The 144,179-nt window shown below is 35.6% G+C and overlaps 3 protein-coding genes across 4 annotated transcripts; 2 read left to right on the forward strand and 1 right to left on the reverse strand.

The window, feature by feature from the left end:
- Positions 1 to 6,882: 6,882 nt before the first annotated feature.
- LOC138333918 (solute carrier family 12 member 1-like) lies at positions 6,883 to 70,336 on the forward strand. Of its 2 annotated transcripts, XM_069282572.1 has the most exons (22): positions 6,883 to 7,549; positions 9,121 to 9,252; positions 16,505 to 16,676; positions 33,143 to 33,282; positions 36,307 to 36,417; positions 37,393 to 37,504; positions 41,715 to 41,842; positions 42,119 to 42,400; positions 42,869 to 42,976; positions 43,842 to 43,965; positions 49,445 to 49,546; positions 50,676 to 50,831; positions 51,963 to 52,174; positions 52,633 to 52,776; positions 54,226 to 54,332; positions 55,443 to 55,558; positions 58,672 to 58,896; positions 59,357 to 59,471; positions 59,985 to 60,071; positions 60,417 to 60,534; positions 61,287 to 61,354; positions 63,513 to 70,336. In XM_069282572.1, exons 1-22 carry the CDS (start codon positions 7,094 to 7,096, stop codon positions 63,646 to 63,648), a joined length of 3,351 nt encoding a protein of 1,116 aa, XP_069138673.1. In that variant the 5' UTR covers positions 6,883 to 7,093; the 3' UTR covers positions 63,649 to 70,336. The 2 variants fall into 2 exon arrangements, with proteins under 2 accessions (XP_069138673.1, XP_069138674.1); XM_069282573.1 differs by lacking the exon at positions 49,445 to 49,546.
- Positions 70,337 to 70,437: 101 nt separating this feature from the next.
- Positions 70,438 to 81,811, reverse strand: LOC138333920 (F-box only protein 22-like). Its single transcript, XM_069282575.1, has 5 exons — positions 81,684 to 81,811; positions 77,574 to 77,706; positions 76,748 to 76,946; positions 75,914 to 76,256; positions 70,438 to 75,191 (listed from the first exon to the last, which is right to left on the reverse strand). Exons 1-5 carry the CDS (start codon positions 81,788 to 81,790, stop codon positions 74,723 to 74,725), a joined length of 1,251 nt encoding a protein of 416 aa, XP_069138676.1. The 5' UTR covers positions 81,791 to 81,811; the 3' UTR covers positions 70,438 to 74,722.
- A 152-nt stretch (positions 81,812 to 81,963) lies between these two features.
- Positions 81,964 to 88,376, forward strand: LOC138333919 (coiled-coil domain-containing protein 192-like). The gene is made up of 6 exons (XM_069282574.1): positions 81,964 to 82,215; positions 82,448 to 82,499; positions 83,856 to 83,927; positions 84,278 to 84,481; positions 84,870 to 85,002; positions 85,764 to 88,376. The coding sequence occupies exons 1-6, from the start codon at positions 82,139 to 82,141 to the stop codon at positions 86,579 to 86,581; spliced, it is 1,356 nt and encodes a 451-aa protein (XP_069138675.1). The 5' UTR covers positions 81,964 to 82,138; the 3' UTR covers positions 86,582 to 88,376.
- The last annotated feature ends 55,803 nt before the right edge of the window (positions 88,377 to 144,179 follow it).

Consider the following 144,179-nt stretch of genomic DNA (forward strand, 5'->3'; position numbering starts at 1 on the left):
CACCATTGGCCTGAATATGAAATGATAAAAGAGTCATAAAGCTGTGAAATTGGCAATAACTTGTATGTGTTTAATATTTCATTAAAAGCATGAAATTTGCAGTTCACCTGTCAAATTGGTAATGTTACTTAATTACCATATGCAGTGTTAATCAATATTTGCGTCTGACTTTAATAACTTTAACAAAATATCTTCCTGTAACCAAAACACAGAAAAATGAGACCAACTCGATTTGTGCTGTTCTATTAAGGTGAGAGAGACTTCCCAGGAAATCTTCCAGCTTACAGACAAAAGGTTCCAGAAGAAGAAGAGATACAAAATGGTTTCAAGTACGTTTTATTAAATACACACTAAAATAAATGATAACCACTAAAAGTAAGTGGTACATTTACAGCCACAGGGACCTGGTACAAATTTCTATCTAACAGTATTTATATATTATAACATATAAATACCATTGGTTAGAATTTGTGCCAGGTCCCTGTGTATACAGCTCTCTCCTTGTTGTCCAACCTTTAGTTTAATTCATGATTAATGAGTTCTGTTATATCGGTTTTTCTTTTAACACAGATGCATACTGTATTATAAGCTTATAATGCAAGCTGCCAACACAATCTACAAGAAATGCACGAACTTTGTTGTTAAAAAAAAGTTGTAGTCATTCAAATAACTGGGTTTTATGTTTTCCTCTGTACACCGGTTAGCGGGTAACCAGTGAATCTTGCAATACGCGAAATTAAACACTCGCGAGAATATCCTCGTTTCAATACAGTTCCGTCATCATATATTGTATAACATATAATTCTCGTGGGTTCTTACTTTTTGTGGTCACGATAACGATGAATTTCTACAAGACGAATATTTCATGTTATGCAGTAAGGAATGAAAGTACCGAATGTTTTCTCAAAATATGAACTTGATGGAAAAAAATACTAGGCATCGCATATTTCTTTCTTTTATGAGGTTTAGTCCTCTCGAATGAATTATTGTTTTCTAAAACGCAATGAGTACAAGTGTTTCCTGACAAACTATACACACAGTGTAAAACCGTTATTTTTAGCAACATTCCGCCTGGTTATTCCACCGTCCATAAGTTAGCGATCTATTATGACGTGAAATGTCACTGCCAAAAGCTGTGTACAAATATATGAACATCTTAGACAAGGGTAATAAAGCCACGAAAACCCCGTCATAGATACAAGTGTCGCTATAAAAGTCAGATATATAATCTGACCGTAGACTTTTGTAAACACGCAGATACCACAAACATTTATATGAGTTTACAGTCATTTTCTTCCCTGTTTACTTCTTTCAGTATTTAAAGCTCTATGATAAAAAAAATCGTTGAAGTTTTTGCGTTGTGGGTATAACACATCGGTGACATATCTTCCATTTAATCTCTCTACCGTACTGTAAAAGTCATTATATTAAAGCTATGTACTACGTAAAGAGTTTTAAAGACCAATGAATGAACATTGATCTCTATAAAAATTCAAAAGGAAATAAATTTATAAATATTTTTCGACGAATTAAGTATGAAGATTATCACTGTAAACGAGCAGCGTTTTTAAAACGTGAAATCAGTTATAAATGTATTCAAAAGAGGAAGTAATGTATGAACGAAGAGAATGCTATGTATGACAAATATTCCAATTTACTTAATATTTTAAAAAGGTTGAAAAGTAATATAATGGTCTCGGAGTGTTAGATAGGTTTACTAGGTTTTCTAACCTCAACAGACATATATAATGGTGAGATCTTCCTCCAAGGGTCCAAGTTCAAAGGGGAGATTTTGCGCGGCGCCATTTTCGTGACGTACAGTTCGGTTTTAAGAATTCTCATCTTAGATATAGTATTTCGACCTTGTTAAACAGACTTAAGATAGGTGACAGAGAAAAGCCACATTTCCTCGTTTCTTTTAAATATCTTAAAATTTTGTTTTATATTGCGTGAGACACGTTTTAGCGGGAGAAATATTCTGAAATCGTGAGTCTCCCGCCAAAAACGTGAGAGTAAACTCAGTCACTTTACTCTGTACATTTCATGTTGTTTGAATACAGAACGTCCTCTTCCTGTCCTGATAACAACTACCGACGTAGTGATTACGTAACAAAGACTGATATGGACAATATGGTATTGTATGTCCCACTTTATATCTATGAAATCCAAGGAACCACTCATTGTCCATGGTGCATGTTTACTGTGACATTTTTTGTGAGATGACGTCATCCTATAGATGACCCACGTGGTGTGGGCGGTACGTTATTGTGATCAGCTGATTACAGGTATACAGGTAATACATTGATAAAGTACACTGATACATTTTACAGGTAAACAATGTGCACATTGTGCGCATATAGATAGTGATACACAGGATATTGAAGGTGGAAACTTGCGGTCTATGATTATGTGGGCCGAGTGGTTAAGATGTCTCGACATATTACCAAAATTCTTCCACCTCTGAGTTGCCAGTCCGAATCCCATAATGTGGGGCAGCTGCCAGTTAGTGACCGCTGGACTGTGGTTTTTCTCCGGGTACTCTGGCTTGCCCTGACTGTTAAGAGGTTGTTGAACTAATAAAACCAAATCTTTGATTATATTATAAAGCTTTTATAGTTTCAAGAGTCAAGCTTTATTTAATAATGACATGAATTCGAAACGACAATATCTAGAAATGTTCCATTATATGCCCAAATACGAAATACAGCAAGACTTGCCTTAGCGATCACCTCTGAATAAACCATCGGGTTACATTGTACTTGTGATAAGACCACTTCTATGGGGTCCCAAATAACATGGCCCATTACATCATAATGCAAGCTGCGTATAAAGACCACATGGCCTTAAAGACCCCCTTTACCCCTTTCCCTTGGGTGGTCTTTATAGACAGGTTTGATTGATGGTTTGAGTTTTTTACTTTTGATAACTTAGTTTATAAATTATTCGATACTTTTGTGGGCGTGTTGGCTTAGCTGACTTTGGATTGCTTAAACAAATTACCAGTATGTACTTGTTCACCTCACTTTTGATAACTTAATTGCGTTAGAACCACAGGGACTTGGCACGAAATTGCCAACCGACGTCAATATCTATATATATATTCCACTGTGATCATTTCATGAACATCACATCTTATCATAATAATAGCTCTACAGAGCTAATGTTTTGTTACTCAGTATGCGACGTTACATAACAATTCTTGCATCTTGTACAATTGAAGCCTCCTTTTTAAGGTTGTGTATCCATCTATTCATACTTCGTCGTTTGTGTTTCTGAGATATTATATTTATTAACCGTTTGTTGGAAAATCGTGCTTAGTCCCTGTGACTAGCCTTTACATCTATGGATGTGTTACGTATTAACTTTTTTAGTTCCGTAGAAGTTTCTCTTCCTTATAACTGTCGGAATACATGTGTCATTTACGCCTTGGGAGATTTGGGCATACCTGCACGTGTTTACATTTGATAGGTATGGACAAAAAAAAGTGCCCTTAAATAAGTCCAGTAAATATAAATCATGGCCAGATAGAGATCTAGGCCTGTATGTCGTCCCACAGCGTAAGTTAGACAAGACAAGACAATGACGGACACTTACCACGTGCACACGACACGAAGCAATGAATCACGGAAATAATAGGGTTTTCCATCACGTATTTCCGTTCCGTTACAATTATACAATCTTCAAACATAAAATAATGAAAAATGAGGTGTTCGCCATCTATCAAGGTTGCGGATTTGTTTAAGTTTAGGAGAGGGCGTTAACTGTTTTGAAGGTGTCACCAAGAATAGTCTGTCACCATTACAAGCTTGAGTGACAAGATACCTCGTTGCACACGTGATCTAAGAATATGGAATGTATTTTACAAGATGTACTTTATAGTGTTGTTTGTTTGAATTTCTTAGTTGTAAATTTCGCTAAAAAGAAATGAAATACATTTGAATTATTTTCATTTTCTGTTCAAAAGCAGATACGATTTTCTTTTCAAATGTTAATAATCGCAATACTTATTTATGAAATGCATATAATATATACCGGTCATTGTTTTAATACAATCGTGCCCCTATTTATTCTCTTCTTTCTTTCTTTCTTTCTTTCTTTCTTTCTTTCTTTCTTTTTCTTTTTCTTTCTTTCTTTCTTTTCTGTTTCTCTTTATTGTTTATTTTCAGTGGTTTTTCTTGTTCTTTCTTTATTTCTTTCTGTATTTTTCTTTTCATTTTTAACTCTCATTCTTTCCTGTTTCTTCGTCGTCTTCTTATTATTATTATTGTTCTTACTTTTTCCTTTTATTTGCAAGCATGGTCATTTTCTTTTCTTTCTTTCAAATTAATGATTTCTTTCTTTTTTCAACTAGCATGAGGTGTGGAAACATAATTATATACGACTTTAATCATAGTCTTATGACTTTAATTACCACAATCATAATTTTATCTAATTACCGTCGTAATTATATATGCATTTAATTATAAATTCAACCGCAGTGACACCCAAACCACAAAATGATGAGCCGGTACGGAGGGAGCTCCGTCAGGGCGCTCCATTTAAACCAGGTCATGCATACAGGACCGTAATTTCACAATATTAGCAATTTTTAGCATAATAAAAACACGGAATTTCAGCCCTCGAACATTTATGAAAGGCTGTGTAATAGAAACACGAGAATTATTATCCCTTGTATGTGTATTTCTAAACACAACAAAGTTGTAACAAAAGGGCGTTGTCTGGATGTGAATTAAATGAATAAACTTGTGAAATATGAGTATACAGTGTACATGTATATCAAAATTATTGTACTGTTAAGATCTTTTTTGTTGAAATACCTGGTGACGCGTTTAACCCATAAAAACAAATTTACGTTTTATCTTTTGAAAGATAGAAGAAAGGTTAAGTTCGAATACCTGAGCAATTACAATAGATTGGAATTTCTCGTGTGAATGAAATTAAATGAAAATGTCAATAGATACCTATCTCTTACATTAAGACAGGACTTGTTTTAGGCCGTCCATTTTTAGAATTATCTATGTGCATCTATGCGCAATCGGCCAGGTAAAACATGTTAATCATCGTTAACTAAAGGTCTTACTGAGTATGTCTTATACGTGATGTTTAATGATGAATACCTCAGGTAAACAAACAACAGTCATATAAAACATTAAACTATTTAGTTTGCCTACCTATAGCCTGCTAAACCTGCCTATAAAAATAAATAAACAAACAAATAAAAAAAATATAGGCAGGTTTAGCGGACTAGTCTACCTGTTACTGAAGATTGTTTACACGGTGTATCTGTTTGTTTGTTTGTTAGTTTCCGATTGTTAGTAAAATTCGGTTTGGAAAAAAACAAGTCTAGTCATATTTACATTACACTTCACGTGATTTACGCTCTCTGATAACAATTGATGTATATTTAGTTATACACATATACAATACACAATATAATTTTATGATATATAAATAGTCTCTGGTCTATATTACGAACAATAACGTATATAGGTAACTGATCGGTTACTTACATGTACAAAAAATATGTAACTCATATATAAAGTGAGGACTGCAATTCTGTCGGTGTAAAACAATTTCTTTTGTCAACTTTATTTTCCGAAATCGTTCACGAGATATCACTGTGTGTAGTAGCTAAGACAGACAGTGAGAGAGAGAGAGAGATAGAGGGCGGGGTGAGGGTAGAGGATGAATATATCAGAACGCTAATTAGGCTAATTAATGCGATCTATCCATAAACGTTTCCAGTGTGTACATTAGATGTATTAAACTGCTTCATATTGAATCATCGATCCATTCATTTGACAAGTTTATCAAGTTCTAATTTAACTATGTGATATGTTTGCTAGTATACCAGAATATGTTTCTATATACATGTATATCAACTTCGCTAGCCAAGGGTATTCGATGCGATACTCTCCATTTCAGGGAGAGTAAATCGTACTGCCTCTATCTAACAGTAAAATGAATTGAACGAAAGCAGTTTCCTAATGGCATACATGATTTCAGAAGTTTACATATGTCTGCAATGCAGATACGAGTATAACTTTCTGATGAACGTATTTCGAAACATGTTAGTTCAGTCCATCTGTTATCTTTGTGTAAACGGAAGGCAGCTGGCATGGGCCTATCTATAGATCTCAAGTGATGAAATAGTCGTGGTCAGTACAGTGAATTCGATGCGTGATTCATTGTTTACCGGAAATACCCACAGGGATAAGATAATTGGTTTACATATATTTGGACCAACCAGAGTGACCATAGACAACTTTTACTTTAATTAGTAGACGTTTTGATCAAAATTCGGTAAAATTACATACAGTGTACTCTACAATAGGCTACATGTACGTACACTATGTACAATGTACATGGTTTACAAATGTGTAGCGAGAGTATGATTTTTACCCATTTTTTTATCATTATTACCAAGGATTTATAAGTGTCATATACGTCCTTGTTATTACTTAGACCCCTAAAACACGTATAAATGCATATGGTCTATGATCACCCTGGTACACATACAGTTCCATATTAAATATACATTTATATAAAAATGTAACTATTTCACATATATACATGTGAGCTCTTATCGAAATACCTACAATTATGTACATTAAATTATACACATAAAACTGTAAGGTCGTATTCAACTTTAAAATATGCATTAAACATTTACCTTTGTCCTTCTGTCCTTATGGATACCAGCGATTTAGCGTTTAATAAAACTAAAATTCACTTTGAAACACATCGAAGAAATCAGACATTGTTGAAAAGCTACAAGAAGTTTAGTAATTTGGGTATCGGTACAGGAAGTAGACTTTTGGTTGTAAACAAATTTAAAAAACGCCAACAAATAATTCCATGTATATACCATTAGGTGGTGGTGTATTTGTATAAAGTATCAGGAAACGTGTCCTATTGCCGCTGAACAAATATAAAATGTGTGTAGTAAAGCGATTAGTTCCGGTAGCCTTTGTAAACATTGTGTGAGTAGAACACGTGGGTTTCACGTGGCTCCGTGTTCTTGGTGCGGGGCCTCAGTCTCGCGGCGCTCCTATTGATTACTTTTCCCTGACGTCACGGCAACTCAAAAAGAATGGCGGACATTTCCATGCAGACAGTTCCGACTGTCACATTCAAGGAAGGAGCATGCGAGAAGGATTTACGTGTGAACGGGAATAATACACCAAAAGAGACAATGAGGAAAATTCCGTCAACATCGAGATTTCAAGTGGACAGAGTTAATTCAATTTCAGAAGTTCCCGACGATGTAAACAATCATGTTGATGATGCTGACTCGCCGGTGTTCACAAACAAAGATGACAGCCGACAGCCCTACGAATCACCTGTATTTGGGTGTAGTCAGCCAGTTTCACCAACTGATACTTATGTCAGTCATAATTCATTTTCAAATCCGTATGAAACAAATTTTAAAACGTTTGGAAAATATACCACTGAAGCTTTGCCACACATGGACCACTACAGAAATCTGCTTTCTGCTACGACTGCTATGAAATCCAGACCCACTCTTGCAGAACTTCACGAAGAAAAGGTAACGTTATGTTGTAGAATTTAATTTGCAATACTGATTATCTGAATTGGAAGATACTTATGTGAATTATTTGTGTTCTATAAATAAAGTGTCTAAATAATTTCCTTTCCTGCAGTGTATAAGCTAACACGAGTACTGAACTTTACCGTAAAACACATTGTAGGCCAACACATGTTTTGTAAACACACGCCAGCAGACCTTGGCCAAATGAACCACGTGTTCAGTGAAGCGTTACATTTCAGTTGATATTTTCATGATAATGTCAGGTACGGTAATGAACAGTGTGGTACCACATACAAACATCTATAAAAAAAATGACAAAACATTTATAAAAACGATTTTTGTATCAGAATTTATCATCTGTTATAAATTATAAATTACAAGTTTAGCCCTTTTTATCACCAAAAGAAAAGAAAACCTTTTCTGTCAAACTGTTTTTCATTATTTCTTGAATATTTCAGCGAATCTGTATTCAAATTTATCAAGAATGTATGGTAATTTTGTGAGTATTGTCAACTTGACAAAAAAGCTTTAATTGAAAATTTTGATAACATTGATTTCCTGCTCAATTTAATTAAGATATAAATGTACTACCAAAGTTGTGTTACATTACTCAATAAACTTCTTTTTGATTGTAGCTAGTTTATGAAGTAATTAAAAAGATACAAAAAACATTTGCATTAAAATTGAAAATTTGTCTGCATGTCATATTGTGTAGCATTTACTGTTATATACAGAGTTATTGCCCCTTTTCTCATAAATTTAATTGTTGGACCATTTACCTAATTTTTCACTTCCATGGTCTTGTCTGTTTAATCGCCATGGTGTTATAATAACTATCAGAATTTGTGACCTATAATATTTGATGTGTGCTTTATATAAGATTATTCAGATTACCCACTCCAGGTAATTAAATCCAATTTACCATTGTAAGTAACAGTGTATATATGTAAAGCCAGCTAGCCCTTAACAGATATATTATCATAAAACACATAAAAAACCTGAAAATATCTGAACAGTGAAAATGCATTGATATTAGTCCAATTATCAAAATCTATCGGAATTTGTTATCTCTAAATTATTGTTAATGAAAATGGCTTACACTATTTATTGAAATCAAAGAATTTGGATACACGATAATAAAAATGTTTGAAATTGTAGGGTATTACATATCCCAAAAATTTATAGTGTCAGAACATATATTCCCTCTACAGAACCTTTATAATACCGGTATGTATCACAAATATCTCCCCCCACCTTTTCCCCTCCAATGATCCATCTCCTTAATTAAGACATCTTTCTAAATGTCATTGGATCAACAGAGGGTCAGACATTCCATATATTAATGTGATATATTGTGGAAGGTCAATAACAACTGTGGGTAATTAATAGATCTAGCTCTAGGATTTACCTAAAGTATACAACCATATCCAGTTCCTATGAGATAAATTGAAATTCAATAAAAGATTGAAAGATAGATGAAGGCAAGAAAAGATTTCTTAATCTGAGGCTTTAAACATTCAAAGATGCAATATGTTAACTAATTATGATTTTTTTTTTTTTTTTTGCAGGATAATGATGAAAACTTCCGAAGTAAAGGCAGGGACAAATTGTTATCATCTGACGAAAAGCTTGTAGAAGAGGGTATTAAAAAGAAACAGGAAAAGGGTGCTTTAAAGTTTGGTTGGATAAAAGGAGTCCTTGTAAGTTTTACCATCAGGAGGTTGTGATGTGATTAAGAATTTGTATTCTGTTATATAGAAATTTTACTTAAAATTGGCCATAGGGTATTGTCCAAAAATTTGTGTGAATATAGTTGATTAAGACGTTTATTTCTTTCAACCCTGAAGTTTTGATATGGACTATTCTAGCTATTGATTTGATTATAAGAGCTAAAATAAATGTGCCATCAGGGGTGAATGAGTTCGATATATGATTTGGGGATCATTTACTTCAGAAAAGTACATAATTACACTAGAAATATATAACCCTATTTAATAATGCTTGATAATATTTTATTAACTTTACAAAATTTTGCTTTTGCCTCTCAGTTATCAAAGCCACAAGCCCCATTCCCAAAATAGTGTGTGTGTGTGTGGGGGGGGGGGGGGGGCTGTAATATATGTTGACATTGAGATTATAACCTATATAACGGGTATATATATATGAAGTTATACAGGTATATATCATATGGGTAATTTGTATGCCATTATGAACTATATTTGATGGCTCTGAGTACACATAATAGAAGCTTTACATTAATGACGAGTTCAAAGAGATATCAGTCTAATGTGTATAGGCATGGAATGGTTTATTAAGATGTATATATACTTACACTATAGCGAACTGATCAGAGTTGTGTAGATCATCATGTATTATTCCAAACATCTGAGTTAATGTCAAATTGATACTCAGTTTATTGTGACTTTATCACCTATGTGTCACTTTCCCTCGCCTTGGTCAAATAAAGTTCCTAGACAAATATCATGCCCATTGGGAGTTCAGATCATGCAGACAATCCTATTTATAGAATATATAATGCAGACAGAGATGTGTACAGTATCCATATGTAGGATTTCGTGTAATAAGACTGCATGCCAGGTCGAAAAATTGTGAGCTAGAACCTTGACAGAAAACGTATTCATGAGTAGAAACAACGAAAGCAATTTACATATAATTCATTTTCATTTTCTGTAAACAGTAAGTAAAAAACACAAAGAATTAATTTATAACTAGCCATGGGAAAATGATGAAATTCATGACAAAACTAACAAAATTTATTGCTCCATTTGCATATATTTTGCATTTGGTTGTTTCTTTCAAAATCGCCTGAATATTTCAAGGTGCATTATATATGTTTTTGTCAGCTTGCAATATTTTCCCTTGCTTGCAACTGTATCTATATACAGTGAAACCTCGCCTTACGACCACCTCAGAATTAAGACCACCCCGCTATTACGGGCACTTCTTTTCAGTCCCGTTATTTTCCCCTCTATATCTTTGTACTGGTCGTCTCAGTATTACGACCACCCCGCTATTCCGTATTACGACCAGTCCAGGCAGTCCCAACGACCACTGATCAACGGTAATTGACCCCATAATTACGACCATTCACCTGTGTCAGTTGACCACTAGCCAACGCTAATTGCCCGCTTCATTACGACCATTCACCCGTGTCCGTCAATCGCTTGTCAAGTGACAGACCGTTACCTGTACGGTCGGTTGTTTACTAAGCGGGGTATTGGAGTGACGGAATCGAGGTCAATTATAATCCAATTAATTACCCGATACATACGCATAATAACTGTGACCATAGGGCTTTTGATGGTCCCCATTATTTAGCCAAGATGACCACGTGTCTACGTGCGGTTTCGATCTTTTGTTTACCGATACGGGTCGTCGCCCTTGTCATGCATGTTGACCTAGTAGCTAGGTGGCGCTTTGAAAGTGAAACTAGACCAATTATCGGATCACTTGAAAGAGCGTGTGTAGTAATCGATCTTTAGTTTACTAATCAAAACATTAACTTGGGCTCTAATGATTTTACAGTTGCAGTATTTAAACCCCTATCTTCACGGGTGAGTAAAATGAACATCGTGGATCTAAGGCGTTTCGTTATGATTGTGAAATTAATCCGGTAAGAATGTCGCCGTATTTTTGTTTTGACAAAACTTAAATTAAATTTCCATACAAACACGATAACTTTCAAACGTTTGTATGTAATATTTCCACCTCTTTTAAATTCATATGCAATTTAAATCAAGAAGGGTACACCACGTAAACGAATAAGAAAGTTGAACTCCTTACATAACTGTAGCAAAGGCCGTAGTCAACTCGCCGAACAAGATTGGTATCGGTAAAACACAAGTGCAGTCGATATTGAAGAGAAAGGCGGAAATCTATGTGTGTATGTTATGTGAATTAGAATTTATTAGAATTTATTAATTAGATTATTTAATTAAAAACAAAATATTCAACTAAATAAAAATATACAAGTCTATTATGTAACTGTATACATATAAGATATACATTGTATATACATGTACAGTACAAGTATATATACTATTTTTAATTATAATGTACAGAGTTACGGTTCTTACTGATTAGAAGTCAATCCGATGCACCTCGGTATTAAGACCACCCCGCTATTAAGACCACTTTCACTCAGACCCTCAAGTGGTCTTAATAGAGAGGTTTTACTGTATCTCTATCCCTTCCGATAATAATTATAAGCCCTCCATGGCCAGTGGCCAAACGGTCAAAATGTCTCCTGATCAACATTAATTATTATACCATGATAAGCCCTCCACTTCAGGGTTGCAAGTTTGAAACTCACTAATTAAGGGCAGTTGCTAAATGCTGACTGCAGGTCAGTGTTTTTTTCCAAGTACTCCTGCTTTCTTTTACCCCCAAACCAATTAATGTCCCTGGGCTGGTACTGGTTGTTTAACCAAATCAATCCTATACATATTTTATATTTATATATATATAGGCCCAAACGCCACATTAGGCTACCTTAGCCTGTGTACTATAGGGTTTCAAATAATCCTTGATACCTCTATTGAGTTATAATTACAGGGTGTAAAGAAATCATGTGTAAATTTATGCAATCATAATATTTAGGGCAATGAGGATGAATTCAGATATTCAGAATTAATTCTTTATGAGTAATATGCCATGGATCAAAATATGATGCCTTGTAAATCATTCTACTCTATCATAATTATACATTTTTGACAATGTTTTGTTTTAAGTAAACAGAGTTAATTAGTTTGACATTTTATTCAATTTCAATTTCAAAAAGAAAAGAGATTTGAATGGGAATGATAACATGAAAGTGTTTTATTGAATTTCTTTTGAAATGAGTCTTTCATGGCTGTGTTAATTGTTATTTCAATATTTGCCTGTCTAGGCAGCTACTAAATGTCAGTTAAAGCATGTCTTCAGTGAGGCAATATTACACTACAATCCCATTGTAATCACTTAAATACTAGGGAAAGCAAACATGTAATATTGATGCAATATTGACCCTGGAATGTTAAAGACCACATTCTAACCTGAATGAGGTCAGAGTTCCTAGCTATAGACTTGTAAACCTTTGCCATACGAAAGCTTACTAACATTTACTTAAACCCCTTTATGATACTTCGTTTACAGAACTACTCATTAAGCGATGATGTAATAAGGTAGAAAATTGCTTTCTTCATTAACACTTCCTTGTGATATAGCTGCCAGGTGATTATAGGGCCTGACCACGTATACAATACAATCTGCAGGTACAATCAATCATTGTTACCTATTACAGTAATGGCCCGACCTTCTCCCCCAGAGATTTAACCTTAGTGTGTGTTAGTAGAGGGTTTGTGTGTGTGTGCATTCCTTCAGAGCAGCCTTGCAGATCAAAAAGCTTTCAATACAATAAGTTCATTGAGAATGAATCTGAATAACCAGGTTTTGGAGCTAAGACCTCTTTATCAGTGAATCGTTTATACCTGTGGTTCGGTTGATGACAAAGCAGAGGCTACCTATATGGACCCGACATGCTGTGTTAGGTTTTCGTAGTTGTAGCTAGTGAGGAATGTTAACTGGCTATTGTACCCCAACAGAGGAAGCATGCTGAATACAAAAACACACCTGCTTCTTATTAAATTTTTATCTCCCTTTTATTGGTGTATGTATACCCCAGGCCCTTCAAATGCATATCTTTGTGTCATATGGCCCCATTCATCCCTATGAACCATCACTAGCTGCAATTGAAGTATATACATGTATATGTATGCTTCGAAGGTCAAGGTTTTATCATGATTGTGAGGTCAAGGTAGCCATCAGCTACTACATGTGGAAGACACTGCTACACGGGACCACGACCAGTAGTTTGTTTGCTTGATTAAATTAAATTCCTATTAACAGCTCGGGTCATGTAAAGGATGGTCTCAAGTGTATGCAGCGTGTTGCGTATATGAAGTGCCTGGTGTGTGTTTTGGGAGACTGTGATATATTCATGTTGTGTCTACTTGTATAGTGGAACTATTGCCCTTTTTATAGTGCTATATCACTGAAGCATATATACCACCAAAGACACCAAGCAACACACCCCACCTGGTCACATTATACTGATCATGACAACAGACAAGAAAGTCACGATCGTCCTGCTCCCGGTTTGCTGAGCGTTAAGCAAGAGCAGAAACTTCCATACCACTTTAAGACTTTAATTTGGTGTGTCTCGGCCAGAGGACAGAACCCAGAGCCTACCTCAAAGGGGCATGCACTCAACCAAAGGCCAAAAGTACGTGATGTCCATGATCATTACCATTAGTGTTCATGGGGTGATGAATATTTTCTACAGTAAAAAACATTCATGATCAGGAGCATGGTTGATTCAAACATATTTTATTTGCCTTTTTTGGTATTTGACAAAAAGTATTGGGCACAAGCTCTTTCAACTTATGGATAAGCCATGACCATGAGCATGGTTACAATATTACTGTGGAAAAAAATACTATTAAACAGGAAATCATTACTTAGTAGTATATTTATAAATAATGTGGATTTTTTTCACCCGTGAAAAATTGTGTGTTTGTAAATAAATTTTAAGAAATATGAACAGGAAATCATTATTGCTTGTGTATATTTATAAATGTAAAAATTATCTGAATTATTGAATTAGATTTTTTCACCCGTGATCAGATTTTTTAAATCAAAAGCTCATCACATGAATGTAATCAGTCACTAGAAATTTAAAAAGGCTTTTTTAATCCAACCGTATATGTGTTTACACAAGGTTATTATAGTCTCTAGTGGAATTTGATCTTAAGATAGAGAAAAAGCATCTGGTTAAAATTTAAGTGTTTGTTAGTATGATATAAAAAGGGTATATATTAAAATATTTCATACTTAAAAACATACATCCTATAACTTAGTCATCATGAAATTGCTTTCCTAGAACTTAAACATCCTATACACGTGTCATTGTATGTCCTAGGCCTGATGCCAATGTTTGTATCCGTAACCTTTTATTCAATGAGTTGTCCATCCTGAATTTCAAATTTGATCATATAGATGTTAACCTGCTTGAAAAAATGAAAATAAATATTGGAGGGGGGGGGGGGAAGGAAGGAACTAACTTTTTAAGTCTGCAAAAGTTAACTTTATCCTTGCAAACTTGTTTCCAAATGAAATTTCATAGTTTAGTAGTCGCGAAGAAAGTTGGTTTAAATTACAGTATTGAGAAATTAGCTCATAATTACATATGAATTATCCATTTTTGGTAATTTCCTAATTCAGATTGCTGTCTTTTATATATTATAATTGGCTGACTACATTATATAATCTGCAACTGTTTATCATGGGCCCTTTATTATTTAATTATAATTTTAATCTTTAAAGTCCATTAAAGCAATGAGTTCCATTGCAAAAATGACCCATTTCCAGAAATTCTATGGGTTCTTTCATTCAAGTTCTTTTGGTATAAAGATTGTGGGATGCATAGATTTATCAGAGCTATAGAAGAAGAACTGCTTTGATAGGAATAATTCATCATGCTACTTTGGACAGACTGTCTCGGATTAGGTTGCATGAATAACTATTGACATCTCTTGGAGACAGAATCTGGAATTAGTTCTAAGCACTACCATCTAGAACCAGCGGTATACTTATACCGTGGTATGTGTAGGCATACCCTACTGTTCCTAGCCGTGTATGATACATCCTAGGGCATCTGGAGAGCAGCGATATGAGATGATTTGTTGGCAAATCTTTTGTGAGAGCCTCTTGGCCGAAGCAGCTTTCCTGATTAACACGCTAATATAGGCATCCAAATTATTACCTATTATTTGGCTTTTAAATTATTCATGGCCAACGTTTGCTTCAATCTTCGCTCCGGATCTGACCCCTTTTCATGGATTTTGAGGGAAAACTGAAAGAAAAGATTTTAACTGAGGACAAATATTGATGTAGAATACCATACAACAGCTATTGTAAGGTTTATTTTTGGTGTCTTGACATTCTGGAAAAATCATATAGTCCTCCCATACCAATAAGGTTCATGTTCTTAAAATTAATTCAGTTGGTTCTAGATAGGGCTGAAACAATTGATCATCCTTTCAGTTTAATGCGGTTGTCGATTATTGTCTTTCGATTAAATTATTTTCTGTTTGATTGTTCCAAATTTGGATGCATATTTGAACAAGTGTCAACACTTTACAGAGATGAGTTAGTGCAGATGATCGAAAGCCAAAATATCGTCAATTTTTATTTGAAAATCGATTGAAGTCCAATAATCACGCAGTTATCGGTGAATCGTTGCACCTTTTCTTGGTTTTCTTTAAAGAACTTTTGTTTTCTTCCATTACTAAAACATGGTGTATTCATTACGTCAAATGACCAGAGCTAATTATTGATAAAAAAAAATTCAACCATTCTAAATATTTATTCAGATTTATGAAATTATGTTGACTTTCTTATACACCTACTTAAATAATCAAACCAGCTATATATAGATTTCAGTATTGTTATATCTCAAGATCTGCTATAATCTAAATCATGCACCTGGCACGTTGTTTCCTGTTTGAAGTGGCTTGCTATATGGAGTCATTGTGTTTATGACTGTGTCACCGTATATCTGTACTTACAATCACATTTAAGCAACCAAATAAAAAAATCATTGTCACAGACTAGGATTTTAAAATCAAGTCTGACCATACACGTAATATATAGAGTTTTTATCTAATCAAATGATGTTACATATTATTCAGTTAGATTGTGTTAAAAGTTGAATCCTCAATTACCTTACCTGTTACAAATTCAAACAAATTAGGATATTTTACTGATGAATTACAGTGTTTTTCTTCTTTTTTTTTTTGAAAAAATTATGATCAACCTAACATCATAAACATTTTAAAGTACATTTTAGAGGAATATTTAGGCCTTAATCAATATATTATTATGTTATTACAGATACGATGTCTGCTGAACATCTGGGGGGTGATGTTGTTCATGCGGCTATCCTGGGTCGTTGGACAGTCTGGAGTAGGTATGGCCACTCTCATCATACTTCTGTCTGCTGTCGTCACCACACTCACATCGCTCTCCATGTCAGCCATATGTACAAACGGAGAAGTAAGGGGAGGTAAGTCTTCTCTGTAGGTCATATGTACCAATGGAAAAGTAAGGGGAGGTAATTTTCGTCTTGGTTGGTCATATGTTCAAGCGGAGCTTAGTTTTGATTTTTCTGCAAATGAAGTAAGGGGAGATAAGTCTTCTTTGTCGCCCATTTGTGCCAATGGAAGAAAAAGTGGAAGTAAGTTTTCTCTATGTTGGACATCTGAATCAAGACAATCATGAATCCATAGTGGGAATAGTAAGGGGAGGTAAAATTTGTCTTCGTCGTCCATTGGTAGCAAAGGAGAAGTAATATAAGGGGAGGTAAATCTTGTCTTTGTCTGTCAAAGGTACCAATGGAGAAGTAAGGGGAGTAAGTGACAAAGTTTTATTTTGTCCGCCATATATATACACCGGTGGAGAAGTAAAGGGAGACAAGTCTCGTCCTTGTCAGCCATATTTACTCTTCTAAAGAAGTCAGTGATAAAAGAAACTGTCAGTAATCATACTGTTCGCCCCTGTGAGGTAGGCTCTGGGATCTGTCCCCTGGCCGAGACACACCAAAGTCTATAAAAGTGGTAGTTTCTGCTCCTACTTTGCGCTCAGCGTACAGGGAGTGGGACGACTGGTTCGCCCGTTGTCAGTATAATGTGACCGGGTGGGGTGTGTTGTTTGGTGTCTTCGGTGGCATGCTTCAGTGATATAGCACTATAAAAAGGGCAACAGTTCCACTATACAAGAAGACACAACATGAATATACCGCAGTCTCCCACAACACACACCTCGCACAACATACTCGCAACACACCGCATACATGGGAGGCCATCCTTACATGACCATAGCTGTTAATAGGACGTTAATTAATCAAACAAACAAACAAAATGATAGAACCATTATTGTATATGAGTGTTAACCATCAATTAACTACTGTCAGCGTTTAACTTTCATACAGCTTTCATCAGGTTTCTTAAGCTTCCACAAATGCAAACATTGTCATATTTTACAATTTATCATACATATGATTTATAAAAGTATGGCATTCATAAAGATCTGTGTAAAAAAGAGCAAAACCGATGCTGCACATGCATTAATTGCTGTCAAATGGCATATGCTATATATATCACATTGAGCAAAGCAGTGAAATTACATGGATGTGACTGAAATAGAGTACCTGGATGTTTTGTACTGATATGATAACAATGGAATGCTATATAGGTATTCAGTAGATCTGTCTCTGTCACTACGTACAATACACTTTCCATTGTGAAAGAAATGGCATTACGTTTTCATATAATATTCATGTCATATCCGAGGAAAAGCCCTGGCAGCGCTTCAGTCGATTTGATTGGAGATAGTTATATACTATGCTCCAATTAATGGATAGTAGCATAGTGTAGTTCCAATTACCATGTTTGATATATTATCAGGTTTATTAATGTAGACGGCATTATTGTTGTGGAGCTTCTGTAGGTGTCATATTCAATAGAAGGTTTATTCTGTTAGGGTGAAAAATGTACAAGGACTTCGAGTGTCACACATTCTGCTCTTTTCTTAGTCATGATGGTTTCGTTTGGTTAGTTCAATGTGCTATCAAAGCCAAAGTCATTTAAAGATATGCCTGGTGTATTGGTGGGAGGGAAAGCGGGAGTACCCGAAGAAAAACCACCAACCAGTGGTTAGTACCTGGCAACTTCCCTACAAGGGATTCAAATTCATGACCCAGAGGTGGCGGGCTTGTACCTACCCCATTGGTGTTGTTTTCTATATAATTGACCTATGTATAAATTTGGACACACCTTTTTGCTATGTACTTTATAGACAGGTTTACACTTGATTGTTTGCATACAAAATTTACAACCTTTGATAGATAGCATCTTTTATGATCGATCATGACTATGTATTATCTCTTGTTCTGGATGTGTAGTTTTACCACATCAGTTATCACAAATATTAAAATGATCACACAGGTAACATATAACATCTCTTTGAAATGCCTTATTTGATGGCACAAACACATATCAATTGACTGACAGCTTTATACATAATAATAATATACTTTCTGTTGCATGCAATTTACTTTCGCGAATTTATCAATCTAAATAAATTTGTGAAAGTATGAATACTCGTGAATTCACATCTACATCATGAGAGACTGGGTACATTTTTGTGATTTTGAGTAGGAGGTATTGATTGGCTCTACCAATTTTAATTGAGCAGCCAATTTGTTTACTTATAAGACACTGACGAAAGACACAAGATGTGTAGATCACAGACCAGGATTCTCTCCAGCCAATCATGTTATCTTCTCAATCAACGACTGGATCAGGTGTAGATTGAAAGGATGGCGTTGACATTGATGAAGTCGTTTTCGGTTCCTGCTATTTTAGGGTTCTGTTATGTCTAATTATTGGTCAGCGACGAGAAATAATGAACTTCGAAGCTAGCGTCAACAAGCCGGTGATTAGTGGTTAGAATGGAAGAATGTTGTGTCAGCAATTTTCTGTCCTTAATATACCGTCACTGTGTCTGTAGTTATTGGAACAGCTAATCAGCATCCGTAATCAGGTGTTTTCAATTTTCTTGTGTAATTCCAAAAGATGTTTACTGTAGCTGTATTAATTTCTGGATTAAGGTAGTAAAAGTGACACAAAAACTGACAAATGAAGACACGACTAAATGTTTGTACCAATTCAATTTTAGATCATTTTTGGCCTACATGAGTAGGACAATTCTATATATTAGCGCCCCTCCCTCTGGAGAAAAGTTGAAGTTGTATAAACGCCCCCATCCCATGGATTGAACAATATTTCACAACGTACTACAGTAACTATGCCTTTAACATCAGTGTTGCATCTCATATTATATAAACTTGCGAAGAACCTTTTACCTGAGAATCACAACATAATGATGTGTCTCAAATGATAAAATGCATGTTCACTGTGTAACAGATAAATGTACCATGAGGACAGAAAGATTTAAAATATGGCTGACTTGTTTTTAATCCACAACTTAAATTTGGGGTGGTTCATTAATAAGCCTCCCCCCCCCCCCCCCCCCTAATTACGTTGAATACGGTATGGAGAATACAAGTGCTGTACAATTGTATATGGTTTCCCTTCTTGACTAACATTATAAGTGTCCAGTATATTGCTTCTTCCCATTAAAACATGTGTTTGGTTAGGTTTATGGTAAATGTGTTTCTGAAGTACAATACACCTTGTGTTTGTTTTCAATTCCTTCCGTATTTCTAAAACCTGTTACATCTTTTTAACTGTTTAGACTCCGCTATATACATGCACAGTGTCTGTCTAAGTTTAATGTGTTTCTGAAGAACCTTGTTTACAAAGCCAATACCTAAATTGAATTTGTAAACCAGATGATCTTGTACACTGTTAGTTAACTGGAAAACAGGTTGTATGGAAAATATGGAGTTTAAAGATGCTACACTGCCGACGAATGGTAATTTTCGTCTATTAAAAGCAGGATTAGGTGAATTTGTATTTTTTCAGTAACAAAAGTTAGCTGGTATCTTCTTTACACTTTTACCATACTTTAAAGATGCTCCACCGCCGACGAATGATATTTTTTTCTCTATCAAAAACTAGGTCAGAAGAATTAGCTTTTTCCTTCAGTTGCAAAAGTTACTTATTATTCTTATTTTACTTTGAGATGAAAATATTAAACATAATTAATTGCATCTGCACCATGCCTTATATGGAATGAAGTGCTGATCGTTCATATACCAAAAGGAAAATAAATTATTTCATTCGACATATATATACATATAGGATTAAACACCAATTATTGTTCAAATGATGATTATCGTTTATACTCTGTCGGCGGTGGAGCATCTTTCAAAGTTTGAGCTTCTTATTTTACTTCAAAACATAAGTATTGAGAAAATTCATGATACTATGTCTTCTATGGAATGAGATACTGATTGCATATACAGAAAAACTCAAAATCGGCTAGAAACCTATTTTATTTCATAAAATGTGTCTTCACAATGGTTTATTATGATTTCGATTCGAAAACTGGGAGATTTGCCATATTCCGGACATCACTATATCCTTTGGATGGCCGTAACATATTTATGCGTAGTTATATTATTAATTTGCCCCATTTCATGCACCCTTCTGGAGCCCCACTGAGACCGTTGAAAACTAAATACTAGTTTTTTGAAAAGGAGATGTTCATCCCTATATAGCATGTCAATATCGATTCGGTCATTGCATTAGTGACATCACAAATCACCTTTGAACATGCCCAAATAAGTCAAAAATTGAGGTCTGAAATCCGGATTTTAGTGTGTGCCCGGAAACCTGTCGTTGTGAGCTTAATTATCAACATACAGACATGCAGATGGTCTTAAATGATAGAAGAGGTATCAAAGTAAGAGAAAACAGAGAGAAAGGGAAAAAGAAGGGTAAAATAGCACCGATTTAAAAGAAAACCAAAAAAAAAAAAACAAGTCCCACGCGCAGGTTTCTGCCTCCCATGACCCATGCGTGGTGACCTAGCTTTAGGGGACTTTCGGTGATTGTTTTTGTTTGTTTGTAGTGTGTACTGTTTGTTATCACTGTGAAAATGGCATCAAACCAAAATCTTGATGCAAACTGCTTTCATAGATGGCATTTGTTAAAACCTACTTTCAAAATTGAGTCGAGTTGGAATCCTGCCGCCCGTCGTAAGGATATATGACAAAAGCAAAACAAATGATTTTATATGCATTTTTGTGTGAATTTAACAGATACATTATTAAACATCAGTTAGTCTACAAATTATAATATTTTTTATGCTGTGTCGGTGGTGGATCATCTTTAAGAGAGGTACTGTGGCTTTGATATGAGGGTAATGGGTTAATATACGTAAACTATGACTGCAGATAGAGATAATTTCCACCCGAAGTGTTACGAAATTAATTTAGTGACTCTCAATGCATGTTCTGTATAGGAACACAAATTCTATATTGGTAGTGTTTCAATTCTAAAATACCAATATTCTAGTATGAAAACTGGGTTTATTGGATCTGCGTGCTATTGATTTTATTTTATCTTATGTAACATTGTGTGAGCAGATTTAGGAGCCAGCTTGTGATGTTTTATTCAAGAATCTGCAGCTTAATTCAAAAGACAAAAGAGTCAGACGGATTATCGCCCGAAATAACCCAGGTATTCTCGGTGTGTCTATCAATAAAATACGGTCCAATTACTTGGTAGAAATGCAACTGAAAGTAATAGTTTTGAAGCTATATATTGTGAGAAAACGCCTCCAAATCAATCGTACATGTTCTGGGATTTATCCGTCAAAACTGGTTACACAGCAACATTACATATGACTTGCCAGCGAGAATGTGTTGTAAAATATTACATGCATACTTTGTCTGAAAATAATTTTGCACAGATAATTCCAGGTCAGGATAAGTTAAGTCAGTAATTAGGTAATGATAATGTTCATAGCTGAAAAAATCTACTAAGTATCAAAACGAGTTGACGTTGTTATGATTGAAATTTCCGATTGCATTTGAAAGCCCCATCCAAACATTACAAAAATAAAAATGAACACAAACCACAGAAATATATTTACACAATTACTGCTAAGATAATGCAGCTTAGATAATGCATGGCATTAAACATATAAATATCCAATAGCAGGTCTGTTTTGCAATAATATAATTCTGTTTTTTTACGGTTGGCACGAAAGCCCCAACCTGTCTATAAAGGCAACCTATCTATAGTGACTGTTTTTCTGTCTCCCCTTCAGTGGTCGTTATAGACAGATTTGACTTAACATGTATATCAATACTTTGTTTTATTGTTTTAACATCCTATTACCATAACCAGGGTCATTTAAGGACCTGCAAAGTTGGAGGTGCAGAAAAGCCGGAGTAACCAGGGGAGAACCTGCAGTGACATGTGAAGTATACATGTCCCCCCTTGGGATTCGAACTCACAACCCAGAGGTGGAGGGCTTGTGGTAATATGTTGGGATATCTTACTTACTCTGCTGCTCTATCAAGTTATGCAAATATTGAATTTCATTTTAGATTGGCACACTGATGATACCTTATATATATATCCAGATTTTTTTATCTAATGGGCCAAATTCATAGTGATTGTCAACTCTATGTAATTACGGATATGTGGCATTTTGTTGAAATCTTTCTGATTGACAAGGAAGGTAACACCATGCATTGTTTGTTTTCTCTCTGGTGAACTGGTGCATTGCATGCACAGCATACATTTCCTTTTAATTGAAGATGTATAGGTGATTTAGAACAATTATTTTGATTGACAGGGAAAATATTTTGTAACCACGCATTTCATAAATGTCAGCATGGCTTCAAAGGGTTCTCGTCAAGTGCCGCTATAGTAACTGTTGATTAGACAGCATCACAGAAATTGAAAAAACACAAAGAAAAAAGACAATTTTAAAATCACAGAGAAATATTAATCACTTATTTTGCTGCTGCCAACATGTACACTTCAAAGCAAAAAGGCTTAAAAAATCATTAAGTATATTTTTATGTTTTTATAGAACATCCATATGGTATACCAACATGTATGGTATAAAATTGTTACGAAGACTTGGCTACACATTCCCTGTCTTTTAACTTCAACAATGTAAAAAGAACTGAAGAAGACATTCTTTGTATGTTCTTTTATCAGCTGGCTCGGACCACTTGTAGGTACGTCCTAAATTAGGAAGGGTACCAATTTACCATGTATTGTAAGAAGCACAAAATACTTAGACAGCTCTCTTTAAGAATATTACAAAGATGAAAACAAAATAACACATGAAAGTTTTAACATGTAATATATTGAAATGTTTATATGCTTTTCACACAAAATGAAGATTTTATGACAAAGAAGTATCTTTCTCCCAAGTAATTTGCATTAGAAACGAACTACTTGGACCAGTTGCCTGTTCCGATATAAGTATATTAGATAAATATGATACACTGACTGTAAGCTTCTGGAGCTCAGTCATTTACCCTGAAGACACATTTGAACTCTTCCAATTTAAAAGTTGGAATAGTTCATTATGACTTTTAGGGTGAATAAGGTAAGGGCAGATGGCGATAAATAATCCCACCAGGATATATATCATCTTATATGACCTTATATTAACCCACCATTTCCCAATATGAATAATTACTTTTGGTTCAATGAGAATTCACAATCCTGTTAATGTTCTTGTTTTCTTACAATTACAGATGAGTATACATTATAAATTGTGCAATTTAACAAATTAAAGATGCATTGATGCTTGAGTAATATCTCAATTTAAACAAATGAAGAATAAACATATGATTTTGTTCATAAAAAAACCCAAGTCTATTGTTTTCAAAATTTTGAAAAAAAAATAAAAAAAATAATAATGATATTGATACCATATTTGACCCAATAATTGCACAGGGTAGTTAAAAAATTGACAAATGAAGGGGCATTTCATAGGATTAAATTTTGACTAACATTTTACAAAATTATTGCACAGTCTTTAAGCCATCAATAGATTTACAAAAGAAATCAAATAGAGAAATCTGCTGGTTTTCAGTTTCAGTCTGTATTTAGTTACTGTAAGTAAAAAATGGGGACGCCTGTGCTGATTGGGTTGAATACGGTATATGCCCTAGTACCATATGGACATAGTAAAAAGATATAATTTACACGAAAATCACTAGATATTATAGATTACAGTGTCATATTTCTATGGAATTAATTCTGCAACCATGCATGGAATTCACTTGTTTGTATGTTCATTCAACCGTCCAATAATGAATTGCTGTAGAAAATGTCAACAGTCAACCAAAAATTCAACAGATCTTGTTTCTTTTCATTAGATTAAAATATAATCCGGCCCACCCTTATTGATGAAGATGAGTTATATTATTTCATTCTGAATATATGTATTGCTTTTCCCCTGATATTGCGTCATTTAGACGTTTATTACAGCCTCTGTGAGGAATGTAATGCTATCAGTTCTGTGTTTTTGTACAGACACAGCTTGATCAGTCTATCACAATGGGAGTTATTACTTCATCTTTGTGCAAATGTCAACTGAAATAAAATAAACTGATTCTAATATTAGATACATGTATTATTAGACTTGGGGTTTCTTGCTCTGCGTCATTGGTGGTAGTATACTTCAGTGAGGTAGCACTGTAAGAAGAGTATAGTCCTTGCTATCACATTAAGACTTTATCATATATATATATATTTACATTTTGCCACAGCGACTCCCATTACTCTAATGATAATTGTGATCTGCATTATTAGCCAATAAATGCAGCGTAGACTTGGTGTAGTAATATCTATATAAATGGATGTGAGTCTTGTTTATTGACATCATGATAGTCCGCATGGGGAAAATTGACATTGTATTTGAATGAATCAGTTTGGTTATAAAAAATCTTTTAAATGTCTGGATAATTGAAAGTAAACTAAAAAGCTATTGGAAAACATTGAAATTTTGTTTTCTTTTCAATTTTTTATAGGGACTATTTTTTGTCACATTGAATTTGGCTGATGAGGTTAAATGGCTGAAACGGGAAATTCAGTTATTAACTCGCATCTAGATTATGTTTTAATTTGAACTAGAAAGTAAAATGTAAATATAACAATTAAAGTATTGTTAGATTGCATTTATTGGAGATATAAATGCAATCTGGGTGGCAGATCTCTCTTGATTCAAAATAAAGGTGATTAGGAACTTCTGAAATTACATAACCTGTTGATTATTCATTGATGTTATATGAAGTCCACTGAGACTAAATGCCTTAACTACTTTTGCAAGTGAATTGAAGAAAATATTCTGATTTTTCAGATGAAAGGTCATCTTTATGTGCTTTTAATTTTATTTTTTTAGCTGACTGATAAATGGTTTTGCATCAATTTTGAAGATTACAGTGCAATGATGTACAAAGAAAAATGGTCTTTCTAGCCAAGTGGTGAAATGCCCCCTCTCCTGAAAAGGTGGCCTTTAATTAAGCACTTGGTCATTATAAAGAGGTACCCTCTGAGGCAGGTTTAACTGTAAAGACAAAGTTAGGTTTCAAATACATTGACAGTAATGTTTTAAGGCTATTTGAATGACGGAAAATCTTCAAATGGCAATATTATTGCATGTCAGACACAGGAAAACAATAGTGTGGTGCATCCAGTTGATTGATTATGTATGAGATTTATACATGTACCTGTATTCTAGACAAACTGCAGGTAATGTGGTGGTTTTAACGATTTAGATGTCTACCAGACAGGACGACAACCCTAGTTCTCTGTTATTGCTAAATAATCTTGTAACAAAATTGCATAAATTGTACCTGCATGACCTTGCAGTTGCATCAAATAAATGTGTAGATGACAGATTAGCCCGCGGTTACCGGTGCAGATATCGTACAGAATATCAGGAATACAATAAACCTTTTAGGCAGAGACATTCGCCAATCAATCTCAATCTCAGCGTTAATTTGTTCACCCCTTAAGCTCATATTGGACTGGTCTAGTCTTTGATTTAGAAGAGTGTAATTGTGTCTTCAGGGGTGAGTGAGTTAACATTTACTGAAATGTATAAAGTGACACAGGAGCTTTGAGAGTCTGGGACCCTTAACATCTCTATAACTCGATCTGGGCCAAACTCCTGTCAAATAACTCATCTTAACTTGTACATTATCGGGATCAAGTCTTTTATATCCGAACAAAAAGTGTGATCATACTGAAAGGCCCATATTAGCAAGCTCCCGGATCAAATGCTATGGTCCCCTAGGTGATATAATATGCACTTTCTTTGGCCATATTTCAATTAATTGGAGTTGTACATGATGCTGCAACACATCCAATATTATGATGGTATTGATTGTATGATGTCTAGAGGTTAGCAGACCTATACTGCTCCAATAGAGCATTACTGTTACCATATCTTTTATTGCCTTCAGCAGACTGAGCACTCGACCTTTCCCCATATACCTGGATACCTGGATAAGCAATTTTATAGGTTCATTAGTGGAATACCGCTTTTATCTAATAACGTAACTTTAGGGCTTGTAATTTCCCGATTGATTCTTTTTGTCAGAAGTAGGTCGAATTTGCTTTCTATCAGATACGTGCACTGGCAGTTGATTTTAATATATATACACATGAAAGATTTCTTCTTGAAACATTTTTTAGGTTTCATTTGCCTGCAATCAAGTTTTGCTGACTATGCAATTTTTTGTGTTGTCATTAAAAATAAGAGTCTTTTTAATAATTAAGTTACGCTGAAGATTAAATGTCTTTTTCTTGCTGAAATATATTGATGTGCTGTAAGATTTAGAAATACGAAGCATTGCAGGTGTAATTGCTGACGTTCCATGACATGAGAAGATAAATTAATGTAAAACTCCATTAGCATTTAGGCTTCTTTAGGTGTAATGGAATCACCTATTGATCAAATCTAGTCTTCATGAAATGCAGACAAGACATCATTAGACACAATAAGACAAATTTCTTCTTCCTCTAAGACATCAGTCTTGGCTAAATATAATAGAATTACGGAAGTTTTGTTCAGTCAGTTTATTTCTTTAACTTTTTTAAACTGAATTATGAATCTTTCTGTTATGTGACATTCAATATCTGTTAGTGAATGATTGACTCTGTTTTGTTCAATAATAGACTGAGCAGTTACAGCCCGAAGCTCATAAAAGAGTGATTTGCTAAATGTCATGTCCAATAAAAGGGTCACTAGCTAAGAACAAATTAGTCGATCAACAGAAATGCTAGATCTAAAGGATTCTAAATCTGGTATAATGGGAAATAATAGGATGGAAACCAGATTGAATGAATTGACGTCTCTGCAGTGATAAGATACAGAATTGCTCTTAGAAGGTATAGTTCTTGTTGTTACTTTATAGATTAATTAACAAAGATTTTGTTGTCTCTGCTAATAGAGATAGAAACAAGACTTGAACTTATAACCCATCCCCACTTTCCATCAATATTAAACTGTGTCCTATGCTCTCAGAAAGTATTCTATGTTATGACTTATTGTATAAAGGATAATAAAACCAAAGATTTTGTTGTCACTACTAAAACCCCTCCATCCCCCATCGATGTCAAGCTGTGTCCTATTTTCATAATATATTCTGTGTTGTAACTAGTGGTATAGGATAATGAAAAAAAGATTTTGTTGTCACTGCTGATCGAGACGGAGACAAGATTTGACCCCTGTCCATCGATGTCCTACAGAATGTCACAGTTTGACCCCAGTGCCCATCAATGTCCTACTCAGTATGTCACATTATTGATTGACTACCTACTTCCTTATTAATGGTCCTCGGATCTCCGTATTGGCATATGTATTGGGTCATGTATTGATTGTGATGAAGGATAGAATACATTGTGTATAATTACAAATATACATGTGAGTATCTCAATTTAAGAGCTCGAGGCCTTACAGGGCTTCATGGTCACCTGATCATTGGAGACGCATTTAAATGTAGTGTTGATTATAAAGCAATAAAATTATTAATCCATAGAGGACTGAATCACAGATAGCTAGAACATGATAAAATGTCAGATATTAATATAAGAAACCTGTACTGATTTTCTATTAGCAGGCCTTTTTTCTAGGGGTCCGAGGGACCAATAATGGGCCCAATTCCCAATGGCTGCATGCAGTAATTTAAAAATTTATTCAAATTCCCCAAAAATGCAGTTTACTTCTGGAAATTCTCCCAATTTATTATTTTTTCCCAAAAGTGAGGTTAAGATGTCCCAACATATTACCACAAGCTCTTTACCTCTTGGTCGCTTATTCGTATCCCATGTGGAACCATTGCCAGGTACTGACCAATGGTCAGTGATTTTTCTCTGGCTTTCTTCCACCATGTAATCCTGACAAATCCTTAAATGACTCTGGTTGTGATGTTAGCATTCTGAAAGCAGAAAACAGTCATTATCGGTATGTGAATTTGTATGTTTATGATTAAACCTCAAAACCATTTATCTCAAGCTTAGGACACTTTAAATCTCAAATAAATAAGATGTTTGAGACCTGATATTTAAGATTTTTTGAACCATAAGTAGGGTTTGCACTGGGTATTATTCTTCGAAATTATGGGGTCCGTCTTTATATTTGGCGTGGACTTAGAGAAAAAAAGTGGGGTCTTTTCATGTGCTTTGCTTCAAAAAGGATTTAAGGACTACAAAAAGGTAAATCTTGACTAGGATGTTGCATTTAATAATGTAAAGAAAACACCTTGTCATCTATGTACACTTGTATAGTATTCCGGATTGGGGTTAGGATGACCTATTGTCATCATGCGTTGTCCGTCGCCATAAGCTGTGCGTCATAATTGAACTTTTCATTCGAACGACTACTTCTCAATAAGCGAAAGGCCTAGGGTACTGATATTTTGCCTGTAGCATGCTTTGATGAAGGGCTACCAAGTTTATTCACATGAATGACCTTGACCTTCATTCAAGGTCACAGGGGTCAAAAGGCTAAAATCTTCAAATGACTTCTTTTCAAGAACCAAAAGGCCAAGTATACTCATATTGGGCCTGTGGTGTGCTTGGATGAAGGACTACCAAGGTTTTTCAAATGAATGACCGTGACCTTAATTCAAAACCACCGATCAGCGGTCAATACCTGGCAAATTCCCCCATGGGATTTGAACTCGTGACCCAGAGGTGGAGGGCTTGTGGTAATATATCAAGACATCTTAACCGCTCGGCCACCGCGGCCCCAAAACATGCCTGAATATACTGTAAAGCTTTGGTCACCCACTAATTGTCTCAGAGTATAAACATCCCCCTGGAAAAAGCATGACCAAAATGATGTGTTTATGACCATCAACATATTCATTAGTATGCAAACGTGGCTGTTGTTATGTTTCCGTCCACGACATTTATACATCTTTAATGTTCTTTGCAACAAACATCCCATGGAAACAATACTAGTAACACCCCTGATACGGAATACATTGGTCAAGAACTGAAATAAAACAATCCACTTGTTTTAGACCGAGTGATATCCAATTATACATGCAAGTAATTATAACAGAACCAAATTTAATTTAGAAATCTACATAAACAAATTAAAATTTATTGCATCTTAGAAAAAGAAAAAAATCTTTAGTTTAACAATACATTGTAAATCTTTCAGTCAAACCTACTATAAAGGACACCTCCATATCAAGGACACCTATAAATCTAACGATTTGACATTTTTGTTTTGTCCACACGGTTGGAATTACTTCCTTGTCCCATATATCTATAACGGATAGACTCATCAATATTGATCCCTTTGGTGCAATTAACTACATCATTGTCTATAAAGGACAGACTCATCAAACCTATTTGGTGCAATTTTCTATATAATTGACCTCTTTATAAAGGACACCTGTCTATAAAGGACAGATTCATCAAACCTATATGGTCAATTTTCTACATAATTGACCTCTTTATAAAGGACACCTGTCTATAAAGGACAGATTCATCAAACCTATTTGGTGCAATTTTCCATATAATTGACCTCTTCATAAAGGACATCTGTCTACAAAGGACAGATTCATCAAACCTATATGGTCAATTTTCTACATAATTGACCTCTTTATAAAGGACACCTGTCTATAAAGGACAGATTCATCAAACCTATTTGGTGCAATTTTCTATATAATTGACCTCTTTATAAAGGACACCTGTCTATAAAGGACAGACTCATCAAACCTATTTGGTGCAATTTTCTATATAATTGACCTCTTTATAAAGGACACCTGTCTATAAAGGACAGACTCATCAAACCTATTTGGTGCAATTTTCTATATAATTGACCTCTTTATAAAGGACACCTGTCTATACAGACATATATGTTATATATGCCCCTTTGGTGTCCTTTATAGAGAGGTTTGACAGTACAATCTGTATTTCAATATTAAGAAATTTTTATATCATACAAAATCAATATCAGTACATTTATGGACTGCATTTTTAGCAAAATGCAAAAGATTTATCCTAGAATTTTATCAAATCATCAATTAAATGAATTTTAGGTTATGTATGTGATTTGGTAAAACTCCTGATCTGATATGTTTCTGTACAGGCCTAGGGTTGTCTTCAGTGTTGGTTTTGGTACCAGAAATGCTGCCACAAACCTTTTGGCCTACACACTAGCTTAGATATAGAGAATGGTTAACCAGAAGAAAATAACTCTATTTACCGCACAGAATGTTTATTTAAATTTGCTGTGTAATGGAAAAACGAAATTGGAATGGTTTTTAATTGAATAAAATTGTTAAAGTTGAATTAATGCCCTAGTATTTGATTGATCTTGACTTTGGTAATACTTGGTTACTATTTGGAGCATATCCAGATCCTAATATCCCTACATTAAAAGTTCATCTCATAATTAAAGGGTATATTCTGACCATCGAGTATGAATCTACACTTAGTCTGCAGTTGTAATCAATAAGAAATAATAAATGTGGCTTATTGATTTTGGTTAAAACCTGTAGGTAGACTTCTAATAGAATTACCATATTTCATTTAATTGGGCGTTCTCTTTGTGAACAATGAATCTATAGATGGTAGCAACCTAATCCCATTAATATACCTACAAATTGTCATCATCGTAAAATTTCTGTATGCGTATTACTTCGCCATTTGAAGTTAATCATGGTCAGCTTGTTCTCTACATTATCTTACTTAGAATATACATCGTCTTTTAAAACTGATCGATGATCATTTATTTGATTAAAATGATAAATTTGGATATTCTACAAAATAAGGAAGGATTGCTGTGATCTATTTTGGACTTTCATGTAGTTATTGTAAACCTGTATACTCTGTACACTGTACTGTCCTTCCCTAAAATACACCAACACACAAAATCTCTGTATCTTAATCAATAGGGAGTCCAGCAGTTCTACAAGAGCTTGTTACACCATCTGCCTTCACTACTAGTCACAGCGCTATTGAGTCTGGTTCTACATTCTTTGACATTTATGTGATCTTTAGGATATTGGCAACAATTTTACTCTCCTATAACTAAGTGCCAGATATATTGAAGTCAAAGGTCATTATTGTTTTCTTCTCAAATGTCAAAAAGCCTCATAGATACAAAAAAAATAAAAGGTTTAGTGATTCAAAACTGAGAAACCAAAGATGTCCATTGTTCACTTTGGATTATGAAAAGAAGAAAAAACACATTTTTGACCTCTGACCTTTTGGAAAAAGGCCAAAACTTTGTTGCAAGAAGATATGACAATATCGAAGTTGTAAAACTCACGTCATTCTCACCTTTGTTTCATTCTAAAGTAATTGGTCTCTTTGACATACTAAAAATAAAAATTATTAAGCATGAAAAGCTCACAAGGTTGGTCTTCTGGGTAGAGACCAACAAAATTACTGTGTTATAAGCATAGCAGTTTTGTTATACACGTAATACACACATCTTATGGTAACTTTGATGTATCTTTGACCTGATTGAAAATGATTATGTTACATAACCATAATTCTTTGTAAGCGTGTTTGTTATAAATGAGTTTTACTGTAATTGCAAGGTCAACCATGCATACAGACAGGGTAAAATGCTGTCTGATTTTATAATTTTGTCATTATTCTGAACAAAAAACAGAAATAGTCTTGCATTTTAAATGCCAGATGACCCAAATGTTGTTACAGCTTTTCCATAAGTGCTGTAGCTTTCTCCATAGAGCATACTAAGTAATGAATGTTTTAGATATATACGTTGCTACAAAGTCTAGACACTGCATTTATAATGAAATGTTTTTGTTGATGCTAATTGAATGGAAATTCTAAAACTAAACAGTCTGTTTATAATTTCAATTTCATCCCATGCTGAATTCTGAATAGTTAATCAAATGACATTTCCAGTATAGCAGATTATGAGTTTTATGTCATATAAAAAATAAACACCATTAGAAATTGATTTGAATGTGGTACATTGTGCATATGCGTATTGTACTTTAGACTAGTATATCAAATAGCCAAAATTTGTAAGCATTTTTCACCTTAATGTAATTCTTTATATTTCTTAATATTGCACAGATGAAAAATTAGCATCCATAGCTATCATCCAGGAAATCATTAAAATAGCATCCCCACAAAAAGATCTTGTTATAAGTTATTTAGCTATTTCCTTCATTAGAAGGGTCTAGTTTCATTTCATTTCAGAATATTTTTTTGTAATATTACAATTGGGATTGGGCAACAGGCTATGCCTATATCAGCCCTAGCCTGGAAGGGTGTAGTTGTTTTTGGTCCGTGTCTGTCATTAGAATAATTGTGTCTGTATACAAATCTTCCAAAACTACTGTATCGACTTCAATGAAACTTCAAACTGTAAGGGACCATGTATAGATCAATGTGCATGCAGGCTTTCTTTTGTCGACATTTCGAAATCTTAGTAATAAATTGTACTGGTGTTTATAAATTTTTATTTTGTCTTTATTGGTTCATAGATATTGATTAAATGTCATTATTTTTTTAATTACAGGAGGAGCCTATTTTATGATATCGAGGAGTTTGGGGCCAGAGTTTGGAGGTGCTATAGGGCTGGTGTTTTCTGTAGCCAATGCTGTCGCTGTGGCTATGTACGTGGTGGGCTTCGCAGAGACAGTCAGAGATTTACTCAAGGTAAATAGATGTACAATACAGGAGTTTAGAGGTCCCAAAATGATGTGGGTAAAGTATGATTTACTGTCAATTAGTACCAGTACCACCTGTCGATGATTATGACGTCACAAAACTCCAGATGGTGGTACTAATTGACGGTAAATTGTACTTTACTCACATCGTTTTGGGATCTCAAAACCTCCTTATAGAATGACATCCCAAAAAAGATAGTGGTACCCCTAATAGTGAATATTTTTATAATATTTTCAGTCTGAAAATTGTTGTCTGATATAGTAATATAAATGGAGAACTATGATTATACCCAGTGCAACAAAGTTACATGAGCTAGGGGTACAATACAATCGAATATACTGGATTCAATTTGTATGTCTGTCAATCGAAAGACACAATGGTAAATTGACTAATCCTCCTAAACCACTGGAAGAAATTCAATTAGACTTGGTGGCAATAATCCTTATATGGTATAGATGTGTGTAATCTATATTAATTGGAACAAGATACTTCCATCTTTTAAAAGAGTTATGCCCCTTTGTTATAGGGCATGGGGAAGGTGCTATTAGTTGGCCACTGGACAACACTTTTAAGTTTTGTGTGGTGTCTGTCAGTACTTGTGTGGGCACTATACTCTACTGTTGTTTCTAATTAGAACTTATAATTCAATTAGGTAATAGGTGCACTTAAACTAGCAATACTTTGTACTAAAATTAAGTCAGTGTTACATTTCAATCCTTTAACTGAATGTTCCATCAAAGAAAAAAGTATCCATGCAAGTCATATATCTTTAATTGTCATTACTGCATTTCCTGCATGAATTCATGTTACATCTAGTGGAGGACTTAGTATTATTTGTTTGAGCAAGAGTAGGTTTCCAAAAGATCTTTGACAAAAAAAAAAGATAAAAATATTTTCTGTGATATTCTAATCATTAGATGGCATTATGCTACTGAATGTACATTTTAAGAAATATATGTATCTAATCTTTTAGGTTCTGTTTCAAGAAAGAAACAAATATCGGTGAAGTTGTTACAAGAAAGAAACAAATATCGGTGAAATATTAGTTGTTGCAAGTGCCTTCTGGTCAAAATATATAGGGTTATTTACTTCTGTGGAATATACTCGTGATCCTATATAGTCAGGATTACGTTGTTTCGTGTCTGTATATAATCTTGTACAGAGGAGACGACATTACACAGGCACACTTAGTGCCGTTCCTACAAATTCCTCGTAATAAATCAATGTATATTGCATGTTCAACAAGCTGCTGCCAGTACTAATAATAGACCTGTGTTAAAATATCTACAAAAAATAACCGAATAAAAAAAACCATAGCCATGCAGACGAATTCACATTCTGGCTGAATATCTCCTTCTAGGTACATAAAATATCAAAATCATATAAATTTCTTTTAGTACTGTATGAGGTCTGTTATATGCGCTTTCATATGTAATTGCCTTTCTACTTGCTGTATAATTACCTGGTACATCACTTGAAGCCGCAATCATTTTCATGTAAACTTTGAATAAAATTGTTTTATGTGTGAGAACTGCAGTTTATACATGTTTGGATGTAATGTGTAGATGTCTGGCTATTGACAGTATATTTCTTCCCTATTGGAAGTTTCATAATATTAAGCCTCATTCATTTTCATAATGATATTGAGTAAAATTGTGTCGAACCTGTGTATAAAGACCATCCAAAGGACATAAAAAATGGTTTCTATAGCCCAGTGATCTTTATATACAGGCAAAATTGTGTTATAAATGATATGGCCATTTGGAACCTTAAGGAAGTGGTCTTGATAAGCAGGTGGTCTTATAAGAGGTCGAGGTGGTCCCTGATTTATTATATGACAGGCTTTACTGTAGTGTGAACGGTTCAAAAATAAAGTAATAAATAACTGAACTGGCTACCAAGTATCATTTGAAATTTCCCTCATATTTTTAAGTCTATCTTGTTTTGATTTACACTTTTAATGTTGAGTACATCCATATGTATGTAAACCATCAGTTTACACATGTAAAAGAGCTAACCATCGTGATCAGGAAGTTGACTACAGCCAATGATGTTGACACAGGTTCTAGGCTATGAATGTTATCATAACACATGCAGACATTTCTTTTTACATGGATTTAATGAACTTTTTGCTCTGTTGGTGTCATACTGACTTATCTAATATTTACATTGGCTCAATGTTTGTTCAATTGTTCTAATGGAAGAATTTAATTAAGACAAATAAACAAATTTTTAATTTTTTAATTTAACTAACATTTTTACAAAAAAATGAATTATTTTGTTTTTCACAAAATGAATGACATCAGGAAGAGAAATTTCAAAATTATTTTTGAAAATGCCATAGATTAGATATTTTTGAAAAATTTGTTGCTCTCTATTGTTGTAACACTAGAAAAGAGAAACACAATAAATATCTCTGTGGTTTAATTAGTATTTTCAATAATTAGCACCAAGTCTAACATTTGGAGTTGCTGGAGAAGCTGAGAAACAGACCTGGCTATATATACTGTTGTGGCTTAATTATAATGACTCTGAATTGCATATTTAAAGGTCTTTGACTTTGACTTATTAATTTCTGTTGCTTCAAAGAAAATTTGACAAAATGATTTTCAAAAAAGTATACTGACATATAAATGATATTATACCTTGTACTTTTGAAGGATTACTTTCACAAGTGTTGTATGTTCTAATTATGAAATCATATAACTATTACACCATTTTGCCAAAATAAATTTAAGTGTAAATTTCAAAGTTGTTTGTAGAATTATTGATTAACTGAAATGTGGTTTGATGTAGTTCATTAAAATTTTGCCAGATAATTTCTAGAATAAATTTGATAGTTATTTGTAGAATTATCGGTAGACAGATCAGGACAATTGAAATCTGGTTAGGTGTAGTTGAACACAAAGAATTAAACTTCAGGAAAGCCTGAGCTATATGTTGGACCAAATTCATGGAAACATATTAGTAGTTAAGGCCTTCATTGATTGTCGTTTATTTATGTTGCCATAGGAACATGACGCCCTTATGATTGACGAGGAAAATGACATTCGTATCATTGGAGTGTTGACCATTACGTTGTTACTATTTATAGCCATTATCGGCATGGAATGGGAGGCGAGGGTAAGTATGATGTGCTGCAGACCAATTGATATCAGTCAAGTACAGAATCAGGTCACAATGACTTTCAATCTTAGGATTAGACCTATTTTACCCATGTAAACAAATTTCTAAATTGACTTGCTCTACAGCCTGATGCTGGAAATTCATGCCATTGGGTAAATGAATTCGAAAATGGTGTGTTCTACAATGTGATACTGGAATATTTTTTAACAATTTCATTAGTGCTAAATAAAAAAGAGTTTAGTTGGCAGCAATTTCAATACAAAACAAGATTGATATTGCATAAATGAATTTTTGTGCATAACGAAAAAGTGGCGACATATTATATATATTATTTAGTGCTAGATAGATGTCACCCTTATTTTCTTGTTGTAGTACACAGCTAGTGCTGGTTTTAAAAGGTTTTCTTTGACAAACATTCAGGAACTTATTCCAGTTGCCTTTTCTAGATTGTCATGCGTATCCTATGTGCTGTGCATACTTGAAATTATATTTTCAACTTTCCTGAAGATAACTGCTGAAAAAATTCAAAGACCTTTTGAAGGAAATTTGGATCTTTTACCACAAGTTAACATATGAAAGCATTAAATTAAGGTCTAATGCATTCCAAGACCCTGACAAATGATTATATAATGCAATTGAAGGTTTCAAATTTTCAGTTTGAAAGCGTGCAGTCAGTATACATATACCAGACTAGACTGCTTCAAAAAGATGAAAGTAATCAAATTGAAATATTTTAAAGGTCCTCGGTGTTCTTGTATAACAGTTCTGAAGGACCGCATGTAGAGATTAACCCAAACCGTACATTTTTTTCTAGACAAATCATAGGAAGAGATTTCTTCGCCATTGAGATATTTTATAGGAGTGGACATAAATGACCAATAATAAAGCCTGAAAACAATCAATCAATTTTAATGTACTACGTTGATGCTTTATTTACCTATGTAAAATGTGTTTGCTTTTTGTGTGTTTCAGGCCCAGGTGGTATTGTTAGTGCTTTTGTTAGTTGCTATAGCCAATTTTATGATAGGGACATTTATACCATCAACTCCTGCACAGGTCTCAAAGGGGATAGTGGGGTACAAAGGTAAGGATGATGAATTAAGTTAATTGATGATGTAATTGCGATGTAATACAGTAGAGCCAGTATTGTATTTTTATCAAACCTGTCTATAAAGGACACCAATGAGACATAGAAGAAATGTCCTTATAGACAGGTGTCCATTATATATAGGTATCCTTATATAGAGATACCTATATATAATGGACACCTGTCTATATAAAGGACATCTCTATATAAAGGACATCCTTATATAGAGATGTCCTTTATATAGAGATGTCCTTTATATAGAGGCGTCCTGCAGATGTGTCCTTTATAGGAAGGTGTCATTTTTAGCTCACCTGGCCCGAAGGGCCGGTGAGCTTATGTCATAGCACGGCGTCCGTCCGTCTGTCCGTCAACATTTAATTTAAATTGTTACTAGTCATAGAGTTCCGCATGGATTGTGACCAAATTTGGCCACAAACATCCTTGGGTGAAGGGGAACAGAACTTGTATAAATTTTGGCTCTGACCCCACAGGGGCAGGAGGGGCCCAATAGGAGTAATAGAGGTAAATCCTATAAATCGCTATTTGTCCTAGAGTTCTGCATGGATTGTAACAAAATTTGGCCACAAATATCCTTGGGGGAAGGGGAACAGAACTTGTATAAATTTTGGCTCTGACCTCCCGGGAGCAGGAGGGGGTCCGCCCAATAGGGAAATAAGAGGTAAATTTTCAAATTCCTTTAGAAAAGAAACTATGAACCTGTATTCAGAACATGACTTGACATTACAAACCAGGTGAGCGATACAGGCCCTCTGGGCCTCTTGTTATAGATTTGTCCTTTACAGACAGATGTCCTTTATACAGGGGTTTCCTTCATAAACAGGTGTTCATTATGTAGAGATGTCTTTATATAGAGATGTCCTTTATACAGAGGTGTCCTGTAGATATGTCCTTTATAGACAGGTGTCATTTATTAAGAGAAGTCCATTATAGACAGATGTCCTTTATACAGAGGTGTCCTTTATATAGAGATGTCCTTTTTAGACAGGTGTCCTTTATAGACAAGTGTCCTTAAGTGTTCTTCATAGTCAATGTTTTCTTTATATAAAGATGTCCTTTATATACATGTGTCCTTTAGTGTCCTTTATAGACATGTGTCCTTTATGTCCTTTATAACATGTGTCCTTTATGTCCTTTATATACATGTGTCCTTTAATGTCCTTTATATACATGTGTCCTTTAGTGACCTTTATATACATGTGTCCTTTAGTGTCCTTTATAGACATGTGTCCTTTGTGTCCTTTATAGACATGTGTCCTTTAGTGTCCTTTATAGACATGTGTCCTTTAGTGTCCTTTATAGACATGTGTCCTTTAGTGTCCTTTATAGACATGTGTCCTTTAGTTTCCTTTATAGACATGTGTCCTTTGTGATGTCCCTTTATATACATGTGTTCTTTAGTGTCCGTTATATACATGTGTCCTTTAGTGCCCTTTATAGACATGTGTCCTTTAGTGTCCTTTATAGACATGTGTCCTTTAGTGTCCTTTATAGACATGTGTCCTTTAGTGTCCTTTATATACATGTGTCCTTTAGTGTCCTTTATATACATGTGTCCTTTAGTGTCCTTTATAGACATGTGTCCTTTAGTGTCCTTTATATACATGTGTCCTTTAGTGTCCTTTATAGACATTTGTCCTTTAGTGTCCTTTATAGACATGTGTCCTTTAGTGTCCTTTATAGACATGTGTCCTTTAGTGTCCTTTATATACATGTGTCCTTTAGTGTCCTTTATAGACATGTGTCCTTTAGTGTCCTTTATAGACATGTGTCCTTTAGTGTCCTTTATAGACATGTGTCCTTTAGTGTCCTTTATAGACATGTGTCCTTTAGTGTCCTTTATAGACATGTGTCCTTTAGTGTCCTTTATATACATGTGTCCTTTAGTGTCCTTTATATACATGTGTCCTTTAGTGTCCTTTAATGACATGTGTCCTTTGGTGTCCTTTATAGACATTTGTCCTTTAGTGTCCTTTATAGACATGTGTCCTTTAGTGTCCTTTATAGACATGTGTCCTTTAGTGTCCTTTATAGACATGTGTCCTTTAGTGTCCGTTATATACATGTGTCCTTTAGTGTCCTTTATAGACATGTGTCCTTTAGTGTCCTTTAATGACATGTGTCCTTTGGTGTCCTTTATAGACATTTGTCCTTTAGTGTCCTTTATATACATGTGTCCTTTAGTGTCCTTTATATACATGTGTCCTTTAGTGTCCTTTATAGACATGTGTCCTTTAGTGTCCTTTATATACATGTGTCCTTTAGTGTCCTTTATATACATGTGTCCTTTAGTGTCCTTTATAGACATGTGTCCTTTAGTGTCCTTTATAGACATGTGTCCTTTAGTGTCCTTTATAGACATGTGTCCTTTACTGTCCTTTATATACATGTGTCCTTTAATGTCCTTTATATACATGTGTCCTTTAGTGTCCTTTATATACATGTGTCCTTTAGTGTCCTTTATATACATGTGTCCTTTAGTGTCCTTTATAGACATGTGTCCTTTAGTGTCCTTTATATACATGTGTTCTTTAGTGTCCTTTATAGACATTTGTCCTTTAGTGTTCTTTATAGACATGTATCTTTAATATAAAGGTGTCCCTTATAGACAAGTGTCCTACATGTCCTTTATATAAAGGTGTCCCTTATAGACAAGTGTCCTTTAGCGTTTTTTATAGACATGTTTCCTCTATATAGAGATGTCCTTTATATAGAGGTGTCCTTTATGGAGAAAAGTGTCCTTAGCGTTCTTTATAGACATGTTTTCTATATATAGAGATGTCCTTTATATAGAGGTGTCCTTTATGGAAAAGTGTCCTTTAGCGTTCTTTATAGACATGTTTCCTTTATAAAAAAGGTGTCCTTTTAAGTCAAGTGTATTTTAATGTTCTTTATAAAGAGGTTTCCTTCATATAGAGGTGTCCTTTAAATATAGACATGTAGCAGACCTTTATAGACAAGTGTCCTTTAATGTTCTTTATAGACATGTGATCTTTATATATAGGTGTTCTTTATAGACACATGTTCTTTATATACAGGTGGCCTGTATAGACAAGTGTTCTTTAGTGTTCTTTGTAGACATGTGTACTTCATATAGAGTTGTCCTTTATATAGAGGTGTCCTTTATAGACAGGTGTCCTTTTATATAGAGATGAGTTTATATAGAGGTGTCCTTTATAGACATTTAGCAGACCTTCATAGACAAGTGTCCTTTAATATTCTTTATAGACAGGTGTCCTTTATATGCTGTTGTCCTTTATATAGAAGTGTCCTTTATAGATAGGTGTCCTTTATATACAGGTGTCCTTTATATACAGGTGTCCTTTATATACATGTGTCTTTTATATACATGTGTCTTTTATATCGATATGTCCTTCATATAAAGAGGTATCCTTTATAGACAGTGTCCTTTATAGACATGTGTCTTTTATATAGAGGTGTCCTTTATAAACATGTGTCCCTTTATATACATGTGTCTTTTATATCGATATGTCCTTTATATAAAGGTGTCCTTTACAGAAGTATCCTTTATTTACAGTTCGTCTGTTAAAGCTAAGTCACTGCCTAGTGTACATGTGTTGACTGATTTCAATTTTATGCATTTGAATAGAGAAGAGTTAGATCTGTTTTTGTCTTCTTAGTGGTTAAAGTGTTACAAATGTAATCTACTCTATGTTGAAGATCCTTTTGGTTGTGCAACAACTTCTAACCGATCATAGTTCGCCATCATAATTAAAGCATTCAAAGGGAGATAACAACCGTACACAGATCTTCATTAAATTTGTGTCTGCACACATGTACAGGTTAAAACTACTTTGCACAGTTGATTAGCTTGTTTGCAAAATAAATTTGCATGGTTAAATAAAACTTTTACACAGATGGATCTCCTCCCCATATATTTCACTATAAACTTCTGTAGTAATTCATAGAATTGTAGGGCTTGAGCTGGTGGTAATCACAACTTCATCAACCAAAAAATCCTAAAAAATTAATAAATGTTCCTTGCTCATTCATGAACTGATAGATTCACAAAGAAAATTTATATAAAGAAAATATCATGAATACCACTGGCTCGCAAAGTTTAATAAGGACAACCACAAAAATTGGCATTGTTAACTTTTAATTAAAGAGATCAGTAGATCTAGATCATTTGTCAGTCTGTTTCATATCAAATTCCATTCATTTACAGGTGAAGTTTTTGTAGACAATTTTGGACCAAAGTATACAGAGGGGGAGAATTTCTTTTCTGTTTTTGCTGTATTTTTCCCCGCTGCTACGGGTATTTTAGCGGGGGCTAACATCTCAGGTGATTTAAAGGTAAGTCACCGGACAGAATTGGAAGACTCAAACTAAGCTGGCCTTAAATTGCTCTAGCTGTTAATTTAACCCTATCAACCAACCACAATCCTCTTCCATTCACTATGTAGAGTTGGACATTACTCATTTACACCTGAAATTTCATAATGGACTGATCTAGTCTTTGATGTAAAAGAGTCTAAATGTGTCTTCAGGAGTGAATTAGTTAATTAAAATATGCTTTATAGACATTACACGGTAGCAGTTTATTTTATGTCTCTTTAATATCAATTACAGAATGCACAGAAAAACATTCCAAAGGGAACCTTTTACTCTATTCTGATCTCCACGATTGTGTACATTGGGATAGCCTGGGTTCTTGGTGCTACCATTATGAGGGAAGCGTCGGGCTTCGCCGCTACAGCGGTCCAGTCAGCATTAGTGGCTAATGTCAGTGTCAACGGGTCGTACCAATTAGTCAATAGCACACTTAGCCAGCCCAGTGATTTTAATCTGGCCGGTAACTGTAGTCTTGGCAAGGACGGCGCCTGTGAATACGGACTTCTCCACGACTACAGGGTAAATATTGATATACATTTCGACCTCATTTGCTCAAACTTAAATTCAAAGTATTTTTGTTGGTCACGACCAAAGATTTCACTTCACATTCAACTACCCATACCGTATGGCCGTTTTTTTTATGAGGATGATATTTCTGCAATTTTCCGAAACATTGCTAGGATCCCAAAAATTTGATCTGCAAAATATTGAAAAACAGTTTAATGATATCAACCCTTAAATCCATATCACAAGAATTTAAAATCGCTAACATACAATTTTCTCGTTTAGATCAAATCAGAGAAATTTTAGTCTACCAAAATAACGGTCTATAGGGTAGTCTGTGTTTATATATATGATGCAAATTAAATCCTATCAAAATTGAATGTGATGCTTATCATTTAATTATTTCAATGAAATTTTGTTGCATGGTGTATTTAATCAATGGAATTATTACTGAATCATACAAATTTATACAACCTACTTTAGGCTATGGAGATATCCTCAGGATTTGGCCCCCTTGTGACTGTTGGGATATTTTCTGCCACGCTTTCCTCAGCACTTGCCAGTCTCGTATCCGCTCCTAAAGTCTTCCAGGTAAAATACTTCTTTTGACAAAGGTAGTACATGGTAAATCATTAATTGATAAGTGTTTAGATCAAGATCAAGATTATTTAAAAAGTGGTGTGACATATTCTTTGTCATGCTGTTGGTCTTGCCCAGTTGCATCAACATTATTTAAAATCAAGTTATTCAACTAAAAATTCTCCAAAGGAAAGCATTACAAAAGTTCTTTAATAAATTCTGTAATAGAATTTTAAAGTGAATAATCGGGCAAAGAAAACCAGTCTAAATACGTTCATTGGCCTTCCAAAAGTTCTCACATATTAATACGACGGTCAAGTTCTGCTTAGTTTCCCAGTTCTGACCATTAAAGTAAAAAAAAGTTGAAAGCATTGAAAGCGAGGCTGTGTGGAAATGTAACCACGGACATAGTGAGCCAGGAGGACGTTTTAGAATTCCCATACTTTAAATTAATTTCTTCGTACGCAGACAGATTTTGACGAGAGATTTTTATTTTTCCATTTCATAAGAAATTATACTGGATACATTCACACCATTTTCACCGACCTTAGCCATCCTTGCCCGACTGTTCACTTTAACCTTAGGAACATTTTTGAAACTGGGCTATGAATTTGGATGGAAATGGGTAATTTCCCCTTCTTTGATTTTAAACAATAGTCATTTTCATTATCTTCAGCCACGACCAAGTGTGTTTAACATTTGGTGTATCTAGAATGATTTTTTTGTCTTCAGTGCAAGATTTTGATTTGACAATGATGGTAAGACTACAATGAAATTTGTTTAATTTTTAGAAGAATCATAAATCAAAAGAAAAATATATAATCATACAATAGATGCCATATTCATTTAAACATTAATGTATTTTTCTACCCTACAGGCAGTTTGTAAAGACAAGATATTCCCGAAAATCCACATTTTCGCCAAAGGTTACGGTGCCAGTGATAACCCTAGGCGAGCGTACTTACTTGCTTATTTCATTGGCGTAGGTTTTATATGTATAGGTAAGTGTCCGAGTGTTGTGGTGCTTTAATTATATATAACATGATGTGTTCTATTTCTAGAGCTTTCAATTAATGGATAATAAAGTCATAATATCATTAATTGTTGAGTAAATTTTCCTTTTTTTAGAGTTTTCAATTTAATAATAAAATCTAACATCAATTTGAAAATTTTAAGAAATTTTTACTTTCATTTGAATTTTAAATAAAGGACCTCTTTCACGAACAATGGAAATTTGCCCACGAACCAATTTTATTGAAATTAAATGTTATATGTAGCAACATAAATGCAAACCCTTGAAATACGTTTAAAAAATTCAAAAGGTCCCAGGGGCCTGTGCTATGGCCAAATTAATGTTGCCAAGTAGAGGTGTATGACAGGGTTCCATTTTTTATCCAAAATGGTATCAAAATAATGTTTTATGTCATAAAACTGTATTATTTTCTGAAGAGTATAAATAATTACATATTATGATCACAAATATGTAGGCAAAATGTGACAAATAAAATTTTGGCTACATTTTAAAGACAGAAAATATCGAAATTTAGGGTGTTATTTTCGGCCATGTCAATTATTAACAATGGTGATTTACCCACTTCCAGTTTGAGTGCACCAAAAATATTTTCTAAAAAGTTGGCTCATTACCTGAAGTTAATATTTTGAAAATTTCAGAAAACTTGTGGACCGGTAAATTTGTCATTTAAAGGTCTTAGTGAGACAAGGTCTATTTTTAGGTCATCTGACCGAAGGTCAGGATGACCTATTGTCATCGTGTTTTGTCCGTCGTCGTGCGCCGTCCGCCGTCCGCCGTGCGTCGTGCGTAAGACTATTTATACAAAAGCCTACTCCTCCTTCATCCTTGGATGGATTTCATCCATATTTGGTTTGAAACATCATTGGGGAAGGACAATCATATTTTATATAAATGAGCCTGGTCCGACCCCTAGGGGCTGAGGGGTGGGGCCCCAAAAGGGCAAATTTTCTTAATTTAAGCTTTAAAATCCTACTCCTCCTTCATCCTTGGGTTGATTTCATCCATATTTGGTGTGAAGCTTCATTAGGGAAGGACAATTATATTTTATATATATGAGCTTGGTCCGACCTCTAGGGTCAGAGGGGCGGGGCCCCAAAAGGGCAAATTTTCTTAATTTTAGCTCTAAAATCCTACTCCTTCTTCATCCTTGGATGGATTTCATCTATATTTAGTGTGAAACATCATTTGGGAAGTGTAATCATATTTTATATAAATGAGCCTGGTCCGACACCTAGGGGCTGAGGGGTGGGGCCCCAAAGAGGCAAATTTTCTTAATTTTAGCTTTGAAATCCTACTCCTCCTTCATGCTTGGATTGATTTCATCCATATTTGGTGTGAAACATCATTGGGGACGGACAATCATATTTTATATAAATGAGCGTGGTCCAACCCCTAGGGGCTGAGGGGTGGGGCCCCCCAAAGGGCATATTTTCTTAAGTTAGCTTTAAAATCCTACTCCTCCTTCATCCTTGGATGGATTTCATCCATATTTGGTGTGAAACATCATTGGGGACGGACAATCATATTTTATATAAATGAGCGTGGTCCAACCCCTAGGGGCTGAGGGGTGGGGCCCCCCAAAGGGCATATTTTCTTAAGTTAGCTTTAAAATCCTACTCCTCCTTCATCCTTGTATGGATTTCATCTATATTTAGTGTAAAACATTATTGCGGAAGGATAATCATATTTGATGTAAATGCATGAGCATGGTCCAACCCCTAGGGGCTGAGGGTGGGGCCCCAAATGGGCAAATTTTCTTAATTTTAGCTTTAAAATCCTACTCCTCCTCCATCCTTGGATGAATTTTATCTATATTTGGTGTGAAACATCCATTGGGGAAACACAATTATATTTTATATAAATGAGTCTGGTCTGAACCCTGGGAACTGAGGGGTGGGGCCCCAAAAGGGCAAATTTTCTTAATTTTGGCTGGCCCACTTCCTGTTTTAAGGTTTCAGTCTCCGATCTCAATGAAAATTGGTCTATAGGGGTTTTAATTGATGCCGAACAACATGCAAACATTTTCGTAAAGATTTTGGTATTCCAAGATGGCCGCTGGCCCACTTCCTGTTTTAAGGTTTTAGTCTCCGATCTCAATGAAAATAGGTCTGTAGGGGTTTTAATTGATGCCGAACAACATGCAAACATTTTCGTAAAGATTTTGGTGTTCCAAGATGGCCACTGGCCCACTTCCTGTTTTAAGGTTTCAGTCTCCGATCTCAATGAAAATTGGTCTATAGGGGTTTCAATTGATGCCGAATACCATGCAAACATTTTCGTTAAGATTTTGGTATTCCAAGATGGCCACTGGCCCACTTCCTATTTTAAGGTTTCAGTCTCCGATCTCAATGAAAATTGGTCTATAGGGGTTTTAATTGATGCCCGAACAACATGCAAACATAATTGTAAAGATTTTGTTATTCCAAGATGGCCGCTGGCCCACTTCCTGTTTTAAAGTTTCAGTCTCCGACCTCAATGAAAATTGGTCTATAGGGGTTTTAATTGATTCAGAAGGGGGAACTTTAGGTAAGGACAATCATATTTTATAAAGGACCAAGGTAAGACCCATGGGGATAGTATGGCCGAGGTCCAAAATGGGAGCTTTGCTGAAATTTGGCTTTTAAATCTGACTCCTCCTTATATTAATCCTTGAATGGGTTTCGACCATATTTGGATGAAGGGCTACCAAGTTTGTTCAACAAATGACATTTACCTTTTTCAGAAACTTACATATTCAACTAAGGAGTTCCTTGTATTGTTTATATTAATCGTTAACCAATACTTTATGCTGTGACTTTGTTGTTTTGTGCCATGAGTCAGATGACCGTTAAGGCCCATGGGCCTCTTGTTAGCAGTATTACACCACGGCCCTTTTCAATCATAAAATTGAGTAAACAAAGAAACTGATTTCTTAATCTTATTTAGTAGTCATAGTTACATTAAATGTAAAGTAATATATGATTTTATAACCTGTATATTGTAGAATAATCAAAATATTGAATCACAATAACAAAGTATTTCGGAATTTTTAGGGCATAATCGTTCACTTTTTAAGCTAGACGATGATTACAACTGCATTCTCAGAAATGTTCTTTTTATTTACAGCTGAAATGCATATAAAGTAAAATAATATCAAAATCTAGAAATCAAATGGGTGGGAGTAGATTATTATGTAAGAGAATCAAGTTTTTACCAATTTTCATACATCCAGTATATTAGTACATATATGTATAATGTTGTTGTTTTTCAAAATATTGTGCTTTCAAAGTGTTGGCAATGGCATCAAATCACACCATTACAAGTTGTTGGTGTGTTTTTTAAAAAAAACATAGACAAATTGATATGTGATTTTTTTTTGTTCAAAATTGTATTAATTTTACTATATTAAGCATTTTTTCTCAGCAGTTTAATATTTAGATTGTTCAAAACATTTTGTGATCAATCAACTGAAGTTTGATTTTGAGTTTTTGAATTTTCTTCAGAATTTTCATGAATTCCATAAAGGTTAACTAAGATTTTTTTTCAGTTAAAAAAATAACAGCATCTTTTATGGTTAATGAAACAGTCAAAAGTTTTTGAGGTCCACAGTTTTATTTTTCATAATTAGCTTTGTGTATCATAAACACATCATACTATCAATCAAAATGGCATAAGGTTTATCATTTCAGGTAATAAATTTTGATTTTATAAGAAATTTGGTTATCACAACATGAATTATACATGTCAGGGGGATCCAAATAAATAAATTTATACGCGACACAAAGCTAAGTAACATACAGTATAATGTAATAAACTGCATTTAAATGATTTCCAGTTTGATCAGACACTCTCATTTCCTGTTTGACTGTTTCTCCATTATCTCTGTACGATTAATACCATATCCACCAACTAACATTTTTAGAGATCTTTTTGTCCATAAGGATTACTTCAGAATTACTTATAAAAACCATATAATTCTAAACTCAAAGTCAGTTTATATAGTATGGAATAAAACGGTTTCATCGCCACACACTCTTTACCACGGGGATATACACCATGTTCATGTACTGTGATCGAAGCCTTTCTTTTGTGTCTAATACTCAGTAAAGCTGTTTAATTTTCTAATTATATAATAATACTAACATGGAATTCAAATATGATTATTGACAATAAAGATAAATCAAGTTTTGATGAACTTACAGATAACGTCTATTTTCATTATTAAAACTGCTACATGCAGTTAGTTATTTTGCTTAGATTAAATTTAATTAAACTTAAAATCTAAAAAAAATATAATATGTAAAAGTGATGAGATTTACATTTGTTAGCATGAATCAACATAAATGTTAATCAGAAGTGTTAGCCCTGCAAATAATTGAACTACTGTAGGTTTGTAACATGACTCATGTAATCTGGTAACTCTTCCCTCTCAAACAACACAGCTACAGAATCCCATTTTAATCACTCTCTTCACTGTAAATATGCTCTATAATTACAAAATAAATCATTAGAACAGGACATATTAGTGAAGCTACTTCAAATGCTAAACAGCTTATTGTGGTCAAAAAACACCTAAATGTTTTGTAATTTTGGTTATGTAAAACTTAATTTTTCTACAAAGTATCACTAAATAAATCAATTTGAAATCATATCAAGCGTTACAGATGAGTATTGGATTATACATTAATGTTGACAGCGTTAGATTCATGATTAATGATTCAAAATAAGCATATTCATAGCATTATGTAACGTTACTAAAAATAGACCTTGCTATATTATAACTTTTAAACGACAAATTTACCGGTCCACAATTTTTCTGAAATGTTCACAATATTTACTTCAGGTAATGGGCAAAATTTTTAGAAAAAAATTTTTGGTGCACTCAAACTGAAAGTGGGTGAACCACCATTGTTAATAATTGACATGGCCGAAAATAACACCCAAAATTTCGATATTTTCTGTCTTATAATGTAGCCAAAATTTTATTTGTCACATTTTGCCTACATATTTGTGATCATAATATGTAATTATTTATACTCTTCAGAAAATAATACAGTTTTATGACATAAAACATTATTTTGATACCATTTTGGATCAAAAATGGAACCCTGTCATACACCTCTACTGGGCAACATTAATTTGGCCATAGCACAGGCCCCTGGGACCTTTTGAATTTTTTTAAATGTATTTCAAGGGTTTGCATTTATGTTGCTACATGTAACATTTAATTTCATTAAAATTTGTTCGTGGGCAAATTTCCATTGTTCGTGAAAGAGGTCCTTTCATGAGTACATGTACCTTCAAAACTCTTGAATATTTGCTGTGGCTATTATAAACTTTAAAAAAATACCTGAAAAATGTATCATCATTACAGGTGCTTACCAGGTATTTGTTTATGTGTATTAATTAGCTTTTGTGTGTTTTTACCTGATTTGATTCTCACCTGGATTTCTGCCTCCTGCCTACAGGTGATTTGAATGCTATCGCCCCAATCATATCTAATTTCTTCCTGATGTCCTATGCCCTCATCAACTACTCCTGTTTTGACGCCTCGCTTGCCAGGTCTCCAGGTAACTCGGATTTACTAACACTAACGTCTAAAACATGGTGTGAATAACATCAAACTGGTGATTATTTCAGGTTTTTATGGACATATACTACGTATCTTTCATTTTTGTATGATTTACTTTCATGAATTTTACATTCAAAGTAAATTAAACAAAGTTAATCTCTGGTAATTGATATTAATACTTATTTCACTTATAAAGAAGGGATTTCCATTTAATTATCAAATCTGCGAAAGTTAATCATCATGAACATGTTTCAAAAAAATAAAAAAATCACAAAATTTGGCAGCTGTGAAAAACGTAAATTTACAACACCCATTGGAAGTAAAACATTCAAACTTAAACATATTTGTCCTAAATCTGTGATTAAAATATCTCTTCATATCTTTCAGCTTGTCTCACCATTTTAACAATACAATAAACAGAACACAGCTAAAACAAAGCTAAGAACAGAAGATTTTAATGAAATTGATTTAAAAAGACTTTGATTCGTAAAATGTTACAGAAGAATGAATTCCACAAATTTCTTGTTGTATTTGAAACCTTCATATCAATTACCCAACTACCAAACTTTCATAGCATGACCCTTTCAATTTCAGTGAAATGGACATTCTTAGCATCAATTAGTGACCAAAATTTCTATTAGAATATGGGGTCATGGTGTCTGAGTGGTTAAGGTGTAATTGTTTGTAACGATTGCCAGATACTAGTTATAAGTTTGATTTTCTTTTAATACTTCCAAGTTTTCTCTTCCTCCAAATCTTACATTTTAAATGACCCTGAACTGTTAGTAAGATGATAAACAAAAGTAAAAACAAAGGAAATACAGTGAGGATGTGTGTAATTGTACCGACTACTCCTCCTTAACTATTGGAGGGATTGTAACGAAAATTTGTGGTAATAAAATAGAATTCTGCCCCATTATTACAAAGAGGGAGCGGGGGAGCAGGGTCCTCATGTATTACAGCTCTAGATGATATCGAAATGAGTAAATAAAAAATTATCATACAATCACTATTGGCAATAGCTGTTTTTGTTTAAGGATGGCATTCACCTTCACCACTTATTCATGTAGAGCTAGATAGATCACATTACATACATTTTCCATTGATGATTGCTATTTTTGTTTTAGGATGGCGTCCAGCATTTAAGTACTACTACATGTGGTTGAGTCTCCTCGGTGCCTTAGTTTGTATAGCTGTGATGTTTATTATCAACTGGTGGACCGCCTTAATAACATTCGCTGTGATAGCTTTTCTCTTTGTTTACGTTCACTATACCAAACCAGGTAAGATTTCTACTGAATAGCGCTTTAAATTTGGGGGAGAGGAGGGGGGAGGGCGATTTCTTTGCTATACAGTATCATTCAAACTTGTAAAAAGTAAATTGGAGAATTTATAGCTTAAATACCTACCGTATTTTTCCTAATAAGGGCACTGGGCGAGGGTAATTGGCGGAGGGGGGCGCCGTTATTTGAGACCAATTTTAGATGGGTTTTTTTCTGAAACGGACTATAGTCATATATAGCATCTTGTTTTTAGTTTCGTATTTTTCTGAAACTTACTATAACCAACTTACGTTTTGAAGTCAATTAAGTATTGAAATTACATAACTATGAAGAAATGTATGCACCAGATCGAAGTATTTAACATTGATTAAATGTGTCTGTTTCACAAAATTTCGGCATTTTATGCTAGCCTGTTTGTTTACCATGCTTATGCAAAATGGTGGACAGTGTTTTGGATCGCTACTTTCATTTTGTGACAGATGGGAAATACCGACAAGAGCACACAATAAAATTGCTTAGAAATTATAACGTTCATGTTATTTAGGAACCTTTGTCATAGATAAACGGTAAGTATTCATAAAACCTGTATAGACATTGCTATAATGTTGTTGCCATTTAGTCTTCATCCACACACATGTGTGAGACATTCAAATGACACATTTTGTTTTGAACATGGCCTTCTCGCTGTTTTTATGTGTAAACACTTGGCAAAGATATCTGAAGTTGTCCAATGCAATAAATTTAGTTCTTATACAGAATGATCAGATATATGTTAAGCACCAAACTGATGTGAAACAATATTTTATTAGCATCTGCAAAGACAAATCGTCACAATCTGGCACAAAAATTGTATGAAATTGGATTTTTTCAGCAAAAAACTTGGGAGTGCCCTTAAGGCACTCTTAATAGGAAAAATATGGTATATGTAGCAAGGGCCTATTGTATGTATATAAATAATCACGAATTTGGATGAATCCATGAATTCAAAAACCCATGATTATTAAGAGCTATAGAGAAGTGTCCATCATGTTTCATTCTGATATACCAGATAAAGGGCAGGGCAATTATATCTGAAAGACATGGATGTTCATATGTACCGTGTAAATCTTGCATACGGTATTGTGATTTCAGATGTAAATTGGGGCTCATCTACCCAGGCTCATGTATATAGAAGCGCCCTTCAGTCAGCTCTCAAACTCCTGGCAGTAGAGGACCATATAAAGAACTTCAGGCCTCAGATCTTGGTGCTAACAGGCCTTCCTTCCAGTCGGCCAGCCCTAGTAGACTTTGTCTACACACTGACCAGGAAAATCAGCCTCATGATGTGTGGCCACGTTCTCATTGTAAGTAAACACTGGATGAAGAGTAGTGGGTTGTGTTTTGATGAAAAGTTGCTGACAAACTGTTTTAATTTGGTAGCTGGCAAGTCCATAGCAAAAGTTTTAGCAAAGATTTTCACCTATTGAGTGACGTGTGAAGCTTGTTCTGGACCTGCACACATTTCATTGGCTCTCAATAATTTTGTATTAATAACATTATTATTTGAAAACTTTAGGAACTAGAACAAAAATTTAACTACATGCAATTATATTTTGTAAAAAGGAAAACAGATATTGTTTCTTTTTAATTGAGGTTTCAACAAATAGTTTCTTTATAAATAGTTTGGAGTTTGACAAAATTAATATTATTATAGCATTTAGGACATTGTTCATTATTGTAACTCCATAAATGTATAAGAGTACACTACTCATACAAATTTAATTCACTGATAAGGTTTTAACATGTGTGTTCGCTACCTTAGGGAAACCAGAGTGAATGTCTGCGCGAGATGAATAGATGTAAGGCTGGCAGTGTATACCAATGGTTCAAACAACGCAAAGTCAAGTCCTTCTACAGCGTCACCTCGGCACCAACATTCAGACAGGGGGCACAGAGTATCATGCAGGTAATATTCAGGCAGAGGGCACAAAGTATTTATACAGGTAATATTCAGACAGGGGGCACAGAGTATCATGCAGGTAATATTCAGGCAGGGGGCACAGAGTATCATGCAGGTAATATTCAGACAGGGGGCACAGAGTATCATGCAGGTAATATTCAGGCAGGGGGCACAGAGTATCATGCAGGTAATATTCAGACAGGGGGCACAGAGTATCATGCAGGTAATATTCAGACAGGGGGCACAGAGTATCATGCAGGTAATATTCAGGCAGGGGGCACAAAGTATTTATACAGGTAATATTCAGGCAGGGGGCACAGAGTATCATGCAGGTAATATTCAGACAGAGGGCACAAAGTATTAATACAGGTAATATTCAGGTATGGCACAAAGTATTTATACAGGTAATATTCAGGCAGGGGGCACAAAGTATTTATACAGGTAATATTCAGGCAGGGGGCACAGAGTATCATGCAGGTAATATTCAGGCAGGGGGCACAGAGTATTTATACAGGTAATATTCAGGCAGGGGGCACAGAGTATCATGCAGGTAATATTCAGACAGGGGGCACAGAGTATTCATGCAGGTAATATTCAGACAGGGGGCACAGAGTATCATGCAGGTAATATTCAGACAGGGGGCACAGAGTATCATGCAGGTAATATTCAGGCAGGGGGCACAAAGTATTTATACAGGTAATATTCAGGCAGGGGGCACAGAGTATCATGCAGGTAATATTCAGACAGAGGGCACAAAGCATTAATACAGGTAATATTCAGGTATGGCACAAAGTATTTATACAGGTAATATTCAGGCAGGGGGCACAAAGTATTTATACAGGTAATATTCAGGCAGGGGGCACAGAGTATCATGCAGGTAATATTCAGGCAGGGGGCACAGAGTATCATGCAGGTAATATTCAGGTAGGGGGCACAAAGTATTTATACAGGTAATATTCAGGCAGTGGGCACAGAGTATCATGCAGGTAATATTCAGGCAGGGGGCACAAAGTATTTATACAGGTAATATTCAGGCAGGGGGCACAGAGTATCATGCAGGTAATATTCAGACAGGGGGCACAAAGTATTAATACAGGTAATATTCAGGTATGGCACAAAGTATTTATACAGGTAATATTCAGGCAGGGGGCACAAAGTATTTATACAGGTAATATTCAGGCAGGGGGCACAGAGTATCATGCAGGTAATATTCAGGCAGGGGGCACAGAGTATCATGCAGGTAATATTCAGGTAGGGGGCACAAAGTATCATGCAGGTAATACTTTGACAATGGGCACAGAATACCATGTAGATAATATTCAGGCAAAAAAACAAGTTGTCTAATATGCAGATACTTCTTCTGTTTTCTACAATTATGAAGCTACTTTACATTATCAATATATTTCTGAATTTGTTTGTGGTCTGTTACACATATGTATAATTTGTTTCCTTCAGAATGTTGGAGTAGGAAAGCTGAGACCCAACATTCTAGTGATGGGATTCAAGTCGGACTGGCGGACCACTCACCACGAGGAAGTGGATGGCTACTTCAACACTATACAGTCAGTATTTACTCTCTCAGAGACACTTTAACATAAACACTTATATATACTATATCAGTAGCTACTGGTACACCTTGAATTTTTTTAGTATCTTCTTTGTCAACTTTTTGAAAGATTTTTTTGTAAGTATGTTGAATACAATTGGAATCATGCTTTTATAGAGATGATGAAAAATGGACAGTATTAGTAAGTTGTAACGATCTGTCGTTTCTTTGGATGAATATATAGATTAAGCATGTGTAATTTGATTGGTTTCGAGACACACACATGTATATAGTAGAAATGTTCTGATGGCTGCTGTTTAGCTTCTCTCATTGATTGAAAGTTGCCATTTTTGTCTTCATTTTAGTCATTTCATCAGAATGATAGAACTTTGGAAGTAGCTGGTATATCATAAATTCTTTGTTTTCCATCTTTTCCCAATATTGTCTTCACACACACTTTAATTCATATACCTACATGTATTTCATAGAATGTTCATGGAAACAAATATAACATTAAAATAGTTCATTTTGATTCATGTTATTGTCAAATTCTTTATTCACTCGGATATATCACAGGGAAAATCACAAACAATAATTAACTTCTTATTTTACTCAGAAAACACTTCACCTAGTATACAAATAAATGAATATCATATTTTCACATTTTCACTTTTTTTTATATAATGGATGCCTAAACTGGTAGATAGGTATATTTTTATTGCTGTGGTCATATTTGCATCCAGAATGATTGTCAGATTAATGTATTTCGACACTTTATCAATTAGATGAATAATATCATATCTAAATTCTCATTGACAGTAATATTTTGTGGATACATATTTCTTCTTGTCAAACATTCACAGAAATATGAATAACATTGTACATTTGGAATACATGTATTGATTTCCATGGCAAAATCAGAACATGAAATGATTTACAATTAGCATTGATTGTTTAATTAGAATAATGTGAATATTTGACCTTGAGTTTGTTATTGATATTTTGAAAGTGGTTATGATTTTGTTGATAACGGCTTAAAAATAAAAATTGAAAAAAAACAAAATTAAAAAAAAGAAAGGTTTAACATCAATCAGATGAATGTTTATTCATATTCTTGACCTTGCAGTGATGCATTTGACCTTGAGTTTGGTGTTGGTATTCTGCGAGTAGCTGAAGGCTTCTATAACGAACCCAATCAGAACGACTCGGGCAATGAGTCTCTGGTGCAACACAAACTAGACGGTATGTATCTATGTATATAAAACATAAATAACAAATAACATTAACTTTTAATATATTAGCTCTTTAATAACATCTCTTTTTTCTCTCTCTTTATCGGTAAAATCTTTAGCATGATATTTAACTGACATGTTTTGGTCCCGCAGTGTCGCCTGAACATGTCCGTAGCAAGTGTTGTGGACATCACTCGACCTACAAAAGTATGCCGACTTTGTAAAGTTGTTCGTGCATGATTCTAGATTGGTGTTGTTAGTGAATAGTCTGTAGAGTTTCCTGTTGTTTCAGATTTTTGCTTCTTTTTATTTCGATTTTGTTTTTTGTTTCAATTTTTTCTTGCTTCTATTTTTTGATTGTCAGATTTCTTGTCATGCAGTATTATATTTATCAACAGTGAGTTCATAAACTACTACAATAGATTAGTGTATTATGGAAATTTCATGATAGGTACTGAGTAAAACTATGTTTTATGAAGAATCTGCAGTAAACAGATATTTAATTGAAATGTTGTCATTGTCATGTAAATGTCTGTTTGGTGCATCATTTGATAGTTATCAAGATTGTTGTACAAGACAAGAGAATTGTATTGTCAAATATGTCTTCAAGGGACATCAAAAAAAGACATACCAAAAGTAGTCAGATGTCCTTTATACAGTGGACCCGCGATAATCCGGACGCTGATAGTCCGCAAAACTCACGTTCCGGATGGAAATTTCAGGGAACTGATTTCTGGAATGTTATTTATACTCACTAGTCCAGAAATTCATATTACGAATCCGGAACTCCATTTTGGGAACGGAATGTAATTTTTTGTGAATAAATTTCCGCAATGATCTGGACAATTCGTTGTCACCATGTGCCGAGAAAATCAAAACACACTATCACATCATAGCCACGGGCGTTTACCTGAACACCTTTCACACGGGTACATGCAGTCATGTAAGGGTTCATTGGTTTTCTATAGGAGATCAAACTTCAGTATTATTGAGATACGCAATATATATTTAGCCACACGCTTTTAAACATGCAGTTTGAGCTTGGGTACGGGTACGTATGCTGTAGATACCATACTTGTTTCGCATGCAGAATATATCGCTATGAGTATCGGATACAATAAAGTGAGATAATACTCACAAAATTAATAAGAATTTTAAATGTATATGTATCTATTTAAATTCTTCGTCTGTGGTATAAGATATAAAGGCTAGGCACATGCCATTTACAGGTGTGTGACATTGTTCACTAAGTTAGACGTGAACGGGCGCGTGATTGTTACACACGTCTGTAAGTCAGAGAGTAAAGACTTGTAGAAATTGTCATTAAAAACACACATTATACAAAATAACAATTACATGGGTTCCTAAAATGTTCTCAACTATTTGTTATCATAGTTTTTTTATGCCAAGAACGTAGATGATATTGATCCTTGGTTAGGCAATTTGTCGTACGACAGATCAAGAGTGGGATACATAGCTATATGCATACATAGTACACAATTAACGATGGCTTTCGGTTTTGTATTTTGAAAAAAAAAATATGTTTGTTTAATATTCTTAACGTAATAATATAAAAAACACCTATAAAACATAACAAACAAAGTATTAATTATATATTACATAAAAGCCTGTCATCGATTACAAGGTCAAGGGAGTAACTTGTGCATGGCAATTTAATTGACAAAGAACACAGAATTCGGCAGTCCGGAAAACTCGTAATCCGGACGGTTTAGGCTGGAAACGAAGGTGTCCGGATTATCGAGGGTCCACTGTATAACGGTGTTCTTTATAGTAGATTTTACTGTACAAATCAGTATGGATTGCTTTCTGGATATGACTTATTTAATCGACTACTAAGAAATTTTATCATAATATATTATAAGTTGAATATTACAATAACATCATATGTAAATTTTTCCAATATGTTTATTAAATATTACAAAAAATATTTGGATTGTCTTTATCTTGATTATGTTAAAGAAAGGGGGAACTTTTTATGGGTGTGGCATACGTACAATCTCTCTTTATGTATTCTCTTAGACTATTTTCTTAATAAGTCAAATAGATGGTGGGGTTTCTTGGAGAAAACTGTTTCTCCCATACTTGACAGGGTTATCTTGCGGTTGCTAGGGAAAAGGAAAGATAAATCTGTCTTTTACCGGGGTAGGTAAAAGACAGCTCACACGCACTAGACAGTGATGTCATCAATACATGTGGCAACCTTTTTTACGCACAGCAACGTTCATATCAACTGAATTTGTACCATTTCTCGTTAAAGTATGGGAGAAAAAGAATCAAACATGCGCCTGTCAAGTGAACAGGGATATCTCAACCCTCGTGGAAGATTTTAACCATCAACCCTCGGCAAACTCGGGTTGATTAGCCAAAATCTTTCACTCGGGGTTGAGATATCCCTGTCCACCTGACAGGCCCATGTAAGATTCTATTAGTCATCCATCGCTCACAGATAATTTTGGAACAACCTTTATTAAAAGACCTCCTTTATTATTTAATGCACAATATAATCTGATTACTTACTCATGCTGTGAAATTCATAGTTTGTTTTGTTTCTTATGAAAGTGTGATGATTTTAATACATTGCTAAAATTATATGCGATGTTTTATTCAATTAAAAGTGAAGTAATTAATATGATATGCCTGGCTTCTGTCTATTTTAAACATCCCTAACTTATAACCATTATGCCACCAATGCTTACATGTAACTCACCCCTGAAGACACATTTGAATACTCCTACGGACTAGAAATGTCCATTACGAAATTTCAGGGGTGCATGAACTAATTTGTGCAGAAAATTTATTGACAATTTGTTGCCATTTTCTTGCTTAGAGTCTGACATTGTTTAGAGATTTTGTCAGGACTATTACAGGAATAAATATCCAGTGGTCTTTTTTTTATTGTAAGTGATTATTATCATGAATGTTAATTATAACTGACAAAATTTTGTGTAGAAAAATACCTATGATTAAACAATTTTAATGAAATAAACATAAATAGACAACTTATAATTTACTGACGAAGGATAAAACATATGTCAGAGATGATTCTTTTCATTAATTAGTGAATGCATTATGAGATGTGAATATGTCCCTATTTACTTACAGCGGATGAAGAGGAGACTCCGTCATACCCTAGTACTCCGACTATGCTGCGTAAACACAGTCGGTCCTCGGAGGGCTCAGTGCCAGACAACAGCGGAGCCGGAGATATGCCAGAACGAGATGACAGCCATCAGCTACTTGTCTACGAGAATTTTCTCAAACAACAGGATAGGTTTGCCAAAAAGCAGAGGGGCACAATTGATGTATGGTGGCTGTTTGATGATGGAGGTTAGTGACATTCAAATTCAACATTAGATTGGAGAAAGGAGCAAGAAATTTAGAAATTGTTGATTATTGATGACTTGGTAGAGCATCTGGCTTGTGTTAGGACAATCTGATTTAAATACAGATCCTTATTACCATTTCGTTCAATAGAGGATCTGACAAATTCCCATAGGAGGTTATGTTCGAATGACCTTTTTACCACCTATCCTTCAGAACAAATATATTTACTACATCTAGCTACAGTTAACATATACATTTAGCTTTGTTGTGATCTTTGGGCAAAATGACTATGTACATGAAAATAATTCTGAAAACTCTTACTAACTTTTTCATCCCCTGAAATCCTGAGATCCTCTTTTATCATTTGGTGTTAGGAGGTCCTGGGTTCGAACCCTGGTTTGACCACTACTTTTTCTCCCTGTTACATTTATATGGTATAACTTAAGTGACTTTCTTTTTTCAGGTTTGACCTTGTTGATACCATATATCCTCACAACGAAGCTGTATTGGGGTAACTGTCGGTTGAGAATCTTCATTGCGGGTACAAAGAGGGGCGAGATCGACAGGGAACAGAGACAGTGAGTATCAGATTAAGTTTAAGCAGCTTTAATATGAAATTAATGTAAACTCCAAAGATTTTTAACTGCTGTTAATCAACTTATATTCGTTTGCAATTTAATTTTTCGGGTGATATATATAAGAAATGTCATGAAAAAATCGCCTAGAAAATGTTTCTAGATGCAAGTAAAATAGAAACATTGCTGTCCAAATCAAGAAATTAAAACGATGTGAAAATGTCATCAGTTTGATATCGAAACGAGAAAATTACGTCGCCACAAAAATAAGTTGGTTTACAGTTCATGTACATAAAGATCAGAAATAGTCATTTCAATTGTTACTTTGAAGAATTGTTTGAAAATTTACTAATTATTGTAAAATTATATGCATAAAATTATGCAAACAATTAGTTGAAAAAAGTTGACGTGAAATTAAAAGACAAATGCATAAGAAAGCAGTTGCACTGATAAAAAGAATTCACTCAGAAATTTATACGTTTCTGCTGCCTAATTATATATACAATGTTTCTACAGGATGGCCACACTACTAAGCAAGTTCCGTATCGAATGTAAAGAAATTAACGTTGTTGCTGACATTGGTAAATCTCCAGAGAAGAAAAGGTGAGTGGTAAGAATGTTTGAAAGAGGGGAAAAAAAAGTATAGAAAGAATGTATTTAATTTAAGTCATCAATAAATGTTCATCCTATTTTGTCCTGCCATGTCATATGGTGTCACTTCACATCCCATTCCATCCTGTTATATCTTAAGACATTTCGAGCTTGACTCTATTGAATTATTTCTTCATTAAATTTTAATACTGTAATTATTAATCAAAGTCAATGATCAGGCTCTACCAAAAATATTTACAATATGCTTGCTCTGTCACACTTTCAAAGTGAAATTTAAAGATGAGCTTGTAATAAATTAATGTTGAGATCATTTATGTCTGAGTCTGTGCGTTTTAGTGAGATGGAGTTTGACAAGTTGTTGGAGGGATGGATGTTAAACGAGGAACAAGGAGAAACTCAGGAAAAATACCCATGGAAAATATCCGAGGAGGAGAAAGACCTACTCCAGGATAAGGTAAATAGTTAGTGTTGGTGGGTTTAGGTCTCTATCGTTCTATAATAAGCATTCTTCACTTTCTGTATTCCTTGTTAATTATAGTGAAGATCTCTTTACTGAGTCAATCACTAAACTACTGAGATAGTAGGTGTAGAGTGATGTGAATGAGTGCGGAATGTGTCCAACATTCTTCCACCTCTAGGTCGTGTTGACCAGGTCTGATTTCTCGAAACAAACTTAAATCTAAAATCATTCACATAGATTACATAGTTCCTGAAAACAGTTATGATTACAATTACATAAGATAATTATCAAAATTTATTTATATATATTAAATCACTGTAAGTTTATTATGCATCTTATGCAATTATGTGATTGGTTATGAGATATTTAAATTTTAGCATGTTGTGACTTTTATATGGAATAAAAAAAATAATAATTTGAATATATAATATAGTAAAATGTTGAATAAAAAAAAAACAAAAAAAACCATAGATTACATAATAGAAATAGCTTAAGTTTTGACTTAAGTCGACACTTTTGTTTCGAGAAATTGAGGCCTGGTTGATAGGTAGGACTTTCGCGAGACATGTAAAAACTTTTTGGACTTGTTTGGGGAAAAAAACCCACTAATTTAAGATCCTATATATCTGTTCTTTCTTTTATACTTAAATAACAATTCCTGTCTTCAAAATATTTCATTTTTGATTCTAAATCAATGGTTTATAAAGTGTGGTGTTTGATATCATGTATGTTTTTTGTACTTTCAGACCAAGAGGAACATCCGACTGAAGGAACTGCTAGTTAAACATTCCAGTGACGCCTCATTAGTTGTAATGTATGTGTGATTTGTACTAAATGTAATATACTAAATATGGAAACTTACATGTAGATGGTACACAGGCAAATATTTGACCTGAAAAGAGCTTGACTTGAAATTCGGGGGACTTGAAATTCCACCTGAAAATGACCTGACATTGAGAGGTCAATCTCACATGAAGAAAAATTCATGTCAGTTTTAAGGAAAAAATCTTGACCTTGAATAAACTTAAAGTAAAGCCTGTGTAGCTTATTCAAAAAATTAAGCATAGCGCAATAATATGGTACATTCATATTGCTTGGGCCATTCCAATTTGATTTCTTGTTCTTCGTATTTTGGAATTTTGAAATAGGAGCGAGAGAGCAAATTTTTTTTAATTCTAAAAATATTTTGAAAGCGGAAAAAAATGGAGCGAGCGAATATTTTTTCAGGGTTTTTAGCTCACCTGGCCTTCCGGCCCGTCGTCCGTCGTCCATCCGTCGTCCGTCTGTCAACATTTCCTTTAAATCGCTACTAGTCATAGAGTTCTGCATGGATTGTAACCAAATTTGGCCAGAAACATCCTTGGGGGAAGGGGAACAGAACTTGTATAAATTTTGGCTCTGATCTCCCAGGGGCAAGAGGGGAAATAGAGGTAAATCCTATAAATCGCTACTTGTCCAAGAGTTCTGCATGGATTGTAACCAAATTTGACCAGAAAAATCCTTGGGGGAAGGGGAACAGAACTTGCATAAATTTTGACTTTAACCCTCAGAGGCAGGAGGGGTGGGGCCCAATAGAGGAATTAGAGGTAAATCCTATAAATTGCTACTTGTCCTAGAGTTCTGCCTCGATTATAACTAAATTTGGCCAGAAACATCCTGGGGGGAAGGGGAACAGATCTTGTATAAATTTTGGCTCTGACCCCCCCGGGGGCTGGAGGGGTAGGGCCCAATAAGAGATTTAGAGGTGTAAATATTCAAATTCCTTCAGAAAATAAACAATGAACCTGTATTCAGAATATTACTTGGCATTATAAACCAGGTGAGCGATACAAACCCTCTGGGCCTCTTGTTTCATGATTTTCTCACAAAACGCTTCGGGTAAATCAAACGCAAACATACATAACCAATCAACACGAAAATAAAGGCATATGTATGTGATATGGTTTTAGAAGTAAAAGTGAAACATCAGTAACACTACGTTTGTATCCCAGTAAAGTTGTAATTTACTACCGATATTTGACCGAATAGCAGACGAATCATCACCTAGCTTTTACTAAGTCAGGCAGTCAAAACATAATGGTAAATACAAGCTATATGGTCCACGTGACAAAATACACACTGACCGGGTCTTAAGATATAAGGTCACTGAGGTGCTAATTAATTATCGATTGCCATGAAGTAACTGACATGCCTGGTTACCGTTTTTCATTCGTAAATCCAGTTAAATCACCTGTCAGTGTCACCATTTTTAACATGATATCGAATGCAAAGTCTTTTAAAAGAGTTGCGGACATCGGCAAAAAAAGATTGAAATCGGGATATGTCCAATTAATATTAGTATGCATCCCTCAGTCTCTATCTCTAAGTACCACTCTGTCTGCACGTGGTGGCGGAAAAAACTTGACATTTAGGTATTTTTAAAGGTAATGTTGTTTGTAAAGTTTTATATGACGAAAACGGTTGCTATAGAAATGACCAAAAAAAAATTGAAAAGAGACGTAAAAAAATGCATTTTTTTTTTTTTTTTTCGGAAAATAGGAGCGGGAAATTCAAACGAGAAATAAAATTGAATGGCCTTGCAATATATTGATTGAAAAGGATAATTGAGAGGTATAATGATTTTGATACAAAATAGTAGAATAACAATTTTAAAGAATATTGTATAAACAGAGTAAAAAAATTTTGCCCTGGTTCATTTCAGATTCCCGACAAGAAAACAGGCCTTGCTGTACACTGTAGATGTTAGACTATTTCAGTTTTCAACCACACGGTTTGAAAAGGAATTAGGTACTGGTACTCTGGTTGGAGAGGAGAAGAGTTTTAAAGGGGGGTGGGGGGGGGGTGTTACTTTACTTTGAGTCTGTTAGTCTCTTTAGTATGTTATTTTGTCTCAGTTCTATATCTTACATTCTTTGTTGAAGTGGTAATAAGCTCTGTTCCAGTTTTTGATTTGACATCTTTTATATTTACAGGACTCTACCGATGCCGAGGAAGGGCACTTGTCCGACGGGTCTGTACATGGCCTGGCTGGATACTCTAACCCGAAACATGCCGCCGATCCTCTTGATTCGAGGCAACCAGTCAAGTGTTCTCACCTTCTACTCCTAATTACGCAACAGTTTCAAGCCTCATGATCTAAAACCAAATGCAATAATGTTATCAAAATTTTGAATCTCAAAACAAGATTTTGTGTATAAAAACAAAATTTGGAATCTCAAAACCAGAATTTGTAAAAGTTAAAGCAATATAAACTGTTAAACAAGTCGGCAATATTTTTATTCACAATAGATGTTGAAGTTAAATGCAGGTTGATGTTTGTTTCCGTGAAATATTTGATATGAGATTATGTATAGTTAAATGTCTTGAGTTTGATTGCACTGCTGAGCAATATGTTTGTTATTAAGTATGTGTGTTATTGAACATACTGTACAAAAGCATTATTTTGTTTTTAATTCTCAGAAATCTTCACAATCTTCTATCTAATAGAAGGAAAGTAGGATTCAAAACATGAAAGAAAGTTCAAATTATTTTATGAAACAAATATTTATTACCAAATGAAAGAGGAAGGGGTCGTAAAATTAAATGAAACTATCGTACAGTGATACTATGGTAGTTTGGTGCTGAAGTGTGACTTAGTGTTGTAACATTTGTGATAATAGAGAAAAATTTTCATGTGTAAAGATGAAATAGAGAATGGTGTGATATCATGCTATAGGAGATTTCAGAAAAGATGGCGATGACGTCACACAAAGGTACATCCGTGCGCTCAAAGGTTCAACTCCGTATAGCTGTACTCATTAACATGTGGGAACACCGCCGCTTGTAATGTTTGTTTACATTTTATTGTAAAAAAGTGTACGGCAATCCGAGAAATGTTGCTTTACTTTCATTTCAAAAAGTGTAAATGAAAATATGTAACAATAATATATAGATATTAAAATATGATATTCATATATTTTACTTTGTTTATACTCCATTTTTGACCGCCCACGAGAAAAACATGGTCGCCATTACCATAAACATTGACAGAATATTGCAAATATCGGCTTGAATATAGATTAAATTCCAAGTTCAAATATCATACTGTCATTTTAAAAAGCGATTACTGTTTTCTAAGTCTTACATGGTAAAACACCAAATTACGATTTGTGATTATGACAAAATTAAAATTTGCTTTCGTAGATTACCCCAAGCGCACGGCAGCCATATTACGTACTGCCAACATCCCGAATTTCGACCTTTTTCAGAGTCACCAAATTAAGTATTCTTGATAATTTTTTCGTCAAAAATTTTGGAATTGAGTTTATGATATACAAATGAGTCAGTTTATAGTTACTTTTTATGATATTTTTAAACAAAACTTTAAGTATTTTAGGATTCTCGAAGCCTTGCGCAATGTGTCCTGGTCGGCATTTCAGTACTAAGATCTGTAATGTATTTTTAAATCTAAATGTAGTCAATCAACATGTATTCAAACTATTTGAAAGTAATATCACTTCAATTTAGGACTTCATATAGCAACCCATGGAATGAAAGTGACTGAAAATTAAACAATAAACTCTACAGCATGAAAACTGAGCGATTTCACCATTTTATTTTTCGAGATACGTGTAGATCTGCATGTATGTGTAACACATTGGTTTATAGCATTCCTTTAAAACAAGATATACACGGTAAAGAACGAAAAACACAAGTACTTATTGAGATATGTGTTGATAATTACATACGTATTAATATTATTAATTTCCCCAAGTATGGGCTGTGGCCTGAGATGATCTACCAGTGAAGCCATGAACGAGCGGCTGCGGTCTGGCCAGATATGGTCCACTTTTCGTTATATTAAATAGTGTTGTGAACAGCTTTTTCATGTCTAACAGAAACATGACACAAAAAAAATCAATTATTTATTCATAACTTTTTCAAAACATGGATTTAGATAAGGTCAACGTGTGAACAAAAAACGGTTATGTGTGACGGCCCGGCACTGCTTCTTAAGCTGGCTTCAACACTAAATCTACAGAAATATATTTAGCAATAAACATTGTAGATATAAAATAATTAAAAAAAAAAACATTTTAAAATCAGAATTTGCAAGTATGAAAGTGTATACTTTTGTCAAAGTATCGATTGTGTAGCAGGGATGTACGTATCTGTTATTGGTTTTTTTAGTCGCCATACTGTGTTTGTACCTTTGAGGTGTAAACTTTCTATGACGTCACGCCATCTTTTCTGAAATCTCCTATAGCCAGTTATTTTTATGAGTGAGAAATTTCAAAATTTTCACTTTTCAAACAAGAAAATGAATTTATCTTAAAATATGGCCATAATAACAAATATATTTTTTTTTTCTCCATATCAAATTTTTGTGATCATTTGGCGAATTTTCAAAATAATATCCCATTGAAAATAATAAGCTATACAATGTTAAGTTGTCCAATTATGCATTGTAGGATATTATACAGTAAAACTCTGTCACCTTAAGCATTAATTAGGTGGGGTTTCACAAGTTTTTATGAAGTAGACTTCATTATACAAGGCATGTTATGATGTTTGTGGGGTTTTTGAGTAATGATGTATAGAATGTGTATGCAAATGTTTTGTAATTATCTAAATCTGTGATGGTCTAGAATGTTTGAGCATGTTCCAGTTTCTACCCTTTTGAAGTTTCTAGCCAGGTAGAAAACTGGTCATTTTTTAAATGTAACCTTTAGACCTTTGAAGATGTATACAGGCATAGCCTGATGGATTTTCTTGAAATAAACTCTACTTGGTATTTGAAAATAATATTTGATATTAAACCTTATTATGATGTTCATTCTTTCAAGGATTTATAAGTGAGAAGTATTCGTGACTGTCTCTTTACATTACTAAACACCACGCGAGACGCCTATGAACCGGGAATAAAAACCATTTTTCTCAACAAATACTTGTCTTATCGAGTCAAACGAAACACCAATGTAAAGTTTATTAAATTTCACAACGTTTATTACTTGCTTTAAGGACGGAATATTTAGAGGATATGTCTTAAATTTTTTTTGTTAAAAAAAAATATGACAACTCATGAAATGACAGCCCCGCTTCAGAAAGTAAGACGGTAACCCTCGCACCCACAAGCTACATCAAAGGCTGCGCCGGCGGATATCAACCCAGTGTGACTTATCCTCATATACGTCCTTGATTCTTTTGAAATTTACTGGTATTTGTTAACAAAAATATGTGATTTTTGATAGAATTAAAGCAAATTGTTGATAAATTATTTTGGTTAACGGAAGTCTTGAAATATTTAAAAAAACAAATACTCTCTCTGGTAGAAAGTTTACACTTTTTGTGTTCGTTAGATAACAGATGTATGTGTTCTATATCTTTTTTTCTCTTATATACACAATCAACACTGCCTATTTGACAAGTATACTCCCGGACTTTTGTTTAGAACTCGCTCTATCAACTTCATTATTCTGTGATATTTGGTGCATGCCCGGTAAAGGGCGACCTTGACCTTTTTAGACCATTTTTGTGTTCTCTATACATTATGCAAATTTGTTCCTGATTGTGTGTTTCATATGTTAATTAATACACCAGGCATTTTATGGTAAATTTTAAATAAGATATGTGTAACATTATAATTATTATCTTCCAAAGGTGTCTCAAAATTCTGTATATAAATATTGTTGTGTATATGTAAGAGTTAATAATGAATATATATGATGTTAATTTGCACTTGATAGTGAAAGATATCATCTGAAATGTTATTTTTGCAACAAACATGACTTAAGTACTTTTTTGTGACCATTTGCCTTTAAAACCAACACATAGTGTAAAACCCTCCCTCCATAAACCAGCGTGATAATTTTCATCATTAAGTGATTGGTCGACATATCACTAAAAATCCTTCCACTAATCGTCTAAAGTTTGCATTTATATTCCTCTATGGATTTTCTGTATAATTTTGATACGTCAACAAATTATTTTGATATCGTAAAGATCTAATCTTTCAGAATTGAAAGAAATATTTTGAAAGTAAAAGTATTTTAGAAAAAAAATTCTGCCAAACTTTATTTGAATTATCGCAACTGTGTTCGACCCAATATAAAGTGACCAGGACGTTTAAAAAATCGAAAAATTAAGAAGGTGCTAATATGACGAAATTATTGCAAATTTATACAGCTTTGTGTAGTTTTGGTCTTTATTTATGCGTGGACAATTGAAATTGAGGCCACAAAAAGGGGAAGGGGCGCTTATAGGGACATGGGCTCTTATTGGGTTGAATACAGTATATATCTATAAAAGTCCTTAAAAATATTTTAAAGATTAAAATTTAATAGGTTTTCTTTTCATGACAAGATCATAAAAAGCCTTTAGTTATCATGGTTAATGATGACAGGCTCAAAGTTAGACTTTGACTTATTTAAACTAACCCTCAGCATCCTGTTAGTTTACATTAAAAGTTTTCTGTTTGACTGTTGTCAGACTCATGATATCAGCTGATCAGGTGGCGTAGTAATTAATTAAATTACCTCTAGCCATTACATGGGTTCCATACCCAGACACAAACATGGATAGGTCAGGGCTGAGATGTATAGTCTTTAGTCTTCTCCAGTTTTCTCCCATTCCAAGACCACTCTGGCAGTTTACATCCATATACTGTTGATAATGTTCATATATTTGTAAAAACATTAGAAAAGGTTCATTCTCGTCGAGAGAAAAAATCAGTTCAGCTGTTTTGAGTCATAAATGACAGTAAAAAAAATGTGTTGAAAATGATTCACATAAACTCCAATGGAGAACTGTTATAAGATTTTGTAACATCATTGAATGGTCATCATATACCTGTACATATGTCTCCTGATCAAACTAATGTCTCTTTGGTACAATATTCAGTAAATTTAATGTAAATAAATAACCTGTCTCGAGCACTGATAGGGGCTGTAGTGGTCGAATGGTTAAGATGTCCTGACATATTACTGCAAGCCATCCATCTCTGGGTTGCTAACTCAAATCCAATGTGGGGTAGTTGCCAGGTACTGACCGCTGGTCGGTGGTTTTTCTCCATATATTCCAGCTTCCCTCCACAAATAAACCTGGCATGACTCATGACCCACGACCCATGACCCTGACTGTCAATAGGACTTTAAATCACTCAACCAAAACAAAACCGATATTGGTACAACATCCTTTATCTAGGAAATTGTAACAATTCATCTGAAAAAGGACCATTTTTGTCAGTGCCCCATTTTCTCATTGCTTTATAACAAAAAGTCTCCATGAAGGTCATTATATATTGTGTGTTAAGATTATGATAACTCTTCATATCAAACAATCTTGCCAGAAACCTGGGTATTTGGAGCACCCCAACGTGTTTCCACCTTAAAAGTAAATCTTAATACGGGGTACGCCAAGATCTTGTCTCTTCATGGCTTAAGCACTAAAATGGTTGTGCATTGTTATTATAAATTATATGTATAGTTTTATATCATAACTCTGTCTTATACATCAAGTCATGTTTTCCAATTATTGATAAATGACCATTATAACTTTTGTTGTTGTTATGAATGCAGAAAGTGTTTGTAAAAAGTTCAACTTTTATTTTTGTATGTTGCCCATTTCTGAGAGAGGGGGTAATTAAGGGATATACATTGTATACATGTAGATCAGTGTGTTGAGTTAGTGGCAACATTTTTGTCTCGCTGTCAGAAAACATCATAGTATCTGATAGAATTGTGTAGATTTTGTAGGAGTAGCAATGCTATTTAGTATATATATATATATAAATCTTGTTGAACCATTTTTACATTTGTACCATGCTCAAGACCATATTTGCTATTTGGTTAATATTGCTTTTTTCTCAGAATGAGTGTATTCAGAAGGTGGACTGTTATTGTCATCAATTTATTGGGTTCAGACCAAAGTCTGATGCACATCATATCTGAAAATCAATTTCACACCATTCTCACGAATGTATCATAGCTTTATATCATTTCTTTTCTGCTTCCAATTAAAGAAGAACTCAATTTTCTCAAAAATCTTGTTTTAATTAATTGAATCTTTAAAACTTTAACATTTCATACCCTTTTAAGGACATTCAAATGAATCTTCAGATCAAACTACATTTCTAAAATCTTTTTCCGTTTTAGCTTTTAATAATACATTCGTGCTAATATATATAATTTTGTTGAAAGAAACCATCAACCTTTGTCATAGAGATTGAACAGAGCCCAGATTCATCAACATTTGTTACCTTTAATGAACTTCTTTTCAACTAAACATTCTCCATAGAAAAGTATTTCAGAAGTTAAGGGAAAAACTTTCCTCCTGTAATGCCATCGTCGGAAATCAACAAGTCACCGCTCTTATCGTTTACAGTGACTCTTGTGTTTCCAACGATGCTGTACTGCTTTCCTCTGGAGAATTTTAAGTTAACAAACACAGGGACCTCACACAAATTTCTAACCAACAGTAGTTGGGTCCCTGTGTAACATGATTATAAGTCATTGCTAGGCAACCCTTTGTAATTACTAGCAAAGAGTAATTATGCTATCTTTGAATGACTGAATTTTCCCCCACATTGATGGTAGATCGGTTGTAGTATAGACATAGTATGGTTTACCAGTGTACATGTATATCTAAACATGGGAGATAATGAAAGGAGGGGTTTGTCTTTGTTACTGGTTTGAGAGTATGGTTTACCAGTGTATATCTAAACATGGGAGATAATGAAAGGAGGGGTTTGTCTTTGTTACTGGTTTGAGAGTATGGTTGTCAAAGTGAAATTGCACAATAAAAATAATGTTACATTTTATTTTGAGTTGATTTTGTGTTTGAGGTTAAGACAAAAGATGTTGGTCATGGGTATGTAATACATATATTTAATGAATGTTGTGGGGTCAGTAGTACTAAGAGTATTAGCTCACCTGGTCCGAAGGACCGAGGTGAGCTTATGGGATACCGCAGCGTCCGGTGTCCGGCGTCCGGCGTTAGTCAACAACCGACTTCTTCTCCATAACCGCTGGTCGGATTTCAACAAAATTTGACTGGTAGCATCCTTATGGGCTACTAACTATAAATTGTACAAATGATGGGGCTGACCCCTCAGGGGCCTGAGGGGCGGGGCCAAAAGGGGTCAATTTGGCTATTTCCATATAAACGACTTCTTCTCTGAAACCAAGCACGAGATAGCACCCATAATGCTATGGTAGCATCCTTGTAGGGTGGGGATTCAAAATTGTACAAATGATGGGGCTGACCCCCGGGGGGCCTGAGGGGCGGGGTCAAAAGGGGTCAATTGGGCTATTTCCATATAAATGACACTCTCTGCAACTAAGCATGGTATAGCACCCATAATGCAATGGTAGCATCCTTATATGGTGGGGATTCCAAATTGTGCTAATGATAGGGCTGAGGGGCGGGGTCAAAAATGGTCAATTTCCATATAAATGACTTTTTCTCTGCAACTTAACATGGGATTACGCTCATAATGCAATGGTTACATCCTTATAGGGTTTGGATTCAAAAGTTTGCAAATGATTACCCCCACCCCCACCCCCCCCCCACCCCCGGGGGGCCTGAAGGGTGGGGTTAAAAGGGGTCAATTTAGCTATTCCTATATAAACGACTTCTTCTCTGCAACTAAGCATGGAAGAGCACTCATAATGCAATGGTAGCATCCTTATAGGGTTGGGATTTGAAATTGTACAAATGATAGGGCTGACCCCCCGGGCCTTAGACGGCAATAGATGCGGGGTCAAAAAGGTGAATTAGGCTAATATTTTCATATAAATTACTTTGTCTCTGAACCAATGTATTGGATAGCATATTTGTATGGTATCAATAGCATCATTGTATGGTTGTGATTCAAAATTAAACTTTGGGAGTCAATTTTGCTTATGTTTCTAATTGTCAAAGTCGTGTGATGATTACTAAAAAAAACCAGGTGAGCGATTCTGGGCCTCTTGTCATAAAGATGTTTTGTAAAAATTACTTGATTAGATTATTTGGGTAAAATACTGAAACTTGATTTAGATAAATGTGAACAGATGTAGGAAGGGGAAAAAGATCTATTAATTCAAGGATTGGACAAATAGTTACGATAAAATATCTTATAGAAATAAGTACAATTATCAAAGTATACCATCCTATTGGAGGTGACCAAGACAACATTGATTTATGCAGAATTAAACTTTATTTCAAGACATGGTCAAAAAGTTACCAATGTTATTTCATTTATATGTCAATCAAACTACAATCTAATTAAAATTGCCCTGATTGTAATTTCGCTCCACTAAAATGCTTTGCAATATGGTCCAATACAAGATCTAACAACTCTCTCTTGGGGGTCACCTCAGCATGACCCCTATGGTGAGCCAAACAGCATGTCGCCTATAAAATCTTTGGTGAGGTTGATTCTATTGGAAGTATAAAAAGCTTCTAATACGTCCTGAGATGTTTCAATCCTAGGCCAGGGGTCATGCTAAGGTGACCCCTAACCGGGAGTTGTTAGATCTTGTATTGGAGCATATCATAGAGCAATATAGAGGAGCAGATATTTCCTTTAAATTCGACTGAACAAACTACTACTTATATTGTGCAAAAATAACACTTACAGATTTTGTAAAATAGTATCTGTATAATACGTACATGTACTATGTACAATGTATATCAAAGCCTGTAATATTAATATTGAGATTAAATTTTAAAACATTTCTTCTACAAGCTTTTAAACGATTATAACTTTAAATAAAAAAAAAATGAATATTAAAATATTAAATTCAATAAGCGTGAACAATACACACTGTTACAAACAATGACAGGAACCCTACATGCTTTAACATTTAATGTTAAAATTAATATTAGATTCAGCAAGGAAAAAAAACACATAAAACAAAATAAATGTGTCCACCTGTGTGTGTTCAAACAGATAAGGGTGACATTGTATGCCCCTCCACTCAATTCATACTCGGAGATTAATCCTTTGATTTAATTAGATATTTTGATATGAAATTAAACCCCTACACAGAGATATGGATTTATACATTGGTTATGTTGGTTACAGAGGCATATTATTACCTAACCATTATAGTAACAACACTCACTATATTCAACCCAATGAGCACCCAGACACTTAAAAAATTGAAGCAAATAAGAGGGCACTTAAAAGAAGCACATTTGGACAAGTCTTTCATAAAAATATTCTAAAAAGTAAGCAACTAATCAATTGGCAGAAGAATCGGTAAGGAAACCAGGACAGTTTTCATATTTTCAGTCTGCATTTAATTAAAAGTAAGTGAAATTGAAACCTGTAAAAGGGGGAGGGCGCTTATTGGGTCGAATATGGTACTTAAGTTTTAGTTTTGATTTAATAACTACTGTTTGTGTCAATTAAGGTACTGGCTATCTAAGCACTTCTTGTGCTAGTTATATATAAGCACACCTCGGTCTTGTACTAGTCACAGTACTGGCTAGTTACATGTAAGCACACCTTGGTCTTGTACTAGTCACAGTACTGGCTAGTTACATGTAAGCACACCTCGGTCTTGTACTAGTCACAGTACTGGCTAGTTACATGTAAGCACACCTCGGTCTTGTACTAGTCACAGTACTGGCTAGTTACATGTAAGCACACCTCGGTCTTGTACTAGTCACAGTACTGGCTAGTTACATGTAAGCACACCTCGGTCTTGTACTAGTCACAGTACTGGCTAGTTACATGTAAGCACACCTCGGTCTTGTACTAGTCACAGTACTGGCTAGTTACATACAAGCACACCTCGCCTTGTGCTAGCCACAGTACTGGCTAGTTACATGTAAGCACACCTCGGTCTTGTGCTAGCCACAGTACTGGCTAGTTACATGTAAGCACACCTCTGTCTTGTGCTAGCCACAGTACTGGCTAGTTACATGTAAGCACACCTCGCCTTGTGCTAGCCACAGTACTGGCTAGTTACATACAAGCACACCTCGGTCTTGTACTAGTCAGAGTACTGGCTAGTTACATGTAAGCACACCTCAGTCTTGTACTAGTCACAGTACTGGCTAGTTACATGTAAGCACACCTCGGTCTTGTACTAGTCACAGTACTGGCTAGTTACATACAAGCACACCTCGCCTTGTGCTAGCCACAGTACTGGCTAGTTACATGTAAGCACACCTCGGTCTTGTGCTAGCCACAGTACTGGCTAGTTACATGTAAGCACACCTCGGTCTTGTGCTATTCACAATACTAATTATTTAAACACTACTTGTGCCATTCACAGAACTGGCTAATTAAGCACACCTTTATGTTAATCACATACTTGTTCTTATCATTCATATGTTAACCATTACATAATTGTGGTTTTCTCCCTAAGCAACAGTTGTGGAAATGAAGTTGAGCATACCTTGTGGTTATCAGTTAAGCACAACTTGTGCAAAGCAAAATTAAAATACATTTACCAGGGATCAATCTAGGTTTTGGGGGAAACTACCCTTTTTTCAAAATAGTGGAAAAGTTTGGCGAAATATAGGGGGAATTTGAATCTTCTTATTTATGTCAAAAATTATTTTGACGAAAAAGTACTGTAAAACAACTAATTTTGTTTTTAGATTTAATAAAGCAAAATTTTATGCTCAATAATGAAAATTTTGAGTTTATCATAAAATATGCAGTAGCTATATGATAAGTATGAAGAAATTTGCAAACAAAAGTCTAAAAAATTAATGAAAAATTAGTCACAGGGAAAATTGTGTTACAAAAACGGTCATTTTTTTAGCTTCAAATAGAGAATTTTTAAATCTTCAGGGGAATTTTAGGCCTGAGGGGAATTCATTCCTTGAGGGGAAATTTACCCATAAACGGTAATAAATCAGAGCTAGATTGATCCCTGATTTACAAACAGCTTAAGCACTGTTTGTGCTATTTAAAGTATAGTGACATTCTGAGCAACTGTGCCATTTTTCACAGTGCTTGCCATCTAAGCACCAGTTGTGATGCTAATCAAGTTGAGCAAGACTTCTGTCAACAGCATCAGAACCATTAGCACTGACCATAGCATTTTGAATTTAACTTAAGCACCACTTGTGGTGCTAATTAAGTTAACAAGACTTGCGCTGATCATCATCATGACATGTCGGCGCCTCTCTAGCACTGACCATAGCATTTTGAAGTTAAGCACCACTTTCTCTAGGTACAGTAACACAAACTGGTTAAGTTTCATACTACTGACACCATACAAATGATGGTAGTGTATGCGTGGTACAGTTTGGGGAGGGGCTTTGTCATCCCCTGCATGATGGGAACACCACTTCTTGCAGACCTACTCTTTGATGGAATGGATTCACTGGTGTCAAAACTGGCTTCTGGAGCTTCAGTCTGGTATTTCTTCAGAAAGTTGAAACCAATTTCACCATTTCCAAAGAAACCAAGAAGTGGGGTCTTTGGAAACATTTTTCTGAAGACCGATGACTCAACATTTTCGTTGCCATAGTGACCCGTTCCTCGTCCCAGACAGGCGAACATGAAGGCGTAACTCGTCTCCTCTGGTAGATTACAGTCTTTAAGCTGCTTTAATATTTCCTCCACCTCCTCAGCCTTGTGGATGTCTTCCTTGATCACCACTGACGCCACCCTCACCTGGGGGCCACATAACGCCACGCACATCAGAGACGATGAACCTGACTCACTGAAAAATATATGGTAAGTATTAGTGATACCAATGGTACATTTTTAACTTAGATTTGGTTAATAAATGTACTTAATGGACAATGGTGGAACACAGCTAAGGATTCATTCCCAGTAAAGATGTCTAAATGTAATGGACCAACTTCATTGGATATTTTGTGTGTGGGTTTTTTCTTCTTTTTTTTTCCAATTACTGGTAGTCAGCTTTCAAACTTTTAACTGTGTGTCAAGTCCTATTTTTATTAGTTTAACATCCTCTTATAATTAACAGCCAGAGTCATTTAAGGACATGACAGGTTTAGATGGTGGAGGACACTGTGAAAAACCATCAACAAGCAGTCAGTACCTGGCAACTGCCCCACATTATTATTATATTAAATTTGAACTTTAAACCTAGAGGTGTAGGGCTTGTGGTAATATGTCGAGACATCTGAACTACTAGCCACCACCACCCTATTTCTAGTACATACTATACTCATGCATCAATAATCAATGAAATTATTCACATTTTAAGTTTGCACTTAATGATATTTTTCTGCAAGGTAAACTTTGTAGAATTTACTGGTTTAAGGCAAGTAAAATATGAGAAAATTTCCAGGCCACAAATATTATCTTTTTTACAACTTATAAGTTCATTTTCAATTTCTAATTATGCTTTACTTCAAATATGTTTTCAGATCTGAGTGATCCAAGAAAACAATACGATACTTTCACATATATTACCTGGCATTGTCTGGGCTAGGGTCAGAGGTTATAAGGTTATCAACATAACCCCCAGCTATCACCGCATTGTCATACATTTGTAATAACGAGTATCCAATCTCCGGCGGACAAAATGGTTCATCACAGAAAAAAAACACAGCTTTGACTTTCCGATCTCCTGGCACCGTGTTCCGTTCCGTAAGATATGCTAGACCAGAATGCGTATCGTCCATCTGATTAGCATAGTTATAAATGTCTAAATGGAAAGTGAAGAATTCTACGCCTTCGACGTGTGGCAGGAATAAACAGGACATAGCGAAGTCAGACTCAATCTCTGCCGTCCTTTTCAGATCTTTACTTGTGCCTAGAATGATGAATTTAGAAATATATATCACTGGTAATTGATTGGGTAATGGGTAAGATTTTGATAAAAAGGACATGATGGATACTACAGTTTCCATAAAATAGGATCACCCAGTTGGATGTGTAAGAAATATGACATACCTAAAATGTCATAGTCCAGCATGTTATCGGATAGAATTTGCCAACAAATATGTTATCATCACAGAAGAAAATGGAATTTGAACTTTAACTATAAATCCTAATTAAGATAATAGAGCTATAATCACAAAAAACTTTAGTAAAGTTTTTAAAATCATGGTAAAACTTCTAATATTCCAAAAATAGGAGTTAATGGCATTTGTATAGTGTGGAAAGTTTAATTGAGCTTAACAAAACACTTCAAAATGAAAACGGTCTTTGTCATGAATGTCACCAGCAGTTATACTGATTCATACCTACAGTACTCTTACGATTGATAGATTTGCTGAATGAAGTCGGTACATAAGAACATACCAATGATGCCTTCAGATGAAGCTGCCAGCAGTTTACATTTCTTTGGCAGTGCATTCTTTAAGAAATCTCCCACGCTGCTCTTCATACACTTGGAGGCACGGGGGTGTCGCATCTGGTGCCTCGTGGGTAGACGGATCTGCTGTTCATACATATGTGATGTACAATACATGAACAGGACACTGGGCTCAGTCCTTAGATCCTGTTCACAAATAAAGTGATAATTAGTGTACATGTATTTTCAATTTTTACAGGAGGAAGAGAGGTCTACATGTACTTCATCGCTGTGGGGAACCAGAACAGTTTCTCATGGCACTGACCTACTCAGCTTGCCATTCATTAGTATTTTTTTCTTCTGGTGTATATCGCGTAGCATCAGCTTTTGATGGTGCACAAAGGGGAAATAGGATTGTAATTTTTATTAAAGCCAATGGCTATAACTAATATCCATTATTGAAGCAATTGATGTGACAGTATCAAATTATAGGCATCAATATGTTACAATTGACCATGCAAGCTTGTACAAAAATATATACATTTGATTTGGTCACCAAGACTTTCCTCTAGAATACAATATTTACAATGATGTTCAAGGGTATAGGTATAAAGATATCTCACACTGAAACAGATTTGTTGCAAATCTTCAGACAATATTTTGTGGAAATCAACATGGTAGTGTACGTCTTCTATCAGAAAATGGCTTAATTGACTAAATGTTCATGGTAATCGTACAGATACAGATGTGATGGCGAGAATCGATACTCAGCAAGAACTAGTCGCCTGCTAGTATTATAATACTCAATTACCTGTTTACAGTACTACAATTTACCTGTATTGTAGATATTATATCACTGGCAAGACCATCCACATTCTCATCTTCATCGTAACTAACAAAATAGCATGCCATACTCTTCCTTTTCTGTTTAATTGTTTCCGCAATCATATTCCAGGTTTTGCAGACTCTGTACACATACAAAAGCAAACAAGAGATCTCAGAGGGATCTTGGCGCCCACCAAAGATTGATCTATGTCTGACAAATGAAAGAGGGATCTGCTTTTCAAACTTAATCTTCCTTTTTTCTGCTTTTCAAACTTAAAACTTCTTTTCTCTGCTTTTCAAACTTTAAACTGTCAAAATCCAAGATGGTGGTCGGCCATCTTGTTGACCAATCAGCCCAAAAATGCGTTAGGCAGAACTAGGGCCCTAGAACAACCTACATCAAAATTGAGAACAAGCGATCGAAAACTTACACTAACAAAATCCAAGATGGTTTCCTGGCAGCCATCTTGTTTACAAATTGGTCCCAAAATGCAATAGGCAAAACTAGGACCCTAAAAGAGCCTTCATGAAAATTTTAGAATGATCCATTCAGAACTTTCTTAGAAAAAGTGGTAACAAACTTTAAATTTCTTTTTTTAGGGGAAAGTACCTTTTGAGAAATAGTGGTAACAAACTTTAACTATCTAAATCCAAGACAACTGCCTGGCAGCTATCTTGTTTACTTATTGATCCCAAAATCAGCATTACACTCGCAGTGCCCTAGGGGAACCTACATATGTAATTTGAGAATAATCCCTTCAGTACGTTCTGAGAAATAGCAGTAACAAACTTTAACTATAAAAGTCCAAGATGGCGGCATCGTGGCCATCTTGTTAACAGATCAGTCCTAAAATGCAAACCATGGCCCTATGGAGACTTTCATATGAAATTTGAGACAGATCCAGTGAGTCTTTCTGAGAAATAGCAGTAACAAACATCAACTACCAAAATCCAAGATGACTGCATGGCAGCCATATTGTTTTTCCAATAAGTCTCAAAATCAGTATGGCACTCGAGCTCCTAGGGCCCTAGCTAGGGGAACCTACATATGAAATTTGAGACAGATCCCTTAAGCACTTTCTGAGGAATAAGAGTAACAAATATCAACAGCAAAAATCCAAGATGGCTGCCTGGTGGCCACATTTGCTTTTCCAGTCAGTCTGAAAATCTGCATGACACTCAGTGTGCCCTATAAAGGAAGCTACATATGACATTTGAGACAGATCCCATCAGTACTTTCTTAGAAATAGCGTTAACAAACATTGTGTACAGACAGACGCCGGACAACGGACCACGAACGAAAGGCGATTTGAATAGCCAACCATCTGATGATGGTTGGCTAAAAATAGAAGACCTACAGATGTATTATTAAAGATCTGAGTGTGATGCAATTACAGATATCGAATATTGAGTAAGAACACCGGTCTGGTCAGTTTTCCAAATACCAATGTAAGCTAGCTTACTATTATTCCAAATACAGATCTAGAATAGAACATTGGATTGACTGATGGGCCCTTGTCACGAGTGGTTTAAATGATCAATTTAACAGTGTGTAGCAGGGCTTGTAAATAGTTTGTGTTTTATGGGAATATATATGGTGTTGTGGTCCTGTGCTAGCTGTAAGAGTGCGTGTGTATCTTGTACACGTGTAGCTGTCGTGCACAATATGTCATTGTATCGAGCGCCTGTGTTGTGTTCCGTCTTCGTATTGGTCGATCGTGCATGTATTATAGGGGTGTTCTATCCATTTCATTGCGGTATACTGAAGGATTGAGTTCCTGGACCTAATAGGTTTTAAATAGAGGTGGTTAATAGGAAGCAGGAAGGGGGCATGTTTATAGGTATAAGGTGGTAGGGTTGTAGGTGGGGTATGGAGGGGTTGTCGGGGGATATTTTGTAAATATATGTGTTAGTCTCGTCGTTGTTGGGCCCTACGTCTTGTGTAAAACATCGTTTAATATGTAATATGTAATTTGTCATTATAAATAAATATTGTTACGTGTTAAAAGTATTTGTCTTGTTTTCCTTCACAGGCTAAAATCAAGCAAAACCCTACGAATCTGGGTGCAACGTCATCTCCACTACGACCAAACGGGGTACGGACAAAAGCCCCCCCCGGACAAAAGCCCCTTAGGACATAAGCCCCTAGGACAAAAGCCCCTTGGACAAAAGCCCCTCCATACTAATGGAAAAGAGGACAAACGCCCCTTCATTTTTCAAAAAAAAATAAATTCAAAAATATATAGTAAAAAAAATTATAAAATATTTATATCAGTTTTTTTTTCTTCAAATATACATGTAGTTCAAAATAAGACACAATGTAATAATTTACTGGATTATTGGGATTTTACTAAAAATTTGATAAATTGATTTCATGATTTATAGAAAAAAAATGTAAAAAAATTTTTGATGTTAATCTAATTATGACACTATATGATAGAAATATTTTGTAATTAAACATACTTTCCTAATTATCTATATATAATCAATGCAAACATCAAGCTGTTAGCCTGGTAGGTGTGTTATGATAAAGTAAACATTAATGGTTTCTTGTATATATAACATTCTAATGTCTATGTTTACATGTTTTTTATTCTTTCTTTGATATCAATAACTCAAAAATTAAAAGAATTCAAATGATCACATCATAATTATGCTTTTTCATTATGTTTGACACTGTTCTCTGATAATACCCAAATGTATCAAATAGCAAATAAATATCTAAAAAATAGAAATAAGAAAAAATACATTATTTTATAAAGAAGGGGCTTTTGTCCGGAGGGGCTTTTATCCTAAGGGGCTTTTGTCCGGAGGGGCTTTTGTCCTAGGGGCTTATGTCCGGGGGGGCTTTTGTCCAGGGGGGCTTTTGTCGTACACTCGACCAAACGCAACAAAATCCACCATAACTACACTCTCCATAACCACTCACTTGAACACGTCAAACACAGTAAATACTTAGGCCTCACACTACAAAACAACCTCCAATGGGACAAACACATTAACAACATCACCGCAAATGCAAACAGAACACTAGGTTTCCTAAAACGAAACCTCACAATCAATTCACCACACATTAAAGAACACGCATATAAAGCACTTGTCAGACCCAAACTAGAGTACTGGTCCTCTACCTGGGACCCACACTATACTGGCCAAATACAACAAATAGAAAAAACTCTACGCAGAGCAGCAAGATATGTACACAACAGATATCATAAAACTTCTTCAGTCTCAGACATGTTATACACACTCCAATGACCAACACTACAAACATGCCGTCTACAATCACGACTCATTCTCCTATATAAAATCATACACTATCTCGTTGCCATCAACCCAGAACAACCCAGAACAATACCTAACACCTGCTGTAGACACTCGCACTAGACACACAACCCAGAACAATACCCAACACCTCTAGACACTAGCACTAAACACACATAAGTACACATCCCTATGCATACAGACACATCGCAGCCCACAAAGGATACATTTAAGTATTCCTTCTTCCCACATTCCATCACACACACTGGAATCTCCTCCCTGTGGCAACAGTACAAAACACTACACTGGAGGGCTTCAAGGCAAACATAAACAACGTAGCCCTTGAAGCCCCACTCACAAATAAACACCTCATTTTTTATCATGTTTTTAACCTATCTACTTTTATCTATTCCAGCACCAGAAGAGAAAAAAAAATAATGCACTGTATATAACCCCTTCCCCCACGCCACTGAGCCGATCACTCACCTAAAATCGTCACTATTGACGGATGGTGATAAACCAAAGAAGAAGAAACACACAGGTAGGGAGCCGGGTGTAGTTTGTAGTTATTAACAAACTGGGCCCGTCTCGCTCCTGTTACAAGTTTAATTCTAAAGCCAGATCATAACCATTTAATTATAAAGTGTGACAAAGATACACATACACTGATATAAGGCATTGTTTTGATGATGAAGTGAAATAGGAAAAGACACTAGATCTATAACTAGGCTTTGTTACCAATTCTTGTTCTGGTGACTGAAGTTAGGCTTTGTTATTTCGCCAACAACATATGCAAGTTATTAGAAATATGACAGCAACAACTGGAACACCAATCTACATTCTTCCATTAAATACCTTGCACACGTGTTGAGTGATTTCGCCGATAGATTCTGCAATACCATATTTGTAATGACTGGTATATTCAAGACAACTGCAGGCGAAACAGCTGAAACATGCTCCATTTTGAATGTTTACGTTTTGCCTTGCGATCACGTGACATTCTAAAAATAAACTAAACATTTTCGGGATTTTTTGGTCAAGTGTGTAGCTTACATACCAATGATTATCAACAACATTTTTCTTTATTTCAGCTATATAAAAAAGAAGATTTTTAAAGGACTTTTTGCGATTTGGGATAAAAAGTCGGCTTAAAATGATCGTTGAGATGTTTGTTAAGAAGTAAGAAGTTCAAGCGTCTCGATGATATGCATCTGGTTACAAGACGATGAAAAATGTTTACAAATGGCTGCCCTCATTATCGTGCAGTGCGTTAGAAAAGGTGTAGACTAGTCTCAAGTTTGAAACCAGCTATGGGGTCCGGGGGTAGTAAATCTAGTCAAGTGCAAGCAGTCCATTTTGAACCAGAACGGGACGAATCGGACTCCAGGTGTGTATTTGAGCTTTTATGTTACAGTACCTCCTTAAAATCAGGTGAAGATGCTCCAAAAACTTGATCAAATAGGCCTACATCATGACTTACATGTTATTTGTGTATAGTTTGAAAAGATGCCATTGATAGCTATTGTTATAGCATAAAAGATATTTCACTTCACTTCTGACTCGCTTTTATTTATCTTCAATGTAGAAATAAAAAAAAAACTTTTCTTTTAACATTTCAGACCATCTTCAGGAAATATCAAAAGGACTCAATCCAGAAACTCCAAATCTGAGGTATTTTTTTTATATATAAATCCATACTTCTGTTTACTAAATGTTACAGATTTAATATATGTATAATATCAAATAACCATGTAAGACCTACATGTAGCTGCATTGGACTGGTCAGACATACAGTAGTGTTTGGAGGTACAGAGTTAGTATTACGGTCTGGTTGTAAAAGGAGCGGGTCGATGTGACTTGTACATAGTGTTAAATACAGTCTCTGTCACTCAGCTGACGGAGCATGCTTCTTTGGCTCAGTCGGTAGAGCCGTAGATTTCCACGCCGGAGACCGGGTTCGATTCTGGTTGGGGACGCACTCGACAGGAATGTGTATTTTCCCTGTTCTTCTACATTGGCGCCCAACTAAATAACCCATGGTAGGTGGTTAAAGAGTCTCGGGTTGAGATTTAGGAAATCTCAAGAAAACAGGGGGAGTAGTGTAAAAGGAGTGGTCGTTGTGACTTGTACATAGTGTTAATACGGTCTCTGTAACGGAGCATGCTTCTTTGGCTCAGTCGGTAGAGCCATAATTTCCACGCCGGAGACCCGGGTTCGATTCCTGGTCGGGGCACTCGACAGGAATGTGTATTTTCCCTGTTCTTCTACATGGTCACCACATGAGTGGAATTGGACTTGGTTGCAATGGTGACCAGGTAGCTCAAGTATTTGGCTAGTGTATTGAGGTCCAGGGTTGGAATCATGGTCTGGTCACTACACTTTCTTTTCTCCTGTTACAGCCATTATTATTTATCACCCACTCTATCAAGTTGAAACAATCAAAATTGCCATACTGTATAAAGTTATCTCTCCCATTATCATGCAAGGTCATATATAAGCCAAATAAATTGAAAAACAATAGGACGTCAAAAAAGTCCTTAAATATCATAAAAATAATACACTTAGGCACAAGAAGTGTTTTATTTTAAATAAATTAGATATCCTTTCTGTATGTTTTATTTTTTTGCCATAGTGCAATTGTTATGATGAGAATAAGACTACCAGCTACTACAAAAGGCATTGTGTAAATCATTCCCTTTAATTAACATCACTTGCAAAATTGTGAAAGATCCATCCTCCTTCATTTGCCCTTTGGCACCTGAAGATGAGTATCTGTCCCTACACACAGCATCAAATACCTTTGTAACTAATAAATAGTACAGAATGTTAAAACACAGTACTGTACTGTCTACTTGTATACATTGAGAATTGAATTTTATACATAAATTGTACATTACTTTTATTGTACAAAGAACTTTTTTTCACCATAGTAATTTGATTGATGTAAATAGTTCTTGAAAATTCACTTTGTTATAGATTATAAATTCATAATTCTATTCAATAATTATTGTTCCTTAATTTTATCAGAGTGGTGCTGCTAAAAATATAGACAGTGAAATACAAGTCGCACAAAAGAAGATATTGGAGCTAGAGAAACAGGTAATGTAGAAAAGCTGGACAGGATGATATTTGATCATTATAAATTGATATATCTATAGAGATCAAGTTGAATGTACATAGATTTCTTACAGCATACAACTATTCTTGAAGATGTACCTTAATTTAACTCTTGACCTTTCATGAATAATGCTGTCATATATGGTTCTGTCAAGGAGATAGTAATATTTCAGCTTAAGTGAAAGATTTTTGCAAAGCAGCATGAACAAAGCTTGCAAAGTGCTGGCTTGCCAAAATCAGTAAACAACAAAGTTCTCCTTTCTCCAGCAACCACAGTTTTTTTTTGTCTGCCATCTATTTTTTTCCTATTTTGTCTTTCATGTTACCCATAGTTGGCAGAGACTGAGAGTGAGAATCTAGACCTACAAGATCGTGTCCAGGGACTCGAATGTCAACTTGATGAGGCATCCAAACTGCAGACTGTCCATGAAGTTGATGAACCACAGGATCTGACAGAGACTCTGAAAGCCAAAGATTTACTAATAGCTAATGAAGAGAAAGAAAAGAAAGCTCTTCAGACAGAGTTCACCAAAATGGTATGCTTATTCATTATCAGATTTAGTGACCTTAAAGTCATGAAAAAAATGCAATATTCTTTCACAATGTAGTTTATATCTAATACAGTTAAAAGCCCTTATCAAAAAGAATGTTTAGATATTAAATTGAAACATTTTGTAATCTTTTCTTTGTATTAAATATAAAAAAAATGAATATTTTTTTTTTAACATTTTGCTTCTTAATGTTTTTGTGAAGCGAGATATTAACAATTTTTTTTATCAAAATTTTGGTATAAACAGAAATTACAATATTCAAAGACTTGCTAATATTCAGTGTGAATATTCATTGAAACATAGTAAATAACTATTATCCATGGTATATTCAAGTTTACTGATGTTATCGTATGTTCTACTTTTGTTTCTCTAGAAAAACCGCTACAGGAAGCGAATTAAAACTTTGATGAACCAAGTAGCAGAGGCTAAACAGGAACAGTCGATCCAGATGTTTGAGTTGCGAGATGAAATCACAAGACTGCGAGAAGAAAACAAGAAAGCTAGAGGTATATATATATTCGAAAAGTTATTTTCTTTATTTGCATATTATCTTCACTTGCACATGTAGGTATTTATTGTTACCGTCATATTTTCATAATTTTCTCATGAAAACTAATGAGAACAATTAATACCTACACACATTCATAGTCACATGTCAGTGTTTGTTAAAAATTGTTAAAATTTCTAATGAATATCATCCATCATTTACTCTATTCTTCACCAAAAAAGAATGCACAGCTTTTTCAGACAATTTTAAAGGGGCTTTTTTACCACAGGTTTAGTTTGGGATGAAATAAGTAATTTTGGAAATGGACTATGTGTACAAAGTCTGTAGTATACTGTAACTTACATTTATAAAGTATTGCCACCTTGAAGATGTGGTTATCAACTGGAGTAAGGTTTGTTTGTTGGGTATGCCACATAATGAACAGTGTCATTTTGAGTTGGAGTATCTGTGGTAGCCATTGGCTTTCTCATAGAATAATTGAGGAAGAAATTTGGATCAAAAGAAACTGCATATACAGTCAAATCTGTATCAGGATATAAGGACCACCTGATTAAGACCACTTCTCTTCGTCCAAAATGATTTACAGCATAATTTTGGATGATTTTACAGACATGCTTGACTGTAGTTCATGAATTCTGCTCCAGATACCAATTATGTTTTCACCTATTTTCAGAAAAAGTTTGGATAAATCTTTTTATTTTGCGATTAGGTAACATATTAAGCAAAAGATATAATCTGTCCTTTTTCTTCTGTTTTCAGAAAAGAGTTCATCGGCTACCAGTAATGTATCCAGTGAAGAACTTCAGGGTTCAAACAAGATGATGATTGTTCTAGAACTTTCCAATCAATTGTCTGAACAAGCTAGTACAATCAGTAAACTAGAGAGGGAAAACGATGAAAAACAATTGATCATAGACAAACTCTTAAAAGAGTCTAAAAACGGCGCTAAAACCAAATACTTCTCAGAAATAAGTATGGAAGAACTGGAGAAAGACAAAAAAGTTGAGGAAAGGAATTCCTTACGGAAATTATCATCTGGCCTAGGACAATATAAGAAACCTCCTTTGTCAGGAGGATTAGATAGGAAACAGGAAAATGACGTTGATGAGGAGCGGAATTGTTCTGGTACAAGTAGAGATTCAGGATTAGGATCTGCTGGTAGGAATGGTAGAAATCCTCCCAAATTGACCAGAGGTTCTTCAAAACTCTCCACATTATCAGATTCAGACTGGGAGTCTGACGAACCGTTGTCTGTACATTCTAAAATTCGCAGTGCTCCGGCTGATGTTCAGGCCAAGAGGACAGCTTCCAGATGTAGTACAATTAGTACTAAAACTGTAGATGATGATGCTGTTTCATTAGATGATAATGCATCTGTGTCATCAACGACTAAAAAATCAAAGAAAATGTCATACCTCCAACGAAGATTCCGTCCCGACATTGGACATGGGGACACTACAAGATCACCACTGCCTGCTATGAATGCTTTTGAGAGTGAGAGTGTTTCAGAAAACAATCATTTCTTCCTCACACAGAGTGATTCTCTGAGTGAATCCGATCCGATGATGGTGTACTGAGTATTGCCTTCATTGAACTTCACTTATCATTCATACAAATGTTCATATTATGCTTTTATAAAGGAATTCTATATTTTTACACTTTGTAATGCATTCTACAAAAATATCATATATTTTGTATCCTGTGCAGAAAACTTCTTTATAGTTAGGTATTTGCATATTTTTCATTCATTTTCATCATTGTGAAAATATTACAGACTTACTTTGGAGGAGGGAGAAGGGGGAGCAAGTTTGTAAACTTTCCTGTGATCCTGTAACTTAAAATAATTAAGAAGAGATAAGTCACATTTACAATGATATGCATTACACTGAAGTTTTTACTGTTACTTTCATTTTAGATGTGATTGAGTGTCAGTGATTCTTCAAATCGATCAATTATTGGAGGTTCCTCTATACTGCTTTGGTAATTTAGTACTTATCCTTGACTCTGCTATCACAATTCTAATATGATTTAAATACAGATCCTTATTATCACTACGTTTGATAAGAGCATCTGACAACATCCCAATACAGGCATGTTCTGTTCACCTTTGGAAATAGCCAATCAAATTGCTGCTTCCAGAATCATGACTGGGGATGAAACAGTTTGAAAAAGCTGTCAAAATTATTTTCATGTCTGAAGTCATCTCCCCCAAAGAGCACAACAAAGCAGAGGTAAATGTATATGTATACTGGGACAAAATGCATTTGATCTGAAGTACAGGTGGTATAAAGGTCATCCAATTATGACCCCTTATGGGATGTTGTCAGATCCTCTGTTGAACAGAGTGGTTATAAGGATCTGTATTTTAATCAGATTTTTTATTTCCTCTATGCAGCTGATTGACTATTACTCTTAATGTTAAGTATTAGACAAGTATTATTTTTTCAATGATACTCATTTCTAAGCGGAACTATTTTATGGAACTCAGGCATCCCTGGAGGCTTGTTTCTCTCTCCAAACTTTAAGGCCTTTTATTTTCAAGATACTACAAATACACCAATACCTTATGTCATTGTAGAATCATCTTGAATTTTCAAATGCATTGTACCTGGTTAGTTAACAAGTATATTCAATCCCGCACATTTTAACAAAATATTTAACTTCCCAATGATTTATACTAGTGAATGTATGTGAAACTAACATTAAAATATCAATGTCTCACATCTATGGCAAATTGCATTTATCTGTTTTATAAGAAATAGTCCAAGCATGTGTTTTTGAAATCTTGTGTGGTTTTTTAATAAAAATCTTTCATAATATCAAAAAAAATTCTAATAGGTATATGAAAATGTCAAGTATTACCTGGTAAATTAAACATAACAGCCAAACTATTGTTATATTTATACATTTTTCACAGCATGAAGATAAGAATGTCGGCTCTTTGTGTTGATGTTTTGTAGTGTGCATTTCTATAAATATCAAGTTGGAACAGATGTTTTTTTTGATTGCATTGTGTCCTGTTTTGTGCAAGTTATTGTTACCATATATATTTAAGTTTAAAAATGTGTTTGTGAGACTTTTGCTAGTTTAAATGAACATATCTGATGACCAGATAAATGGTAGAAATGTGCTGTGATAGTTTTTTTAAAATAAATTTGAGTTTCCTCTGACCTTGAAAATACCAGAGTTTGGTGTCAAGGTCAGAGGAAACTCAGGCTACATGTAGACATGCCACTTCAGTTGTTCAGGTGAGTGTGAGGTCAGATCTGTATGATTCTGCTCAAAGTGTGGTTTGTTTATTTATAAATAATTTATATTATGCCTTAATTCTTTCTCTGTTACAATCACCTATTATTAAACTGTTGATTTAAATTTTAAAGAGTCTGTCCTGTTTATTAATGCACCAATTTGTGAGTGCTTACTCTGTGATACCTGTTCACTAAATGCCCAAGGCCAAACTGCGGTACCTATCTACTGATGGCCCAAGGTCAAACTGTGGTACCTATCTACTGATGGTCCAAGGTCAAACTGTGGTACCTATCTACTGATGGTCCAAGGTCAAACTGTGGTACCTATCTACTGATGGCCCAAGGTCAAACTGTGGTACCTATCTACTGATGGCCAAGGTCAAACTGTGGTGTCTATCTACTAATGGTCCAAGTCAAACTGTGGTACCTATCTACTGATGGCAAAGGTCAAACTGTGGTGTCTATCTAATAATGGCCCAAGGTCAAACTGTGGTCCTATCTATAATGGACCAAGGTCAAACTGTGGTGCCTATCTACTAATGGTCCAAGGTCAAACTGTGGTACCTATCTACTGATGGTCCAATGTCAAACTGGTGTGCCTATCTACTGATGGCCCAAGGTCAAACTGTGGTGCCTATCTACTGATACCAAGTCAAACTGTGGTGCTATGCCAAGTCAAACTGTGGTGCCTATCTATGATGGCCAAGGTCAAACTGTGGTACCTATCTACTGATGGTCCAATGTCAAACTGTGGTGCCTATCTACTGATGGCCCAAGGTCAAACTGTGGTACCTATCTAATAATGGTCCAAGGTCAAACTGTGGTGCCTATCTATAATGGCCCAAGGTCAAACTGTGGTACCTATCTACTAATGGCCCAAGGTCAAACTGTGGTGTCTATCTAATAATGGCCAAGGTCAAACTGTGGTCCTATCTAATAATGGTCCAAGGTCAAACTGTGGTGCCTATCTACTGATGGCCCAAGGTCAAACTGTGGTACCTATCTACTGATGGTCCAAGGTCAAACTGTGGTGCCTATCTACTGATGGTCCAATGTCAAACTGGGTGCCTATCTACTGATGGCCAAGGTCAAACTGTGGTACCTATCTAATAATGGTCCAAGGTCAAACTGTGGTACCTATCTACTGATGGTCCAATGCCAACCTGTGGTACCTATCTAATAATGGCCCAAGGTCAAACTGTGGTACCTATCTACTGATGGTCAAATGTCAAACTGTGGTACCTATCTACTAATGGCCCAAGGTCAAACTGTGGTACCTATCTACTAATGGTCAAAGGTCAAACTGTGGTGTCTATCTACTAATGGCCCAAGGTCAAACTGGGGTGCCTATCTACTGATGGTCCAATGTCAAACTAGGATGCCTATCTACTGATGGCCCAAGGTCAAACTGGGGTACCTATCTACTGATGGTCCAATGTCAAACTAGGATGCCTATCTACTGATGGCCCAAGGTCAAACTGTGGTACCTATCTACTGATGGTCCAAGGTCAAACTGTGGTACCTATCTACTGATGGTCCAAGGTCAAACTGTGGTACCTATCTACTGATGGTCCAATGTCAAACTGTGGTACCTATCTACTAATGGTCCAAGGTCAAACTGTGGTACCTATCTACTAATGGCCCAAGGTCAAACTGTGGTGCCTATCTACTAATGGTCCAAGGTCAAACTGTGGTGCCTATCTACTGATGGCCCAAGGTCAAACTGTGGTGCCTATCTACTGATGGCCCAAGGTCAAACTGTGGTACCTATCTACTAATGGTCCAAGGTCAAACTGTGGTGCCTATCTACTGATGGCCCAAGGTCAAACTGTGGTACCTATCTACTAATGGTCCAAGGTCAAACTGTGGTGCCTATCTACTAATGGTCCAAGGTCAAACTGGGGTACCTATCTACTAATGGTCCAAGGTCAAACTGGGGTACCTATCTACTGATGGTCCAATGCCAAACTGTGGTACCTATCTAATAATGGTCCAAGGTCAAACTGTGGTACCTATCTACTGATGGTCCAAGGTCAAACTGTGGTGCCTATCTACTCAAATGGCTATCCAAGGTCAAACTGTGGTACCTATCTACTAATGGTCCAAGGTCAAACTGTGGTACCTATCTACTGATGGTCCAAGGTCAAACTGTGGTACCTATCTACTGATGGTCCAAGGTCAAACTGTGGTACCTATCTACTAATGGTCCAAGGTCAAACTGTGGTACCTATCTACTAATGGTCCAAGGTCAAACTGTGGTACCTATCTACTGATGGCCCAAGGTCAAACTGTGGTGTCTATCTACTAATGGTCCAAGGTCAAACTGTGATGTCTATCTAATGATGGCCCAAGGTCAAACTATAGTACCTATCTACTAATGGCCCAAGGTCAAACTGTGGTACCTATCTACTGATGGTCCAAGGTCAAACTGTGGTACCTATCTACTGATGGTCCAAGGTCAAACTGTGGTACCTATCTACTAATGGTCCAAGGTCAAACTGTGGTACCTATCTACTAATGGCCCAAGGTCAAACTGTGGTGCCTATCTACTAATGGTCCAAGGTCAAACTGTGGTGCCTATCTACTAATGGTCCAAGGTCAAACTGTGGTGCCTATCTACTAATGGTCCAAGGTCAAACTGTGGTGCCTATCTACTAATGGTCCAAGGTCAAACTGTGGTGCCTATCTACTAATGGTCCAAGGTCAAACTGTGGTACCTATCTACTGATGGTCCAAGGTCAAACTGTGGTACCTATCTACTAATGGTCCAAGGTCAAACTGTGGTACCTATCTACTAATGGTCCAAGGTCAAACTGTGGTACCTATCTACTAATGGTCCAAGGTCAAACTGTGGTCCTACTAATGGTCCAAGGTCAAACTGTGGTACCTATCTACTAATGGCCCAAGGTCAAACTGTGGGTACCTATCTACTAATGGTCCAAGGTCAAACTGTGGTGCCTATCTACTAATGGTCCAAGGTCAAACTGTGGTGCCTATCTACTGATGGTCCAAGGTCAAACTGTGGTACCTATCTACTAATGGCCCAAGGTCAAACTGTGGTGCCTATCTACTAATGGTCCAAGGTCAAACTGTGGTACCTATCTACTAATGGTCCAAGGTCAAACTGTGGTACCTATCTACTGATGGTCCAAGGTCAAACTGTGGTACCTATCTACTAATGGCCCAAGGTCAAACTGTGGTACCTATCTACTAATGGCCCAAGGTCAAACTGTGGTGCCTATCTACTAATGGTCCAAGGTCAAACTGTGGTACCTATCTACTAATGGCCCAAGGTCAAACTGTGGTGCCTATCTACTAATGGCCCAAGGTCAAACTGTGGTGCCTATCTACTAATGGTCCAAGGTCAAACTGTGGTACCTATCTACTGATGGCCCAAGGTCAAACTGTGGTACCTATCTAATAATGGCCCAAGGTCAAACTGTGGTACCTATCTACTGATGGCCCAAGGTCAAACTGTGGTACCTATCTACTAATGGCCCAAGGTCAAACTGTGGTACCTATCTACTGATGGTCCAAGGTCAAACTGTGGTACCTATCTACTGATGGTCCAAGGTCAAACTGTGGTACCTATCTACTGATGGCCCAAGGTCAAACTGTGGTGCCTATCTACTGATGGCCCAAGGTCAAACTGTGGTACCTATCTACTAATGGCCCAAGGTCAAACTGTGGTACCTATCTACTAATGGTCCAAGGTCAAACTGTGGTGCCTATCTACTAATGGTCCAAGGTCAAACTGTGGTGTCTATCTACTGATGGCCCAAGGTCAAACTGGGGTACCTATCTACTGATGGCCCAATGTCAAACTGGGTACCTATCTAATAATGGTCCAAGGTCAAACTGTGGTGTCTATCTACTAATGGCCCAAGGTCAAACTGTGGTACCTATCTACTAATGGTCCAAGGTCAAACTGTGGTACCTATCTAATAATGGTCCAAGGTCAAACTGTGGTGCCTATCTACTAATGGTCCAAGGTCAAACTGGGGTACCTATCTACTGATGGCCCAAGGTCAAACTGTGGTACCTATCTAATAATGGCCCAAGGTCAAACTGTGGTACCTATCTACTAATGGTCCAAGGTCAAACTGTGGTGTACCTATCTACTAATGGTCCAAGGTCAAACTGTGGTGTCTATCTACTAATGGTCCAAGGTCAAACTGTGGTGCCTATCTACTAATGGCCCAAGGTCAAACTGTGGTGTCTATCTACTAATGGCCCAAGGTCAAACTGTGGTACCTATCTACTAATGGCCCAAGGTCAAACTGTGGTGCCTATCTACTAATGGACCAAGGTCAAACTGTGGTACCTATCTACTAATGGCCCAAGGTCAAACTGTGGTACCTATCTACTAATGGCCCAAGGTCAAACTGTGGTGTCTATCTACTAATGGTCCAAGGTCAAACTGTGGTACCTATCTACTAATGGTCCAAGGTCAAACTGTGGTACCTATCTACTAATGGTCCAAGGTCAAACTGTGGTACCTTTCTACTGATGGTCCAATGTCAAACTGTGGTACCTATCTACTGATGGTCCAAGGTCAAACTGTGGTACCTATCTACTAATGGTCCAAGGTCAAACTGTGGTACCTATCTACTAATGGTCCAAGGTCAAACTGTGGTGCCTATCTACTAATGGTCCAAGGTCAAACTGTGGTACCTATCTACTAATGGTCCAAGGTCAAACTGTGGTACCTATCTACTAATGGTCCAAGGTCAAACTGTGGTGCCTATCTACTAATGGTCCAAGGTCAAACTGTGGTACCTATCTACTAATGGTCCAAGGTCAAACTGTGGTACCTATCTACTAATGGTCCAAGGTCAAACTGTGGTACCTATCTACTAATGGTCCAAGGTCAAACTGTGGTACCTATCTACTAATGGTCCAAGGTCAAACTGTGGTGCCTATCTACTAATGGTCCAAGGTCAAACTGTGGTACCTATCTACTAATGGTCCAAGGTCAAACTGTGGTACCTATCTACTAATGGTCCAAGGTCAAACTGTGGTACCTATCTACTGATGGTCCAAGGTCAAACTGTGGTACCTATGTACTAATGGTCCAAGGTCAAACTGTGGTACCTATCTACTAATGGTCCAAGGTCAAACTGTGGTGCCTATCTACTAATGGTCCAAGGTCAAACTGTGGTACCTATCTACTAATGGTCCAAGGTCAAACTGTGGTACCTATCTACTAATGGTCAAAGGTCAAACTGTGGTGTCTATCTACTAATGGCCCAAGGTCAATCTGTGGTGCCTATCTACTGATGGTCCAAGGTCAAACTGTGGTGTCTATCTACTGATGGTCCAAGGTCAAACTGTGGTACCTATCTACTAATGGCCCAAGGCCAAACTGTGGTGCCTATCTACTAATGGTCCAAGGTCAAACTGTGGTGTCTATCTACTGATGGCCCAAGGTCAAACTGGGGTACCTATCTACTGATGGCCCAATGTCAAACTGCGGTACCTATCTAATGATGGCCCAAGGTCAAACTATAGTGTCTATCTACTAATGGCCCAAGGTCAAACTGTGGTACCTATCTACTAATGGTCCAAGGTCAAACTGTGGTACCTATCTAATAATGGTCCAAGGTCAAACTGTGGTGCCTATCTACTAATGGTCCAAGGTCAAACTGGGGTACCTGTCTACTGATGGCCCAATGTCAAACTGTGGTACCTATCTACTAATGGTCCAATGTCAAACTGTGGTACCTATCTACTAATGGTCCAAGGTCAAACTGTGGTGTCTATCTACTAATGGCCCAAGGTCAAACTGGGGTACCTATCTACTAATGGTCCAATGTCAAACTGTGGTACCTATCTAATAATGGTCCAAGGTCAAACTGTGGTGCCTATCTACTAATGGTCCAAGGTCAAACTGTGGTGTCTATCTACTAATGGCCCAAGGTCAAACTGTGGTACCTATCTACTAATGGCCCAAGGTCAAACTGTGGTACCTATCTACTAATGGCCCAAGGTCAAACTGTGGTACCTATCTAATAATGGCCCAAGGTCAAACTGTGGTACCTATCTAATAATGGCCCAAGGTCAAACTGTGGTACCTATCTAATAATGGCCCAAGGTCAAACTGTGGTACCTATCTACTAATGGCCCAAGGTCAAACTGTGGTACCTATCTAATAATGGCCCAAGGTCAAACTGTGGTACCTATCTAATAATGGCCCAAGGTCAAACTGTGGTACCTATCTAATAATGGTCCAAGGTCAAACTGTGGTACCTATCTAATAATGGCCCAAGGTCAAACTGTGGTACCTATCTACTAATGGCCCAAGGTCAAACTGTGGTGCCTATCTACTAATGGTCCAAGGTCAAACTGTGGTACCTATCTACTAATGGTCCAAGGTCAAACTGTGGTACCTATCTACTAATGGTCCAAGGTCAAACTGTGGTACCTATCTACTAATGGCCCAAGGTCAAACTGTGGTACCTATCTACTAATGGCCCAAGGTCAAACTGTGGTACCTATCTACTAATGGTCCAAGGTCAAACTGGGGTACCTATCTACTAATGGTCCAATGTCAAACTGTGGTACCTATCTAATAATGGTTCAAGGTCAAACTGTGGTGCCTATCTACTAATGGTCCAAGGTCAAACTGTGGTGTCTATCTACTAATGGCCCAAGGTCAAACTGGGGTACCTATCTACTGATGGTCCAATGTCAAACTAGGGTGCCTATCTACTGATGGCCCAAGGTCAAACTGTGGTACCTATCTACTAATGGCCCAAGGTCAAACTGTGGTACCTATCTAATAATGGCCCAAGGTCAAACTGTGGTACCTATCTACTAATGGCCCAAGGTCAAACTGTGGTACCTATCTACTAATGGCCCAAGGTCAAACTGTGGTGCCTATCTACTAATGGCCCAAGGTCAAACTGTGGTACCTATCTAATAATGGCCCAAGGTCAAACTGTGGTACATATCTACTGATGGTCCAAGGTCAAACTGTGGTACCTATCTACTAATGGTCCAAGGTCAAACTGTGGTACCTATCTACTAATGGTCCAAGGTCAAACTGTGGTGCCTATCTACTAATGGTCCAAGGTCAAACTGTGGTACCTATCTACTAATGGTCCAAGGTCAAACTGTGGTACCTATCTACTAATGGTCCAAGGTCAAACTGTGGTGCCTATCTACTAATGGTCCAAGGTCAAACTGTGGTACCTATCTACTAATGGTCCAAGGTCAAACTGTGGTACCTATCTACTAATGGCCCAAGGTCAAACTGTGGTACCTATCTACTAATGGTCCAAGGTCAAACTGTGGTACCTATCTACTAATGGCCCAAGGTCAAACTGTGGTACCTATCTACTAATGGCCCAAGGTCAAACTGTGGTACCTATCTACTAATGGTCCAAGGTCAAACTGTGGTACCTATCTACTAATGGTCCAAGGTCAAACTGTGGTACCTATCTACTGATGGTCCCAAGGTCAAACTGTGGTACCTATGTACTAATGGTCCAAGGTCAAACTGTGGTACCTATCTACTAATGGTCCAAGATCAAACTGTGGTGCCTATCTACTAATGGTCCAAGGTCAAACTGTGGTACCTATCTACTAATGGTCCAAGGTCAAACTGTGGTACCTATCTACTAATGGTCAAAGGTCAAACTGTGGTGTCTATCTACTAATGGCCCAAGGTCAATCTGTGGTGCCTATCTACTGATGGTCCAAGGTCAAACTGTGGTGTCTATCTACTGATGGTCCAAGGTCAAACTGTGGTACCTATCTACTAATGGCCCAAGGCCAAACTGTGGTGCCTATCTACTAATGGTCCAAGGTCAAACTGTGGTGTCTATCTACTGATGGCCCAAGGTCAAACTGGGGTACCTATCTACTGATGGCCCAATGTCAAACTGTGGTACCTATCTAATAATGGCCCAAGGTCAAACTGTGGTACCTATCTAATAATGGCCCAAGGTCAAACTGTGGTACCTATCTACTAATGGTCCAAGGTCAAACTGTGGTACCTATCTAATAATGGTCCAAGGTCAAACTGTGGTGCCTATCTACTAATGGTCCAAGGTCAAACTGTGGTGCCTATCTACTGATGGCCCAAGGTCAAACTGTGGTACCTATCTACTAATGGTCCAAGGTCAAACTGTGGTACCTATCTACTAATGGCCCAAGGTCAAACTGTGGTGTCTATCTACTAATGGCCCAAGGTCAAACTGTGGTACCTATCTAATAATGGCCCAAGGTCAAACTGTGGTACCTATCTAATAATGGTCCAAGGTCAAACTGTGGTGCCTATCTACTGATGGCCCAAGGTCAAACTGTGGTACCTATCTACTGATGGCCCAAGGTCAAACTGTGGTACCTATCTACTAATGGCCCAAGGTCAAACTGTGGTACCTATCTACTGATGGCCCAAGGTCAAACTGTGGTACCTATCTAATAATGGCCCAAGGTCAAACTGTGGTACCTATCTAATAATGGCCCAAGGTCAAACTGTGGTACCTATCTAATAATGGCCCAAGGTCAAACTGTGGTACCTATCTACTAATCGCCCAAGGTCAAACTGGGGTACCTATCTAATAATGGCCAAAGGTCAAACTATGGTACCTATCTAATAATGGCCCAAGGTCAAACTGTGGTGTCTATCTACTAATGGACCAAGGTCAAACTGTGGTGCCTATCTACTAATGGTCCAAGGTCAATCTGTGGTGCCTATCTAATGATGGCCCAAGGTCAAACTGTGGTGTCTATCTACTAATGGCCCAAGGTCAAACTGTGGTGCCTATCTACTAATGGTCCAAGGTCAAACTGTGGTACCTATCTAATAATGGCCCAAGGTCAAACTGTGGTACCTATCTAATGATGGCCCAAGGTCAAACTGTGGTGTCTATCTACTAATGGCCCAAGGTCAAACTGTGGTGCCTATCTACTAATGGTCCAAGGTCAATCTGCGGTACCTATCTAATAATGGCCCAAGGTCAAACTGTGGTACCTATCTAATAATGGCCCAAGGTCAAACTGTGGTGTCTATCTACTAATGGTCCAAGGTCAAACTGTGGTGTCTATCTACTAAGCGCCCAAGGTCAAACTGGGGTACCTATCTAATAATGGCCAAAGGTCAAACTATGGTACCTATCTAATAATGGCCCAAGGTCAAACTGTGGTGTCTATTTACTAATGGACCAAGGTCAAACTGTGGTGTCTATCTACTAATGGCCCAAGGTCAAACTGTGTTACCTATCTAATGATGGCCCAAGGTCAAACTGTGGTGTCTATCTACTAATGGACCAAGGTCAAACTGTGGTGCCTATCTACTAATGGTCCAAGGTCAATCTGTGTTACCTATCTAATAATGGCCCAAGGTCAAACTGTGGTACCTATCTAATGATGGCCTAAAGTCAAACTGTGGTGTCTATCTACTAATGGACCAAGGTCAATCTGCGGTACCTATCTACTAATGGCCCAAGGTCAAACTGTGGTACCTATCTAATGATGGCCCAAAGTCAAACTGTGGTACCTATCTACTGATGGCCCAAGGCCAAACTGTGGTGTCTATCTACTAATGGTCCAATGTCAAACTGTGGTACCTATCTACTGATGGCCCAAGGCCAGAATGTGGTACCTATCTACTAATGGCCCAATGTCAAACTGTGGTGCCTATCTACTGATGGCCCAAGGTCAAACTGTGGTGCCTATCTACTGATGGCCCAAGGTCAAACTGTGGTACCTATCTACTAATGGCCCAAGGTCAAACTGTGGTACCTATCTACTAATGGCCCAAGGTCAAACTGTGGTACCTATCTAATAATGGCCAAAGGTCAAACTGCGGTACCTATCTAATAATGGCCCAAGGTCAAACTGTGGTGTCTATCTACTAAGCGCCCAAGGTCAAACTGGGGTACCAATCTAATAATGGCCCAAAGGTCAAACTATGGTACCTATCTAATAATGGCCCAAGGTCAAACTGTGGTGTCTATTTACTAATGGACCAAGGTCAAACTGTGGTGCCTATCTACTAATGGTCCAAGGTCAATCTGTGGTGCCTATCTACTGATGGACCAAGGTCAAACTGTGGTTCCAATCTACTGTTGGACCAAGGTTAAACTGTGATGCCAATCTACTTATGGTCCAAGGTCAAACTGTGGTACCTATCTACTTATGGTCCAATGTCAAACTGTGGTACCTATCTACTAATGGTCAAAGGTCAAACTGTGGTGTCTATCTACTAATGGCCCAAGGTCAAACTGGGGTACTTATCTACTGATGGCCCAATGTCAAACTGTGGTACCTATGTAATAATGGCCCAAGGTCAAACTGTGGTGCCTATCTACTGATGGCCCAAGGTTAAACTGTGGTACCTATCTAATAATGGCCCAAGGTCAAACTGTGGTGCCTATCTACTGATGGCCCAAGGTCAAACTGTGGTACCTATCTAATAATGGCCCAAGGTCAAACTGGGGTACCTATCTACTGATGGCCCAATGTCAAACTGCGGTATCTATCTAATAATGGCTCAAGGTCAAACTGTGGTACCTATCTACTAATGGCCTAAGGTCAAACTGTGGTGTCTATCTACTAATGGCCCAAGGTCAAACTGTGGTACCTATCTACTAATGGTCCAAGGTCAATCTGGGTACCTATCTAATAATGGCCCAAGGTCAAACTGTGGTACCTATCTAATAATGGCCCAAGGTCAAAATGTGGTGTCTATCTACTAATGGTCCAAGGTCAAACTGTGGTACCTATCTACTTATGGTCCAATGTCAAACTGTGGTACCTATCTAATATTGGTCCAAGGTCAAACTGTGGTGTCTATCTAATAATGGCCCAAGGTCAAACTGTGGTACCTATCTAATAATGGCCCAAGGTCAAAATGTGGTGTCTATCTACTAATGGTCCAAGGTCAAACTGTGGTACCTATCTAATAATGGCCCAAGGTCAAACTGTTGTGCCTATCTACTAATGGCCCAAAGTCAAACTGTGGTACCTATCTAATATTGGTCCAAGGTCAAACTGTGGTGTCTATCTACTAATGGCCCAAGGTCAAACTGTGGTGCCTATCTACTAATGGTCCAAGGTCAATCTGTGGTGCCTATCTACTGATGGACCAAGGTCAAACTGTGGTGCCTATCTACTGATGGCCCAATGTCAAACTGTGGTACCTATCTACTGATGGCCCAAGGTCAAACTGTGGTACCTATCTAATAATGGCCCAAAGTCAAACTGTGCTACATATTTAATAATTGCCCAAGGTCAAACTGTGGTGTCTATCTACTAATGGCCCAAGGTCAAACTGTGGTGCCTATCTACTAATGGTCCAAGGTCAATCTGTGGTGCCTATCTACTGATGGTCAAAGGTCAATCTGTGGTGCCTATCTACTGATGGACCAAGGTCAAACTGTGGTGCCTATCTACTAATGGTCCAAGGTCAAACTGTGGTGCCTATCTACTAATGGCCCAAGGTCAAACTGTGGTACCTATCTACTTATGGTCCAATGTCAAACTGTGGTACCTATCTAATATTGGTCCAAGGTCAAACTGTGGTGTCTATCTAATAATGGCCAAGGTCAAACTGTGGTACCTATCTAATAATGGCCCAAGGTCAAAATGTGGTGTCTATCTACTAATGGTCCAAGGTCAAACTGTGGTACCTATGTACTGATGGTCAAGGTCAATCTGTGGTGCCTATCTACTGATGGACCAAGGTCAAACTGTGGTGCCTATCTAATAATGGCCAAAGGTCAAACTGTGGTGCCAATCTACTAATGGCCCAAGGTCAAACTGTGGTGCCTATCTACTAATGGTCCAAGGTCAAACTGTGGTGCCTATCTACTAATGGTCCAAGGTCAATTTGTGGTGGCTATCTACTAATGGTCCAAGGTCAAACTGGGACGCCTGTCTACTGATGGCCCTGAAGGTCAAACTGAGGTGCCTACGGTATTTACTATGTATCAAAAATGGCCATTTGGGGTCCTAATACAGAGATTGTCTCTAAGGCAGGTTTACTTTACAAGGGTTACCGTACTTAATTAACCATACTTTTCGAGGACTAAATTCTGTGTACATTGTCTTAAATACAGACTTAAACTATGAAATCTGTAAAGATTTCTGGATTTGATTTCTTTTTTAATCTGTGCAATAACTTTGTGACATATTTTAACACAAATTTAGTCCTATTAAGTGCCCTTCATTTGTTCAATCATTTTAACTGCCCTGGGCGCTTATTGGGATGGATACGGTAATAGCATTCAAGTTTTCACTCCTTGTTTCTGTAGAGCAGTATTTCACTGTCCATGTGGGTAAATAGTATGCCTGTAATAACTTCCTGTATAGTTTCAACACATTCTATGGTATTTACAGTATTTATGCATACTCTCTCAGCTGTTTAACATGGCCTACCTGTAAGTGTGTAAGTATTGTTATGTTTTATTTTGTGATTCACATTCTGAAGACTCCTGGAGTTCTGTAAATTTTACATTGTGTCTTATCACCATATGGGTCGTGGCTTGCTGTTAGATAAGCTGGGAATAGTACAGGTAAGTTTATGATTTTCTCCAACTTGTCTGTAAAGTGCATGAAAATAAGGCCACCCTTAATACTCCATGGGTTACTATCACTGCCATTATATCCACCCCTGGGATATGTCAACGCAAAACTGAAGGCAACAGAAGACACAGGTAAATTTGGTCCTTAAAGTTGTATATTAAAAGAATTGAATAATGGTAACTGTGTGGCTTTGAAGTTTGGTGTCATTCTCTCTTCAAAAGAAGTCTGGATATTATGTCAGTGATAGTAGCCTCTGGAGCATCAAGGATGTTATAAGGCCTCATTTTGGGAATTTCTGCTACATTGTAGCAAATCCTGATTCAAATTTTATTTGTCTTAAACCTAAATGATCAGACTGCACAAATATGATTTTAAACTAGAAATTGTCATAGACAATTTGGCGGGCTTTTCACTATATTAAGTTTACAATACCGTCATTGCCAGGTAAGTTAAGAAATAGGTAATGCATGGGTTTTGAAGTTGTAACCTATAAATGACCTTGACTTTCAGCCCTGAATAAAAGTGTTTTAGTGAAGATCTGCATGAAGTTTGATCAGCCGAAGAGTACTCTCATCTTAATCCAATTGATATTTCCAAATTCGTTCGAGTAAATGATAACGAGATCGAATGCGCCTTAACGTCATCTGACTTGCGGTGTTGTTAAGTATATATACCCTGGTATGTATATTTAAACTCTGGACCCCTGTGACCTTGAATGTATGAAGACTCTTGTCATTTTGGTTATTGTTGAGTCATTTAAAGATTTGAACATATATGACTCATGTGACCTTGAATATGGGTCAAGGTCATTCCTAGTATCTGACTTCATAGCCCATCCCCTGGACATCTTATATATGAAATATGAAGATCCTAGACCTTACAGAACTTCAGGGGAAAAGTTTTCAAGTTTATTGTTAAAAACAGGACCTTTAACATTTGACCCTTACCGAAAACCGGAAGTTGCCATTTTTTGTAATAACATGTAGAAAGAAAAAGTTTACGCTTAAGATTATCTGCAAAAAATATTATTGGATGAAATCTGTGAAAAGAACTGTTAGTGAGTTATAAGCATTTTTAAATTTTAAGATATGACGTCATAGCGGCCATTTTGTTTTTTTGATAAAGATGAAAATCATATCAAACGTTAGAGAACATTAGAGGGGTCTTTTCTATAGCAATTGCAGACTATATTAGTCATTCAGTTCGACAATATATAATGTTAAACATTTTGGCGGGAAATTAGCAAAGATCAAAGGATTGTTCAAAATGGCGTACAGCATTAACCGGAAGTGCTACCGAAAAATAAAAGACACCAAATTCATCAGAATGACATTCTGCATCGATATGTAAAAAGAAATTTCGCAAAATCAAAAAAATAAGAATTCGTGAACTTTGACCCCATAGCGAACTTTTTTGTTTGACCTTTGACCTAATTGCTGTAATTGAATAAAAGTTAGTCTTTTATACGATCTACATAAAACATCAAAAATATTTGCTGTATCTTAAACGGTTTTTGAGTTATGGTTGTTTTAAACTTTTTAGGTATGACGTCATGGCGGCCATCTTGGATTTTTGACCTACTTAAAAATGTTGCGGTCACCCCTTCAACTCATGCCATAAAATATAACAATAAGGCCATTGGCATACCTCTTACCATTTTGAAGATCTTTTGGACACAAAAAAGTGTAGAATAATAATAATCAGGGAGTCAGCCCTATACTTTGTACAATTTTAAATCCCCATCCTATAGATGCTACTATTGCAGAGTGCTCTTCCATGCTGAGGTTGCCAGAGAAGAAGTCGTTTATATGATAATAGCAAATATTGTTCCCTTTCGACCCCGCCCCTCAGCCCCAGCGGGGCGGTAAGTCCTATCCTTTGTACAATTTTGAATCCTCACCCTATAAGGATGCTACCATTGCATTATGACTGTAATGCCATGTTTAGGTACAGAGAAAAAGTTGTTTATATGGAAATAGCCAAATTGACCCCTTTTGACCCCACCCCTCAGGCCCCCGGGGGGTCAGCCCTATCATTTGTACAATTTTGAATCCCCACCCTATAAGGATGCTACCATTGCATTTTGGGTGCTATCCCATGCTTAGTTTCAGAGAAGAAGTCGTTTAAATGGAAATAGCCAAATTGACCCCTTTTGGCCCCGCCCCATCATTTGTACAATTTTCAGTAAGTAGCCCATAAGGATGCTACCAGTCAAATTTTGTTGAAATCCAACCAGCGGTTATGGAGAAGAAGTCGATTGTTGACGGACGGACGGACGGACGACGGACGGACGACGGACGACGGACGCCACGGTATGGCATAAGCTCACCTTGGTCCTTCGGACCAGGTGAGCTAAAAAACAGAACAAAAACAATAGGTCTTTTCACCACATGGTGAAAAGCCCTGTGGTGAAAAGCCCTAATTATGACTCGAGATATCAAAATATGACCAAAAAAGCTGTAACAAACCAATTGTGCTGAAATTCCCACCGGGAATCGAACCCGGGTCTCCTGCCACATAGTGACAATTGTGATAACCACTTCACCATAGGAATTGCTTTCAACACTACATGGTCTTTCACAGTGTTAGTTCGTTTTTTATAAATGAAAAGAAAAAATGATGCAAATTTCACATAAAATTACGCAATTTAATTTGCAAAATGACCCCAAAATGAAAATATCATATATACAATTACACAATTTAATTCGCAACATGAACCAAGAATTTTATCTTTGAATGATCCTTCATATAATTATGACTCGAAATATCAAAATATGACCAAAAAAGCTGTAACAAACCAATTGTGCTGAAATTCCCACCAGGAATCGAACCCGGGTCTCCTGCCACTTAGTGACAATTGTGATAGCCACTTCACCATAGGAATTGCTATCGACACTACACGATTTATCAGTGTTTGTTGGGGTTTTTTCAGTGAATACAAATATTTCCCCTCTGCTTTTTCAAGGGCTTGGGACCTTCTAGCAATGTTGCTAGGCAGCATTAAAATATTTATATCCCCCCTCGTGCCTTGTTGTTCAGCACTTGGTATATGTAAACGGAGATCAGGGATCCCTAAATCTTGGGATTTCTCTGGTGGTGTAGCTTCTAGCCTTCATCGTCTCTGTCCATTCTTCAAATGATAATATTGCAGTCCTCACAACCCTGCCTTTCTCGACCTCCTCGTTTTGACGTTTGTAGTACGAGTTGTAGTCCGCTAAACCTGCCTATATTATTAGGTTTTTTTTATTTTTTATTTTATTATTCTTTTTTTGCCTAATATAAAATAGTCAGCTCGCCTTACGCGGTACGTCCTCTTAAAAATGTGAAATCTTTATATTGAGAGGCCAGATCCCATTTGGCCTACGCTACGTCAGCTGGCATATTTCTAAATATATCGACCATGCAATGCCGGGAATTTGTCATATTTGTAGAAAACGTACACATACCTTTATATTGGGATACACGTGTATCGCTAAAGTTATGCTGAGTTGAACTATTTCCTGAAATACTGTTTATATTGAGGTATTTTCAACTTTTACAATTCGATTTTTTAACAATTTCAACACTAATACCATTTCTAAAACACATTTCTTAGTACCATTTTAATGGATTTCATACTAAAAATTGTGTCTTTCAAAGAAAACAATCATGACGTGAAAATAGTAAAATTCTTTTCATTAAATTATACAAATATATTTATGCCCTCCATTTTATCACCATGGCAATCTGATTATCGAAATTTCCTATTTTTCCCAAATGATATGTAATTTTATGAAACTGGTCCATTGCCATTTTGATGTCTCAATATTCGAAAACTAAATTGACAATTTGTTAATCATTTGTTATTCCATTGTTCATCGCATTTTTTGTCATTGGCCCCTAATAAATGTTAATCCATATTGATGCATTTTGGTCTTATTGTAATCATTCATCAAAACTTATGGCCTTGTGGAAACACGTGTTTACTTTAAATTTATCACATTTGAAAAGTCTAAAAACAAGTCAACATGAAGCAACATTGTACTTTGGAACCATGGTTTTCACATATATTTGTATACAATTTTCTCATATAATCAAAATTTTATGGATTACAATCATTTGCAAATCCAGTTTTTATGTAATTTGGTATAAAAGGTTTTCCGAAAGCAGTTATAGTATAGAAGCATTTTTATTGATCACAATCATATTTTCTATATTCCGAGGAATTATCCATTTCCATAGATCATGGGACGACGTCCACGCCCTGTCATTGGTGTCAAGTTATTCAAAAAACAAAAAACATTTCCAAAAAACAAAACACCAAAAATTTTTAGAAATTTGCACTGAGAAATGCAAAATTAATTAAATTATCGTGAATACAGTGTATCACAGATTTTAGCACTTATTACCATATTGTAAAAGTCAAAATCCTATTTCCATGGTTGCATTATGTTAGCTAAACTCCATGCTTTTGAAGTTGGTATACTTTAATTGCCTATAGTGGTAAAAATTATATTCTCAGTTCAAGATTTGTCCTTGTATGAAATAGATAATTTGTTTGAAAAGTCCAAAATCGCATGACGTTATATTTAAAAATGGTGCCAAATCCTGTATTTAAATTCCATTGTGCGAATTTTCATGGCATATTCAGTTAAATAAATTTTAAAGATATTTCTTTATGATTTTGACCCGTTATGTGTCTAATTCCATTCAGGCAAGTAAAAATTTTCGACATTTTTGTTCCTGAGATGTCTTTGTCTATTATATTAGTCACTTGTATCAAATTCTCGGAAAAAAAAACATAATCAAAAACGTAAATTAAGTTGGCTAAACCAATTCAAATTGTCGGATACAAATATGTTTTATAATTATGTTTAATTATATATGTTGAAAAAACTTATGGTTCGAATACTTACATTGAACTTGGACAGTGTTTACTTGTTATTTAAATTGATTTATATGGAAGTGAATCTCTTTAAGCGCTTGTTATATGTTAATATTGAATTGGTATTAATTCAATGTTTGTTTATTACGTAAATATTCATATTCGTTTTAATATCAATAAATGTGTTAGCAAAAAATAATAACTGGGTTAGTTTAAGTTTATTGTCTACAGCCATGTTAAACCACCAGTGATTTGTTATACGTAATCATCATTTGTTCCATGATTAATTATGTCGTTCATCAGGGGTCCATAAATTCTGGAAAATTTTCAATGTTATCAAGCAACAGGGTACCGTTATAGAACACATTTGCGATATTTAAAATACAAATATTTCCATTAATGTTATATTTTTAATATATCTTCTTCACAAATACCAGGTATTCAATTGGTCATTAGCTTTTTATTATCATCATTTGTGTTCAAAACTATTAGAAAATTTATTTGACAATGTTATATGTCAAAAATACCATTATAGCATGCATGGTCCAAATGTAAATCAAGTCACCCACATGAATTGTCAAATTGTTTATATGTATAGTAGGAAATTTTTAAATCAGTTGGTATTACTTATTGGATTTTTGAAATATATTTAAATTAACTAATTTGAATCAAAACTAATGCGATATGTCTATGTAGGGTATCCATCATGTTCATAACCATTTTATACAAATATATAGTCATGTATGTTTATTCCAAGTTGTTTAAACTATTACCATTCGTACAATCATATTGTTATTCGCAGATCTGTTATGTTATAATTTGTCCAATGGTCCATAACTATTTTTGAAACATATGGGATGACAAAAATATGTTACGTAATCAAAATTTGAACAAATAATTGTTTATACGTATCCATAATTAATGTCGCATGCGATGTCATTTATTCATGTCATTAATACATGATAGACCATAATTTTATTACACCATTATTTCAATGTGATTATGTAATACATGGTATATCACAAAATGGATCCTATATACAAGAAAAATACATTGTTATCAACCTGCATTTCCATTTTCCATGGTCATGGCAAATAAAATCCAAAAATTACGCCTATTTCATGTTTCCTATACTTCGGATTTTATCCAATGTATTATTTAGTTATACGTTACAATTAACTATTCAGCATTTTTCAGAAAATATTAAATCCACTGGTCCCAAATGTTAATTATCCACGTATCCAATCATAAATGTATGGTTACATTCCTGTCATCATGTAAAATCCTTTTTGTTTATATTATCACAGTACCAATCATAACTGTCGCGATGGTTAACATATAAGGTCTCAATCCATACCATTGTTGGTTATTTGTATAAGTTATATTTTAAATGTGTTTATTATATCAATCAATTCGCAATGGTTATGTCAGTGCCTCCATGGTCCATAACATTTTTATTTTATTCCTATCATTTGTTATGCCGACATTCCCAATAGTATGGCATTTACGTTACAAAATGCCAATTCATGGTTATGTCAACTCCACTGGTCCATAACCATTTCATTATTTAGAATTTTATGTGTCTTTAAACAACGTACAAAACTTCAAGATGTCATGTCAGTTCACTGGTCATCAATGTGTATATGCATGTTTGTTACGTATCGATTAGTGTGTTTAATTGAGTTACTTCCAACTAAAAATTGCATGGTCCCATGTTCATCATGCTACCATCATGTCCATGTCACATGAATTACTCGTTGTTTTTCAATATGTACTGAATCCATAACGTGGTTATTGCATTTTTTATAACATTAATACTTAAATATAATCATATTATATTCCTTTTTCGTATTCAGCCTCCAATCATAACCATGTCAATGAATACTAGTCCAAATATCATTTTTTTTATTCACATATGTTAATTTCCATGTGTCCATACCAATCAGAACCGCGATGGTTGTCATTTCATGGCGTCATATTCATTATTTATTATATTTCCATAAATTTCCAATTTTTATACTCATCATTGTTTATTTATGTTTAGTTACGTAATCATAACTTCGCGATGGTTAAAGTCATTCGTCCATTTGTTATTTTTGTTATCCTCCTATCTTCTAATAACATGTTTTATTACGTATCCAATCATAACATTACGATGCGCTTATCATGTTCCACTAAACCAATAACCATACATTTTTAATGTACCATTTGCCAAATGTTTATTGTTAAGGCATTTAGATTATTCACTGTCCCCAACTATTAAGATGTGTTCCAAGATATCCAATCATAACTTCGCGTATGGTTTGTTCTTATTTCGTCAGTTGTTACCATCACTGGTCCATAAACCAATTTTTATTTATGTACGAAAAGGTATTCATTAAAAATTCAAATTCCATGTTTTATGGTACGTAAAATCAAAGGTTACCATGCGATGGTAGTTATGTCAGCCCTCCATAGACTTCCATAACATTCATTTATAGGTTATCCAATAGTCGCAATCATAATATGCGATATTATTACCATGTGTGCTTTATGTTCACCAATCAGAAACTGAAACTAGCCCAACAATGGTCCCCATAACCATTTTTACATTATGGTTACCATTTGCAATAGAAGTATGTTATATTCCATGTGTTTATTACGTACTTATTCCAATCATAAACTTCGCGATGGTTATGTCAGCCCTCACTGGTCCCATAACCATTTTTAATTTATTTACTTTATGATGTTCAGTGTTTGTATCCGTATTACTATTCATGCATGTCGAAATACGTCAATGTTACGTTTATTACTTTGTATTGTTTATATTCATTTGTGGATTATTACGTATCATATACTCGCGATGGTTATGTCAGCCCATTATCACTGTAATAACCATTTCATTTTTATTCATATTGTTATTATTGTTTATACCATTCAATATCAATCGCATTATTCACTTCACATGTTGTTTAACATTTCGTCACTCAATGATCCATAAAACTTCGCGATGGTTATGTAGCCCAAAATCATAAACCATTTTTTACGCCATTGCCCTTTGACATGTTTCCATTCGCGATAATTTGTTTGATCCACTGTTGCAATACCAGTTTTATTTACGTGATGTATCCTCATATACACCATTCGTGCATGGACGTATCCAGTTTGACACTTATTTGTCAATGAATCAAGGCCTCCACTGTCCATCCACTTCAACAGAAAAAAGATTTTGTATTTATGTAATTTACGTTATCATCCAATGTTACCCCGATTCCATGTGTCAATTATAAATCAATATATGTTATTTGCGCTATGTATGTCATGCAATTTGGTCCAATAAAGCATTTTTATATTATACAAAATCAATTGATTATATGTTATTTCCAATGCAACTATTATTCAATATAAACATTGATGCGATGGTAGTATTAACTGACTCCCTCCATTGATCGACCATTTTTAAGTATAAAATTTCATGTAATATTCCATTACATAATAACTGTGAACCATACAGTATCATGGTCTCTGAAACATTTACCACGTGTTACCATTTTTCATATTTTTTGATTTCTGTGGCTTATTTCGAGACAACAATCAATACGCAATGAATCATTGCATGTGCCATGCAAAGTCCGACAATGCGTGCTCCACAAAACATTTGTCCATTACGCATTTTGTTTCGCACCTATTTGGTCGTATGTTCCATTTTTAAATAGTTTCTTATACAAAAACGTAAGAGCAATATTTATCTGGTCGTGGTTTTTTCACGTTTTTATTACCATTCATGGAGGTCCATTTCGATCAAGAATGGTTTACCCATGATGTTGCCCTTCCTGTCGTCACTTGGGTGGCTCGGATAAGAAAACTTTAGTTTATAGTCCTCTAAAACCACTGATAGGTGACATATAGTCTCCAAGGTGTGATACCATTTGCCATTTATGTCACGTCACTGTCGGGTTGCGAAAAACAAAGTCAAATGGTAAAACGGCACACTTACGTGTTACCATTTTGTGAGAGAAAAGAAGTATATTAATTAGTGTGATAGCAGTGTCGCATATATGATGTGCTTATTTCGAAAACATCAATCAATACGACAATGCGCCATGCATGCAACAGTTCGCGATAGTGCCAACCTAAATGCATGTCAACCTAAATGCAAATTGAATAAACATTCATTATTTAGAATATTTCTTGGGGGGGGGGGGGGGGGGGGGGGGGGGGGGGGGGGGGGGGGGGGGGGGGGGGGGGGGGGGGGTGGTGTGTTGTATACTAACCTAAATGCAATTTGTTGTTCGTGACGATTTCAGTTTACCATTCATGGAGATGAACCATCCGTCGCCATCCAAGGATGCTTACCATGTTGCCTTTCCTGTCGTCACTCGGGTCTCGGAAAACTAAAACATATGGTACGGCCACCTCTCGTGGTTACCATTTCCGAGAGAAGCAGTGTATAATTAGTGTGATAGCAGTATGTATGATCTGCTTATTTCGAGACATCAATCAATACTACAATGCGCCATGCGACAGTGCAACATTATGCCATGCAACAGTCCGACAATGCGCTATGCGACAAAAACATTGTCACATGGCACATTGTCGAGTTGTCGCATGCCGTATAGTCGATCAAATCGATACAAATTCATTAGTTAGAACAGTGTCTTTACAATTAAACTGAGCAGGTATTCTGGATATAATCTTTTCACGTTTTTATACTTAACTAAATGCAGTTTGTAGTTTGTAACGATTCATGGAGGTGAACCATCCGTCGTCATCCAAGGATGCTTAACATGTTGCCATTCCTGTCGTCACTCGGGTCTCGGAAAACTGAAACATATGGTTTCCAAAAACGGCCACCTCACGTGGTTACCATTTGTTAAAGAAAGAAGTATATAATTAATGTGAAAGCAGTATTTATGATGTGCTTATTTCGAGACATCAATCAATACGACAATGCGCCATTCGACAGTGCAACATTATGCCATGCAACAGTCCGACAATGCATTTATGCGACAAAAACATTGTCACATGGCGCATTTTCGAGTTATCGCATGCCGTATAGTCGATCAAATTGATAAAATTCATTATTAAGAATAGTTTCTTTACAAAAACGTAAGTTTAAGTATACTTACCTATATGCAGTTGGTAGTTTTTCATGCCTCTTTCTTACCATTCATGGAGGCGAACCATCTGTCGTCATTCAAGGATGTTTTACCATGTTGCCCTTCCTGTCGTCACTCGGGGCTCAGGGAAACTGAAACATAGTCTCCAATAACGGCCACGACTCGTTGTTACCATTTGCGAGAGAAAGAAGTATATAATTAGCGTGATAGCAGTCTATATCACGTGCTTATTTCGAAACGTCAATGAATACGACAATGGGTCATGCAACAGTGCGCCAATATGCCATGCGATAGTGCGACAATACGTCATTTGACAAGTACGACAATCCGCTATGCAACAAAACACACTGTCGCATGCCGCATGTCGAGTTTTCAAATGACGTATAGTTGCACAAAAAGATAAACATTCATTATTTTAGAATAATTTCTTTACTATTACGTCAGTTAAAGTATACTTACCTATATGCAGTTGGTAGTTTTTCACGACTCTTTTTTACCATTCATGAAGGGGAACCATCCGTCGTCATCCAAGGATGCTTACCATGTTGCTCTTCCTGTCGTCACTCGGGTCTCGGAAAACTGAAACATATAGTCTCCAACAAGGGTCACGTTTCGTGGTTACCATTTGCGTGAGAAGAAAAAATATATAATTATTGTAATGGCAATATATATATGAAGTGCTTATTTTAACACGTCAATCAACATGGCCGACTTTCCCTTCTATTTGATAAGTCGAAAGTTATATATTTCTGATTTCTATGGTGATTGATTTAGGCTTTGTCGCACTGTCGCATGGGCGACAATGAGACATTGAAACAATGAGCCATGCGACAAACACAATGTCGCATCGCACATTATCGCACTGTCGCATGGCACATTTGCGTAGAAAATTGATGAAAATGCATTAACATGGAAAATACGAGGTGTTGTCAGAGTGAGAGTATATACAAGACTCTCTGTAGTATACCATTCATGGAGGTGAACCATCCGTCGTCATCCAATGATGCTTACCATGTTGTCCTTCCTGTCGTCACTCGGGTCTCCGGTATACCATTCATGGAATTGAACAATCCGTCGTCATCCAAGGTTGCTTATCATGTTGCCCTTCCTGTCGTCACTCAGTTTTCGAAAAACAGAAAATTATAGTCTCCTACTAGGGCCACGTTTCATGTTTACCATTTGCGAGAGAAGAAAATATATAATTACTGTAATGGCAATATATTATTTGAAGTGCTTATTTCGAAACGCCATTCAATATGGCTGACTTTCCCTTGCAGTTGATAAGTCGAAAATTAGATATTTCTGATTTCTATGGTGATTGATTTAGGCTTTGTCGCACTGTCGCATGGGCGACAATGCGACATTGGAACAATGAGCCATGCGGCAAACACACTGTCGCATGGCACATTATCGCACTGTCGCATGGCACATTTGCGTACAAATTGACGAAAATACATTAACCTGGCAGAAATACCAGGTGTTGTCACTGTGAGAGTATACTTACCTAAATGCACTAGGTAGTTTTTCACGACTCCAGTAAATCGTTCATGCAGGTGAACCATTCGTCATCATTCAATGGTGCTTACCATGTTGCCTTTCCCGTCGTCAATCGTGTCTCCAGTATACCATTCCTGGAATTGAACAATCCATCGTCATCCAAGGATGTTTATCATGTTGCCCTTCCTGTCGTCACTCGGGTCTCGGAAAACTGAAACATATATTCTCCAACAACGGCCACGTTTCGTGGTTACCATTTGCGAGAGAAGAAAATATATCATTACTGTAATGGCAATATATTATTTGAAGTGCTTATTTCGAAACGCCATTCAATATGGCTGACTTTCCCTTGCAGTTGATAAGTCGAAAATTAGATATTTCTGATTTCTATGGTGATTGATTTAGGCTTTGTCGCACTGTCGCATGGGCGACAATGCGACATTGGAACAATGAGCCATGCGACAAACACACTGTCGCATGGCACATTATCGCACTGTCGCATGGCACATTTGCGTACAAATTGATGAAAATGCATTAACCTGGCAGAAATACCAGGTGTTGTCACAGTGAGAGTATACTTACCTAAATGCACTTGGTAGTTTTTCACGACTCCAGTATACCATTTATGGAGGTGAACCATCCGTCGCCATCCAATGATGCTTACCATGTTGCCTTTCCTGTCGTCACTCGGATATCCAGTATACCATTCATGGAATTGAAACAATCCATCGTCATCCAAGGATGTTTACCATATTGCCCTTCCTGTCGTCACTCGGGTCTCGGAAAACTGAAACATATATTCTCCAACAACGGCCACGTTTCGTGGTTATCATTTGCGTGAGAAGAAAATATATAATTATTGTAATGGCAATATATATATGAAGTGCTTATTTTAACACGTCAATCAACATGGCCGACTTTCCCTTTTATTTGATAAGTCGAAAGTTAGATATTTCTGATTTCTATGGTGATTGATTTAGGCTTTGTCGCACTGTCGCATGGACGACAATGCGACATTGAAACAATGAGCCATGCGACAAACACAATGTCGCATGGCACATTATCGCACTGTCGCATGGCACATTTGCGTACAAATTGATGAAAATGCATTAACCTGGCAGATATACCGGGTGTTGTCACAGTGATAGTATACTTACCTAAATGCACTTGGTAGTTTTACAAAACTCTCAGTATACCATTCATGGAGGTGAAGCATCCGTCGTCATCCAAGGATGCTTACCGTGTTTCCCTGTCGTCACTCGGGTCTCGGAAAACTGAAACATATAGTCTCCAACAACGGCCACGTTTCGTGGTTACCATTTGCGTGTGAAGAAAATATATAATTATTGTCATGGCAATATATATATGAAGTGCTTATTTTAACACGTCAATCAATATGGCCGACTTTCCCTTGCTATTTGATAAGTCTAAAGTTAGATATTTATGATTTCTATGGTGATTGATTTAGGCTTTGTCGCACTGTCGTATGGACGGCAATACGACATTGAAACAATGAGCCAAGCGACAAACAAAATGTCGCATGGCACATTATCGCACTGTCGCATGGCACATTTGCGTGCAAATTGATAAAAATGCATTAACCTGGCAGATATACCGGGTGTTGTCACAGTGATAGTATACTTACCTAAATGCACTTGGTAGTTATTCAAGACTCTCAGTATAACATTTATGGAGGTGGAAGCATCCGTCGTCATCCAAGGATGCTTACCGTGTTGCCCTTCCTCGTCGTCACTCGGGTCTCGGAAAACTGAAACATATAGTCTCCAACAAGGGCCACGTTTCGTGGTTACCATTTGCGTGAGAAGAAAATATATAATTATTGTAATGGCAATATATATATGAAGTGCTTATTTTAACACGTCAATCAACATGGCCAACTTTCCCTTTTATTTGATAAGTCGAAAATTAGATATTTCTGATTTCTTTGGTGATTGATTTAGGCTTTGTCGCACTGTCGCATGGACGACAATGCGACATTGAAACAATGAGCCATGCGACAAACACAATGTCGCATGGCACATTATTGCACTGTCGCATGGCACATTTGCGTAAATTGCGACTCCAGTAACCGTTTTGTTCATGCAGGTGAACCATCCGTCGTCATCCAATGATGCTTACCATGTTGCCTTTCCTGTCGTCACTCGGGTCTCCAGTATACCATTCATGGAATTGAACAATCCATCGTCATCCAAGGATGTTTACTGTATTGCCCTTCCTGTCGTCACTCGGGTCTCGGAAAACTGAAACATATATTCTCCAACAACGGCCACGTTTCGTGGTTACCATTTGCGAGAGAAGAAAATATATAATTATTGTAATGGCAATATATATTTGAAGTGCTTATTTCGAAACGTCAATCAATATGGCTGACTTTCCCTTGCAGTTGATAAGTCGAAAATAAGATATTTCTGATTTCTTTGGTGATTGATTTAGGCTTTGTCGCACTGTCGCATTGGCGACAATGCGACATTGGAACAATGAGCCATGCGACAAACACACTGTGCATGGCAATTATCGCACTGTCGCATGGCACATTTGCGTACAAATTGATGAAAATACATTAAACCTGGCAGAATATACTGGGTATTGTCACAGTGAGAGTATACTTACCTAAATGCACTTGGTAGTTTTTACGACTCTCAGTATACCATTCATGCAGGTGAACCATCCGTCGTCATCCAATGATGCTTACCACGTTGCCTTTCCTGTCGTCACTCGGGTATCCAGTATACCATTCATGGAATTGAACAATCCATCGTCAAAAGGATATTTACCATGTTGCCTTCCTGTCGTCACTCGGGTCTCGGAAAACTGAAACATATATTCTCCAACAACGGCCACGTTTCGTGGTTACCATTTGCGAGAGAAGAAAATATATCATTACTGTAATGGCAATATATATATTTGAAGTGCTTATTTCGAAACGCCATTCAATATGGCTGACTTTCCCTTGCAGTTGATAAGTCGAAAATTTAGATATTTCTGATTTTCTATGTGATTGATTTAGGCTTTGTCGCACTGTCGCATGGACGGACAATGCGACATTGAAACAATGAGCCATGCGACAAACACAATGTCGCATGGCACATTATCGCACTGTCGCATGGCACATTTTGCGTACAAATTGATAAAAATGCATTAACCTGGCAGATATACCGGGTGTTGTCACAGTGATAGTATACTTACCTAAATGCACTTGGTAGTTATTCAAGACTCTCAGTATAACATTTATGGAGGTGAAGCATCCGTCGTCATCCAAGGATGCTTACCGTGTTGCCCTTCCTGTCGTCACTCGGGTCTCGGAAAACTGAAACATATAGTCTCCAACAAGGGCCACGTTTCGTGGTTACCATTTGCGTGAGAAGAAAATATATAATTATTGTAATGGCAATATATATATGAAGTGCTTATTTTAACACGTCAATCAACATGGCCGACTTTCCCTTTTATTTGATAAGTCGAAAGTTAGATATTTCTGATTTCTTTGGTGATTAATTTAGGCTTTGTCGCACTGTCGCATGGACGACAATGCGACATTGAAACAATGAGCCATGCGACAAACACAATGTCGCATGGCACATTATCGCACTGTCGCATAGCACATTTGCGTACAAATTGATGAAAATGCATTAACCTGGCAGATATACCGGGTGTTGTCACAGTGATAGTATACTTACCTAAATGCACTTGGTAGTTTTACAAAACTCTCAGTATACCATTCATGGAGGTGAACCATCCGTCGTCATCCAATGATGCTTACCATGTTGCCCTTCCTGTCGTCACTCGGGTCTCCAGTATACCATTCATGGAGTTGAACAATCCGTCGTCATTCAAGGTTGCTTATCATGTTGCCCTTCCTGTTGCCACTCGGTTTTCGGAAAACTGAAAGATATAGTCTCCTACAAGGGCCACGTTTCGTGGTTACCATTTGCGAGAGAAGAAAATACATAATTATTGTAATGGCAATATATCTATCAATTGCTTATTTCGAAACGCCAATCAATATGGTCGACTTTCCCTTCCATTTGATAAGTCGAAAACTAAATATTTCTGATTTCTATGGTGATTGATTTAGGCTTTATCGCACTGTCGCATGGACGACAATGCGACATTGAAACAATGAGCCATGCGACAAACACAATGTCGCATGGCACATTATCGCAATGTCGCATAGCACATTTGCGCACAAATTGATGAAAATGCATTAACCTGGCAGATATACCGGGTGTTGTCACAGTGAGAGTATACTTACCTAAATGCACTTGGTAGTTTTTTAAGACTCCAGTATACCATTCATGGAGGTGAACCATCCGTCGTCATACAAGGATGCTTACCATGTTGCCTTTCCTGTTGTCACATGGATCTAGGAAAACTGAAACATATAGTTAATTAATATAATTAAATTATAATCAATATCAAATGGATTGAGAGACACCCGGTTAGCTGTTTTCAGCTTGCTGTTCAAGTGTAAAATGATCAATCAATTTCAATTACAGCGATACCGCTTATTATTTAGCAAAACTTGTAACTGTAAATAGTTTGGATCCCTTTGATCTCCTGCACAGCTCGGCGACGATCAGTTTGCAAAACGTTTTTGATTGGCTGACCAATAGAGGGGGGGGATACATCTCGGGACCACCTGTATAGATAGCAAGATATTTGTATAAAGATAAATTAGATGCCATCATAAAAAACACTTAATTCTAAATTCACAAAAATTATATTACAAAAAGGTACAGTGACAATATACTAAAGAATTATAACTAAAAATCATAACGAAATGTTTCTTATGTTTTTATCTTAAACCATGATGAATGAGTAAGAGAATGAAAGCAAATGAGTGTGGAATATATTCTGAAAACATACAATAAAGATTATGATTATTTATAAGAAAAAAGAAAGCTAACAAAAATATCGAAAGATGGATATAGATTGATTGACCAATATAAATCAGAAATTTGAATGGGAGTGTGAAAGTGAGTAAAAGTGTATGTATAGGAGTATATGTAATTATATGTTTATATATACTGTAAAGATGAAATGATAAATGGGAAAAGGAAAAAAGAAATTAAAGCATTATCTATTAAAGGGAGGTAATGTTATAAAGGAATTGATTATCTCCCCTAGATTAATGTTATAGAATGGGAACAGATTGTCTCCCTTTATGTATTACACAAACTACATGTATTAAATAATCTCTGGTAACTTCTGAAAATAATCCTCAACCAGGATATTAAATCACCAAATATAATAAGTACAAGAGGCCCACAGGGCCTTTAACTCAGTAAATATGACCAAAGTTAGCCCTTTTAGCCCCAGCTACTCCAGATAAGTCCCAATCTGATTAAAATACAGATCCTTATTATCACTACGTACGTTTGCTAAGAGGATCTGACAACATCCCATTAGAGGTCACGTTCTGGTGACCATTTGAAAAATATTGCTGCTGCCAGAATCATGTCTTGGGACGAAACAGTTTTAAAAAAAACAGTCAGAATTATTTAAGGAAGACATCAAATGGTAACAGTGATGGCAAAAATTCCGAATGGTCAAGCGTAACATCAGGGTATTCCACAAGGATCGGTTCTTGGACAATTATTATTTGTGATATTTGTTAATGATCTTCCAGACAAAGTGCAGTCTGACGTATACTTATTTGCGGATGATACTAAAATATTCAAGGCTATCCGTGGCAAAGATGATGCTTTAGATCTGTAAAGTGATTTAGATACAATGTCGAAATGGAGTGAAACGTGGCTTCTAAAAGTGCACCCAGATAAATGTAAACACATGAGGATACACAGAGAACAAGAAACCAATGCGAGGAAATTATACAATACCAGCTCAATGGAAAAACACTGCAACATATAGACCAAGAAAAAGATACAGGAGTAGTTGTAGATTCCACGTTAAGCTTCGACAGCCATATATCAGAGAAAGTAAAAAAAAAACAATTCCATGTTTGGACTTTTGAGAAGAACTTTTCAGTTTTTAGACATAAAATCATTTATTCCACTATATAAATGCTTAGTTCGGTCTCATTTGGACTATGCTTGCCCCGTATGGGCGCCTTACCTACAGAAGCATATAGAAATGATAGAAAGTGTCCAAAGAAGAGCGACAAAATGTCTACCAGGAATGTCACATCTAGCATATAGTCAAAGACTGGAGAAACTGAAATTACAAACATTGACATATAGAAGAATACGAGGAGACATGAAATAACTCTTCAAAATTTTAGATGGAGTATATGACTCCGAATGTTGTAACATTTTTATCTTTATGGAAAGATGCAACGGACCGCGAGAGCAGCAGGGGGCATAGGAGGAAGCTATTCCATACAAGATCTAACATGTATGTGTGTTTGTACGAATGTGTGCGTGTTTATACTTATTTCATACTTATATACATGTATGTGTGTTTGTACAATGTGTACATATTTATACTTATTTCATACTTATATACATGTATGTGTTTGTACGAATGTGTACGTGTTTATACTAATTTCATACTTATATACATGTATGTGTGTTTGTACAATGTGTACATATTTATACTTATTTCATACTTATATACATGTATGTGTGTTTGTACAATGTGTACATGTTTATACTTATTTCATACTTATATACATGTATGTGTGTTTGTACGAATGTGTACGTGTTTATACTTATTTCATACTTATATACATGTATGTGTGTTTGTACAATGTGTACATGTTTATACTTATTTCATACTTATATACATGTATGTGTGTTTGTACAATGTGTACATATTTATACTTATTTCATACTTATATACATGTATGTGTTTGTACGAATGTGTACGTGTTTATACTAATTTCATACTTATATACATGTATGTGTGTTTGTACAATGTGTACATATTTATACTTATTTCATACTTATATACATGTATGTGTTTGTACGAATGTGTACGTGTTTATACTAATTTCATACTTATATACATGTATGTGTGTTTGTACAATGTGTACATATTTATACTTATTTCATACTTATATACATGTATGTGTGTTTGTACGTATGTGTACGTGTTTATACTTATTTATTATTTCATACTTATATACATGTATGTATGTGTGTTTGTACGAATGTGTACGTGTTTATACTTATTTGTTATTTCATACTTATATACATGTATGTGTGTTTGTACGTATATGTACGTGTGTTTATACTTATTTCATACTTATATACATGTATGTGTTTGTTTGTACGTATATGTGCGTGTGTTTATACTTATTTCATACTTATATACATGTATGTGTGTTTGTACGTATATGTGCGTGTGTTTATACTTATTTCATACTTATATACATGTATGTGAGTTTGTAGGTATATGTGCGTGTGTTTATACTTATTTCATACTTATATACATGTATGTGTATTTGTACGTATATGTGCGTGTGTTTATACGTATTTCATACTTATATACATGTATGTGTGTTTGTACGTATATGTACGTGTGTTTATACTTATTTCATACTTATATACATGTATGTGTGTTTGTACGTATATGTACGTGTGTTTATACTTATTTCATACTTATATACATGTATGTGTGTTTGTACAATGTGTACATGTTTATACTTATTTCATACTTATATACATGTATGTGTGTTTGTACGTAAATGTACGTGTGTTTATACTTATTTCATACTTATATACATGTATGTGTGTTTGTACAATGTGTACATATTTATACTTATTTCATACTTATATACATGTATGTGTTTGTACGAATGTGTAAGTGTTTATACTTATTTATTATTTCATACTTATATACATGTATGTGTGTTTGTACAATGTGTACATATTTATACTTATTTCATACTTATATACATGTATGTGAGTTTGTACGTATATGTGCGTGTGTTTATACTTATTTCATACTTATGAACAGTGTATATGTATATAGGTGTATGTATTCTTTGTATATAGGCCTATGTATCGTTCGGTAATGTAATGTGATATATGTATGTAATGTCTTTATGTATAAAAAGTGTGAATTGTAATGTAATGTATGCAAGTACCGTAATAATAAATGTAATGTTTGTAATGTATTTATGTAGAATAATGTATGTATATGTATTGTGTATAATATATGTATATAATGTAATGGATTTATGTATTTATGTAGAATAGTGTATGTATGTAATGTTTATAATATATGTATGTAATGTGTATAATATATGTATGTAATGTGTATAATATATGTAATGTAATGTGTATAATATATGTAATGTAATGTATTTTATGTAGTAGTTATGTAGAATGTATGAATGTAATGTATGAATGTAATGTGTATAATGTATGTAATGTAATGTATTTTTGTAGTTATGTAGAATAATGTACGTATGTAATGTGTATAATATATGTAATGTAATATAATGTATTTACACAGGTATGTAAAGTATGTACAAAAATATATTACATGTTAATGTAAGGATGTATGTAAGGATGTGTAATGTATGTATTATTGCTAAACTTGTAGAACATTATTATGTAATTGATGTATCTCTGTTCTGTCATCTCTATATGTATTTGTTTGATTGACCTCCTGTTACACACAGATCGTGTGTCTGGAGTGAATAAAATTAATTGAATTGAATTAACTATGAGATTAGGAGAAACTTTTTTTCACTAAGAGCTACTAAGATATGGAACGATCTACCAGAGAATGTAGTGATGGCGCCAAATATAAACTCCTTCAAAAATGCGTTAGATAAACATTGGAAAGAACAAGAACTCTTATACAACTACAAAGCCTTTATACATCATTAATTTATTATTATTACCGGATAAAAATGTATTAACTGTAAACTCTATATTTTGTCTGAGTCTGGTATAGAGGACTTTACATATAAGTCCTGAACCAGAAATAAACTTATCTTATCTTATCTTAATGTACATATTCATCTCGCCCAAAGAGCACAACAAAGCTAAGTGTATATTTATACTGGGACGAAATGGCGTTTTCAATTGATGTAGCTAGGTGTAGAAAATGCTTTTGATTTGATGTACAGGTGGTATAAAGGTCATGCGAACATGACCTCTTATGGGATGTTGTCAGATCCTCTTTTGAACGGAGTGGTTATAAGGATCTGTAATTTAATCAGATAAGTCTATTTACCATGTCCACAGGGACCTGGCACGAAATGTTTTAACCAACAGTATACATATATATATTTATTATAGTAATATTTTATCAATACCTTCAGCTTTGCCTATGTCTAGGAACTTAGAATATCGATAATATCAGTATGCGTAAAAAAAAAAACATCGCCCATACGACTTTGTGTTCTGGTATTAACATATGGTAAGGGAACACCAGTATCACATAAGGTTGATATAGATACAAAGTAATCATTTAAAACATTAGCTTTTCGTTCATTATCTACCATAATAGTATTATTAACAGGATATCTTAATGGGGATATTAGAAACTGTATCACAACCCTTTATCAAATTACGCAGAAGTTTCCAGAAATCATTTTGGTTGTTTTTGGCAAAATTGTCTAATAGTCCATTTACATTAGCGAAAAATAATTCCCTGGTTCTACGTTTTAAATTATTGACATGATTTCTTTGCTTTTTCAAATTTATCTAAATTTAGCAATAAATAGCTACGTTTAAGTTTTTTATGTAACCTATTTCTCACTCTTATTTCATGTCGTAATTCATATGTAAACACGGCTTATCATTAGGTCTTATAATAATATTTTTAGTGGGAATACAAACACGGGCATATTCTGAGTATTTTTTCAGAAAATAATTTACACATATCATTACATGATTGAGCGCCTCTAAATAACAACCACAGGGACCTGGCATATTTTGTATAAGATCATTAAAGTATCGGTAATTAGCATTTTTATAGCATGGTCACCAGATCGAACGTAAACAATTATTAGTACATTTCAACCATAGTGGCATCGATATCATGGTCAGAAATATATCGTGATCTACATACATCGATAACACCGGAAAGCTCTATTTCGCACGCATCGCTGACCAGCACGGGATCCAGTGACGAAGCGCGCGTTCGACCTACACGTGTAGATTAGTGTATGCCATTGGAAAAGGAATATGGACGTACATTGTATACTATCACTAAGTATGTGTGACGGGTGTCTGAGAGTCAATAAATGTTCAAGTCTTCAACTATTATTACATGCCGATTTTCATCAAGTGCGGTTTCAGTGGAGTTATCAAATTGTTCCCAAAAAGGATTTATACTATCATAGGGTCTGTAAACTGTGCAAAGGAGGTATGAGGAATTATTAAAGAATATTCTACCCATACGACTTCACCTGATGGAAATTCTAAGTCAAGACAACGTTTGGCATAAATATAATAAGATACATAGACGACAACACCTCCACCATAGGAATGTACACGGTCTGTATATCGTCATCAGAAATAGTGCTGTCTAAATGAGATTCGGTGATGCATACTACGTGGAATTCACCTGCAATGTTTTGGAGGTGAGTTATTTTATTTCTTAAGCTGCGAATATTTATGTGGAATATAGTCAATATATCAGTGTTTGTGCCTTGACCGGGGTTTACATGTAAATCCATACAAATTAATAGTAAAATATGTAGGACTAGTCTAAGAATAAAGTTTGTATTGCTGAAATAACCGTGTATAACCTGAAATAGAAGAGTGGAAAATGAGATCTTGAATGGACAATTAAAGTTTAAGACCCTGTTTAATATATCATGTCTAAGCTGTAGTTGAACAAAACCTAAATAATGTCAAATTTTCCGGACAATTTATATGTGTATGCCTTTATAAAGTCGAATCCGGTCAAACCAGCGTTCCTGCTACATGCTATAAACACTAGTAAACATAATGACATGGTTGTTTGGTGACAGAAATATGTACTGAACCCTGTGGACATGCAAAACTGAAAATTTACATTTTTTGCATAATTTGCCAAAATTTACAAACAACACATCAGCCTATACAGAGTCAACAGTATTATATCTAGTAAGGTTAGTTTGGATGTATAGACACTTTTTAGTAACCATCCTCGATACTCCAGGGGTTCCGATCACTTACTATCTCTACACGTGTAGAGATCATAAGTGATCGGAACCCCTGGAATATCGAGGATGTTTAGTAACTAAGTACATGTATATGTATGTTATGCAGATACACCTAAGAAGTGAATACAGTGATATACAATGTATAGGCATACAAAAACATCACTAGTTTAAACAGGGTCTTAAACCTTAAAATATTGAGAAGTTCATGGTTTTCATAAAAAATGCATGTAATTGTAATTTTGTGCGATAACTCAAATGATTGTGATGTGTGCGTATGTAGAAATTGCATGTTGAAACTGAGATATGTTCATGAGTATGTCCAATGTTAGATGGCTCACATATTATATCAAACAAAGAGAAAAACAATACAAAAAACGTACATGTGGTTTCAGGTTTTTTGAAAGGAGAGATATATACCGTTGCCGTTGGTTATAAAATTCTTGCCAGGTCCCTGTGATTTATGCCAGTATTACTTCACATACGGGAATGTAAGACTTTGTTAATAAGTCTTTAAATCTAAACAATACTATATATATATATATATATATATATCGTATAAATGAAATGTTCAGAACGGACTTACCTTTTGCCTCTATAAAGTGTTGCAATTCGGGAGCTCAAAATTGTGTTGTCAGTTCGCCGGACTTCTCATGAACAATGGATTAGGCGGGAATATTCCGACCAACGGTCAGATCGAGTCTTTGAAGTCATGTGACTAAGCACGGTCGCTTATGATGAGCATAATATCTATATCGATACGTGAACGCATTAAAATACATATTACACATAGCCGTGAAGAAATACGAAACGTTATTTGTAATTCTACGAGTTATCCATGAATTTAATTTTGATCTTATGCATTATACTGATTATATTCGCCCACAACAGTTAATCTAATGTTACACCATTTCCAATGTTATAATGTATACCTTGCCGGTTTTTAGCTACAGAACAGACGTGTACATGATCATGTAAAAACTATCTCGTTCAGAAATAATTGACGCCTGCATGAATTAATACATATTTGAACACTGGCTGAACCACTTGAACCAGTCCAGGGGCGTAGGAAGCGGGGGGCAGGGGGGGGCAACTGCCCCCCGTTCCCCAGGACGGGGGGCAAACACTTTTTTTTTGCCCCCCCCCCCCCCCCCTCCCCGCCGACTGAAAATTTCTAAACATGCTTATTTGAAAGAAAAAAGGGTCCTCCTGTACATTTTTCGTACTTCATTCTAGAAAATTTTCCGCTGCGCGGCGCATTTCCAAAAAACGTTCAAGCACATAATGTCAAACCTTAAATAGTAAAAATTCCATACACACGAACTAGACTAAAATGTCCATCAAGGGATTATATGTACTATTTAAAAAAAGTGTCTCTTAAAAATTCAATTTGTTAATATGTCTTAGCGAGACAATTAATTCATTTTTTATGTTACACAACAATGTGCCGATGGTGTGAAGCCGGTATATTCAGATCGAGTAGGATTGCATAATGTTATGGCGACACAATTATCATTTCTAAATGCAGGTAGCTTTAAATCGAAAAAGTACCGTGTTAAGAACGCTTTATAATCATTAGAATACCTCGTAAAACTCATCTCAGCCATTCTAAATCGTAATTTTTTTTCCCGGGGGAGAACCCCGGTCCCCCCTGACACCAAATTCTCGCGCCTTTCAGCGCTCGCAAATTCATCAAAATGCATCGTAAAACTCATCTAAGCCATTCTAAATCGTAATTTTTTTCTGGGGGAGACACCCGGACCTCCCAAACACCAAAATCTCGCGCTTTCGGGCGCTCGCAAATTCATCAAAACTCATTTCAGCTATTCTAAATCGTAATATTTTCCCAATCGTAATATTTTCCCGGGGGGGACCCCCCCCCCCCCCCCCAAACACCATAATCTCGCGCTTTCGGGCACTCGCAAAATCATGAAAATACATTGTAAATCTCATCTCAGCCATTCTAAATTACAATATTTTTTCCCGGGGGTCACCCTCAGACCCCTAAAACACCAAAATCTCGCGCCTTCGACGCTCACACGCTAATTTAGCCAATTTGCGTATTCGTTAATTTCCTTTTAGTGACCCCACTGTTTATAAATGTGTACAGGGATTAGATTTAATGATATATGAAAAATGTACATAAAGCATATATGGTTGGGAGTGGGAGTTGAATGAATCTCCTCCTGTAGGTGCGGCGTGGGGGGGGGGGTGTACAAAATATTGAGGACCCCCCCCCCCCCCCCCCACCCCCCATTACGTTTCATCTTCCTACGCCACTGCAGTCTATGTTAAATATGAAAAAAAGTTAAAGCAGAAGAAAATGTTAGATATTATGCCATAACTGTCAAAAAATGACCTATTGAAAACCATCGGGTTTGATGAATTAAGCTGTGAAAATCATTCGAATGGACAGACAAACATGTCACAGGGACCTGGCACGATTTCTTTAACTAACAGTATACATACATATATATATATATATATTAAGATGTTATAATATATATATGTATACTGTTGGTTAAATTTTTTGTGCCAGGTCCTTGTGAAACATGTATATACACAGAAGCTACAACATAAGATGTAAGTCTTATGTTTGTTTGGATAGAAACATACCTGCAGAAATCGTTTTAGAACTACAGTTGGGAGCAAACTAAACTTGGTATCTAGTGCACTTTGTAGTGCACACGTAGTGAACAACGTAGTGCACTAGACTAAACATTGTAGTGCACTAGAGTGCACTACGATGTTAACTCCAGTTCACTACAGTGTTAACTCTAGTGCACTACAATGTTAACTCTAGTGCACTACGTAGTGCACTTCAGTTTTACAGTGCCTGTACGTGATACACACATGTTCCAGTATAACCTTACAAATACAAGTATATTCAAATTTGTGGTATAACTTATATTCATTTTGAAATAAATAAATGAATGAATTTTCCGGACACCATATTGATCCTTACAATTACTAACAATTGTAATATTGGGGATGAAAGTTATCCCAACAGTGTGCATGGACAATTAAAATTGTCAATTAGATAACTTGTATTTTTAGATAGTGTTCATGAAGCTACATTTATTCCAGCTAGATTATAGGTTTTACCAGAAATTTATACAGTATATTATCTTAATATTTGATTTTACGTACATTTCTTCATGTAATCACATCTTTTTCTTGGACTAGTATGAATGATGGTCGTATGTATACCTGAGCCAGCATTTTAGTTAAATTTCAGGTAAAATAATTCATGTCCAGAGGGCAGAATAAGTGTCAGAGTGGTGAAATACACATACAATATAGCTAGGTAGGTTTGGGGTGGGGCTGGGGTATAAACACAGGGACCTGGCACGATTTTTTAATGGGTTCTATACAGCATTGACGGATATCTTGCCTTAAAGAGAAATAATTTATCTTTCCATTGAATGCTTAATGAACAAAATTGGCAAAGTATTGGCGAAGTTATGGCTTGATGAATCGGGAAATTTACGAAAAATATGCTAGGTAGACATTTCCCTGTCCGGTCGAAATGTCGTCTCGGCTCTAATGGGTACCTCAAAAACCAAGCCAAAATCACAAAATCTACGCTTATGGTGGTAAACAGTACCCATAACTGTGTTCATCCACAATCTCCTTTGGAGGTGTCATGACCCGTACTTTGTAGAAACTCCATTTAAACATCGGGTAGCTCACTTACTTTAACTGTCACCGCCATGTTCATTTGTTCTTCGCGATCGGAACGCTTCTCGAGTTTACCCACAAGGACATCACTACATAATTTGCATAATGTAGTCACGATATGTAAAGTTGCCAGGTTTTCTGCAGTGATGTCATGCACATCTGTGGTATGCCCATATACCTCGTTACTCCAGTCTGCAGGGAGAAAAAAACAAAAAACAAAGTTTATATTATTTTTCTCCTGTGTAATCGGTATTACTTGATAATTGCGATGTAATTGAAGATGCAATGACTTGTAATTTCCGAAGCTGTTCCGGCGTTTTACACGGGTTAAACTTTAACAACACCGAGAGAGAACTATAAGCTGGATACCAGATTTCTGCAATTTTTTTTCTTCATTTTTTTAACTCCTTATTTATTTATTGCAGTTTTACACCTTTGATCAAAGCTTACATTGGAATATTTTCATTCCCCACAAAGTGTTCTTTTGAGTACTTTTCTCTTGAGCGGATATGGTGAACTCTTCAATTTCTTCTTCTGAGAAACTTTTAAATCTTGGCTTAGGCGCCGGCATAGCAGGTAATCCTGGCTGGGGAATCTGGATGTCTTCGCTCTGTCTCAAATCTCTCAACATTTTCTCTATTTCTATGTTCGAAGCATTATCGGATGCCTCAATAACAATGTTACTTGAAAACAACTCATCAAAGGAATCTTCATCACTAAAACTGAGCCCATCCGGCAAAGGGACATTGAACTGACCAATGTCCATGTCTTTAAGACTCTCATCAGTGTCCGACATATTTTGCTCCATGATCATGATGATTGTTGAGCAGACGATTCTTTTTATGTTGATGATGGGCATGCGTCGGAAAAATGTGTTTTTTTTAATGGTTTAATATTATTTATAGAACTTTTTGTGTGTTTTGGTACATAAATGGTTTGTGTTTGTTATGAAAGGGGAGCTCATAGTACATGTGTTTTTGTTTTGATGAAATCTCGTTGGTGCGTGAAGTAAACAAAGAAGTAGCCAGGGGCCATTTTGATTGTATTATTCATCCGCCTAACTATGCTTGTCGTTGCTATGTTACCTGACCCGACTTACAGTGATATGAATACAGACTCGTTTTACTATGCCAAAGAAGACCAATATGTAAATATATAATGTTAAACATTTTGGCGGGAATTTAGCAAAGATCAAAAGATTGTTCAAAATGGCATACAGCATTAATAGGAAGTGCTACCGAAAAATAAAAGACACCAAATTCATCAGAATGACATTCTGCATCGATATGTAAAAAGAAATTTCGCAAAATCAAAAAAAAAAAAAAAAAATAAATAAATAAATAAAAATTCGTGAACTTTGACGCCATAGCGAACTTTTTTGTTTGACATTTGACCTAATTGCTGTAACTGAATAAAAGTTAGTCTTTTATAAGATCTACATAAAACATCAAAAATATTTGCTGTATCTTAAACGATTTTTTAGTTATGGCTGTTTTAAACTTTTTGGGTATGACGTCATGGCGGCCATCTTGGATTTTTGACCTACTTAAAAATGTTGCGATCACCCCTTCAACTCATGCCATACAATATAACAATAAGGCCATTGACATACCTCTTACCATTTTGAAGATCATTGGACACAAAAAAAGTGTAGAATGTTAAAATTGATTGAGTAAACCTGATGCATTTAGCTCCTTCGACCACTGATCGGAGGATTATCGGTTCGAATCCAAGCTTTGGTTATTAAAAAATGGCTCATAAAACAACGCTTTTAAAATCGTTGCTGTGGTAGGCCATCCATAGAATGATGCAGAAATTAAACCAATATTAATTTAAACCAAACTTAAGGAAATATTCAGTATATTGATAAATATGTGAACATTCTAACTAAATAATATTTGTTACCGGAATTATTCCCTTTAATGAAAAGGGAAAATATATAATTGCTTTATGTTGTAATTCATAAAAGAGACGGCGTGATTTTAGCGAGTTGCTCCTTTCTGCTCTGAAGACATGTTTAATTTTGCAATTAATGTATTTATAATCATATCTGAATGAAATAACTTAATATCCTATTTTGGAGACTAAAACCAAATTAAAAGATAATCATCAATTGAAAATTGGTGACTTATAAAATGCTCATACATTAATTTTATCAATTCATTGATAAATTTAGGCTATTTTTAGTAATAGATAATCTCGTACAAGGAGAACAATCACTGATGTTCCGTATTTCAAGATGTTTCCTATAATTACAATTATAGGAAATTATGGTATAATTATCAAATTATAGAATTAGTGGCCGTATTGGTAATTCTGTTCATTGACCTAAATATTAAGCTGTAGGAATCGGTAGGTGTTCTAGCTATGTTACAGTGAAGTACCCATATAACAGAACTAGAGGAATCCTTGTCACAACGTGGACACACATTTGCTTCCAAAAGAAAATAAAAATCGTTAAAACTAAAGGTATAGCAAGAAGAAACCAAGATTCTTAAATGCGAACAAGCGTTTTTGTAGTAGTAAAAATATTTGCTGACGTTTTTCATTTTTAAAACAAAAGTTTTTGTATTTTGATGGTAGAAGTTTGGCCTCTTACAGCACATACATACCATGTGGAATGTTTTCATGAGATACGTTTTTGTTGTATTTCATGAAATCAAACATCAAGGGACGGTTACATAAATTCTTTTCCCCTCCAAAGTCAACAGCAACAAGCGGATGGTATTTGTACACTTGTGACATCATAAAGCTTCCATCTTTCTAAAAAAACTATCTATGAATGTATTGAATTGAAGTTGATCGTTTGTCTGTATACACTGAGAGCAAATTAGATTAGGGAATTGTGTCGTGTCACATAAAGACTGATGAAGCGAAAGGTTTGAGGGTGATTTTTTTTTTCTTTTTCTTCCTTACACATTAGAAGATACGGTAAACCGACTTAAGGTAGCTCCATACTTTTGAGAAAACCCATGTCATTGTTTTTCTGAGATTTTTTTATTTTCTTGGATTATTCATGCAGATATTAAATCTGTATAGAAAAATGGGTATTCTCAAACTACTTTTTGAGATATTTGACCTGAAAATATACCATCCATACACATTTGCTGGCCGAAAATAGAAAAAAAAATCATAAAAATATATTTTCTGTAATATTAAGGTAAATGTAGTCTCAGTCCTGTTGATTTTTGTCCTTAATTTTCAACGATAGAACAATATACAATAATTGTATTTTTAGAATTGCTAAATAATTTTCGTTATTTTCGAGGACCGTTTCTTTACGAAATTATCATGTTGTGCCATATTTTCACTCCTTAAAAATCGATGAAAAGGAAATGAGAATCCATGTCAATTTCACAATATTTGTATCTCATATGTCCAAGGAAATATATTTTTTCAAATATCATATAAAAACATAAAGTCCTCGATCAATTTTCACAATTTCGCAAGCTTGAAGTTTGTAACTTACAAACCTACCCCTATATCATCCAGGACTAAGATGGGTCATATTTGACTATAATTTGAAAATCATGCCACAAAAAAAACCAACATCAGTTAATACGTTTTTGTGATATTGAATCTGGTTTACCTCTGTTTATTTTATGATTTTCTCCAAATTTTGTGTTTTCATGAAGTCCGCAAAGATCCATTTACGATAGGGACCACACAAACCTCAGAGATAACATCTAATATTCATTGTTTTTATTTGATTTATTTTATGATTTTAAACATTCAATATTATATGTAGACAATTTTCTCCTATTGAAAAAATATCCAAGTGTAATGTCAACCATTCTGGAATTCAAAACAACTTTGGCAGCTTCCGGTTTCGCGTCATATGAACTGGCGCGGTTTTCAAAATATGGACCTACCTTAACACAGTTGTGACGTCAAATATTGTCTTTCTAGTACAATATCCAACATAAACCCCAGATCATATCAGCCGCTGTTCAATATTTTTCCTTTTGCAGTCCATTATTCACCTGTATTATTTACCTTATTGTCGTTTGCCAAATCATTTCGTGTGCCAAAAGAATAAACCCCCCGAGGATATATGATAATAATATCGGAACTAAAGATCCATTTATGCACCGACACATACAACGCATACTATTTACCTCCGGAAAGGAAGGGTCAGAGAGCAGAGCCAAAGAAGTAGCCAGAACCCTGATCTCATTTGCTCTTACCTTAAACTTGTCAGGAATCCCTTCTTCCGTGTGATCGTATGCAAAACGGATGACCTCACAAATTCATCAAGAGACACTTTGTGCTCTTACATATCGCTAATGCTAGGTTTACACTATGTTCCCGGCGGCCACGGCAGCCCCGTTTCAGGCCACCGTGGACAAAACGTGGTGACCGCGAGACAACGTGAGAGAACGCAAAGGGACGTGATAGATAAACGTGAGCGGTCGTGATTACCGTGGATGCCTTGCCAGATTTTTAAACTGTCAAAAAATTTGCTACGGCAGTCACGGTACAGATGATGAACGCCACAGGACGTAATAAAACGGGATTTACGTAACAAAACGTAATAGTGCGTACGAGGCCGTAACAGAACTTCAAGACGGTCCGTGGTGGAACGGGCAGCAAGCACGTTCCGCGGAATCTCACGGTGATTTCAAGTTTTGTGACGTTCTGTTGCGTTTTTTCCACGTTTTATCACGGTTGATGCAGACTGGCTGCACGTTTTGGGCCGTTTTGTCTAGGTTTGTCAAGGTTTTTACGGCAAGCCAAGGTGGATGAAAACCGTTTTGATGCGTTTTGTCAAGGCATCTCACGGCTTGTAGCGGTTGAAAGTCCGACGTGATACGGCTTGTTACGTCTTATTACGGTCTTACGTTACAAGCTTGTATCACTGGCCTGTACATATTTGCGGTCAATGAATTATTTGTATAAATAAATAGAAATTGTCATTATCAAACACATTTAAACCTCAAATTATACCAAAGCTATTATTGAAAAGGCAGATTAAATGAGTCACAAAAATATTTGCGTAGAAATACTTGGCTATAATATATATTTATACCAAATATGCTTTTAACAAATTTTGCAATTAAAACGTGTTTGAAATGACATTTTCGGTAATAAATATTGTTTCAGTTGCTCCAAAAAGCCCGGCATCAGACTTTCATCCTAGTAAGCCTTGGCGGACCGTGAAAGACGTATTGGAGTTCGATCAAAACGTGTAAAACGTAGCAGACATCATCAGATCGTAACAGGTCAGGAGAGAACGTAGTGGTATCCTTGATAGACCGTGCTAAAGTCGTAGTGTTCCTTTAACCTTCGGGAAGAGCACTTTCCCCTTTATCCACGGTCCACCACGTAATCCGTAAAAGACCGTAGCAAAACTTCACAAGACCTAGCTCAACTTTTAAAAATACCGATACAAAAATAGACAAAATTCCACGGTGCACCACGTTTCGGGCAAACGGGGCTACCATGGTCGCCGGGAACATAGTATAAACCTAGCATAACCGGGTTTTATGGAAAGGAACAAAAGAGAAAGAGAACCACGTAAGATATACATACATCCCAATGGGTATAAAGCCCATTTCTAATATCAGTAGGCCTACAATCTGTCAAATATCAATAGTCGAACTGCAATTGAAGGTCACGGAAACACCGAAATACCGGGGGCTATTGAAATGAAGTGTCAAGAAAAGATATGAAGAAATTATACAAAACGTTTTTTGAAATTGTTGACAACGTTCAAAAGTCAATAACTCAGCCTTAGTTATCTGTAACCCTCATTATTAAAGAGCAGCATAATTAAGCATTCATTGTGTCCTGAAAAAAATGTCATTAATAGTTTGTCCTCTCATTTTTCCTGATAAAGTGAGTATATATTTCCTCTTTTCCACATCGATTCCTCCTAAGAACTCGATATATCGAAGACACACGCTCCACGACTCGCCATTGTACTTTATGGTACAAAAAAAAGCTACTCTGTTTGGGAGATAACAACCACTTAGGGGTCTTTTCAGACAGACGCAGGTCCAGTCTGGTTTTAATTGGAATTGATTTCGGTACTCATCAGCATGCTATTTATCGTGATGCTTTGCTTGATAACCAAAAAGCAGATGACGAGATGAAGTCAACAGCGTATACCTCATCTTGTATCCGTCAGTCAGACAAAATGTTTACGTATCGATGTAGCTCAGACTGTTGTTGGACAGCAATTTACTTCCGCAAATATCGGAACTACATCAATTTCTCAAAGTGCTAACATTCCAACTAAGTTTCTAAATTTATGTTATTCGATTGTAGAGTTCTACGAGTGTCTCTCAGGGCGCCAAAGGCTTAAGTGCTATTTGTTATCTTTATTTCGTATTGAATCTTATAAATCCATTACAAGGTCAGAGGTTAGTATTACGCAAGACTGAACACTGTAATTTGTGCTATAGATGCTTTCGGGTGCAACCTTACACATTGTTGGTGGATATTAAAGTCAGATTAGAGAATATTTGTGGATCTTTCGAGGCTTTACATCATTATTTATATCAGATACATAAATATGATATCTTATCCGAGTATATCCTTACCATTTCTACTTTGACATAGACACAGTGACACATTGAATCAGTCTTGATTGCTAAACGTGATGTTACGTTTTATAAATTGTTCGCGTTTCTAAGTGAAGATCAATGCAGAGCGAGGCAAATCGTTTCCTAGTTTGACGACTGCAGATTTATGATGTTAACTGTACTATTCTGTCAGTGCCTGTAAAAGTACACGTAGTTATATGTCGCTCCGATGGAAAGTTCCGAAACATATAACAAATCTTAAAAGTTCACAGATATTCACACATTTTTTTTCGAATTAAAACAATTGATATTTAAAGAAAGATTTGTTAAATCATTTTCATGTATAAAGCATTTGGAAAAGATGTGTTGCCATAATTTTTTTAGCCAACGACATATAATATATGCACATACACATTATCTAATGCATGTTGTAAGTGCGATGATCATCAAAAACATCCGTTCAATATTCTTGGGAGTCTTTTTGTCCCTTGGTAATCTAACAATCATCTACAGAAGCTTTATAAAAACAAAAAGAAAAAAAAATGACCGAGATAAATTCTCGATAAAATGATAAAATAAATCACTGTCATAGGGGAACACATTTCTACATTCCGAGGTAGCGTTAAGTACTCAAGTACTCTTGTACGAGAAAAAAAGTCGTACATTTCCACACACAGACATGGCCAGCAATTCAGAATGCATTCGGGAATAACACATGTATAATCGATGTCAGTTTTGGATTAGAAATATCTATGTACTGTATGACGCTTACAGTATCAATGATAATTTGACGCATGGGATGTTTCAGATAGTATTTTCGAAAATAGATAGACCTTGGATATGAATGGATATGTATTTATAAAAATGTTGTCAATGTACATCTGGACTACTTTGGAAAATAATGTCCATTGCTGCCAATCCCAACTGGTTCATCAAACACCATTCTGTTCCTATACGCATACGTGCAATTATATTGTCATATTTGTATCTATACATACTTTACACGTGGATATTTTCAAGAGTAGATATTTTCGTTAAGTCAGCTTACAAACTGTCAACATTGTGGTAATTATTGTAAGGTATATCTATTGTCGTGCGTGAATACTGTAAACATTTCGCGAGAGCTTAATTTCGCGATTTGCTTAAAAACTTCACGGTGTTGTTATTTTCGCGAGAGATATGTACATTTCCAGATTTCTAACAACAAATTCCATATACACATTGTATGTACAAAATATGACCCGCAGGGAACATTTTTGCATTCAGATGACCTTCATGTACTTAGCATAAATTCCAACGTTCAATATATATTTATGTCGATTTAGTGAGAAGAAATAAGCAAAGCATTCCATGCCGCGAATATTAAAACATTTGCAGTAAGCTATATTTTAATGCAAACTTAAAGAGGCGATCCACTTCCTTACTAGTAAACGGTCGTGACGGAAGGTAATCCTTTTTTCCAACTACTGTACCAATACGAATTTTGAAAAAAAGGTCAACATTCAGTACTGATCTTCAAAAGAAGTTGGGGTAACTTAGCAAGATTAACAACAGAGCTTAACTGATGTCAATATCAGAGAGCTTAACGTTTTGCATCTGTTTGTGTATATGGACTGAAAAAACGTCGACGTTAAAGTGGAAAATGTTCATCAACACAGGGACCGTCATCATAAAATTGGTACTTTAGCGTATCATTTAAGTTAGTTGGATTGACTTCTACAGTCCCCTCATAGTCCAATTTTGAGCATGTTGACAACTCATGTTATCAAATACACCATCACTCTTTAATGCGCAACAATTTTCCTTTTCAATTCCCGAATTTTGCCAGTTATTATATCAACTGTTATAAAAACGATCCTACTCGAAGTCAATAATTGTCAATTAGTCGGCTTATGGAGTAATGTTAAAGCTATCTGTAATACGTTTTTCAATAATCTTCTTTTGATCTTTGCAACCTTATTTCTTTAGCTTTAATTAAACATCTTTACGTCGGAAGTACTGGAGGGATTAGATGTGATGCTCCAGATAACAATGAAATGATTTAAGGAATTGAAAGAAGACATCAGATTTTTCTAATTCCATCAAAATTTGCGTTTCGAGCTGGAACCAATTATATGCATTCGAATTTCCACAAAGGAACTTAAATAATCTGGGTTAACAAGTAGTTGAACTACTTCGAATGCATTGTTCCCAGCTCTGCTCTTCATTACATGCAAACGGTCGTATACATTACGTACATAAATGCAGCATGGAGGGATCGAAATAGTCGTCTCTAATCGGTTCTATTTAACAATCACACGTATGGCAATTATTTGAGTGCTGGTATGAGATCAATTTTGTCGGAATTTCTAATAAAACATATGCATAACTTGTCAAGGTTGATGATTTGTATTTTGCTCTTTCTGAAATGACAATGCATGTTTCGCCTTTTTATAAAGTCATGCTAATAAGCAGAAGTAAAAAATGTTATCGGATAATCTTGAGAAACTGAGATAGAATCACAATCGGGAACCTTCGATACTTTCCGTAAACCGTGAAATTACGTATTTTCTCGTTTACGGAAAACGCCGAAGGTTCCCGATTAGAACCATTACTGTTGACGTAATAATAGAGAGACGAGAATGACTTAAAGAAGACTCATCTTTATCGTAGGAATTCACAGATAATTTATGGGTACCAATTAATAAATTGTATAAGGACTGAATGAAACTAGCAGAATAGCGGAATGATTTGAGTGAGTATTTTGTGTTCTTTAACTAAATAACAAACTTGTTGTCACCATTTCAGTTCATCTAGTTAAAATACCGGGGTGCATTGAACTCGCTGTGTTACAGAATAAAATTTGCTTGTCCCATAGGTGAAATAGCAGTTTTAAACGCTGGTTACAAGAAAACAAAATAATAAAATTTCCGAACAAGCAAAACTATAGCATTCCCACTGCATTCCAATTTTTTCGATTGTTCTGTAACTAAAACGCTTGTAAACGACAGGGGTACCATACTTAAAGCAACTATTATTACTGATGGGATAAAGTTAAATGTTTGCAGGAAAATGTTTGAGTTTCAATCGCAGTTACAAAGTTTAAATGTCAGGCAAATTCTGCTTCTCAAAGATTTATGGTTTCAAATTGTTCAAAGATGACAATTTAACAAACTTGTTTTTTTCTTCGTGAAACTCTCTATTACAGGAAAATTAAAGTCGAGCTATGCTTTAATTATTTTTGAAAAATAATCACATTGGAAATGAACGGGTTTTTTTCTCTTGGATGACGACATATTGATTTTGATTTTACAACAAGAAGGATGAGCACTCACTTAAGACCAGGATAAAAAATAATTTTCTAAATATCCTGACAATGCATTCAGATAGTAAAATGCTCGTTAACTGCCAAATATGATTCCGTCAGGCCTTTTCCATATGTGGTTATGGCAACTTCTGCCTTCAAATAAATTCTCCATCGGATATAAGATAATAACTAGTTCTGATAAGAGACCTTGACTCTTATAACCCGAACGGATCTGGGTTACGCTTGCTTTGCGTGTTGAGACAAGGTTTGGGACTGTCTTTGAAACTTTCAATTATCAAGAGCAACACTAGGCGAAAAACTGAACCACATCGCATAATTAGTTCCATTGGCCGTGCTGTGTGAATCTTTTCTTTCTTTATGAGTTGTGATATATTTACAACGACATGGGAGAAAGTTGGACTAGAAATATATTATCGTTATCACCGGCTGAAAAATGGAATTTCCCAACCGATCACTTTGATACAAACTCGGTCATAAAATCGTCTCCATATATAAGTCGGGTCACGCGAAGAGCAGGAACAGATTATAAAATTAGTAAATGTTAAAATCCGATGTATGGCGTATTGAGCTCTCTTAAAATTTGTTTGATGGAAAAAAAGTAACACATCAACAAATCATTGAAATAAAAAAACACGCGAAGAAAATATCAAATTCGTGTTATCAACAAAAAAATCAATTTCAATCTAGTTTCTTCGATACCGATGATTGATCGATAAAAAATATGCAATTAATAAAATCGAACATCTCGGAGACAAAGTGGAAAAATCGAAAATGAATTATTTCGTATTACCATAAACCAGCTTGAACTGTGGGATTTATTTTGTCGCATTTCTCGGACAAATATAATTGGCGAAAATAAAACACGCTAAAATAGTTTATATGCTGCTGAAATAAATGCAGTAAAATGAAGAAAAAAACGTAAGTCAAGCAGCCAAAAAATAATTTGGTGCAAATATAAGAAAATTTATAATATAACCAAGGATTTAATATTGGCCAGTAGTTTTCTTCTTTATGACTCTGTTTAGCTTACCCCACATCTGCAATTGTCAAAGATATTTTGTCACATACGAGGTATGTCATGGTAATTTAGTTATGCCAGTTGGGTGAGGTAGCACTTGGTGTATTGGTGTGCTTCCTGCTATTTGTAAATCAATATAATAGTTTATGACAACGCGATGCAAGTGATGGATATTGTTCTGCTGATAGCAATTAAAGGACGATTGCACCAGATCGAAACTGGGAGTGAGACTCTCAAATGCACCTGCTCACCTTTCGTTCATTTCATTCACATACACAAAACACGCAAATGATTGGGGAATGTTTGCCCCGAAGAGCAAGCATGCGTCGTTGAACAAAGATGATTATCTTTATGACGCATAAACATGATGAAGCAATTTCTGAATTTTTCATTCAAGTTTGCACTTACAAAATGTCGTAACATATAAACACTTACTGATTAATATTCAGACGAAAACTTAATATGGTAAGTCGTGACAACAAGGTCAATAAGCCATATCCCAATAGTTATAAGGACCTAATCCTGTAGGTCACATCTATCATCGATGCTATTATATTTCCATGCGTTGGTATTGGTTATCGCTTTAAGGGCGATTCGTTCGAATCCCGTTATGGGCATTTTGGATAACTCTGAAACAAAGGTATGCAATGACTCAAAACATAAATTGTTATGTTAAGGTTGCAGACAACAGAAGGACAAACTGGCCCGGTACAATTATTTGTTACAGTTAAATGATAATATCTATAATTCTAAGGCATGTGCCTTATTTTCATAAATTGTCCAAGTCTACTGTTTTCTGCCAACTGAACTTGAGTTTTGACATATAGTGTAAAGTAATTTTAATTACTAGATCATTCGACATTGCACGGAGTATAGCAAAACGCTCCTACTAAGTAAAATATGTAGAAGATACTAAGTAGTGGAAATGACTGATACATATGGATCATAAAGTATCACACATGCTTATTTGTTTATAGCGTTATTCATTCTGTTCAATATAAGTCATTTTAGGGGAAAAAAGCCTGAGATACGATCGCGAAATTTCGGTTACACGTGTATTATATAATCGAGTTAAATTGAAATGACTAGTATATGTGCGTATATACCTACAGCTGTAGACCACAGAATAATTCATTACCACCAAAAGGTTTTTTTAGTACACTCAAAAATAAATCATTGAGACAATTAAAATCGATCGAAGTAGGAATTCCTTTCGTAACATGATTACTCTTCAAACATGCTATAGAAATGGCATTCATTTTCAAAATAAATCTCTATTTATATCAACGATTATTTTTACTCTGCTAGATCCAAGACCTTGATTTATTTGTTTTAGAATTTGAAATTTTGTGTTATCGAGTCAAAATATAATCAAATATAATAAAAACGGTGTTAAGATACGTTGTTTCTATGGAAACGCTTTGTGCATCTCTCTCGAGATTTTATCCTGCCAATTATTCCGGAATATGTATAGCCGTAGATAATCAATTTACAAGATACAAGTTAACCGACTTTTTATATAAATCATTGCTATAAAATGTCATTTTTTATGATATGTTATTCATAGTTGTCATTTACTGTTATAATGATGATTAAAAAGGTTTTTTCGGTTAGTACTCTATATCGAATATAAACATTATATATCTGTATCACGTTTGAGTAGTCTAGCTTACATAGCGAAGGTACATATCATGGATTGTTCGATTCAATTGTACTCGTAGTTTTATTTCACGTATAAACGCAAAGTCACATATCTTTAATGCAAGCATTTCAAGGTGTTCCGATGAATAGATGATTTTTTATACATTTATCCAAAGCTGCATAATTATGATAATAATTAAATGGAAATGATTCTTTTTCTTTGATTTCATACTAAATACAGCTTTCTGATTGGCCGATTTCAGGTTCTCACTGGAATGGGAACCTACCTCATTACGTCCCTTTATTTGATGCCGTTAGCCGTCGGGCGGCGCTGTCTACTTTTGGTAGTTCCGGTTTGGACGGCAACGTAAACAAGAACATGCCGCATCGTACACATCATACGTCAAGTCGACGTTCTTCCGTTTGGCCGAGCTATTAAATCTCATTTTGCGAGTATAACGATCAGATACAATCCACACTCTTTTTCGGTTCAATAATAAAAAGTGTTGTCTCGATCGACCCTTTGCTGTTGTAACTGTTACTGTAAGGTTGGGTTTGTGCGAGAAACATTTAGTTTGCGGGTAATAATCAAGAAACAGTAATCGATTTCCAAAGACATTCGAAACCATGGTAACATTGGTAAATACAAACGCAACAACATTTTCACATTTCTTAATTGGAGTTTTTAACTCGTGTTTATTTGACCATATAAGCATTATTTTACGGTGCAGTCTACATTTGCTGCATACACATTTGATTATAAAAAATGATAATTTAAAGACAAAGTTTTGATATCATTGTAAATGAAAGAGATTCATTGATAGCAAACAATGGGATATAATTCCTTCTACAAAAATAATCATAAGACAACTCGTACATACAAATCTTTGTTTCCCTTCCTTTCATTTCTCATTCACTCGCAACAACTTACTGTTGTGCTACGTCTTATAAGATTACGACAATACACTTATCATGTAAGTATCAAATTTGGCCTTTATTGTTTACAAAGTGTGTTCCTTTGGGGAAATGAAAAGAAAATAAGTTATATTTTATCTCAGTGTCAGGTCTTGAAACCTGTAACATACAACATTAATCATTCTTCATATCCACCTCAAGCCACTAATTTTCTTTAGTTCTAGAGAAGTTTAAGCTTTTCAATATTTACAGGCAACTCGAAAATTTGTCGTAAACAGGCAGAATATAATGCCGTTGGGAAATCATTATGCTTCACACTTCAAAGTCTTCCTAAAGGCAGAAATAAATAGAATAATTAGTTGAGTGCACGACCATAAATGTAAAGGATCTTTAGGCAATAATTATCCCAAGATGTCCTATAAATTTTAAGACATTTTTCTTAACAAGGTCTTGGAAAGTGATATGAGAATGAGATATGCACGACGTAAAATGAATTTCGACATTCTTAGGTATTTGGTTTTAAGTTAATAAAAAAGTCAAAGCCACGAAATCAATAAGATGTATATTGTAAAACTAAATTAAATAAAATGTTAGCAAAAAAAATTTAAAAAAAATAAAAAAAAATTGTTGTATCTGCATACTCCGTAAATATCAAACTTTAGATACATATAGTCATATGATATACAGTTTGAGGTTGTATTTGGTTCATATACATGTACTAGCAATTTACGTATACACAGCTGTATCATCCAATAAGTTTTTATGGTCAATACTATGTTCTGGACCAGAGATCAACTAAAGCGTGAAACACAGCGTTAGAACATAATACAGTTTCAGGGATCAAACATACTCCGACATCGTACAAGCGTACTGTCACCTCCTCGCTACTCCATAAGTTAGTTTTAATGTTGTGATATCCATCTCTGGAGTTTGTAATAGTAAAATTGAAGGATGTTCAGGAGAATACATCTGAACCAATCACAAAAATGTAAACATATCCTTTGAAAATTACAGAAGAACGACCCCCCATTTCAAAGCAACACGTTCAACCAGAGTGTACCATTAATCTATTCTTTTGATGTATATCAAAAGACAAAACTACCTGCTCATGTAATACCAAACACAGTTTTGCTATGGTATAGATTAGGGGTGGATATAACGACAGTGATAGTAACTCCTGGAGTATCGGGGATGGTGGATATAAGAACAGTATTAGTAATCTCTGGAGTATCGAGGATTGTAGACATAAGGACAGTGATATTAACCCCTGGAGTATCTAGAATGGTGGATGTAAGGACAGTGATAGTAACCCCTGGAGTATTGAGGATGGTGGATATACGGACAGTGATAGTAACCCCTAGAGTATCAAGGATGGTGGATATAAGGACAGTGACAGTAACCCCAGGAATATCGGGGATTGTGGACATAAGGACAGTGATAGTAACCCCTGGAGTATCAAGGATTGTGAATATAAGGACAGTGATAGTAACCCCTGTAGTATCGAGGATAGTGGATATAAGGACAATGATAGTAACCCAATGATAGTAATGATGGTGTATCGAGGATAGTATACATATGCAATATATTAGTAATTTGAAAGAGAAATGAACAAACAATCACGCCATCATCTGCCTTCTTAAAAGTTTAATGTTCATAATGCGATTCAAACTGCAATATGTTTTAGATGAAAAGTTGAAAAAGTTAAAAAAAAACAAAAAATACAAAAAAACAAACTCAAAGTCGATTTTTTTTTATATTAACGTGAACATTCGTAATACTTAACGCGATGACGATGACAGTATGATCAAAAACATTGGTCCCAGAACTCGATTTCTCTGAACAAATCATTGACCTAATCATTTCCATCTATGTTCAAAATGTTTTGATTTGATGTTTTTTCGAGTAATCATGGCCAACATGATTTGGTGCTATATTCCCCTAGAATACACAATACAATGTATAAATGTAATGATTAAGGAAAACCATCTATAACATTCGACGTTATAACATATTGGTAAACTATTGATACATCCCAATAGTAATGGTATGCTTGTGCAAATGGGAAGAAAATGCAACGAATTATGATGTTTCCATTTATCAAACTTGCAGGGTTTCCATTTATAAAACTTGCAGGTAAAATAATGTTAACCTCTTTACACCAAAGCACTGTAAACAAGACGCTCAGGGAATAAATTTACAATTTTTCTGCAATAAAAGAGACGCTGTATTTGTCATGGCGTTCCGTCTAGAAAATGTATGGCGTACGAAAGAAGCATTAAATCCAATGTGAGCAAATAGCCTTTCAGACTTCTATTCTTTGTCGCATTCACAACATGGTGGATTTCTTTAAGAAATGGATGATAGCAGCAAAGCCGAGTCGCTGAATTCTGCCCTTTGGGGTGCTATGCAAGATAGCTACCCATAAACCTATTAAATTCTATTTTTTTAAAGACGTTGTCCACAGTAGAATTAATGACTATGTAAGTTTTTTGGCAATGGAGAAGCAATCGTACCTTTCGTAGACGTGCTATGGTGTATAGCTAATGTCCCTAATGAATTTTACATGATCTTTTTTCTTTATATTAACAATTTAAAACCATTATCTACTCTAAGAGTACAAAGGTTGATAGCTTAATGCGATTGAAATGTCTTCGTTAATAACACCATTTTTTGCTTTTTTGGACATATTTTCAGTAAGGCAGCTAACAGTATCGCACCCAAAGTGGCCTTATTTCACGGTTGATAGTGGTTTTATTAAGGTAATTTAAGCGGACTATCAAACAATAATAAATACCCCACCTCTAAAAACAACACAGCTTATTTTTTTTAGAATTCTTTTCGCAATAAGGCTTGCCAGCTCTCAGCGGACAGCTGCGATGGATTTTGCCGAAGTTTGCGTGCTGTCCTTCCATTTTAGCTCTGGCTTTAAATGAAGAATAATAGGTTTGTTCATTTATCTAGTTTCGTTTGTTGTGTGAAGAGAGACCCAGGGGGTAACAAAACAACAGTCGAGCCATGGATAGTAGCATCGCCATCTAGTTATCAAAGTCCATGCGATGTAGAAGAACTTTTAAATGTTTACAGTAAGATGAAAACATTTCCTCTGTTGCTTGTTAATTGGGGGATTTATCTATTGGGCTACATCCTGAGAGACACCACATCAAAGGACATCTTTTGTTGTAATTGTGGTTAATTCGAAAAATGGCAAAACGACATCTACACCGGCTGATTATTGAAAGGTTAAGACATAAACAGATAAATAAAAATCCATATTAATTTTCAAAAGTCATGTATTTTGTCAAAGATAATAGCATACTGTAAAAAAATAATTTTGCGTACGATTTACTTTCGCGAGTTTCACGACCAAAGTTAGTTAATCCACAAAGTTTTTTTCTTCGCGACTGAATATCTACCTCTTTTACATTGATAGGAATGTTTATCTTATTTTTGAATTCAGCGAATGCTAATCTCGCGATTTTGTTTTGAAACAGAAATCGCGAAAATCAGTTACCGCGAAAGAAAGTTGGTTTACAGTAATAAGTGAGTATAACCTCTCGTTAACACGTTTAAAATCTTTTGTCAAATTCGTTAACAAATTTTGATTTTTTGCTTATTGTTGTAACCCCTCTAAGTCAAATATCATCCTGCTTTTACAACGATCTGGTCAGAAAAAGTGAAACCAAAACTTTTAAAGTACTAGTATTCAGGCATTTGTCTCATTAGGTATTCAAGTAAGGACGAAATAGTCTATCTTT

The sequence above is a fragment of the Argopecten irradians genome, chromosome 10 (assembly GCF_041381155.1).
Source record: "Argopecten irradians isolate NY chromosome 10, Ai_NY, whole genome shotgun sequence".
In the NCBI taxonomy this organism is placed as follows: Eukaryota; Metazoa; Mollusca; class Bivalvia; order Pectinida; family Pectinidae; genus Argopecten; species Argopecten irradians.

What these genes read in the sequence shown, in the direction of transcription:
- LOC138333918 (XM_069282572.1), top strand. Translation starts at nt 7,094, where the DNA reads ATGGCGGACATTTCCATGCAGACAGTTCCGACTGTCACATTCAAGGAA. An exon ending in GTGGCTGTTTGATGATGGAG is followed by an intron (nt 58,897 to 59,356) that starts GTTAGTGACATT and finishes TTCTTTTTTCAG; the next exon opens with GTTTGACCTTGTTGATACCA. An exon ending in ATCGACAGGGAACAGAGACA is followed by an intron (nt 59,472 to 59,984) that starts GTGAGTATCAGA and finishes ATGTTTCTACAG; the next exon opens with GATGGCCACACTACTAAGCA.
- LOC138333920 (XM_069282575.1), bottom strand. Translation starts at nt 81,790, where the DNA reads ATGGAGCATGTTTCAGCTGTTTCGCCTGCAGTTGTCTTGAATATACCA. An exon ending in ATATAATATCTACAATACAG is followed by an intron (nt 76,947 to 77,573) that starts GTAAATTGTAGT and finishes ATTTGTGAACAG; the next exon opens with GATCTAAGGACTGAGCCCAG. An exon ending in CCTAGCCCAGACAATGCCAG is followed by an intron (nt 75,192 to 75,913) that starts GTAATATATGTG and finishes TATATTTTTCAG; the next exon opens with TGAGTCAGGTTCATCGTCTC.
- LOC138333919 (XM_069282574.1), top strand. Translation starts at nt 82,139, where the DNA reads ATGGGGTCCGGGGGTAGTAAATCTAGTCAAGTGCAAGCAGTCCATTTT. An exon ending in TATTGGAGCTAGAGAAACAG is followed by an intron (nt 83,928 to 84,277) that starts GTAATGTAGAAA and finishes TGTTACCCATAG; the next exon opens with TTGGCAGAGACTGAGAGTGA. An exon ending in AGACAGAGTTCACCAAAATG is followed by an intron (nt 84,482 to 84,869) that starts GTATGCTTATTC and finishes TTGTTTCTCTAG; the next exon opens with AAAAACCGCTACAGGAAGCG.